The 144,179-nt window shown below is 40.8% G+C and overlaps 2 protein-coding genes across 2 annotated transcripts; both read left to right on the forward strand.

The window, feature by feature from the left end:
* Nucleotides 1–38,399: 38,399 nt before the first annotated feature.
* On the forward strand, nucleotides 38,400–54,439 carry LOC307117098 (alpha-2,8-sialyltransferase 8E-like). Its single transcript, XM_079801805.1, has 6 exons — nucleotides 38,400–38,474; nucleotides 38,562–38,648; nucleotides 50,674–50,818; nucleotides 51,258–51,370; nucleotides 51,472–51,549; nucleotides 53,690–54,439. The coding sequence occupies exons 1-6, from the start codon at nucleotides 38,401–38,403 to the stop codon at nucleotides 54,180–54,182; spliced, it is 990 nt and encodes a 329-aa protein (XP_079657931.1). The 5' UTR covers nucleotide 38,400; the 3' UTR covers nucleotides 54,183–54,439.
* Nucleotides 54,440–68,405: 13,966 nt separating this feature from the next.
* LOC307118015 (alpha-2,8-sialyltransferase 8F-like) lies at nucleotides 68,406–100,676 on the forward strand (the record flags this gene model as incomplete). Its single annotated transcript, XM_079803308.1, has 8 exons — nucleotides 68,406–68,439; nucleotides 83,037–83,106; nucleotides 85,654–85,734; nucleotides 85,818–85,904; nucleotides 88,331–88,475; nucleotides 92,545–92,657; nucleotides 97,646–97,729; nucleotides 100,196–100,676. The coding sequence occupies 8 exons, from the start codon at nucleotides 68,406–68,408 to the stop codon at nucleotides 100,674–100,676; spliced, it is 1,095 nt and encodes a 364-aa protein (XP_079659434.1).
* Nucleotides 100,677–144,179: the final 43,503 nt, after the last annotated feature.

Consider the following 144,179-nt stretch of genomic DNA (forward strand, 5'->3'; position numbering starts at 1 on the left):
GATTATTAGATTGAATTGATAGTGAGTATTGTCGAGCACAGGCGTTCAGGCGTTAGGAAGTGCAAGTGCTCAGCACTGGCGCGTTCTTCAAAAATGTGGTCTAAACCCTCGAGTGCACAGGGACGGAAAAAGAAAAAGGCAGACGATCAAAAGAAAGCCCAGTATAGAGGTAAGTCTTCTCATCTCAGCCATAAAGCTGTCAAACGAAATAAATTTACTTCGTATTATCGATATTATCAACTAATATTGGACGGCATTGGACGTTTTATTGCTGTCACTAAGCTATCACTAGCTAGCTAGTTATCAACATATTACTACGCATTTCACTGACAATAAGGAAATCCAGACGAGCCAAATTTTAATGCTGCGTCAATTTTGAAGGTGAATAGAAATGCCAGAAACAACTGTTCATCTTTTATTATTTAAGAAAGGGATAGAGCTACAAGAACTTATATATTTTAATTTTTGTAGTGGTAAGTACAGTGTATCCATAATAGCACTTTTGTTTGTAGAGGGTATAGTTAATCCAGTTTATGGGTCATAATTTGTGTATCATTTAAGTCATAATTAGCTTTTTAAGTCTTGGAGTAACTATAGGAGCATTTTTGTTTATATAGTTTTTATAAATACTTAACCCATTTGTGCCCAATTGTTTTCTGAATGGCATTTTCTGCATTTATTTTCCCCAGGTTTTTGTATTTTTTCTTGAAAATCGTATTTGAATCTGTGGCAACTATAGTTGCCGGTGGGCAAATATGTTGTATGCACCCCTTCAATGTCAAATATGTATAAGAGGAGAACATTTAGCATCTAACTCAAAATAACTGCTTTCAACAGATCAATCTTTATTCATAATCAAATTTATTATGTTTGACTAAGTATACTAAAAACTATAGATCTGTTGTAAGATTTGTTTTGTTTGGATGATTCTAGAGACCTTCATGATTACGTTGATATATATATGTCAACTAAAAATACTTATTAGGAACATGAAAATATCCTTTCTTTGGGAGGGTTTGCCTTCGTTGTGCTCCCTGGAAGTAGGAGTAGGAAGTTGGCAGTCTCATGTGACAGGAAGTTAATACTTTTTTTTTTCTTGAATCCTTTATTTGGTTGTATGCTTGTGTGTCATTAAGATATAAAACATGGATAATATCTAGAAAAATACTTACAGAAGGAAAATGACACCTATACACTGGCAACTATTTGCCGGTGGATTTTAACAATTAAGGGGGGGGGGGGCGAAACTCAATCTTGCCTAGGGCAACCAAAGAGCTAGAGCCGGCCCTGAGCTGAGGGGCTTATATTCGACCAGCTATACACCTGCTGTCGCTATGCAATGAGTCATAAAGATTTATAGATTGTAGACATTGACATGTCAGGCCACTCACACAAACCACACCGTGAAGACGTCACACACTTCAGGATCTGTGAACATTAAAGTCACTGGCCCGACGTCTGGCAGATCTCATAAAGGAAGATACCAACATTAATTTATTTCGGACGCCATATAGTGTTCAAATAAAAGCCTTTGCTCTCTCTTTCAGGTGTAATTTGGCAGCGGGGAATGACCGCGATGATGGACTGAAGACGGATCTGATAACCCTCAGAGAGTCAGTATCCACACACACGTCTCTCAGTGACATCATTAGGAGTTGAAGCATCCGCATTCACCCCATAAAAGTGATCAGGCAGACCAAACCGTAAGTCGTAGAGACTGTCGTACTCACAATGTCACACGGCCCGCCCTGATTGGCCTGACCCTGGGGGTGGGCAATACAGTGGCGAAAAGTGCAAAATTGCTCATAACCCCTAAACTGTCAGGCGTAGGTTTAAGGGTCGCCCTGGACCAGATTTTTTTTTTTTTTTTTAACTCTTCTTTAACTCTTTTTTTTTAACGCTTCTTGAAAGTACTGAAATTGAAGACAAATGGATTCAAGGCCTGGAAAGTACTTGAAAACAAACACAGGTCCTTGAAAGTGCTTGAATTAAGCATGAACTGCATTTTGTTAGCGTAGCGTGTGCTATTACAAACATTAGCCTTCATGCACTGCCAAAGCCAGAACAAAACAGCATTATGGGAGGAAGATATTCCAATTTACGCTCACCTAAAGGATTATTAGGAACACATACTAATACTGTGTTTGACCCTCTTTCGCCTTCAGAACTGCCTTAATTCTAAGTGGCATTGATTCAACAAGGTGCTGAAAGCATTCTTTAGAAATGTTGGCCATATTGATAGGAGAGCATCTGCAGTTGATGGAGATTTGTGGGATGCACATCCAGGGCACGAAGCTCCCGTTCCACCACATCCCAAAGATGCTCTATTGGGTTGAGATCTGGTGACTGTGGGGCCATTTTAGTTCAGTGAACTCATTGTCATGTTCAAGAAACCAATTTGAAATGATTGGAGCTTTGTGACGGTGCATTATCCTGCTGGAAGTAGCCATCAGAGGATGGGGACATGGTGGTCATAAAGGGATGGACATGCTCAGAAACAATGCTCAGGTAGGCCGTGGCATTTAAACCATGCCCAATTGGCACTAAGGGGCCTAAAGTGTGCCAAGAAAACATCCCCCACACCATTACACCACCACCACCAGCCTGCACAGTGGTAACAAGACATGATGGATCCATGTTCTCATTCTGTTTTACACCAAATTCTGACTCTACCATCTGAATGTCTCAACAGAAATCCAGACTCATCAGACCAGGCAACATTTTTCCAGTCTTCAACTGTCCAATTTTGGTGAGCTTGTGCAAATTGTAGCCTCTTTTTCCTATTTGTAGTGGAGATGAGTGGTACCCGGTGGGGTCTTCTGCTGTTGTAGCCCATCCGCCTCAAGGTTGTGTGTGTTGTGGCTTCACAAATGCTTTGCTGCAGACCTCGGTTGTAACGAGTGGTTATTTCAGTCAAAGTTGCTCTTCTATCAGCTTGAATCAGTCGGCCCATTCTCCTCTGACTCTAGCATCAACAAGGCATTTTCTCCCACAGGATTGCCGCATACTGGATGTTTTTCCCTTTTCACACCATTCTTTGTAAACCCTAGAAATGGTTGTGCGTGAAAATCCCAGTCAAATTTATTTTTAAAAAAGTACATGTACAGGTGATTAAATAAATAATTTAGCACATTTTTAATGCTTAACAATTAACTTGTCCATATCTTTTCATTTAATTGGAAAATTCTTGTATACAATATTATCTCTATATTTGGATGTTTTAATTAAGTAATGATTTATAAAAAAGAAAACTAAAACTAGTGTGAAATAAATGTTAAAAGCAGGAATAAGAGCTGCAAACTGCATCTCTCGCTAAAACTCGCTCGCTTTTGTACACCAGCCTCTTTCCTCATTGAATTTTGTAAAATTGATAATTTTTCCTCATTAGAAATTGTATATTAGTTGTCAGTATGTGCTTTAGCGTTACTGCAGTAATGATAGACACAGGTACACCTTTAGCGTATTTATTGTGCTTGATTTAAAATAAAAGGTGCTTTAAAAAGTCCTTGAATCTGGTGTTCACGAAAGAGTGGGAACTCTGAAAACTACTTTAGCGAACTAGTCGGATCAGGACCAAACCATTGCAGCAAGATTCTCTGGATTGTCAGTAATTCAATCAAAAAATAGTTTACATTTCAATTCACGGTCTTTAAAGGAACGCGCCATTTTCCGTCTCCCCTAGAGTTAAACAGTTGAGTTTACCGTTTTCGAATCCATTCAGCCGATACCCGGGTCTGGCGGGAACACTTTTACTGTGCGTTCACACCATGAACATTTTGCGTTTACTCGCTTCGCACAGAGACACGCAGGACCAGTATTTAAATAGTCTTTTTGCGGTTTAATATTCACAGACACTCGTCTATATCACAATATGCGTTCTCAGGTACCGAAATATGGTACAGATTGATTTAATGTGAATCTGTACTCGGTAGTACCGAAGTAATTCGGTGCCCTTAAAAGTACCGAGTTCGGTACCCAACCCTAGCGTGTGTGTATGTTAGGGCTGTGTAATTAATCGCAATCGCGATTTGAGCACATGCGCATAAGGCTGCGATTTTATTTATTTATTTATATTTGAATTCAGAATACTACAACATTCTTGTGCGTAAGTTTAAGATGTTAACCAATCAGAGCTCACTCTAGTTCTCTCACTGCAGCGGACCGGACCGAGTGGACACGGCGTAACAAATATGGTGGTGAGTGAATTAGGCTAAATAATGAATTATATGCATCATGCGTTCGGAGCTTTTATAAGCACTATAAAAAAAAAAGCGCGCAAAACAACGTAGTATAGGCTACTTTGCCCACGTTCACCAAAAGGGGGAGGAGATTTGCGCGAGCCGTTCCTATCATGCTATAGCACAAAAAAAAGTTAAGTAAAGTTAGTTTGACTTCTTGAAGTAGAAAGTAAGCAACAGTCTCACGCAGACACATCATGCAGGGCAGGTTTCTTTACGGAAAGAACGGAGAGGTTTTACAACCTTTACAAGCGATGGCTGAGGGAAATCGGTCTATATGAGTTAAAGTAGGACTGAATTATACTAATGTATCTCTGAAGGGAAATGACTACTGTATCCTTGAATAAGTAGCTTTTATATTGCCACTAATGCCAAGCAAACTTTAGAAAATTATCTGGAAATATTTATTTCATGTTCAGTTTTTTTACCACCCACTTGCATAATGAATAATCATTCAAGATTCATCACATTTCACAATGAATATCATTCCAAAGCAACATATTTAAATTATATTCAGAACTTTAATGCTGTCAAAATTAATCAGAAAAATAATCTGTCAACCAATTTTAGAATCAATGCACTGCATTTATTTGTTTTTATGAAACAAATGTTACTAGTGAATAAAAACACATTTACTACGCCACGACCACAGATACGATGGAGCCGCATATGAGTTTAACGGTTTTGAGCTTTATTGATTGTTATGACTGGAATTTAGGTTAGTTAACCTTCATTTATTTTATTTTGTCTATTTTAAAGACAGTTTATTACAGTTTTGTTTATCAAGCTGTTAATACTATGTTATTTCACTGTGAAATGTGTTATGCACTCCTTGCCAAAATCGCTAATAAAATCGCAATTGCAATATTCATAAAAAAAAAATCGCTAAATGATTATTCTGTCCATATTGCACAGCCCTAGTGTGTGAGTGTGTGTGCGTGTGCTTGTGTGTGTGTGTGTGTGTCTCTCTCTTTAGCTCCGCCCACTGCACGCCTCCACGAGCTCGGCTGTTTTCTGAAAGAATCGGTTCAGTGTATCCGTCTTTTATAACTTTGATAAACTAAAGACTCTTGTGAGATTCGATACTTCTCTGTAGTTTCACTGTAAACGCTCAAAATAATGAACTGGTTTGAGTAGCGCCAACTCAAATTAAATAAATGACTAGGGATCGACCAATACCGATAATTTTAGTTTTTATGTGCCCGATAACGGATATACAGAACCGATATGTATTTACTGTTATTCTTCTGTTTTTGACACGATTACAACACCACTGAACTGAACAAACCATTTGATTTATAACAATCACTCCCTCCTTGCATAGAAAACAAAACTAATCTTATTTATACACCAATAAATAGAGCGGTCTGAAAGAGCAAAACATTAAAAAAGTGCACTGTTGCTAAACTGTTTTTGTTTAAAAAATAAAATCTTCGAGAAGGTAAGGTCAAATAAATAAAGCACATAAAAGTAATTCTAACCAATTAAAAAACAAAAACAAACAATCTAAACCACCTGGACAAAAATAGCATTGTTGTTTAATGTAGCGTAATACTCGCAGGTTGTAGTGTAGAAAACAGCATCTGCCCCATAAGCCTGTTTCGTTTGTTTTCATAAATGGCTCCAAAATGTAATACTTAATTTTAAACTACAGTTTTAGTAGATTTATAAACTGTTTAACAGGTTAAAGAGTGAAGAATAATGTTAAATAACTGAATAATATTCTCTGGAATATAACAAACAAAACATCGTATTTTATTGCATTTCTCAAACGGCATGTTAAGTTATATCAGAATTATTAATGTTTTTGTCGTTCTAGATGATGAAATATCTGCTGACAAACTGATGTTTATCTACATTTACACAGAACTACTCAAACTGCGATCGTTCGCGGAGATAATAAATAATTAATGATGTTTATTAGCGAATTAATGGTTAAGTAAATGTTTATATAATTAATTACGGTGTTTTAAACAAGTGAATCTTGTTAAAGTTATAGGCATGTAAAATAATCCGTCAAATCCTGAATAAACGAGCTAGATTTCAGGCATTTATGTAACATCTAATTTGTGTATTAATGACTTATGTTACATAAAGTTTACTAATTACTGCAAAGCAGGCAAAGATGCGCTGTAATGGCGATCCTGCGCGCAATTCTGAAAAAGCCCACAAGATGGCGCCGTTTATCGCTAAATCCGATATTACAAAACCGATATCCGATTATGGTAAAATGCTTAAATATCGGGGAAAATATTGGTAAATCCGATATCACAAAACCGATATCCAATTATGGTAAAATGCTTAAATATTGGGGAAAATATCGGTAAATCCGATATTACAAAACTGATATCTGATTATGGTAAAATGCTTAAATATCGGGGAAAATATCGGTAAATCCGATATTACAAAAAACGATATCTGATTATGGTAAAATGCTTAAATATCGGGGAAAATATCGGTAAATCCGATATTACAAAACCGATATCCGATTATGGTAAAATGCTTAAAATATCGGGGAAAATATCGGTAAATCCGATATTACAAAACCGATATCCGATTATGGTAAAATGCTTAAATATCAGGGAAAATATTGGTAAATCCGATATTACAAAACCGATATCCGATTATGGTAAAATGCTTAAATATCCGGGAAAATATCGGTAAATCGATATTACAAAACCGATATCTGATTATGGTAAAATGCTTAAATATCGGGGAAAATATCGGTAAATCCGATATTACAAAACCGATATCCGATTATGGTAAAATGCTTAAATATCCGGGAAAATATCGGTAAATCGATATTACAAAACCGATATCTGATTATGGTAAAATACTTAAATATCGGGGGAAATATGGGATGCTGGTATGCTGGTGTGACCAGCCTGGGATGCTGGTATGCTGGTGACCAGCCTGGGATGCTGGTATGCTGGTGACCAGCCTGGGATGCTGGTATGCTGGTGTGACCAGCCTGGGATGCTGGTGTGCTGGTGTGACCAGCATGGGATGCTGATGTGCTGGTATGCTTGCTGTATGCATTAATTAAATGCATCCCATGCTGGTCACACCAGCACCAACATTGGATGCTGGTTACACACATTGGAAACTATGCTGGTAAACAGTAATAGATGTTAAAGATGGTAGCCTGTTCACCAGGGTGGAATGCAGGACAGCTACATTGAATTTTGGTATGATGAAAATCATGAAAATACAAGCTTACATTAATACATGTAACAAGTTAATTTAATAATAACAAATAAACATTAATACGTTAATACAATAATAACAATTATTTAACAAAAAACAACACTCTTCTGGCTCAACAAGCAAATTACAATAAAATGCATTAACAACAATTGTTCTTAATTAAGTGCTCACTATGGGGTTCTAAAAATGAGTCGACTGCTTTGTGCTTTGTACTACACATTTGTCCTTGTCAACAGTAACCTGCTAACAGTTGCCTACTTTTTCAGATAAATTAGTATAAGTTGATGTGTTTGCTCTCAGTTTATGTCGTTTTGTTCTGTCATCCTTACTGTATTGATCCTACTTTTTCAGGTAAATTACTAAATGTTGATGTGTATGTTCTTTGCTTATGTCGATTTGTTCTGTCGTCCTCAGTTTCATCTTAACTGTCGTCTTGTTCAGTCATCTTAACTGTTGTCTCGTTCTGTCGTCTTGTTCTGTCGTCTTGTTCTGTCGTCTCGTTCTGTCGTCTCGTTCTGTCGTCTCGTTCTGTCGTCTCGTTCTGTCGTCTCGTTCTGTCGTCTTGTTCTGTCGTCTTGTTCTGTCGTCTTAACTGTTGTCTCGTTCTGTCGTCTCGTTCTGTCGTCTCTTTCTGTCGTCTCGTTCTGTCGTCTCTTTCTGTCGTCTTGTTCTGTCGTCTTGTTCTGTCGTCTTGTTCTGTCGTCTCTTTCTGTCGTCTTGTTCTGTCGTCTCTTTCTGTCGTCTCTTTCTGTCGTCTTGTTCTGTCGTCTTGTTCTGTCGTCTTGTTCTGTCGTCTTAACTGTTGTCTTGTTCTGTTGTCTTGTTCTGTCGTCTCTTTCTGTCGTCTTGTTCTGTCGTCTTGTTCTGTCGTCTTGTTCTGTCGTCTTGTTCTGTCGTCTTGTTCTGTCGTCTTGTTCTGTCGTCTTGTTCTGTCGTCTCTTTCTGTCGTCTTGTTCTGTCGTCTTGTTCTGTCGTCTTGTTCTGTCGTCTTAACTGTCGTCTTGTTCTGTCGTCTTGTTCTGTCGTCTTGTTCTGTTGTCTTGTTCTGTCGTCTCTTTCTGTCGTATTTTCTGTCGTCTTGTTCTGTCGTCTTGTTCTGTCGTCTTGTTCTGTCGTCTTGTTCTGTCGTCTCTTTCTGTCGTATTTTCTGTCGTCTTGTTCTGTCGTCTTGTTCTGTCGTCTTGTTCTGTCGTCTCGTTCTGTCGTCTCGTTCTGTCGTCTTGTTCTGTCGTCTTGTTCTGTCGTCTTGTTCTGTCGTCTTAACTGTTGTCTCGTTCTGTCGTCTTGTTCTGTCGTCTCTTTCTGTCGTCTCTTTCTGTCATCTTGTTCTGTCGTCTCTTTCTGTCGTCTTGTTCTGTCGTCTTTTTTCTGTGAAAGATATGAATAAAAATGATGTTATTTAAGTGTGTTTGCTCTCAGTTTATGTCGTTTTGTTCTGTCATCCTTACTGTATTGATCCTACTTTTTCAGGTAAATTACTAAATGTTGATGTGTATGTTCTTTGCTTATGTCGATTTGTTCTGTCGTCCTCAGTTTCATCTTAACTGTCGTCTTGTTCAGTCATCTTAACTGTTGTCTCGTTCTGTCGTCTTGTTCTGTCGTCTTGTTCTGTCGTCTCGTTCTGTCGTCTCGTTCTGTCGTCTCGTTCTGTCGTCTCGTTCTGTCGTCTTGTTCTGTCGTCTTGTTCTGTCGTCTTAACTGTTGTCTCGTTCTGTCGTCTCTTTCTGTCGTCTCGTTCTGTCGTCTCTTTCTGTCGTCTTGTTCTGTCGTCTTGTTCTGTCGTCTTGTTCTGTCGTCTCTTTCTGTCGTCTCTTTCTGTCGTCTTGTTCTGTCGTCTCTTTCTGTCGTCTTGTTCTGTCGTCTTGTTCTGTCGTCTTGTTCTGTCGTCTTAACTGTTGTCTTGTTCTGTTGTCTTGTTCTGTCGTCTCTTTCTGTCGTCTTGTTCTGTCGTCTCTTTCTGTCGTCTCTTTCTGTCGTCTCTTTCTGTCGTCTTGTTCTGTCGTCTTGTTCTGTCGTCTTGTTCTGTCGTCTTGTTCTGTCGTCTCGTTCTGTCGTCTTGTTCTGTCGTCTCGTTCTGTCGTCTTGTTCTGTCGTCTCTTTCTGTCGTCTCTTTCTGTCGTCTTGTTCTGTCGTCTTGTTCTGTCGTCTTGTTCTGTCGTCTTGTTCTGTCGTCTTGTTCTGTCGTCTCGTTCTGTCGTCTTGTTCTGTCGTCTTGTTCTGTCGTCTCTTTCTGTCGTCTCTTTCTGTCGTCTCTTTCTGTCGTCTTGTTCTGTCGTCTTGTTCTGTCGTCTTGTTCTGTCGTCTTGTTCTGTCGTCTTGTTCTGTCGTCTTGTTCTGTCGTCTTAACTGTTGTCTCGTTCTGTCGTCTTGTTCTGTCGTCTTGTTCTGTCGTCTCTTTCTGTCGTCTTGTTCTGTCGTCTTGTTCTGTCGTCTTAACTGTTGTCTCGTTCTGTCGTCTTGTTCTGTCGTCTTGTTCTGTCGTCTTGTTCTGTCGTCTTGTTCTGTTGTCTTGTTCTGTCGTCTCTTTCTGTCGTATTTTCTGTCGTCTTGTTCTGTCGTCTTGTTCTGTCGTCTTGTTCTGTCGTCTTGTTCTGTCGTCTTGTTCTGTCGTCTTGTTCTGTCGTCTTGTTCTGTCGTCTTGTTCTGTCGTCTCTTTCTGTCGTATTTTCTGTCGTCTTGTTCTGTCGTCTTGTTCTGTCGTCTTGTTCTGTCGTCTTGTTCTGTCGTCTCTTTCTGTCGTATTTTCTGTCGTCTTGTTCTGTCGTCTTGTTCTGTCGTCTCGTTCTGTCGTCTCGTTCTGTCGTCTCGTTCTGTCGTCTTGTTCTGTCGTCTTGTTCTGTCGTCTTGTTCTGTCGTCTTAACTGTTGTCTCGTTCTGTCGTCTTGTTCTGTCGTCTCTTTCTGTCGTCTCTTTCTGTCGTCTTGTTCTGTCGTCTTGTTCTGTCGTCTTAACTGTTGTCTCGTTCTGTCGTCTTGTTCTGTCGTCTTGTTCTGTCGTCTTGTTCTGTCGTCTTGTTCTGTCGTCTTGTTCTGTTGTCTTGTTCTGTCGTCTCTTTCTGTCGTATTTTCTGTCGTCTTGTTCTGTCGTCTTGTTCTGTCGTCTTGTTCTGTCGTCTTGTTCTGTCGTCTTGTTCTGTCGTCTTGTTCTGTCGTCTTGTTCTGTCGTCTCTTTCTGTCGTATTTTCTGTCGTCTTGTTCTGTCGTCTTGTTCTGTCGTCTTGTTCTGTCGTCTCTTTCTGTCGTATTTTCTGTCGTCTTGTTCTGTCGTCTTGTTCTGTCGTCTTGTTCTGTCGTCTCGTTCTGTCGTCTCGTTCTGTCGTCTCGTTCTGTCGTCTTGTTCTGTCGTCTTGTTCTGTCGTCTTGTTCTGTCGTCTTAACTGTTGTCTCGTTCTGTCGTCTTGTTCTGTCGTCTCTTTCTGTCGTCTCTTTCTGTCATCTTGTTCTGTCGTCTCTTTCTGTCGTCTTGTTCTGTCGTCTTTTTTCTGTGAAAGATATGAATAAAAATGATGTTATTTAAGTCAGCGCAAATACCTGTATTTACATCCTGTTTTCGGTTGAAGTCCAAAGTAGTCGATTGTCGAGTTCACACGCATAGGTTTAGTTACCTATGATCACGCGCATGAACTCGACAATCACAGGATGTAAATACAGGTATTTGCGCTGACTTAAATAACATCATTTTTATTCATATCTTTCACATCTACTGCAGTCAGATTCACCCGTGTTCACTCTGAAGGAATCACTCACATTGGCTGGGCACTTGTAATGACACATCAAGGATGTTAAGAGGCTAAAAGCAGGTTTAAAACTTGCCCCATTGAAGTCAACAGGGTGCAAATTTTAAAAAGAGGATAACACGGTGTAGGCAACACAGATTTTTGTCGTTGTTCTCTGTATTGACAGCACTCCAAATTGACAAAAAAATGAGCTCAATGTTAAAATTGACCGGAGTTCTCTTTTAATCGGTTGGGCTCTACGTCAAACGCCATATACCGTCATATCGCACAGCCCTACTGGTCAGTCATACATTTCTTAGTTTACTGTCATTGTATGCAGACACATGCACTCAGGAATGTTTTTTTTTTTTGTTACATTTTTTGTAGATGTCTTCATCTGGTCGCTTTCTGCTTACATCTGAGCTACAACCGAGTGACATGGCCCAGCAGTTTAGTTGTGATTCATCATCTGAAGGCAGTGTTTTTGAAGTTGATTCGGAAATTCCAGATATTCCAGAAGATGATCCATTCAGACAGATAGGTTTTGATACAGACATGGATTCAGTACTAATGTCAGCAGGTACAACGACAAAGGCTGAGGCACTGCTCATGGTGATGAGTCATGCAGCAAGACATAATATAACAGGGACACAACTTCATGACTTATTACAGCTCATTAATACTCTGTTTGGCAAAGAGGTGTTACCCAGATCAAAATATTTGTTCAATAAGGTCTTTAAAAACAACTCAGACATTGTGGAGTTCCACTTCTACTGCAAAACCTGTAAAGTATACATTGGCACAAAAGAAGACATACAAGACAAAAACATTGCACAGTGTGAAATCTGTAGTGCTTCAATTGAAATCAGTTCCTTGAACAGTGCAAGCTTTTTTATCAACATACCAATTGCACCTCAAATCCAGACGCTGCTTGAAAATCCTCAGATTCAAAACAGCATGAGCTACAGACACCAAAGGCCACATAATGAGCATGTTATCTCGGACATATACGATGGTGAAATGTATCGAAACTTGTCAAGACCTGGTGGAATTCTGTCAGATCCAGACAATTTGTCGTATAATTTCAATTCTGATGGCTCGCCTGTGTACAAGTCTTCCAGATTTTCTATATGGCCCATACACCTGCATTTAAACGAGCTTCCTCCCAAAATGAGATTTCAGAATGTAGTGCTTGCAGGTCTTTGGTTTGGTACTCAAGAGCCAGTTATGTCTATTTTTCTCAGACCCTTTGTTGATCAGGCCAAAACACTGGCATCCAGAGGTGTGTCTTGGAGAAAAAATGGAACGTGTGTACAGCAAAATTGTTGGGTTATGTTGTTGTGTAGACTCAAAGGCACGACCAGCCATGCAAAACACCACACAGTTTAATGGGTACTTTGGTTGTGGCTTCTGTTTACATCCTGGTACTCTAGTAGAGAAACAGGTGAAGTACACTGTGACTGACACAGAATATCCTGACAGAGAAGCGAAGAAAATGCTGGCAGATATGGAGCAAGCAGTAGCACAAAACAGAAGTGTCAAAGGAGTGAAAGGTCCATCACCACTCATAAACATGCCCTATTTTGATATAGTGTGGGGCTTTGTTCCAGACTATATGCATGCTGTCTTACTGGGTGTCATTAGACAGCTCACAGAGCTTCTTTTGAACAACAGTGATCAACCCTATTACACTGGGAGTCCCAACACTATGAGGGTGCTAGAAAACAGGATCAAGGACATAAAGCCACCACACCTGATAACACGACTACCCAGACCCCTTGCAGAATGCAAGTACTGGAAAGCCTCAGAGTGGCAAGCATGGCTCCTGTTTTACAGCTTGCCAGTCCTGAATGGTGTCTTCAACCACGTTATGTGAAGCACCTAGGCCTTCTGGTATCAGCAGTATTTCTACTTCTGAATGAGAACATTACCTTCCAAGAAATCAACAAAGCAGATAACATGCTTTTTGAGTTTGTGGCAAGGTTTCAGTTGCTGTATGGCGAGGCATCTATGACATTTAATGTACACCTGCTAACTCACCTTGCAAAATCAGTGAAATTGTGGGGGCCACTCTGGGCACACTCAGCATTTGTGTTTGAAAATGCAAATGGTGGTCTGTTGAAACTGGTGCATGGAACAAAGTGTGTAGCTCTGCAGATTGTGAACAAATTCCTGTTGCACAGAGCAATACCACTCTTTACCACAAGGTATGCAGTTAGTGAGCAAGTTAAGGAGTTCTGTTTGGAAATGACAAATGACCGAAGAGTAAAGAGTTTCACAAAATGTCAAGACACAACTGTTCTGGATAGTGGCAGAGTGAAAGAGACTACTGATGATGAAAAAAGAGCCTTCATTTCTGCACAGAAACATCCACCAGATGAAATGGTAGTGCACAGGAGAATGGTGCATAAAGGACTAGTTTATACCAGCAAAAGCTATAGCCTCAGTAAGAGACACAGAGACTTTTTTGCAAAGATGAGTGATGGTGTTTATGGAGAAATCCAGAATATTAGATAGATAGATAGATAGATCTTTATTGTCATTGTATGCAATACAACGAAATTCTGTTGGAGCCATCCTCTCCAAAAGCAGCATGGAGTAAAAATATAGAATAAAACTATTGTATATGTACACATACACAAGCACATTCTCACCCAAGCACGTTTCACACATACACATTCGTCTAATACATACAGTACACATTCATTCCTTGTTCTCAATAAATATCTTTAAAACAGTAAGCATTAAACACAGCAGTATTGCACCGATTCGGGGTAGATGGAGTGTGTATGTTTTTATGATTGTATGGGTGTATGTGCGTATGATTTCTGTAATATGTTCACAGCTCTGGGGAAGAAGCTGTTCCGAAGTCTATTAGTGCGTGTACTTGGGGTTCTCAGTCTGCCTGAGGGGAGGGTGGTGAACAGGGAGTGTCCAGGATGTGAGGTGTCCTGCCTGATGTTTGTGGCCCGTGTGAGAAGACGGCTAGAATATAATTCACCCAGGTTTGGTAGGGGGGAGCCAATGATCCTCTCAGCCGTCTTGACAACCTGCTGCAATCCCTTTCTTTCTGCTTCTGTGCAGCTGGAATGCCACACAGTGCAGCAGTATGTCAGGGTGCTCTCGATTGTGCAGCGGTAGAAGCGTGTCAGAAGTTCCTGCGGAAGCCCATTGCGTTTCAGGGTCCTCAAGAAGAACATCTTCTGCTGGGCTTTTTTAATGGTATGGGAGGTGTTCTGGCTCCAAGTTAGATCCTCTGATATGTGCACTCCCAGGAACTTAAAGCTTGCCACCCTCTCCACCTCCTCCCCGTTGATACACAGTCCATTGTGGTTTGGTTTGTTTCTTCTGAAGTCAATTATTATTTCCTTTGTTTTCTTGGTGTTGAGGTTGAGGTTGTTGTTCCTGCACCAAACTGACAGGGTCTGGACCTCTTCTCTGTAGGCTGTTTCGTTGTTGTTTGTTATGAGTCCCACTATGGTTGTGTCATCTGCAAATTTGATGATGGTGTTGGAGTTATCAGAGGGGGCGCAGTCATGGGTAAAGAGCGAGTAGAGGGCTGGACTGAGGACACAGCCCTGGGGGACGCCAGTGTTGAGAGTAATGCTAGAGGAGGTGTGTTTGCTGATCCTGACGTGCTGGGGTCTGTTGGTGAGGAAGTTTTTAATCCACCGGCAGAGACAGTCTCCCTATTGTATCCTTTCCTTCAGAAGGGGGTACAGAAATTGCTGTCCTTTTCAAAAAGCTCTATACAAATGCCTCCTTTCCTTTATCACAAGGTTATGGGTTTGTGTCACATATCCGACTTGTAAGTGGAAGCCTTTTTTCGCCAGTGTGTCTGATTTCAGTAGACCGGTTAGAGCAGAAATGCATGGTTTTGAAAACGGGTGATCAGACGTACATTTGTGACTTTCCAAATGCATATGAGAGAGACTAGTCTTTGAATTGAATTGAAATTATACAACAAATTGATGTTGATATAAGCCCTTTCTATTTAATATGATTTCTGGCCTTGAGTGTGAAGACCTTTCCATGAATGGAACTGCTTAAGGTGTCATTAGACGGCCTAAATGTGAACTTGGGTCATGTGATAACAGGAGGGGGTGGGAGAAATAATATCTAAAGTCCGAAGAAATATCTAGGAGGACATTCACACTCAAGCCTCTTTTTCTCTAGCTTATTGATCTCCCTTCTCTGGGTGACTTACTATTTCATATCTGTCTGATACTGTTTTGCCACTCCTTTTTTGCATTCTTTATTTGAGTCTGATACTTTATTGACACCTTTGTTCGACTATATTATCTTTGAGTCTGATACTGCTTCGACACTTCTGTTCGACTATATTATCTTTGAGTCTGATACTGCTTCGACACTTCTGTTCGACTAAGCTATATTATATTTGAGTCTGATACTGCTTCGACACTTCTGTTCGACTAAGCTATATTATATTTGAGTCTGATACTGCTTCGACACTTCTGTTCGACTAAGCTATATTATATTTGAGTCTGATACTGCTTCGACACTTCTGTTCGACTAAGCTATATTATCTTTGAGTCTGATACTGCTTCGACACTTCTGTTCGACTAAGCTATATTATATTTGAGTCTGATACTGCTTCGACACTTCTGTTCGACTATATTATCTTTGAGTCTGATACTGCTTCGACACTTCTGTTCGACTATATTATCTTTGAGTCTGATACTGCTTCGACACTTCTGTTCGACTATATTATCTTTGAGTCTGATACTGCTTCGACACTTCTGTTCGACTAAGCTATATTATATTTGAGTCTGATACTGCTTCGACACTTCTGTTCGACTAAGCTATATTATCTTTGAGTCTGATACTGCTTCGACACTTCTGTTCGACTAAGCTATATTATATTTGAGTCTGATACTGCTTCGACACTTCTGTTCGACTATATTATCTTTGAGTCTGATACTGCTTCGACACTTCTGTTCGACTATATTATCTTTGAGTCTGATACTGCTTCGACACTTCTGTTCGACTATATTATCTTTGAGTCTGATACTGCTTCGACACTTCTGTTCGACTAAGCTATATTATATTTGAGTCTGATACTGCTTCGACACTTCTGTTTGACTATATTATATTTGAGTCTGATACTGCTTCGACACTTCTGTTCGACTATATTATATTTGAGTCTGATACTGCTTCGACACTTCTGTTCGACTATATTATATTTGAGTCTGATACTGCTTCGACACTTCTGTTCGACTAAGCTATATTATCTTTGAGTCTGATACTGCTTCGACACTTCTGTTCGACTAAGCTATATTATATTTGAGTCTGATACTGCTTCGACACTTCTGTTTGACTATATTATATTTGAGTCTGATACTGCTTCGACACTTCTGTTCGACTATATTATATTTGAGTCTGATACTGCTTCGACACTTCTGTTCGACTATATTATATTTGAGTCTGATACTGCTTCGACACTTCTGTTCGACTATATTATCTTTGAGTCTGATACTGCTTCGACACTTCTGTTCGACTATATTATCTTTGAGTCTGATACTGTTTCGACACTTCTGTTCGACTATATTATCTTTGAGTCTGATACTGCTTCGACACTTCTGTTCGACTAAGCTATATTATATTTGAGTCTGATACTGCTTCGACACTTCTGTTCGACTATATTATCTTTGAGTCTGATACTGCTTCGACACTTCTGTTCGACTAAGCTATATTATCTTTGAGTCTGATACTGCTTCGACACTTCTGTTCGACTATATTATATTTGAGTCTGATACTGCTTCGACACTTCTGTTCGACTAAGCTATATTATCTTTGAGTCTGATACTGCTTCGACACTTCTGTTCGACTAAGCTATATTATATTTGAGTCTGATACTGCTTCGACACTTCTGTTTGACTATATTATATTTGAGTCTGATACTGCTTCGACACTTCTGTTCGACTATATTATATTTGAGTCTGATACTGCTTCGACACTTCTGTTCGACTATATTATATTTGAGTCTGATACTGCTTCGACACTTCTGTTCGACTATATTATCTTTGAGTCTGATACTGCTTCGACACTTCTGTTCGACTATATTATCTTTGAGTCTGATACTGTTTCGACACTTCTGTTCGACTATATTATCTTTGAGTCTGATACTGCTTCGACACTTCTGTTCGACTAAGCTATATTATATTTGAGTCTGATACTGCTTCGACACTTCTGTTCGACTATATTATATTTGAGTCTGATACTGCTTCGACACTTCTGTTCGACTAAGCTATATTATCTTTGAGTCTGATACTGCTTCGACACTTCTGTTCGACTAAGCTATATTATATTTGAGTCTGATACTGCTTCGACACTTCTGTTCGACTAAGCTATATTATCTTTGAGTCTGATACTGCTTCGACACTTCTGTTCGACTATATTATCTTTGAGTCTGATACTGCTTCAACACTTCTGTTCGACTATATTATCTTTGAGTCTGATACTGCTTCGACACTTCTGTTCGACTATATTATCTTTGAGTCTGATACTGCTTCGACACTTCTGTTCGACTAAGCTATATTATCTTTGAGTCTGATACTGCTTCAACACTTCTGTTCGACTATATTATATTTGAGTCTGATACTGCCTTGCTATTCCTGTTTTAATGATTGTTCTCAGCTTTGCTGTTTCTATTGTGTTTTATGTGTTGCTATGTAGGTACTATTTTTTTATTTTTATTTTTATTTTAATCTTTAATCTGGTTGTTCAACCAAAGCACTGTAAAGCACTTTGGTCAGCCAAGTGGCTGATGTAAACATGCTATATAAAATGCTATATAAATAAAGTGACCTTGACCTTGACCTTGACCTGAAAAAAAAAACAGAAAAGAAAAAACAGACAGGGCTTATCATTACTATCAAACACCCCCCAGTGTTTAATTTTTATTTTATTTCAAAGTGTTTTTATTGTTTTAAATGTAAGTGTTTAATTTTTGATTAAACATCCTCCACAATACATTGACACCGGATGCTTGTAGGAACATGTTAATGTAATCTCTTATATTGGTGTACATTGCTTGTTAACTGACTGTTTTTTAAACTTAAAAAATTCCCGGAGTTCTCCTTTAAGCATTATTATTTATTAATGTGAATACTGAATGCACTGTATATATTGTCTTGGTAGTAATGGTATCAAGTAATTCCTATAAATGTGAATGTAACATGTAAATATTCTGTTGCAGTAATAAACTTATTTCGAACATATGTTAATGTTCTAAGAATCATTAGTTTATTTATTGTAATGAATTTGTATGAGAAAAATAGTGTTATGTGTTGGCCAAGTATTTATGTACTGCCCTTAAAGAACTTCTTGACATTGCTAGCCTAATTTCTATTTAACTGTCTTCTTTTTTAGTAATTTAAACAAGTTAACTTATTAAATGGACCTTGTAAGTACTGGCTGCATAAATGTGTACAAAATAATGAGCTAAAGTAAATCACACAAGACCATGCTGGTAGACCAGCACCATTAATGAGACCTTGCTGGTAGACCAGCATCACCAGCAAGACCATGCTGGTAGACCAGCATCACCAGCAAGACCATGCTGGTAGACCAGCAAAACCATGCTGCTAGACCAGCATTGTCTTGCTGGTCCACCAGCTAAACCAGCACCAAACCAGCATAGACCAGCATAAACCAGCATAGACCAGCATGGAAATTATGCTGGTCTATGCTGGTTTTTCCAGCAGGGTTGTGCGGCTTGGCCTGGAAGAGGGTCGCGGACACGCCTGTCCTTCCGGATCACATGACGCTTGTGTTCCCGAACCAACGGGATTTGTGTGTGATATGCTAATTAATAACACACATCACTGAAAAACAAATGGTGTAGGATTTACTTTGAAACTATTTCACTCGCAAATTGCTTGTTAACGTCGCACCATACACCAACCCCTGTCCACTGTCTAAAGATGTGTGTGTGTGTGTGTGTGTGTGTGTGTGTGTGTGTGTGTGTGTGTGTGTGTGTGTGTGTGTGTGTGTGTGTGTGTGTGTGTGTGTGTGTGTGTGTGTGTGTGTGTGTGTGTGTGTGTGTGTGTGTGTGTGTGTGTGTGTGTGTGTGTGTGTGTGTGTGTGTGTGTGTGTGTGTGTGCGGGCATGTTTTAGTGAAATATCAGGACACAAATGTGTATAATGACATGGGTATTACAAAAAGAGGGTGAAATATGAGAACGTTCCCCATGTCCTCACTTTTCAAAATGCTTATAAATCACAGAATGAGGTTTTTTCACAGAAAGTGAACTGCACAGTCTCCTGTGTGTGTGTGTGTGTGTGTGTGTGTGTGTGTGTGTGTGTGTGATGGGTAGGGGCAGTGTGTGTGTGTGATGGGTAGGGGGTGTGTGTGTGTGTGTGTGTGTGTGTGTGTGTGTGTGTGTGTGTGTGTGTGTGTGTGTGTGTGTGTGTGTGTGTGTGTGTGTGTGTGTGTGTGTGTGTGTGATGGGTAGGTTTAGGGGCTGTGTGTGTGTGTGTGTGTGTGTGTGTGTGCGCGATGGTTAGGTTTAGAGGCAGGGGCTGTGTGTGTGTGTGTGTGTGTGTGTGTGTGTGTGTGTGTGTGTGTGTGTGTGTGTGTGTGTGTGTGATGGGTTAGGTTTAGGGGCAGTGTAAGGGGATAGAAAATACGGTTTGTACAGTATAAAAACCATTACGCCTATGGAATGTCCTCACATTTCACAAAAACAAACGTGTGTGTGTGTGTGTGTGTGTCTGAGTGTGTGTGTGTGGGCATGTTTTTGTGAAATATCAGGACACAAATGTGTATAATGACATAGGTATTACAAAAAGAATGTGAAATATGAGGACGTTCCCCATGTCCTCACTTTTCAAAATGCTTATAAATCACAGAATGAGGTTTTTTCACAGAAAGTGAATTGCACAGTCTCCTGTGTGTGTGTGTGTGTGTGTGTGTGTGTGTGTGTGTGTGTGTGTGTGTGTGTGTGTGTGTGTGTGGACTGGTAATCATCACGTTATGGGGACAAAATGTCCCCACAAAGATAGCAATATCCGAAATCCTCATCCTTGTGGGGACATTTTTAGGTCCCCATGAGGAAAACATCTTATAAATCAGACTAAGTGATGTTTTTTGAAAATGTAAAATTGCAGAATGTCTCCTGTGAGGGTTAGGTTTAGGGGCAGTGTAGGGGGATAGAATATAAGGTATGTACGGTATAAAAACCATTACGCCTATGGAAAGTCCCCATAAAAGATGAAAACACTACGTGTGTGTGTGTGTGTGTGTGTGTGTGTGTGTGTGTGTGTGTGTGTGTGTGTGTGTGTGTGTGTGTGTGTGAGAGAGTCAGGGTTTTTCCTGGGTCAAATATGGTCTTCAGTGGGTGACAGACTAGTCCTGCGTTCCAGTTTGTTTTTATCATGCCCTTCACTCGTTAACTTCCCTCCGTCTCGTTCCCTCGGGTGTGTGTGTGTGTGTGTGTCATTGCTTGCGTCGCATGAGTGTCCACAACTGGAGGAACATCTGCAATAATGAACTGAACTGGAACATCCTGAGCCCTTGAATCATACACACCTGAACCAGCTGATCATGTTGTTCAGGGTGATGATAATTACAGACAGGTGTGTTGAAACTGAAATCTGCAGGGCGGTAGCTCTCCAGTTGATTTATGATTTTTTAATGCGAAATTGTTTAATGCAGCATTCTGTATGTATACAGGTGTATTTGGGTTGTTTTAAATGTTTTTAAAAAATAATACAAATATCATAGAGTTGTTTGTGGTGGGGTTAATTAAACGCGATATGCAGTGACGTCACAATCGTGTTGCATTGTGGGATATGAAGCTGCTTGAAATATGAAGTAGACAAAATCGAGGGTGCAAGGGTCTGTCCATATAAACTTCCCTCGTCCACTTCACGAAGTGGAACGCGTTTCAAAATGGCGGCCGGGATTCCCCTGAGGGGAAGTGGGAAGTTCGCAAGTTTGTGTATAAAACTGGAGTGGAACGCAGCGATGGTCATCCACACACACACACACACACATTAAAAAAGTCCCCTACCCACGTGATCTGCAAACGCTGACAATACATTTTAAATAATTTCAAAGAAAGTTTGTAATTTTTGCGATACCTTTATGCTTGTTTTTGTTCCACATTTTTGCGCTATTTACAGATCATTGTTTTGGTGTATAATCATATTAATATAAAAAAAATGAACAAATAGCCTAATTTTCTGCCATATACAATTTCATAACATTATCAGCTAATAACAACTTTGTTCTGGGTTCACCTCACTCCAGTCTAAACTAAATGATTTATAGGCTATTTATTTTACTACACATTGTCAACATTAATAAGCTGAAAGACTGAGGATAATTAAAACTAACTCTTACACCCACTCTTGCTAAATTGTACGGTGACGCATTGCTGCCAAATACTCCCCCCCCCCACTCAATTATGTCGTAATAACGAGATCTTATGTCGTTTTTGTATGTGTTGTACAGTGATGTCTACAAAATATGCCTGTATCCACATTAGAGAATTCATATGCCCATGTGCATTTGTCACTTCCATGTCTGAAAAGCAGAAGCAAGCTCAGCGTAAAATAGGCTCATCCGCTGCCTGTATCAGTGGCAGTGCCCACAGCACGAAAGTATCGTCATTTATTGATGTAGCCGATAGTTCGTAACAGCCACGGGTAACAGGTGCCATGGACCGCTAATGTTTGCATAAGTGGCATAACTTATAGAAATTACGGACCCCCGTGCACAAATAGGCTATCATAACTATCTACAATAGGCCTACTGTAATATTGTATGTTATACTGCAATACATATATTCTAGAAATGTATTCTTTTTTTTCTTTTTTTATTCGTGAAAATACATACAGAAATTGTACACAATACATATATTGAGACATAACACAAAAAACAACAGTGTAGACAAATACTTATATAGTGAGAGATGAAGGAGTGAGAAAAAAAAACAACAAAAACAAAAAGGTCGAAATGTATTAAAAAGAAAGATGCTTTACTCAAAGGCCGCGGAAACATGGCCAGTGGGTTCGTTACGCACGTCAATCCATTCCTCACGTTCTTATTTTACTTCTTATGTATTAAATATACAGGCAATGAGTTTATAAAACCTTGATCAAAATTTACAATTTATAGAAAACGAAATTCACTTTAAAGAAATGATTTCTGCAAAACAACACTCAATAAAAATCATGTCTGACCCCACTCCATGTCTCCAGACTATTGCACGTTTTATAGCCGATCTTACTCATGCTGCTCACTTTTCATCATCAACATATGAAATGAAAACAATAATATAATAGGCTAATATGTAAACATATAGCCTAACTATGAATATAAATAGGCTATGTTTTGCATGTAGCCAACTCCACTCCAAACGCTTCAAAAATGTATTTAGTTTATTAAACGCAAAGATTTTAATTTCAAATTTAATTTCTTAATTCAGTTCATATTTCCAACAAACGAAATTCCGAGACAAAATAACGAAGTGGTAAAAAAAACTGCAACAATGAAAAATATTAAATAATTTGCGGGTGCTTTTGTCGGCATGAGTAAGATCGGCTATAAAATGCGCAATATGTCTGGAGACATGGAGTGGGGTCAGACGTGATTTTTATTGAGTATTGTTTTGCAGAAATCATTTCTTTAAAGTGAATTTCGTTTTCTATAAATTGTAAATTTTGATCAAGGTTTCATAAACTAATGGCCTGTATATTTAATACATAAGAAGCAAAATAAGAACGCGGGGAATGGATTGACGTGCGTAACGAACCCACTGGCCATGTTTCAGCGGCCTTTGAGTAAGGCTGAAAGCGTCTTTCTTTTTAATACATTTCTAGAATATATGTATTACAGTATAACATACAATATATTACAGTAGGCCTATTATAGATAGTATTTTTTTTTTTTCGTGAAAATACATACAGAAATTGTACACAATACATATATTGAGACCTAACACAAAAAACAACAGTGTAGACAAATGCTTATATAGTGAGAGATGAAGGAGTGAGAAAAAAAACAACAAAAACAAACAAAACAAAAAGGTTGAAATGTATTAAAAAGAAAGATGCTTTACTCAAAGGCCGCGGAAACATGGCCAGTGGGTTCGTTACGCATGTCAATCCATTCCTCGCGTTCTTATTTTACTTCTTATGTATTAAATATACAGGCAATGAGTTTATAAAACCTTGATCAAAATTATAATACAATTTATAGAAAATGAAATTCACTTTAAAGAAATGATTTCTGCAAAACAATACTCAATAAAAATCATGTCTGACCCCACTCCATGTCTCCAGACTATTGCGCATCTTATAGCCGATCTTACTCATGCTGCTCACTTTTCATCATCAACATATGAAATTAAAACAATAATAGGCTAATATTTAAACATATAGCCTAACTATGAATATAAATAGGCTATGTTTTGCATGTAGCCAACTCCACTCCAAACGCTTCAAAAATGTATTTAGTTTATTAAACGCAAAGTTTTTAATTTCAAATTTAATTTCTTAATTCAGTTCATATTTCCAACAAACGAAATTCCGAGACAAAATAACGAAGTGGTAAAAAAAACTGCAACAATGAAAAATATTAAAGAATTTGCAGGTGCTTTTGTCGGCATGAGTAAGATCGGCTATAAAACGCGCAATATGTCTGGAGACATGGAGTGGGGTCAGACGTGATTTTTATTGAGTTTGTTTTGCAGAAATCATTTCTTTAAAGTGAATTTCGTTTTTTATATATTGTAAATTTTGATCAAGTTTTCATAAACTAATGGCCTGTATACTTAATGTTTTAACGACATAAGATCTCATTATTACGACATAATTGAGTGGAGAAAAAAAAAAATTTTGGCAGCAATGCGTCACCGTACAATTTTGTAAGCACACTTGTGTTCTTATTTCAGATGTTCTAAGTAAATTATTAAACTGATTCGAGTTCAGTGTTGGACAGATCAGTTGTTCTATCCAGACGTTAAAATGATTTGGTTCAAAAGAGTCATTGGGTCGCGAATCGGACATTAGCAGACACGTTGTGTGCGAATCCCGTCTGTTAGAACATCGCGAAAGATTTGTCATTCTGTGTGTGTGTGTGAGTGTGATTCTGTGTGTGTGTGAGTGTGATTCTGTGTGTGTGTGTGTGTGTGTGATTCTGTGTGAGTGTGTGTGTGAGATTCTGCGCGTGTGTGATTCTGTGAGTGTGTGTGTGTGTGATTCTGCGCGTGTGTGATTCTGTGTGTGTGAGTGTGTGTGAGTGTGTGTGAGTGTGTGTGTGTGTGAGTGTGATTCTGTGTGATTCTGCGTGTGTGTGTGTGTGATTCTGCGTGTGTGTGTGTGTGATTCTGTGTGTGTGTGTGTGTGTGTGTGTGTGTGTGATTCTGTGTGTGTGTGTGATTCTGTGTGTGATTCTCTTTGTGTGTGTGTGTGTGTGTGTGTGTGTGATTCTCTTTGTGTGTGTGTGTGTGTGTGTGTGTGTGTGTGAGAACACTTGTGTGATCTGAAGATCCTCGTCGTATCGTCGCTGCACTCCAGATCTGTAATGCAGGCCCTCTGGACGTGGAGTGATGTGATGTTCATGGGTCATGTGATGGTAGAGCGTGAGGTTTGGTAAAGGACAGGTGTGGCCCAAACACTGCCCTCAGTCTTTCTGTTATACGTCCGGTTTTACAAGAACTGCTGAAAGCTTTACAAAGACCCAAACAAAAGAGGCTGCATGATAAAAATCAACCAACCCGTGAAACAGCTGGAGAACAATGACATCACATTTACCTCAGAAAAGCCTTTTGGTGTCCACACACTCGTCAGTGAGCTAGAAAAACAACTTTAGACATCAGCGTTCAGCTAAATATATTCACTCAGACATATTCACTTCCACCGGAGCTGGAAAATGGGGTCTCTCTAACTCTAATAGAGTATTGTAGGCCCTATCTATCACTGCTAAAGCCTAGCAACTAGCTTCGGACATGCTAGCAAACGTGCTAGCGCATTCTATCAACATGCCAATTGCCATTTAAAGGAACATTTCGGTTCAGTACAGTTTCTTGTCTAAAAGTTGCCAGAACAGCTGGAAAATGAATTTGGGTGAGTGGGGTAAGATGAGCCAGCGGTTAAGTTGACCCACCCCCTTTATCTTGGCAACCGCACACTGTTATTGTCATGTGAGCGTATATTTTAGCAAGCTAAATATCACCCTTTATTGACAAGACGGCTAGTTTAATCCAAAATGGCAGCTATTAAGTGAGCCAAATGCTGTGGGGTAAATTGAGCTAGCAATTTAACGTTACCCCTCCATAAGGCACTAGTTGAATTAAATCTACAGGTGTAAATGTAATGCAAACAATTGAAGATATCAAAATCAGTTTACACCCATCACCGACTCGGATCAACTTTCCCCTAACCTGGGATAAATTGAGCCACATGAACACTTTTTTTTTTTTTTTTTTGAATAAGAAGCCATATTTTTACAACCCTTTGTCGTGGATGCAGTCCGATCGTTTAAAGTGATAGCAAAATGGCTCATCTTACCCCACTGAAACCACCGATATATATATATATATATACAACCCCAAATCAGAAAAAGTTGGGACAGTATGGAAAACGCAAAAAAAAAAAAAAAAAGAAGTGATTTCTAAATTTACTTTGACTTGTATTTCATTGCAGACAATATGAACACAAAATATTTCATGTTTTGTCTGGTCAACTTCATGTCATTTGTAAATATGCCTCCTTTCCTGTCATTCAGACCTGCAACACATTTCAAAAAAAGTTGGGACAGGAGCAATTTAGGGCTAGTAATGAGGTAAAATGGTTAAATAATGATGTGATTGGAAACAGGTGATGTCAGCAGGTGACTGTAATTATGATTTGGTACAAAAGCAGCATCTAAGAAAGGTCTAATCCTTTAGGAGCAAAGATGGGCCGAGGATCGCCAGTTTGCCAACAAATACGTGAGAAAATTATTGAAATGTTTAAAAACAATGTTCCTCAAAGAAAGATAGGAAGAGATTTGGATATTTCACATTTAACAGTGCATAACATAATTAAAAGATTCAAGGAATCTGGAGGAATTTCAGTGCGTAAAGGACAAGGGCACAAGCCTAAGCTGAACAACCGTGATCTCCGATCCCTCAGGCGGCACTGCATCAAGAATCGTCATTCATCTCTAAGCGATATCACCACATGGGCTCAGGACTACTTTGGCAAACCTTTGTCAAGTACCACAATACGTAGTTACATCCACAAATGCCAGTTAAAACTGTACTGTGCCAAAAGGAAGCCCTATGTTAACAGTGTCCAGAAGCGCCGTCGACTTCTCTGGGCTCGGAGGCATCTGGGATGGACCATCACACAGTGGAAACGTGTACTGTGGTCAGATGAAGCAGTATTTCAGGTATTTTTTGGGAGGAATGGACGCCGTGTGCTCCGGGCCAAAGAAGAAAAGGATCATCCAGACTGTTACCAGCAACAAGTCCAAAAGCCAGGGTCTGTCATGGTATTGGGGTTGTGTCAGTGCCCTTGGCAAAGGTAACTTGCACTTCTGTGAAGGCACCATTAATGCTGAAAAGTACATCGAGATTTTGGAGCATAATGTGCTGCCTTCAAGAAAACAGCTTTTCCAGGGACGTCCATGCATATTTCAACAAGACAATGCAAAACCACATTCTGCACACATTCTGCAGTCCTGGCTGCGGAGGAAGAGGGTTCGGGTACTTGACTGGCCTGCCTGCAGTCCCGACCTGTCTCCAATAGAGAATGTGGACAACGAAGAGCCCGTACTGTTGCCCACCTTAAGACTTGTTTGCAGGAAGAATGAGACAAAATTACACCTGAAACACTTCATCACTTGGTGTCTTCAGTCCCTAAACGCCTTTTAAGTGTTGTGAAAAGGAATGGCAACATTACAAAGTGGTAAATGCTTTACTGTCCCAACTTTTTTTGAAATGTGTTGCAGGTCTGAAGGACAGGAAAGGAGGCATATTTACAAATGACATGAAGTTGACCAGACAAAACATGAAATATTTTGTGTCATATTGTCTGCAATGAAATACAAGTAAATTTAGAAATCACTTCTTTTTTTTTTTTTTTTGCGTTTTCCATACTGTCCCAACTTTTCCTGATTTGGGGTTGTACAAACCCTAATTAAATGTACAATCAAAGCCTTGATAGATATCCGTCCTCCTACATGTCAAGATGATTGAAATGTTCTCTTGAATGTGTGCTGTCATTTGTGTATTGTTTATATTGGTTTTATATGATTTCCTTTTCCCGAAACACCCGCGGAATGAGGAGAAGAACATGCTATCTGTATGTTTTGGGGAACTGTGTTGTTTTCGGTTTCATTCTCCAACCTTGGAGACGCTGTGTGTGAGTCTGTCTGTGTGTGTGTGTGTGTGTGTGTGTGTTACAGATCCGCATTGGAAGGTGCACCACATCCTAGGGGATGGGTGGACAAGCGGGCACCTGCTCTGGATCTGGAAGGTCACATGTGAAAGCATCAACAAGTGATCCTTGGAAACGTGCATCTGATGAACTGGCAGTGTGTGGACATTTACTATGACTATCTATTTTCTCTGAGCCAATCGGAATCACTCAACCCGGAGTCATGACGGGGTGGGACCTTGAAAACCGCTAACTATTCTTCAGTAAACTTCTCTTTAGTTAACTCCTGACTTCCTTCTAGTGCCGTCTAGTTCCTTCTTCACTACTGGTGCTGTCCCCTAACACATCATCATAATTCATCAATTACAGTAAATACACTGGAGAGAAAAAATTGCTTAACTTAAAAAAAAAAAATAAAGTAAGTTGCCTTAAAATTTGGAGTCCATTGAAATAAAAAATGCGAGTTAATACAACGAACAGTAAATATAAATTCAAAATATTATGTATGATATGAACCACATCAATTATCATATTGATTTGACTAAAGATCAAATGTGATAAATCATGAAAATAATGTTTTACGGTGAATAAATCATGATTACATCGTCTAAAATTGTGTTAAATTTGCGTGTAGTTGGACGCTTGAACATTTACTCGCTTCATTCGCGCGTGATATTCTCTTCAAAACATGTGAATTTGCATCATGGGTGTGGCTTCTGCCAGCGGCTCGTCTCATTGTGAAATGGCTGACATTGATTGTTTTAAAATACGGCGAATAAGCTCAATTTGCCGGCTTTAGCTAGCTTGTAGTCTCAATATATGTTTAGCTCAAATTGAGTAAAGAGCGTTTTTTACATCTCACCAGACTGTCGACCTCCTCACTCACTTTCTTCCAAGCAAGATCCTTTTTATTCCTGTTTCTATAAAGTATGAAGATGTATCGTACAGCTCCGGGTATCCACATATGATTTCGTCCTCATTGTTGTCACTACTAGAGCAAGCTCCTGATTGGTTAACACGGCAGAATGGCTATTCGCGTCTTTGCATTGACTTAACATGTAAATCAGTCGCGGTTAACGCTTCAGACACGAATAGACATTTTGCGGCACGATTTATGCAAATTTAGCATTTGACTTGCGAATTGCGGCAGTTGAAAAATCTGAATTTTGGCGGATATTTGCGCTGCGTTTACATATGTTTTTTAAAAAACAAACCAAAAGCTCTTTTTCGTGTGTTTTTGCGCTTAAACGGTTAAAAACACAATTATGTCAGTTTTGACATGTATTCAAGTAACAGTCAGTTATGTAATGCTTAAACAGTCCTTCCAGAAAAATGCAGCGTTTTTTTGTGATTGTTGCGGGCAAAAATCCTTGATTATGCGGCATTTTTTCTTAAAAAATGCGATGGAAAATGCGGGATATTTATGCAATTTTATACGATGAAACTGCAGGAATTTGCAAAAACTGCGGTTTGATGAAAAAGAGAAAAAAAGCACTACATCACAGAAAGTGCTGGGAATATTTAAGTTCTCATCTTGTTTTATTGAAGACCTTAATAAACACACGGCTCACATTTACAAAACATTGAGTCAAACAAGTTCTGTAGCTTTACAAAAGGTAAATGCTTCAATGAAAAAATGAATAAATAACTTCCTGTTTTACAGAGGTAGCTTTACAAAACAGACATTGAGTGCTTCCAATGCACAAAGTGCAATCTCTTAAAGGGTTAGTTAACCCAAAAATGAAAATTCTGTCATTAATGACTGACCCTCATGTCGGAATTAAGATATTTTAGTGTAAATCCGATGGCTCAGAAAGGCCCTGTGCACTGCACTTTACACTCTCAAGACCCTTAAAAGACACTAAAGAAGTTGTTACAAAGTCCATCTCACTACAGTGGGTCTATAATAACTTTATGAAGTGACGAGAATAGTTTTTGTGCTAAAACCTAAATAACGATTTATATAGTAATGACCGATTTCAAAAAACAGCATCTTGAAGCTTCGAAGAGTTATGAATCAGTGAGTTGATTCATGATTCGGATCGTGTGTCAAACTGCTGAAGAACGTGACTTTGGCGATCCGAACCGCTGAATCGACTCACTGATTCATAACGCCTCAAACCGCTGAATCGACTCACTGATTCATAACGATCTGAACCGCTGAATCGACTCACTGATTCATAACGCTCTGAACCGCTGAATCGACTCACTGATTCATAACGCTTCAAACCGCTGAATCGACTCACTGATTCATAACACTTCAAACCGCTGAATCGACGCACTGATTCCTAACGCCTCAAACCGCTGAATCGACTCACTGATTCATAACGCTCTGAACCGCTGAATCGACTCACTGATTCATAACGCTCTGAACCGCTGAATCGACTCACTGATTCATAACGCTCCAACGCTTCGAAGCTTCATGATGCTGTGTTTTGAAATCGGTCATCACACCAGGAAACCGCTTTGCTTTGGTCTTTTGCTGTTATTTTTGTTGGCCAATGGGAATTTGCGTGCTTCATCATGGTTTCAGCGATATCTATGGTTTCTCCACGGGGTTTGCAGCTTTTCGATGACGTTTGCGTCGGGTAATTACGTCACTTCAAAGCGTTCCCATGGCAACAGGGGGAAATGGCGGCTCTTGTGTGAAGTAAACGAACATTTTTCAACTTTCTGCTAATATGACTTTTTTGCAACGAAAATGCGGGGATTATGAAATCATGCTAGCCCGCATATTTTGCATGCGGAAATAGGCAATTTATGCAGCGAAAGTGCGGCATATTTGAAAAAAATGCGGCCCCCGCATAAATATGCGGACTTTGACTGATTATGCATTAAATCATGCGATCGCATAATGGTGTTTTTCTGGAGGGACTGCTTAAATGCTTAACTAAACCCGTTAAATTATAGCCGACTAAAAACAATTGACTAAAATATGCTCTGCTACAAAGACCATTGATTCAGAACACATTTATACATAGTTAACCGAATCAAAATGTATTTTCATATTGAGTGACAGGCGGAGCTTCAAATCTGTTCATAATATACAAACTAATAGACAATGTTTTGATTGCATTTTTTAGGTACATACTGTGTGTTTTGTAAATGTATATGCTTATTATATGGTTTTAAATTTGAAACGATTGTTAACATGTCTTCAATTACGTGTCAAATCTCTCTGAAATCCCACTATTTACACTCGTATATTTATTAATTATAACTTATTATTCAATAAAGATCGCTAAACTAAAATTAGTCAGGTAAAAACGAAATGACCGTTCATTTTTAAATTACGCGAGTGCGCGTCTTTCAGTGGAAGACAGAAGAAAGCGCGCGCAGATCAGAGGCGCGCATTAACGAAATATACAAATAAACCCGCATATGTATTATAAAAAAAATTAACTCTAAAAATAACCTGCAGGGAACGTTCTCTTTAGGTTACAAAAACACAACCAATAGAGAACGTTCCTTTGGTTCCTCGCAAAAATAACCAAACGGGAACCACATGGGAACGTTCTTTGGTTATATCATATTATTCCTTTCTTTGATAATGTTGCAGGGCGTCCCGAATGAGCGATTATTGTTCACAGAACGGATTTAAACTGTGCTAGAGTAGAGAAGCGAGTTCGGGAGGGCGGAGTTGAGTGTGTGTGTCGGCTTTAACCCCCCAATCTCACACACACACACTCACACACTCACTGATGGCCTCGGTGTCTCTCCAGTGGGTCTTCACGCTGCTGGTGGCCCTGATCATCTTTCAGGGTGTGTGTGTGGTGTTTTACTGCATACCCGACACACTCTGGTCCAGGTGAGCGCTTTATCTCAACATATCATTATTATTAAATAACCGCAATTTAAACGAAGTAAAATCGGCATGTTGCTGGTTTTTAAGTAGCCCATAACTTATACAGTTGGGTTATACATGTTAATAAGTGAGTTTTAATATTATATTGATGACACTAATAGAGTATAATATTATGTTTGTTTACAATAATTGTAATTTTAATAGAGTATTGAGGAGAGTAAAGTTAAAATCATTCGATTTCAATATATATAATTCTGACAATGTGCCAGTTAATGTATTCGCATCATTTGCAGCGTCACGGGAAATCATGATATTCATAATATCTTAATATCTTCCAGAATTATAGTCGCGTTTATCAGATTAGAGCTGGGCTGAAGACACACCTTAAGAAAAATGTGCTTCACTACGCCCACGGTGCAGAAAATACACCAACATTAATGGAGCGGCAGATTTTGTGTGAATCATAAAAGTGGATTATTTAGTTTATAAATGTATGTGGTAGACTTTTAACCCACAGATACTTCAGCTAAATAAATAATTCGCTAAGTGTGATCAAGTGTGCTAGTGATGGCGGCAAAAGCAAACTGCCAATAAACTATTTATTAAACAAACATAATAATAACGATAGAAATAATGAAAATAACAATATAACAAAAGAAAATGGTATATACAGTATAACCAACAGAAAAATACCAAAACTAGTAAAACGGGGAAAACTGGACAAAAGTTAATCTAACCCAACTGATGAAAAGAAAAAGAAAAACAAGCCTTCATCATTTCTCACACCCTGTCCTCTATAACAAAACAAAACATCTAAACTGGTGTGTCTACATTAAAGTCACTGGGTGTTACATCACGTGACTACCTGTCCAGTTTCCCCACGAGCCAATCCACTCAGAAATAACACACGACGAAACGAGAAGACAACTCAAAAGTGTTCAAAGGAAGTAGCTCACTAACTAAAAGAGGCAATTTAAACAACAAACACAGAGAGACCGGAGAGCAAACGCCGCGCCGCGTCCGTCCCGTCGCTCTTTTAAACTCTGGCGCTGGACACGGGCAGCTGCGGGACTCGTGACGTCACGCCGGTCAATGAAGATGGACAGCTTCCTGGACCAATAGCCGTCCCGTGTAGGCGTGCCTAAGAATGGACAGGAGACGGGAGAAAGAGAGAGAACACACACACACACACACACACACACACACATTTATAAACTAAATAAACCACTTTTATGATTCACACAGCATCTGCCGCTCCATTAATGTTGGTGTATTTTCTGCACCGTGGGCGTAGTGAAGCACATTTTTCTTAAGGTGTGTCTTCAGCCCAGCTCTAATCTGATAAACTCGATTATAATTCTGGAAGATATTAAGATATTATGAATATCATGATTTCCCGTAACGCTGCTTTGAAACGATGCGAATACATTAACTGGCACATTGTCAGAATTATATATGTTTTATATTGAAATCGAATGATTTTAACTTTACTCTCCTCAATACTCTATTAAAATTAAAATTATTGTAAACAAACACAATATTGTACTCTATTTTTCTTTGAACAAATAGAAAAGTCAACTAAATATTTATTATCATATTATATCTAACAAACCAGGCGATTGGGTTGTTTTAACTAGGGCTGCTGCTATCGATTCTTTTTGTAATCGATTAATCCAGCACTTAATCAATCGATTAATCGGATAAAAAATGTGTGTGTTTTTAAACAACCAAAACAAATAATGCATAACGAATGATGAAGAGGAAAAGCAATTTAATTTATTAACATGCTCAACAGGTTTCATGCTGTAATCTAGCCCTGACATCAAAGTAAATATCTGTTTTACGTAGATTTCTACACCTGCAGCATTTACCATTAGGCTACTAACAAATAATATATCATTACTGGGGTGAGCCTATTTGCTATGGTAACCTAGCAGCCTGTGTGTGTGTGTGTGTGTGTGTGTGTGTGTGTGTGTGTGTGTGTGTGTGTGAGACACATTGCACCTTGTTCTCTTCTTTTTTAAGAATGTAATGATCCCAAACTTTAGACATTCTCTGCCGTTTATGGACATCTTTACTCTCCGCCATCGCGCCGAATAAATTCAACATGTATCACGCGTTATGGTGTGCTTCCGAAATTTAACGAGGCTTCGAGGCAGAGTTTTTGCCTCGAGGATTTTTGTAATTGAGTTAATTGAGTAACTCAATGAATCGTTTCAGCCCTAGTTTTAACCCGGCGATTGGGTTGTTTTAACCCGGTGATTGGGTTGTTTTAACCTGGTGATTGGGTTGTTTTAACCCGGTGATTGGGTTGTTTTAACCCGGTGATTGGGTTGTTTTAACCTGGTGATTGGGTTGTTTTAACCCAGCGATTGGCTTGTTTTAACCCGGCGATTGGGTTGTTTTAACCCGGCGATTGGCTTGTTTTAACCCGGCGATTGGGTTGTTTTAACCTGGTGATTGGGTTGTTTTAACCCAGCGATTGGCTTGTTTTAACCCGGCGATTGGGTTGTTTTAACCCGGCGATTGGCTTGTTTTAACCCGGCGATTGGGTTGTTTTAACCTGGCGATTGGCTTGTTTTAACCCGGCGATTGGCTTGTTTTAACCCGGCGATTGGCTTGTTTTAACCCGGTGATTGGGTTGTTTTAACCCGGCGATTGGCTTGTTTTAACCCAGCGAGTAGGTTGTTTTAACCCGGCGATTGGGTTGTTTTAACCCAGCGATTGGCTTGTTTTAACCCGGCGATTAGGTTGTTTTAACCAGCCATTGGCTTGTTTTAACCCGGCGATTGGGTTGTTTTAACCCGGCGATTGGGTTGTTTTAACCTGCCATTGGCTTGTTTTAACCCGGCGATTGGGTTGTTTTAAAACCGACAAATGGGTTGTTTTAACCCAGCGATTGGCTTGTTTTAACCCGGCGATTGGGTTGTTTTAACCCGGCGATTGGCTTGTTTTAAAACCGACAAATGGGTTGTTTTAACCCAGCGATTGGCTTGATTTAACCCGGCGATTGGCTTGTTTTAACCCGGCGATTGGGTTGTTTTAACTTGGTGATTGGGTTGTTTTAACCCAGCGATTGGCTTGTTTTAACCCGGCGATTGGGTTGTTTTAACCCGGCGATTGGCTTGTTTTAACCCGGCGATTGGGTTGTTTTAACCTGGCGATTGGCTTGTTTTAACCCAGCGAGTAGGTTGTTTTAACCCGGCGATTGGGTTGTTTTAACCCAGCGATTGGCTTGTTTTAACCCGGCGATTAGGTTGTTTTAACCTGCCATTGGCTTGTTTTAACCCGGCGATTGGGTTGTTTTAACCCGGCGATTGGGTTGTTTTAACCTGCCATTGGCTTGTTTTAACCCGGCGATTGGGTTGTTTTAAAACCGACAAATGGGTTGTTTTAACCCAGCGATTGGCTTGTTTTAACCCGGCGATTGGGTTGATTTAACCCGGCGATTGGCTTGTTTTAAAACCGACAAATGGGTTGTTTTAACCCAGCGATTGGCTTGATTTAACCCGGCGATTGGCTTGTTTTAAAACCGACAAATGGGTTGTTTTAACCCAGCGATTGGCTTGATTTAACCCGGCGATTGGCTTGTTTTAACCCGGCGATTGGGTTGTTTTAACTTGGTGATTGGGTTGTTTTAACCCAGCGATTGGCTTGTTGTAACCCAGCGAGTAGGTTGTTTTAACCTGGCGATTGGGTTGTTTTAACCCAGCGAGTAGGTTGTTTTAACCTGGCGATTAGGTTGTTTTAACCTGCCATTGGCTTGTTTTAACCCGGCGATTGGGTTGTTTTAACCCGGCGATTGGCTTGATTTAACCCGGCGATTGGCTTGTTTTAACCCGGCGATTGGGTTGTTTTAACTTGGTGATTGGGTTGTTTTAACCTGGCGATTGGCTTGTTTTAACCCAGCGAGTAGGTTGTTTTAACCTGGCGATTGGGTTGTTTTAACCCAGCGAGTAGGTTGTTTTAACCTGGCGATTAGGTTGTTTTAACCTGCCATTGGCTTGTTTTAACCCGGCGATTGGGTTGTTTTAACCCGGCGATTGGGTTGTTTTAACCCGGCGATTGGCTTGTTTTAACCTGCCATTGGCTTGTTTTAACCCGGCGATTAGGTTGTTTTAACCCGGCGATTAGGTTGTTTTAACCTGCCATTGGCTTGTTTTAAACCGGCGATTGGCTTGTTTTAACCTGCCATTGGCTTGTTTTAACCCGGCGATTGGGTTGTTTTAACCTGGCGATTGGCTTGTTTTAACCTGCCATTGGCTTGTTTTAAACCGGCGATTGGGTTGTTTTAACCTGGCGATTGGCTTGTTTTAACCTGCCATTGGCTTGTTTTAAACCTGCCATTGGCTTGTTTTAAACCGGCGATTGGGTTGTTTTAACCCGGCGATTGGCTTGTTTTAACCAGGCGATTGGGTTGTTTTAACCCGGCGATTGGGTTGTTTTAACCCGGCGATTGGGTTGTTTTAAGGCGATTGGGTTGTTTTAACCCGGCGATTGGGTTGTTTTAACCCAGCGATTGGGTTGTTTTAACCCAGCGATTGGGTTGTTTTAACCCGGCGATTGGGTTGTTTTAACCCGGCGATTGGGTTGTTTTAACCCGATGAATGGGTTGTTTTAACCCGGCGATTGGGTTGTTTTAACCCGGCGATTGGGTTGTTTTAACCCGATGAATGGGTTGTTTTAACCCGGCGATTGGGTTGTTTTAACCCGATGAATGGGTTGTTTTAACCCAGCGATTGGCTTGTTTTAACCCAACGGTTGGGTTGTTTGAATTTTAAATGTTTGCCCAACCTGCTGGGTAGTTTTATTTAACTCAACTATTGTTTAGAAATGACTGTATTGCTTGCTTAAAATGAACCCGAAGCATGTTGGAAATTAACATTTATTAATACTCTATGTTTAATAAATGAACATTATTAATCATTTTAATAAATAATAATTGAACAATAAACAGTTATCAAACTGCTTATTAATAAATGTTAACATTTTGATTATCATTGTTGCCTCTGGTAGTTATGTAATTAGTAGTTTTTCGGCACTGGGTCGGTACTTCCACCTGCGTCATGTGACCTTTCCCACGTGATGATGTCATACGCTCAGACGAGCATCTGGTGATAATATTTTGCGTTTGGGGAAAAACAGGAGATTCTTGTATTCAGTTAGATCTGAGCACTAATATATCAGATATCTTCAGATGGAGTTTGTTTGCATGAAGTTGCACTTCCAGTAAAACGGAACAAGGAAGAAATGCATGTGAAAAGTAAACAGAGATATTCACCAGCGGCTGGTTTCACTGCACTGATGGTTTTAGTCCTGCTGTAATTTGATAAAACAACCCATTCGCTGGGATAAAACAACCCAATCGCTGGGATAAAACAACCCATTCGCTGGGATAAAACAACCCATTCGCTGGGATAAAACAACCCAATCGCTGGGATAATAACAACCCAACCGCTGGGATAAAACAACCCAACCGCTGGGATAAAACAACCCAATCGCTGGGTTAAAACAACCCATTCCCAGGGATAAAACAACCCAATCGCTGGGATAATAACAACCCAACCGCTGGGATAAAACAACCCAACCGCTGGGATAAAACAACCCAATCGCTGGCTTAAAACAACCCCTTCACAGGGATAAAACAACCCAATCGCTGGGATAATAACAACCCAACCTCTGGGATAATAACAACCCAACCACTGGGATAAAACAACCCAATCGCTGGGATAAAACAACCCAACTGCTGGATAAAACAACCCAATCGCTGGGATAAAACAACCCAACTGCTGGGATAAAACAACCCAACTGCTGGGATAAAACAACCCAATCGCTGGGATAAAAACAACCCAATCTCTGGGATAAAACAACCCATTCGCTGGGATAAAACAACCCAATCGATGGGTTAAAACAACTCAATCGATGGGTTAAAACAACCCAATCGCTGGGATAAAACAACCTATTCACAGGGATAAAACAAACCATTCGCTGGGATAAAACAACCCAATCGCTGGGATAATAACAACCCAACCGCTGGGATAAAACAACCCAACCGCTGGGATAAAACAACCCAATCGCTGGGTTAAAACAACCCATTCCCAGGGATAAAACAACCCAATCGCTGGGATAAAACAACCCAATCGCTGGGATAATAACAACCCAACCGCTGGGATAAAACAACCCAACCGCTGGGATAAAACAACCCAATCGCTGGCTTAAAACAACCCCTTCACAGGGATAAAACAACCCAATCGCTGGGATAAAACAACCCAATCGCTGGGATAATAACAACCCAACCTCTGGGATAATAACAACCCAACCACTGGGATAAAACAACCCAATCGCTGGGATAAAACAACCCAACTGCTGGGATAAAACAACCCAATCACTGGGATAAAACAACCCAACTGCTGGGATAAAACAACCCAACTGCTGGGATAAAACAACCCAATCGCAGGGATAAAACAACCCAATCTCTGGGATAAAACAACCCAATCGCTGGGATAAAACAACCTATTCACAGGGATAAAACAACCCAATCGCTGGGATAAAACAACCCAACTGCTGGGATAAAACAACCCAACTGCTGGGATAAAACAACCCAATCGCAGGGATAAAACAACCCAACTGCTGGGATAAAACAACCCAACTGCTGGGATAAAACAACCCAATCGCAGGGATAAAACAACCTATTCACAGGGATAAAACAACCTATTCACAGGGATAAAACAACCCAATCGCTGGGATAAAACAACCCAACTGCTGGGATAAAACAACCCAACTGCTGGGATAAAACAACCCAATCGCAGGGATAAAACAACCCAATCGCTGGGATAAAACAACCTATTCACAGGGATAAAACAACCCAATCGCTGGGATAAAACAACCCAATCGCTGGGATAAAACAACCTATTCACAGGGATAAAACAACCCAATCGCTGGGATAAAACAACCCAATCGATGGGTTAAAACAACCTGATGATTGTATGGGTTCAAGAGAATGGAAAAATGACTTGTGCTCTTTTTCTTCCAGAGATGCGATGAAAGAGACGCTTCATCAGCTGCGCTGCTCCAAACTCAGACACAAGTTTTCCATTATCAAACCGGCCAAAAGGTGCGTGAGAATGAAGATCAGCCAGCGTTACGTGTGTTTGTTTCAAAGAACTGACCGTTTCATGAAACGTCTTTGTTTCCCTCTCAGCATTGAACTCAAGAATTTCACATACGAGCTGTCAGATCTCATGAGCTGCCCCTACAAATCCAACGAAACCGAGCGGGTGATAAACAGGTTTGTGTCTTTAATGTCTACTTTCACTCTTAAGTGATTGACAGTGGCATTCAAGGTCAAAATTTTTTTAAATTGTCAATTTTCCTGGGAATTGTACTGATGAACCTGGTGCCCTAATCTATTTGAGCTACAGGAACAACCTGTTTGCTCAGTTGCACATTCCTGTGGTGTCTTTATCTCCGTCTTTATATGTCCTTAGACCAAATGAGGTGAAGCTGTTGAGCAACACCAGTGAATATAAACCCATTGTTATGTGAAACTTCAGGAATTCAAAGATATCATTTGGCATTTTAGTTATACTTTAGTTTGATACTGTGTTCATTTTGACTGCTAACTTTGGTCATATTTTAGTCGCCTGAATTGCTTCTAGTTTTAGTCGACTCAAATCTTACGAGTTTAGTTTGAGTGTAATGCATTAATTGAGCATTTAAGCAATTCATAACCGACTGAATACATGACAAAACTGACATTTTGACATTAAAAATACTCGAAATTCACTTCTTTTTTTTTTTAAAACATCTATATAGTTTTTATAATGATTTATAACGATTAGTCGACTAATCTAACGATTATTTTTCCAGATTAATTTTATGATTCTTTTTTACTGATTATTGTATTTCAAAGAGGGTAGTGAATTTGTATATTATTTCAACATGAAATCAATGAATGATGACAATGTGAATTGTATTTCAGGAAGGTTAGTGTACATAGTATGCCATTTTATAATGAAATATATGGACACAAGAAGCATTTTAAACATCATGTATAATGATACTGTTCATCATAAAATGTATACAGAGTAGGCCTAATTAGGAAAAGTTGTTTACTATAGTAGTTGAGTATGATTTACTTATTGATTTGTGTCAATAGTAAACGAAAATGCACTTGTATTTATCTGCAAAAGGTTCACACACAGGAGCTTTCAGCATAGTGTTAATGTATAACTAGTCGTCTATTTTGAAGATACATGTGCATAAACAACGACTAAAGCTGCCAGAAGTTTTTGCCCAAACTTCAAAGACATTTTTAAATGATTAAAGCTAGAGGCATATCTTAACTTTAATGTTACTTTAATCATGTAAACTACCTATATACAGCAAGTTATTATACATATGTGTTTGGGACAGAGGGGAACCGGGTCGCATTAACAGCAGATATATGCAGCCCATAATAAATAAAAGCACGAGACGTACTGGGGTCGGAGAAGAACACCGGAAAATGTGACCGTCTGTTGCAATACACGCGCCACAGTTCAGCTGCGCGAGAGAACACTAGAGAGAACACTGGAGAGAACACTGGAGAGAACACTCACACTGGAGAGAACACTGGAGAGAACACTCACACTGGAGAGAACACTCACACTGGAGAGAACACTGGAGAGAACACTCACACTGGAGAGAACACTGGAGAGAACACTGGAGAGAACACTGGAGAGAACACTCACACTGGAGAGAACACTGGAGAGAACACTCACACTGGAGAGAACACTCACACTGGAGAGAACACTGGAGAGAACACTCACACTGGAGAGAACACTGGAGAGAACACTGGAGAGAACACTCACACTGGAGAGAACACTCACACTGGAGAGAACACTGGAGAGAACACTGGAGAGAACACTCACACTGGAGAGAACACTGGAGAGAACACTCACACTGGAGAGAACACTCACACTGGAGAGAACACTGGAGAGAACACTGGAGAGAACACTCACACTGGAGAGAACACTCACACTGGAGAGAACACTGGAGAGAACACTGGAGAGAACACTGGAGAGAACACTGGAGAGAACACTGGAGAGAACACTGGAGAGAACACTCACACTGGAGAGAACACTGGAGAGAACACTGGAGAGAACACTGGAGAGAACACTCACACTGGAGAGAACACTCACACTGGAGAGAACACTCACACTGGAGAGAACACTGGAGAGAACACTCACACTGGAGAGAACACTCACACTGGAGAGAACACTCACACTGGAGAGAACACTGGAGAGAACACTGGAGAGAACACTGGAGAGAACACTCACACTGGAGAGAACACTGGAGAGAACACTGGAGAGAACACTGGAGAGAACACTCACACTGGAGAGAACACTCACACTGGAGAGAACACTGGAGAGAACACTGGAGAGAACACTCACACTGGAGAGAACACTCACACTGGAGAGAACACTGGAGAGAACACTGGAGAGAACACTGGAGAGAACACTCACACTGGAGAGAACACTGGAGAGAACACTGGAGAGAACACTGGAGAGAACACTGGAGAGAACACTCACACTGGAGAGAACACTGGAGAGAACACTGGAGAGAACACTCACACTGGAGAGAACACTGGAGAGAACACTGGAGAGAACACTCACACTGGAGAGAACACTGGAGAGAACACTGGCGAGAACACTCACACTGGAGAGAACACTGGAGAGAACACTGGAGAGAACACTCACACTGGAGAGAACACTGGAGAGAACACTGGAGAGAACACTCACACTGGAGAGAACACTCACACTGGAGAGAACACTGGAGAGAACACTGGAGAGAACACTGGAGAGAACACTCACACTGGAGAGAACACTGGAGAGAACACTGGAGAGAACACTGGAGAGAACACTCACACTGGAGAGAACACTGGAGAGAACACTGGAGAGAACACTGGAGAGAACACTCACACTGGAGAGAACACTGGAGAGAACACTCACACTGGAGAGAACACTGGAGAGAACACTGGAGAGAACACTCACACTGGAGAGAACACTGGAGAGAACACTGGAGAGAACACTCACACTGGAGAGAACACTGGAGAGAACACTGGAGAGAACACTGGAGAGAACACTCACACTGGAGAGAACACTCACACTGGAGAGAACACTGGAGAGAACACTGGAGAGAACACTGGAGAGAACACTGGAGAGAACACTCACACTGGAGAGAACACTGGAGAGAACACTGGAGAGAACACTGGAGAGAACACTGGAGAGAACACTCACACTGGAGAGAACACTGGAGAGAACACTGGAGAGAACACTGGAGAGAACACTGGAGAGAACACTGGAGAGAACACTGGAGAGAACACTCACACTGGAGAGAACACTGGAGAGAACACTCACACTGGAGAGAACACTGGAGAGAACACTCACACTGGAGAGAACACTGGAGAGAACACTGGAGAGAACACTCACACTGGAGATAACACTGGAGAGAACACTGGAGAGAACACTGGAGAGAACACTCACACTGGAGAGAACACTGGAGAGAACACTGGAGAGAACACTCACACTGGAGAGAACACTGGAGAGAACACTGGCAGCAGGGTTGCCAGGTTTTCACAACAAAACCCACCCATTCGTTACTCAAAACTAGCCCAAAACAAGCCCAATCGCGTTTCGGGGAGGTTCTCCGGTAAACACGCGCACAGCTTCTGCTCTGCCACCGCGCGCAGTGTGAAACCGGCGTTACAGAGCGAACAAAGCAGAGTTTTTTCGGCTTCTGTTTAAAGTACTCCCACACTTTTGAATGTCGCGGTCTGGCTTTATATGATAAATGATAATTTTCACTATGCCCGGGAGCAGAAGCTGCCATTATTCTAGATCTTCTGTTCTATTCTAGTACGTAAATAATGTGCCGCCGACGCGTCGACGCATTTCACGCACGTCAACGTATTTTCGTAGTCGACGTCGACGCGTCGTTGCAGCCCTAGTGTGGGGTATTCGTTTTTCATGTTGATTAATCTCCCCAGGTGTTTCCCGTTCACCACACCCCTTCTCGTTTAAGCTTTTAACTTTTTCCGGAGGGGATTGGTTGAGCCACTCCGGTCATCTGCCCTGGTGGGAACCTGACAGGATATTAGAGTGCTCGGCCGTCATGGACACCAGGTCAGAGAACCCGGTAGCCACGGCACTTTGCTCGGTGCGAGCCGCTGGTGTCCTTGCGGTGGGGTCAGCCCGGAGGATTTCAGCCAGGATGGCCATCACATCTGGGCCTCCAGTCCATGCCCAGAGCCCAGTGACGTCTCCTGTCTCCGTTTAGAGCCCAGTGACATCCCTTGTCTCCGTCTAGAGCCCAGTGACATCCCCTGTCTCCATCTAGAGCCCAGTGACATCCCCTGTCTCCATCTAGAGCCCAGTGACATCCCCTGTCTCCATCTAGAGCCCAGTGACATCCCTTGTCTCCGTCCAGAGCCCAGTGACGTCCCCTGTCTCCGCCCAGAGCCCAGTGACGTCCCCTGTCTCCATCTAGAGCCCAGTGACATCCCTTGTCTCCATCTAGAGCCCAGTGACATCCCTTGTCTCCGTCCAGAGCCTAGTGACGTCCCTTGTCTCCGTCCAGAGCCCAGTGACGTCCCCTCTCTCCGTCTAGAGCCCAGTGTCATCCCCTGTCTCCGTCTAGAGCCCAGTGACATCCCTTGTCTCCCTCTAGATTCTAGTGACATCCCTTGTCTCCATCTAGAGCCTAGTGACGTCCCCTGTCTCCGTCTAGAACCCAGAGACATCCCCTGTCTCCGTCTAGAGCCCAGCGATGTCCCCTGTCTCCGTCCAGAGCCCAGTGACGTCCCCTGTCTCCGTCCAGAGCACAGTGACGTCCCGTCTCCGTCCAGAGCCCAGTGACGTCCCCTGTCTCCGTCCAGAGCCTAGTAACATACCCTGTCTCCATCTAGAGCCCAGTGACACCCCTTGTCTCCATCTAGAGCCTAGTGACTTCCCTTGTCTCCGTCCAGAGCCTAGTAATGTACCCTGTCTCCATCTAGAGCCCAGTGACATCCCTTGTCTCCATCTAGAGCCTAGTGACATCCCTTGTCTCCATCCAGAGCCCAGTGACGTCCCCTCTCTCCGTCTAGAGCCCAGTGACGTCCCCTGTGACGTCCCCTGTCTCCGTATAGAGCCCAGCGATGTCCCCTGTCTCCGTCCAGAGCCCAGTGACGTCCCCTGTCTCCGTCTAGAGCCCAGTGACGTCCCCTGTCTCCGTCTAGAGCCCAGTGACATCCCCTGTCTCCGTCTAAAACCCAGCGACGTCCCCTGTCTCCGTCTAGAACCCAGCGACGTCCCCTGTCTCCGTCTAGAACCCAGAGACATTCCCTGTCTCCGTCTAGAACCCAGAGACATCCCCTGTCTCCATCTAGAGCCCCGCGACGTCCCCTGTCTCCGTCCAGAGCCCAGCGACGTCCCCTGTCTCTGTCCAGAGGCCAGTGACGTCCCCTCTCTCCTTCTAGAGCCCAGCGACATCCCCTGTCTCCGTCTAGAACCCAGCGACGTCCCCTGTCTCCGTCTAGAACCCAGCGACGTCCCCTGTCTCCGTCTAGAACCCAGCGACGTCCCCTGTCTCCGTCTAGAACCCAGCGATGTCCCCTGTCTCCGTCTAGAACCCAGAGACATCCCCTGTCTCTCTCTAGAACCCAGCGATGTCCCCTGTCTCCGTCTAGAACCCAGAGACATCCCCTGTCTCTCTCTAGAACCCAGAGACATCCCCTGTCTCCGTCCAGAGCCTAGTAATGTACCCTGTCTCCATCTAGAGCCCAGTGACATCCCTTGTCTCCATCTAGAGCCTAGTGACATCCCTTGTCTCCATCCAGAGCCCAGTGACGTCCCCTCTCTCCGTCTAGAGCCCAGTGACGTCCCCTGTGACGTCCCCTGTCTCCGTATAGAGCCCAGCGATGTCCCCTGTCTCCGTCTAGAGCCCAGTGACGTCCCCTGTCTCCGTCTAGAGCCCAGTGACATCCCCTGTCTCCGTCTAGAACCCAGAGACATCCCCTGTCTCCATCTAGAGCCCCGCGACGTCCCCTGTCTCCGTCCAGAGCCCAGCGACGTCCCCTGTCTCTGTCCAGAGGCCAGTGACGTCCCCTCTCTCCTTCTAGAGCCCAGCGACATCCCCTGTCTCCGTCTAGAATCCAGCGACGTCCCCTGTCTCCGTCTAGAACCCAGCGACGTCCCCTGTCTCCGTCTAGAACCCAGCGACGTCCCCTGTCTCCGTCTAGAACCCAGCGACGTCCCCTGTCTCCGTCTAGAACCCAGCGACGTCCCCTGTCTCCGTCTAGAACCCAGAGACATCCCCTGTCTCTCTCTAGAACCCAGAGACATCCCCTGTCTCCGTCTAGAGCCCAGTGACGTCCCCTGTCTCCATCTAGAACCCAGTGACATCCCTTGTCTCCGTCCAGAGCCTAGTGACGTCCCTTGTCTCCGTCCAGAGCCCAGTGACGTCCCCTGTCTCCGTCTAGAACCTAGCGACATCCCCTGTCTCCGTCTAGAACCCAGTGACGTCCCCTCTCTCCGTCTAGAGCCCAGTGTCATCCCCTGTCTCCGTCTAGAGCCCAGTGACATCCCTTGTCTCCCTCTAGATTCTAGTGACATCCCTTGTCTCCATCTAGAGCCTAGTGACGTCCCCTGTCTCCGTCTAGAACCCAGAGACATTCCCTGTCTCCGTCTAGAACCCAGAGACATCCCCTGTCTCCATCTAGAGCCCCGCGACGTCCCCTGTCTCCGTCCAGAGCCCAGCGACGTCCCCTGTCTCTGTCCAGAGGCCAGTGACGTCCCCTCTCTCCTTCTAGAGCCCAGCGACATCCCCTGTCTCCGTCTAGAACCCAGCGACGTCCCCTGTCTCCGTCTAGAACCCAGCGACGTCCCCTGTCTCCGTCTAGAACCCAGCGATGTCCCCTGTCTCCGTCTAGAACCCAGAGATATCCCCTGTCTCTCTCTAGAACCCAGAGAAATCCCCTGTCTCCGTCCAGAGCCTAGTAATGTACCCTGTCTCCATCTAGATCCCAGTGACATCCCTTGTCTCCATCTAGAGCCTAGTGACATCCCTTGTCTCCATCCAGAGCCCAGTGACGTCCCCTCTCTCCGTCTAGAGCCCAGTGACGTCCCCTGTGACGTCCCCTGTCTCCGTATAGAGCCCAGCGATGTCCCCTGTCTCCGTCCAGAGCCCAGTGACGTCCCCTGTCTCCGTCTAGAGCCCAGTGACGTCCCCTGTCTCCGTCTAGAGCCCAGTGACATCCCCTGTCTCCGTCTAAAACCCAGCGACGTCCCCTGTCTCCGTCTAGAACCCAGCGACGTCCCCTGTCTCCGTCTAGAACCCAGAGACATTCCCTGTCTCCGTCTAGAACCCAGAGACATCCCCTGTCTCCATCTAGAGCCCCGCGATGTCCCCTGTCTCCGTCCAGAGCCCAGCGACGTCCCCTGTCTCTGTCCAGAGGCCAGTGACGTCCCCTCTCTCCTTCTAGAGCCCAGCGACATCCCCTGTCTCCGTCTAGAACCCAGCGACGTCCCCTGTCTCCGTCTAGAACCCAGCGACGTCCCCTGTCTCCGTCTAGAACCCAGCGACGTCCCCTGTCTCCGTCTAGAACCCAGCGATGTCCCCTGTCTCCGTCTAGAACCCAGAGACATCCCCTGTCTCTCTCTAGAACCCAGAGACATCCCCTGTCTCCGTCTAGAGCCCAGTGACGTCCCCTGTCTCCATCTAGAGCCCAGTGACATCCCTTGTCTCCGTCCAGAGCCTAGTGACGTCCCTTGTCTCCGTCCAGAGCCCAGTGACGTCCCCTGTCTCCGTCTAGAACCTAGCGACATCCCCTGTCTCCGTCTAGAACCCAGCGACGTCCCCTGTCTCTGTCTAGAGCCCAGTGACGTCCCCTGTCTCCGTCTAGAGCCCAGTGATGTCCTCTGTCTCCGTCTAGAACCCAGCAACGTCCCCTGTCTCCGTCTCACTGTCTCTGTCTAGAGCCCAGTGACGTCCCCTGTCTCCGTCCAGAGCCTAGTAACGTCCCCTGTCTCATCTAGAGCCCAGTGACATCCCTTGTCTCCATCTAGAGCCTAGTGACATCCCTTGTCTCCGTCCAGAGCCCAGTGACATCCCCTCTCTCCGTCTAGAGCACAGTGACGTCCCCTGTCTCCGTCAAGAGCCCAGCGATGTCTCCTGTCTCCGTCCAGAGCCCAGTGACATCCATTGTCTCCATCTAGAGCCTAGTGACATCCCTTGTCTCCGTCCAGAGCCCAGTGACATCCCTTGTCTCCGTCCAGAGCCAAGTGACGTCCCCTGTCTCCGTCTAGAGCCCAGCGATGTCCCCTGTCTCCGTCCAGAGCCCAGTGACGTCCCCTGTCTCCGTCCAGAGCCCAGTGACGTCCCCTGTCTCCGTCCAGAGCCCAGTGATGTCCCCTGTCTCCGTCTAGAGCCCAGTGACATCCCCTGTCTCCGTCTAGAACCCAGCGACGTCCCCTGTCTCCGTCTAGAACCCAGAGACATTCCCTGTCTCCGTCTAGAACCCAGAGACATCCCCTGTCTCCGTCCAGAGCCCAGCAATGTCCCCTGTCTCCGTCCAGAGCCCAGCGATGTCCCCTGCCTCCGTCCAGAGCCCAGTGATGTCCTCGGTCTCCGTCCAGAGCCCAGTGACATCCCCTGTCTCCATCTAGAGCCCAGTGACGTCCCCTGTCTCCGTCTAGAACCTAGCGACATCCCCTGTCTCCGTCTAGAACCCAGCGCCGTCCCCTGTCTCTGTCTAGAACCCAGTGACGTCCCCTGTCTCCGTCTAGAGTCCAGTGACGTCCCCTGTCTCCGTCTAGAGCCCAGTGACATCGTCCAGAGCCCAGTGACGTCGTCCAGAGCCCAGTGACATCCCCTGTCTCCATCTAGAACCCAGCGACGTCCCCTGTCTCCGTCTAGAACCCAGCGACGTCCCCTGTCTCCGTCTAGAACCCAGAGACATCCCCTGTCTCCGTCTAGAACCCAGAGACATCCGCTGTCTCCGTCTAGAGCCCAGTGACATCCCCTGTCTCTGTCCAGAGCCCAGTGACGTCCCCTGTCTCCGTCCAGAGCCCAGTGACGTCCCCTCTCTACGTCCAGAGTCCAGTGACGTCCCCTGTCTCCGTCCAAAGCCTAGTAACATACCCTGTCTCCATCTAGAGCCCAGTGACACCCCTTGTCTCCATCTAGAGCCTAGTGACTTCCCTTGTCTCCGTTCAGAGCCTAGTAACGTCCCCTGTCTCCATCTAGAGCCCAGTGACATCCCTTGTCTCCATCTAGAGCCTAGTGACATCCCTTGTCTCCGTCCAGAGCCCAGTGACGTCCCCTCTCTCCGTCTAGAGCCCAGCGACATCCCCTGTCTCCGTCTAGAGCCCAGAGACATCCCCTGTCTCCGTCTAGAGCCCAGCGATGTCCCCTGTCTCCATCTAGAGCCCAGTGACCTCCAGTCTCCGTCTAGAGCCCATTGACGTCCCCTGTCTCCGTCTAGAACCCAGCAACATCCCCTATCTCCGTCTATAACCCAGCGACGTCCCCTGTCTCCGTCTAGAGCCCAGTGACGTCCCCTGTCTCCGTCTAGAGCCCAGAGACATCCCCTGTCTCCATCTAGAGCCCAGAGACATCACCTGTCTCCGTCTAGAGCCCAGAGACATCACCTGTCTCCGTCCAGAGCCCAGAGACATCCCCTGTCTCCGTCTAGAGCCCAGTGACGTCCCCTGTCTCCGTCTAGAGCCCAGAGACATCCCCTGTCTCCGTCTAGAGCCCAGTGACGTCCCTTGTCTCCGTCTAGAGCCCAGTGACATCCCCTGTCTCCGTCTAGAGCCCAGTGACGTCCCTTGTCTCCGTCTAGAGCCCAGAGACGTCCCCTGTCTACGTCTAGAACCCAGTGACGTCCCCTTTCTCCGTCTAGAGCCCAGTGACGTCGTCCAGAGCCCAGTGACGTCCCCTGTCTCCATCCAGAGCCCAGTGACGTCTCCTGTCTCCGTCTAGAGCCCAGTAATGTCACATCTGTTCTGTGTCTGGCACTCTGTGAGACTTTAATGTTGAAGTTTTTCTGTGTATTGTGTCCTGTTTCCTGTGGGGGTTTTGCAGTTCTTGTAGTTTTTCATGTTGATTAATCTCCCCAGGTGTTTCCCATTCCCACACCCCTTGTTATTTCGTTTAGCTTGTCTTCCCTGTGTGTATATTAAGCCATGTTTTCTTTGTTTCTCTGTCGGTCGTTGTTTGTTGTCATGCAGGTGCATGCTGTTCCCCGTTCCCCGTGTTTTTCTCAGTGTTATTTTGTTCCTGATTGTTTTTCGTCATTAAATTCTCTCCTGCATTTGGATCCTGTAGCTCTACCAGGAAGTAAAATGGGAGCATCTGGAAGAATTATAACGGACGTGGTACTGTTCATCTTAACAAGTGTATCCCCCAGCTCTGCCTCCAGCCGCTCATCCCATCAATCCACAACCGCCCGTCGACCTATCGGCTCCACCTTGGCTCTACCCTCCCTCGGCTTCACCAGATACCATCATCCTTGCGGCTCCACCAGGGTTCCGTCATCCCTCCGGTTGTGCCTTGGTCAGACATCGCCCTTGTATATACAGTGCATACTTCTGATCTAGATGTATTTTGATTATTATTTTTATTTTCTTAATTGTACTTATTTAAATGTTCTTTCTGTCCTCTTCTGTTATGTCTACATGTATGTATTTATAGATGTATGCATGTACGTACCCAGAGCTCTTGAAAACCACAACAAATTCCTTGTGTGTTTGCGCAAACTTGTCGAATAAAGCTCATTCTGACCCCTGCGGCTGAGGATGAGTTGTGCCGTGCCTCTGGACAGTTTTATGATGATTTGGAAGAGGATGACTCCTTGGTTCTCTGGTCTTTGTGTGAAGCCTCTCTCTCCCGCCTCCTCTTCCTACAACAGCCAGTTTAGCCTCTTGGCTCCTCCTCTGACACCACTCCACTGTGCATCCCAGCATCACCCTGGCAAGTGTATCCCCCGGCTTTGCCTCCAACCGCTCATCCCATCAATCCACAACCGCCCATCGACCTGTCGGCTCCACCTTGGCTCTGCCCTCCCTCGGCTCCACCAGTTACCACCGTCCTTACGGCTGCACCAAGGCTCCCTCGTCCTTCCGGCTTTGCCTTGGTCAGACATCGCCCTGTCCGTGCCATGGACTTCTGCACCATCTATTGCGCTTCATCTCTTCACCCCTTCAGCTCCGTCTGGCTCCACCTTCCCTCCAGCTCCACCTCGGTCCTCAGGCACCCTGCTCGTCACTGTGGCTCAGCCTCCAGGAACATCGGTGTTGTCCGTTCTCGCTGACTCTATGTCTGCGCTTATGCTGCCTTCACGTGCTATCGGAATTATCGTAAATACGAGTTTCCTAGGTAAAAATTGCACATGAACGCCCTCTGATGTCGTGTTTACCACTGGGAAGTTTGGAAATAATTTTGATACCCCAATTCCCAAGATGGGCGTGTCATAAGCCTTAAACATGGTGGCGGGGAGAACTAGACTGCTGTGGCAGGTGTAGTTTTATTGTTACTACACCTTATTGTTACTACACCCCCCCCCCCCCCCCCCCCCCAAAAAAAAAACAGCTAGGTCGTATTGTCTTGACATTAATGTAGTATTTACATGTAATAATCATATGAAGCGTATTGTATGTTTGGTACACAGCGAAAATAGCCTGCATTTGACTGAAATTAGGCTACAGAATCGTCAGAAGCGGACTATCTGGAATGTTTATGGTTGTCAGTGCATGGGACAAGTATATGATGTTGGTTTTAATAAGATTTTCCCAATAAATAGGCAAGAATAAACTGGTGTCCACCATGATTCCTGTTCACTCCGACAACAAAGCACTTGAATGCAACAAGCTCGTAATCACGACTTCTAAAGTGGGAATTAGGAAATTTCCGATAGCACGTGAAGGCAGCATTAGGCCTCCACTTCCATCGTCTCCATCTGTTATAGCGTGAGGATGCACCTTCCAGGAGGGGGGGTGGGCTAATATAAAGTCTCTATTATGTAAAGTAGTTATTCATTCCATGTCCGTTCTTTGTTCCTTAATTTATATATTGACAGGTGTGTATGGTTGTTTGATTTTCAGAACAGGTGAGCCGAATGTTTGATTTTGTCAGAAGAGTCTTGTGAATGTAGTTTGAAGATTTGTTTTTGTTTTTAATGTTGTGAGGAAACGGGTGAAGGTTTCAAGAAATGTGTCTTTGCCATTTTGATGACACAGATAGAGCTAATCCTCATAAACTCTTCTCTCTCTCTCTCTTTGTGTTTATGACAGAATCCGGCTGCAGCTTATTTGTAACGCCACAGGATCATTCATCCTCACCAAACGCAACACAGCCGTCAATCAATCCATCCAATATGAAACAAGTGCAACAAAAACATACACAATGAATCCAGCACTTCACAGTATGCTGCCTGAGGTGTGTGTTTATGTGTGTCAGGGAGAGTGTGTGTGTGTGTGTGTGTGTGTGTGTGTGTGTGTGTGTGTGTGTGTGTGTGTGTGTGTGTGTGTGTGTGTGTGTGTGTGTGTGTGTGTGTGTGTGTGTGTGTGTGTGTGCGTGTGTGTGTGTGTGTGTGTGTATGAAAAAAAAAAGATGGCAATATCCGAAATCCTTGTGGGGACCTTTTTTAGTTCCCATGAGGAAACAAGCTTATAAATTATGTTTTTTGAACATGTAAAAATACAAAAAGTTTTTGTGATGGGTAAATATAATTATCCCTATGGAAAGTCCCCATAAAACATGAAAACATATGTCTGTGTGTGTGTGTGTGTGTGTGTGTGTGTGTGTGTGTGTGTGTGTGTGTGTGTGTGTGTGTGTGTGTGTGTGTGTGTGTGTGTGTGTGTGTGTGTGTGTGCAGGACTTCCCCTGGTCCGGTCGGCGTCTGGGCCGGTGTGCTGTTGTGGGCAGCAGTGGGATTTTGAAAAACAGTAGCTGTGGAAGTGAGATTGACAGTGCAGACTTTGTCATACGGTGAACACATCCCATCATTCCTTGCTCCATCACTGACAACAGCACATCCATCAGTAGTCTTCCATCCTTCCTGTTAATATGAAGTTTTCTCTCTCTTGCAGGTTTAATTTGGCCACTATTAATGACAGTGATGTTGGGCTGAAGACGGATCTGATAACCATCAACCCCAGTCAGATTCGGTCAGTGTTCTCATACACACTGCTGTTTTTAAATAAAATCATTCTAACCAGCACTTCAAAAACACATTCATTGGCCATTACTGGCATCCCTATATACATCAATAAAAAATATTTCAGAGTCAATTAACTATATTCAGGTCCTGTTCAGAATGTATTGTAAGTTTCTGAAAGATGTATTTTGGATGGTTATGATTTAAGGTTTTAAAATATAATGTCAGGATATAAAACCTTGTAAATTGATAGGCCTACCAAATAAATAGAAAGAATCGTTCCCTGATGGAGGGAATGGAGACGACAAATGGGGACTCACTTGGGAGCCCCAATCACCTCTGAGTTTTATAAAACGGCCAATGGAATTGGCGCATGGAATTCCACAACTTTAACACACAGGAAAAAAACGGCTCAACCCGAAGATTGTACAATCTTGCAAAGGTGTTAGGGGTCGCCGCAGCTCTGCAATTGTCTGCTAGAGACGCCCCAGGAGGAGGCAACACTCGTTGTAGAGTGAGCCCTCACTCCGATGGGGCACGACACGCCTTGGGATTGGTACGCCAAGGTAATGCAATCCACTTTCTATTGAGCTGACCTCTGCTTGGAGACAGTCTTTCCCTGCTGCTGTCCTCCAAAGCAGACAAAGAGCTTCTAAAGCTCTGCATGCGGTCCACATAAACACACGCCGTTTGCAAGTTCACCTCCTGGTCCCGAAAGGGAGTGGTGGGAACTTTGGGCACGTATCCAGGCCGGGGTCTCAGGATCACATGAGACGATGCCAGCCCGAATTCAAGGCACGAATCATTGACCAAAAAGGCCTGCAGGTCCCCCATCCTCTTGATGGAAGTGAGCGCGGTCTTAAGAGACAGGATTAGCTCAAAGGGAGCTCTCTACAGTCCAGAGAGGACCTCAGAAAGATCGCAGGAGGAGATGAGGCGTGTCCTAGGAGGACCTGATAACCAGGTCGTGCTTCCCCAGTGACTTACTGTCATCGTGATGTGCCGTGATGGTGGCAACATACACCTTCAAGATGGAGAGGGACAGCCTCTGCTCCAACATCTCTTGCAGGAAAGAAAGCCCAGAGCTGATCGGACATCTCCAGGAATCTTCGCACCGGGAAGAACACCACTCAATGAACAGACTCCACTTCAAAACATAAGCACACCAAGTATAGGGGGCTCTAGCTTGAGTGATAGTGTTTACCACCACCGTCCAGAGACCACATGTGGCAGTTCCAGAGGTGCCATATGGTGCCCTGTCCCTGAGAAAGCAGGTTCTTTCTCTGGGGAATCCACCAAGTAGGGGCTGCCGCAAGGAGCATTAGGTCCGAGAACCAGGTTTGGGTGGGCCAGTAAGGCACAACCACAAGACCTGCTCCTCGTCCTCCCTGACCTTGCACAGTGTCTGCAGGCTCACTAGGGTAAATGCATATTTACATAGGCCCCAGGGCCAACTGTGTGGCAACACGTCTGTGCGGCAACACGTCTGTGCCTCGGTCAGGGAGTAAAAGAACAGGAAATGGGATAATTCCTGGGAGGCAAACAGGTCTGCCTGTGCGTCCCCGAATTGACTCCAGATCAGCTGGACCACCTGGGGATGGAGTCAACATTCTTCTTGTTGAGGGCATGTTGCAGGATTGAGCCAGTCTTAAATATAAATGGAGCGGAGCGACCTGAGACCCTGCTGACTCCAAAGAAGGAGATGGTGGGAAAGTTGTGACAGGTGATGTGAGCATATACTGCCTTGGCGGTTGATATACGCCACTGTCGCAGTGTTGCCTGTCCAGACCAACATGTGCAAACCGGCACAGGGCGAGAACAACTGATGACAACTCTAGGCAGTCAATATGCCACTACAGTCAAGGTCCCATCCAGGAATATCCACGTACCCCTTGGGGGCCCCACCATTGAGGGTAGTGAGAGTGGAGGAGGCTGCGAAGTCCACAACTTCTGAACCTCCTTTTGCACTTTGGGGAAGAAAATCACTCGGGTGGAATGTGGGCCGTTTTTATAAAACTCAGAGGTTATTGGGGCTCCCAAGTGAGTCCCCATTTGTCAGTCGACATAACAGATAGGAAACGGAGAGGTATACACATATATATCATTGAGATTTCTGTCAGTAGCGTTTCTTAAAAACTGTGTCTCTGTAGATTCAAAAACATGGAGAAGAATCCGGAGCCGTTGGTGGAGCGGGTCAGTGTGTACGGAAACGCCTCCCTCATTATTCCCGCCTTTGCCTACACATTCTGCACGCCAGTGTCAATCAGAACACTCAGAGCCCTCCATCCAATCAGACCTCAGCAGCCGGTGGTGTTCTTCAGCCCCTATTACCTGCGGACACTGGACCGTTTCTGGAAGGGGCGTGGCCTGAAGGAGGTCCGCCTCTCCACAGGGTTTCTTTTAATCAGCACTGCACTCGAACTCTGTGAGCATGTGCACGTTTACGGATTCTGGCCGTTTGGCACCGACCTGCAGGAGCAGCCGATTCCATACCATTATTACGACCTGTTGCGCCCGCACCCCTACATGCACAAGATGCCGGAGGAGTTTCTGCGGCTGCTGCAGCTCCACAGCCAGGGGGCGCTAACACTGCACCTGCAGCCCTGCTCCACACCAGGGGAGAATCTTGAAAATAATTTTTAGGGTGGCATGAGGACTGTGAAAGGTGGCAACACCAAAGAAAAAAAGCATTCAATCATCTACACAACATCTATACCACCTGCGAATGAGTTTGTGGCTCACTAATGAATTAACACTGTAAATAACTATAAATTATATTTGAGGTGTAATATAAAGCTTACGTATTAAAATGTTGGTAATATTTAACTGTAATTTATTTATTTGCCAAAGACTATAATTTTCTTTTACAAAGCTGGCCGTAATAAAGATGATTTATTTACAATGCTTTTGTGGTAAAACACTTTTGCCTCTCTTTTCTAGTGACATTGCAGGAAAGAGCACACACATTTTAACACACATAGCCTATCAATATATGTAATAATAGTAATACAAACTTCTACGGACTGCATTAGGAGAGTAAATGTAAGGATTAAGCGTTATTTTATGTGTTTTACAGTAAAGGGAAACATAGGTAATTTATGTTAATGTTTAAAGTTCCGTTATGTTGAACCTCATTGGTTCTTGCTGAAGCTCTATCGTGATGTGTAACACGAGAACGAACCTCATTGGTTCTTGAGAAGCTCAAACTTGATGCGTAACACGAGAATGAACCTCATTGGTTCTTGAGAAGCTCAAACTTGATGCGTAACACTAGAATGAACCTGATTGGTTCTCGCTGATGCTCAAACGTGATGCGTAACACGAGAATGAACCTCATTGGTTCTTGAGAAGCTCAAACGTGATGCGTAACACGAGAATGAACCTCATTGGTTCTCGCTGAAGCTCTAACGTGATGCGTAACACGAGAATGAACCTCATTGGTTCTCGCTGAAGCTCAAACGTAATGCGTAACACGAGAATGAACCTCATTGGTTCTCGCTGAAGCTCAAACGTGATGCGTAACACGAGAATTAACCTCAATGGTTCTTGCTGAAGCTCAAACGTGATGCGTAACACGAGAATGAACCTCATTGGTTCTTGAGAAGCTCAAACGTGATGCGTAACACGAGAATGAACCTCATTGGTTCTCGCTGATGCTCAAACGTGATGCGTAACACGAGAATAAACCTCATTGGTTCTTGAGAAGCTCAAACGTGATGCGTAACACGAGAATGAACCTCATTGGTTCTCGCTGAAGCTCAAACGTGATGCGTAACACGAGAATGAACCTCATTGGTTCTCGCTGAAGCTCAAACGTGATGCGTAACACGAGAATGAACCTCATTGGTTCTCGCTGAAGCTCAAACGTAATGCGTAACACGAGAATTAACCTCATTGGTTCTCGCTGAAGCTCAAACCTGATGTGTAACACTAGAATGAACCTCATTGGTTCTTGAGAAGCTCAAACGTGATGCGTAACACGAGAATGAACCTCATTGGTTCTCGCTGAAGCTCTAACGTAATGCGTAACACTAGAATGAACCTCATTGGTTCTCGCTGAAGCTCAAACGTGATGCGTAACACGAGAATGAACCTCATTGGTTCTGCTGAAGCTCAAACGTGATGCGTAACACGAGAATGAACCTCATTGGTTCTCGCTGATGCTCAAACGTGATGCGTAACACGAGAATGAACCTCATTGGTTCTCGCTGAAGCTCAAACGTGATGCATTACACGAGAATGAACCTCATTGGTTCTTGAGAAGCTCAAACGTGATGCGTAACACGAGAATGAACCTCATTGGTTCTCGCTGAAGCTCAAACGTGATGTGTAACACGAGAATGAACCTCATTGGTTCTCGCTGAAGCTCAAACGTGATGCATTACACGAGAATGAACCTCATTGGTTCTTGAGAAGCTCAAACGTGATGCGTAACACGAGAATGAACCTCATTGGTTCTCGCTGAAGCTCAAACGTGATGTGTAACACGAGAATGAACCTCATTGGTTCTCGCTGATGCTAAAACGTGATGCGTAACACGAGAATGAACCTCATTGGTTCTCGCTGAAGCTCAAACGTGATGCATTACACGAGAATGAACCTCATTGGTTCTTGAGAAGCTCAAACGTGATGTGTAACACGAGAATGAACCTCATTGGTTCTCGCTGAAGCTCAAACGTGATGCTTAACACGAGAATGAACCTCATTGGTTCTCGCTGAAGCTCAAACGTGATGCGTAACACGAGAATGAACCTCATTGGTTCTCGCTGAAGCTCAAACGTGATGCGTAACACTAGAATGAACCTCATTGGTTCTTGAGAAGCTCAAACGTGATGCGTAACACTAGAATGAACCTCATTGGTTCTTGTGAAGCTCAAACGTGATGCGTAACACTAGAATGAACCTCATTGGTTCTTGAGAAGCTCAAACGTGATGCGTAACACTAGAATGAACCTCATTGGTTCTTGAGAAGCTCAAACGTGATGCGTAACACTAGAATGAACCTCATTGGTTCTTGAGAAGCTCAAACGTGATGCGTAACACTAGAATGAACCTCATTGGTTCTTGTGAAGCTCAAACGTGATGCGTAACACGAGAATGAACCTCATTGGTTCTTGAGAAGCTCAAACGTGATGCGTAACACGAGAATGAACCTCATTGGTTCTTGTGAAGCTCAAACGTGATGCGTAACACGAGAATGAACCTCATTGGTTCTTGAGAAGCTCAAACGTGATGCGTAACACTAGAATGAACCTCATTGGTTCTTGTGAAGCTCAAACGTGATGCGTAACACGAGAATGAACCTCATTGGTTCTTGTGGAAGCTGACACTGCAAATGTAAATGAGGGCATATTACAGACTTCAGCTGTTTCTGATAACGACTATAAAACTATAACCAACGTAAACTTTATTTATGAATCATTTGTATCTTCTAGAATACCCCCCCAAAAAATTTTTTTTTACTTAATTTTGACCTAAAATATATTTGAAATTTAATCAATTATTTAAAAATTTCATGTATTCGATTGTAGTGTCCATGAGTAAGTTCATACCTTGAAAAGTCGCCCTTTTGCGCCGCCATGTTTCTACAGTGGCCCTAAAGGGACAAACTTCTCTACAGAGCGCTAGCTACTCTCTGCTGTACCACATCTTTGTCCTGTGACGGCCACCGTAGCTTCTCTATGTGCTTCGAAAGGGAGGGCAATTTGCACACTGCACCTTTAAAACCACAAAGCTCCTGTAAAAATACATACGCATGCAAATCTATAATCATCTCTTTAGTCTTAAATACATTGATGTCCAAAAAGGACAAATAAAGTCTGCCAGTACAGAAGCATGATCAGGATCCTCGTTATTAAGGAGGGAAAAATCACTGAATCGTCTTATTGCTGCATTTGTTATTTCTACTTTCTTGAGTATAATTAAATTGTGGTACTTTTACTATGGAAGCCCTGAACTGCAAAGTAAAAAAAAAAAATCTGTAAAGTCAAGATATTTCGAGAATAAAGTCAAAATATTTTGAGAATAAAGTAAAAATATTTCGAGATTAAAGTCAAAATATTTTGAGAATAAAGTCAAAATATTTCGATAATAAAGTCAAAATATCTCGATATTAAAGTCAAAATATTTTGAGAATAAAGTCAAAATATTTTGAGAATAAAGTCAAAATATTTTGAGAATAAAGTCAAAATATTTCTAGAATAAAGTCAAAATATTTCGAGAATAAAGTCAAAATATTTCGAGAATAAAGTCAAAATATTTCGAGATTAAAGTCAAAATATTTCGAGATCAACGTTTTTTTTACAGATTTGTTTTTTTACTTTGCGGTTCAGGGCTTCCATATTTACTCTTACTTGAAAAAAAATAAAAAAATAAAAAAATAAAAATAAAGTATTCAACTTCGTTACCTTTATCTTTCACCAAAAGTACAAAGCAACTGGACGAGCTGGCATTTGAAAGACACTTTTCAAACTCCTGCGCGTCAGCCAATCACGGACAGGTCTGACTCGGGTGCCAAACCAATCATAGCTTGCAGTTCAGCTGGGGGGCGGGGCGTTCAATCACTGGTGCTCGGGTTTTGTATCAGTATGGCAAACGTTTCAAAATTTGTTTTTGGCAGCTTCTGAAACCACTGATATTACCAGGCAGGGGCGCAACTACCCAGTGCCAGAGGGGTATGCAGCAACAATTTTGGCGCCCCAAAAAATATAAAATTAATTAATTATAATTTAAATTAATTATAAATAAATAAATATTTAAATTAATAAATATATATATTTATTTATTTATATATATATATAATTATTATTAACAATGTTAACAAATAAAAAAACAGTCACAAATTGACAAACATTAACATTGTGATCGGATTCCAATAATGAAACGAAAAGATAGAAAATAATATAAATATTTTTATAACAATTTCAAGTAGGAACCGGTTCTCGATGCCCAATAGTGCTCTTTAGTTCCTACTAAATTGTGACATGGCATGCCTTTTCACTTGCCCATTTATCTAGTGTTGATGGTCATTGCAAAAACTGTCATGCAGATCGGCTGAGGATGGGAACCGATGATGGTGAATTAACATTTTACTGAAATTGTAATCAAAGGCGCGAGCGAGATGATTGACAGGACGATAGCGGAGGCACAAGCGCAAGATCACTTTTGTTAATAAAAAAAAACAAACAAAAAAAACACAAACCACAAATTTAGGGTGTCCGTTTTACAGGGGAATTTCCAAATATCTTTTATTTGTTATAAATTCGGGTATAGATATTTTATGTCATCCGTCTTATTCGTTTTTTTAACAAAAAGTTATTATTGTTGTTGTATTTACATTCAAATTAGCCTAATAACGAACAAAAAAAAATTCGTTTAAAAGTAATTAAAGAGGAAATTATGAGTTAAGCAATATCAAGAGTGCTATTTTTCAGAGCAGCCGATATCAGCACAATTGCAAAATGCGATATTAATTTTATACAACAGTTCAATAAAAAACATGTCATTTTTTTTTAGTTTTTCTCTATTTTCCCAACAAAATAGCTTCAAACAAAGTATAGCTTTCGTTCTCTCATAATTCACAATTTTTTAACAGTTGAATGATTCTAGAATCCATTAGGCCGCCAAATATACTGGCAGTTTTATAGTTTCATAGGCCTGGAATAATTAACATTTTCCCAACATTTCATATTTCTATAATTAAAATATTATATTTAGAACATAAATCTAAAAATCTCATTAGCCTACATTATTTAGGCAATTGTAATTACAGTGTAAGTGGATTTTGATAAATGGTAAGATGGATTTTGTTGATATTGATTTCATTTAATTCTTATAACAGCCAGTGTATCGTGGTAAATAGTGTAATTACTTAAAAGGATGGTCAACAATATGTAACTTTACTTTATAAGAGGTGTGCCCTAAAAAGTGAGCATGCAATTTTGAGAACACCAAAGCGTACGTTCTTTAGTCTGTTTGGATACTTCAAACACAAGTTTGCACTGCTTGGTTTTCCTGTTTAGCCTATACACGTTAGTAACATGCATTTTGTCCGACTCATAGCGCGCGGGCTGGACGCGTGATTTACCATATAAGCGCGCGCTCTTAACGCGTTTTCCTTGACCCCAAAGCGCACGTTAAGAAAGCGTGTTTTTGTGGTAAACCACGCGTCAAGGACGTGCGTTTTGCTGTCAAATCGCCAGCGCCCCCTCCCACTCACGATATTCCATTATTATCCAAAATTATATTATGGAATCTTATGAGGGCGCCTACTCTAGCCTGTTAGTCTTCGAAAATGTTATATAATATTGAGGAAATACAGAAATGATTTAGAAACGCACAACAGCAGCTACATATAGAAAATACCAAAAAATATATATCTATTTTTTTTTTTATCGCGTTGGCGCCCCCAAGGTGCTTCGCCCATATGCGCCGCATATAGCGCATACCCACTTTTTGCGCCACTGAATGCAGTTACACTAAATGTACAAAGCTGAAATAACCTCAACATTAACAACAACACCAGTGAAATAACAGCGCTTATCAATCAGATGCATGGAAGAGTGTAGTTTTATTTAACATGTTAACTCGTAACGCCACTTTATTTTTTACTGGCACTTTCTATTCATAGTTTTTAACCCTTTAACACATACACCGGGTCTTTAGTGACCCCGGACGTCATTCGCTACCCTCTTTCTCATTCAGTTTTTGAAGTTAGACATTGACCTTCTTAGTCAATCAATTCATTATAAACAATATAACAAGAATTCCTGTTTTCCTAATAATTTTTTGTAAAAATTGTATAGGGTCGCCAGTGACCCGAGGTGTGTAACAGTGCAAGTGTATTTTTTTTCTGCACAACAATAATTGAATCTTTAACCTCTTAAGCTCTGGGACCATTTTGGGGAATTTCCGTCTGGATTTTGCCCACCCAAATTGAAAATTTTCCCATACACACACACAGTGTCTCTAAATACACAATACTGGTGTCATTTTACAGGAAACCCTTTAGAAGTTTCATAAACCACTGCTAAAAGTGATCAACACAAAGAGGCGCTTTTGATTTTTTTGTTATAAATTAATTGAGCTCTAGCACCCTGCAGACAGTTTGGGCTGTTTCCACTAGATTACAGAATATACTGGGAAAAATAGTTTTGTCTGGTTTTCTTACACTCTAAAAAATGCTGGGTTAAAAACAACCCAAGTTGGGTTGAAAATGGACTACCCCAGCAATTGGGTTGTTTTAACCCAGCAATTGGGTTGTTTTAACCCAGTGATTGGGTTAAATGTTTGCTTAAAACAACCCAATCGCTGGGTTAAAACAACCCATTCACTGGGTTAGTCCATTTTCAACCCAACTTGGGTTGTTTTTAACCCAGCATTTTTTAGAGTGTACTTAATGTTGGATATATAAACCTGAAGATGAACATTTTCAATAAAAAATTATTTGTATAAGCAACTTTCACAATAAATGTATGTAAACAGCTGCAAGTACTGCGTTAAGAAAACCACCTTACAACCCCAGTGAGTAAGATAAAGGGGACTATAGTGAGAAAAACTCACTAGAAAGAATCAAAGCAAACATATACAATTCTGGAAAGTATGTATACGGCAAGAAAGGAGAGAAACATTTAGAAATGAAATGGTTAGAATGTTCGGAAGACTTTATCCATATTTGCTTTGTCTTTTTATTTTCTGAAATTTTCTGGGGACCCCTTAGAATCTTCTGGAGGACCCCAGTTTGAAAACCCCTGTGCTAGAGCACACAGGGCCTGAGATATAGACTTTAAACGATGAATTTATAACCAAAAAATCTAAAAGAGTTTAACAGGGTCTGCAGAGTTTAATGATGGAATAAGTGCACTTCACCTTTATTCCACAAGGTGGCATTGATGAAGTGACGTTACACTCATAGTAACCGCAGGCAGAAAACAAAAGAATAGGAAGTATCATCAGCAACACTTAAAATGGCTGCTATTTACTGGACTGAACGCATTCAAATATTACTGTCACATGATGGTGCATCTGGTGAAGAAGCTGACAGTGATATTGAATAATGTTTGAGATGGCGAATATGAGCCAGAGGACAGTGATGATGGTAGAAAACATCTGCTCAAACTGAACCCTTCCAGGCTCCAAAGGGGAACAAAATATGCTTTATTTAATTGAATTCTTCTGAAATTGTTACTCTAGTATCAGCAGATTTTTATATTATCGCGGCAGGTAGAGATCCATCTTTGTTAGATGTAGATCCAGGTCGCTGACGACCCCAATATGTAATTATGATCAGTGAAACATTCATGCAATTTAAGGGTTAATCTCCATAATTTCTTTGGATCAGACCTCTCACTTACCCTTGTTTGCTTTTGCTATTCTCAAAATTTTTTTTTGCTTGTTTGCTCAGCAATTGTGACATTTGTGTCGATACCCAGATAAAAACACCAGTCATTTTACCATTGTAAGTGTTCTTCCATTACATTCAGGAGACATTTATAGTCCTCAAAGTGGCATTTTATTGACTACAAAACTGTACTGGTCACCAAACGGTGCTGAAAAAGAGTGAAAAACAAGTTTATGATGACAGATTGAGGCTTGTGTGATGACTCCTCTCCAACACAAGGTGGCGCCATCTGCAAAGATTAGATTATATTTGTGCTCAACACTAGAAAACCTACTTCAATATTCAACCTGAGGACACTGCTGGAGAAATTGTATTCTTCAGACGTTCCCCTTTAAACAATAAATATCAACTGTTTGAAAAGTGACTCGCGTTTGGTTTTCGGCCATTGAAAATTAGTAAAATTTGTCCATGGAGCCGCATTTAGATCACAATATCTCTGGAACCGAACCGTACTGGGCCTTAAAAATATGGACACCAAAAGAAAAGTTTGTTGAAAACCAAAATGCAAAAGGATATTAGGATATATTCAATACTTCTGGAGTTACAGGCATGCAAACTTGAGGAAAAACACACCAGAAGTGCTTATTCCCCATGTTTGAGCGCTCACCTTTGGCATATAATAACACACAGATTGATAAAGTCAACAGATTTCACTAATATATCTACCAATCTCTGTGTGAGAATAAAATAATGATGCTGCCATCTTTCTTAAGTCATGTTTACACGCCTGTAATTTGGCTCCAGATCTGAAAACTGTCTATTTTGACCATCCTCTACAAACCTGTGATTACTCAGTCAATACACATCTGTAAGTTTATACATTTTGTTGCATGACTTAAAACATATTTGTATATTTATATGTATTTTTTAAATATATTTATATAATTTATTTGTTTCTGAAAAAAAAAAGGTAAAAAAAATGTGGTCCCACTTTAGATTAGGGTCCAATTCCCACTATTAACAACGACATTTGCCTCAATAAAATCCTAATTTTGAGTTGCTGATATCAAGAATTAGCATTTTAACTAGTGAAAATGTAGTTGTTGATATCAAGAATTAGCATTTTAACTATTGAAAAATGAGTTGTTGATATCAAGAAGTAGCGTTTTAACTAGTGAAAATTGAGTTGTTGATATCAAGAATTAGCATTTTGAGTTGTTGATATCAAGAATTAGCGTTTTAACTAGTGAAAATTGAGTTGTTGATATCAAGAATTCACATTTTAACTAGTGAAAATTGAGTTGTTGAAATCAAGAATTAGCATTTTAACTAATGAAAGTTTAGTCGTTGATATCAAGAATTAGCATTTTAACTAGTTAGCTCTAACGTTAATTTATTCATCGGCTGAATCCGAAGTCGCCCCCTAAACCCTCATTCACTATTCCCTACTTTTGTCCACTAATACAGTTCACTTGAAGGAGTGAATGATAACGAGTGAGTGAATTCGGACAGAGAGTGTACATCGGTACAACAACACACTACATACATCGGTACAACATTCACTATGGTAAACGACTACACTTGAAGGAGTGAATGATAACGGGTGAGTGAATTCGGACAGCCACTGTGTGTAGATCGGCTGTACACCTTATTGCGGTGCAATGTGGGATTGAATGAGTGCAATCAATAACGTCCACTATGGTTTCGGACACCACTACAAATGGCTGTCCCCTCAAATAATGTCCTATTTGAGGATATAGTGGGCGATTTCGGATTCAGCCGAGGTGTTTCATCTAGGAAAAAATGTCAGGGTTCCCTTTCAAGGGAACTCGCGCTGCGTCAAGCACTGCGGGAACGCCTCTGCGTGATGCGTCATGAAGCACTCGTAAAATCAGTCCAATGGTGTGTCTGGACGTCATAGGCGGGTGACGTCATAGACCAGGAAGCTATAAAGCAGCCCTGAACCAGACACTGTCAGCTTCTGTGTCTTCACAAGTGCTCCATGTGAAATCGTTTGTCCTATTGTATGAAAGAAAGTGTGTGTCTCTCAAAAAACAAAAAATATGGCGAATCAACAGTTCAGACAGTGTGTTACTCCCTGCCCTCGTTGCATCACGGGTGGGGATACACACTTGCTCTGTGTTATATGTTTGGGACCGGAGCATGCACAGACAGCTCTCGAGGGACTTATAAATTGACTTATAAAAAACTGTCCGGTCCCGCCGTTCGCTCTTCGAGGAGGGCGCTTCGGCTCGCGTTCCCCAGGGTGCAGGTCCCACTGCTGCTGAGGCACAGCGAAGGCTTTCATCTTGGGGTTCGCAAATGGATCTGACGGCGGGGTTAGAGACGGGTGATCCCCTATCTCTGCCTTTACCCGTCAGATCCGATGCTTCAGTTGCAGAGTTAGAAGCACGCTCTGCGGTTTCTTCTGCTCGCGCTGAAGCGCAGGTGCAGCAACACTCCAGTTCTGAGGAATTGGATGTTGTAAGCCTGGATTATTTAGATGAGGCATCGCCACCTCATTCACACGCTCAAGAGGAGCTTTTGGAGGTTGTGACTCGCGCTGTTGCCAGGTTGCAAATAGACTGGCCAGTCAAGACGCAGGAAGTTCATCAGCCCAGTAAATTAGATGAACGCTTCCTTCCATCTAGATCGCAACCTCCAAAGCGGGGCTTGCCGTTTTTTCCTGATCTCCACACCGAGGTGTCGAAATCATGGAAAAAACCAGCATCATTCCGACCATTCAACCCCAACACAGCCGCTTATTCAAACATAATGGGGTTGAAACAGCATGGTTACGCGGTGATGCCTCGGGTAGAAGAGACGCTCGCGAGCTATCCCTCTCCTGAGTCATCATCGTCGTTAAAAGCCCCGCAGCTGCCCACTAAGCCGGTCAGAACAACGTCGGCGTTAGTGGGTATGGCGTACTCAGCAGCAGGTCAGGCAGCCGCATGTCTCCACACGATGGCGGTGCTTCAAGCTTATCAGGCTGACCTGCTGAAAGATATCGATGATGAGTGTGAAGAAGTTGGGAGGGAAATGATAGCGGAGATTAGGAGAGCTGCTGATTTGTCTCTTCGGGCCACCAAGGAGACGGCTAGATCCATCGGCCCTTCTATGGCAGCCCTGGTGGCCACGGAGAGACATCTCTGGCTGAATCTATCAGAGATAAAAGATCGAGATAAGAAGTTCTATCTCCCCTGCTGGCCTCTTCGGCGATTCCGTTAATACAGTCGTTGAGAGGTTTCAAGAGTCAAAAAAGCAGGCAGCTGCGTTCCAAAAATTTCTCCCCCGTAAATCTCATATCTTTGGGGCTGCTGGGCGGGAGCAGCTCCAACCGAGTACGTCCTCCTCTCACAGAGCGCAAGAGCGAGAGAGTGTTGCTACCCGCGCTCCCCCACAGAGAGACTGGGGGCGGGGTCAGCACTCTCAGCCGAGGTCTTCCCGAGGTAGAGCAGATCTGAGGACTGTTATTATCTCCAGGAAGGCCTCGGCGAAGAAGTCCTGACGCCAAAAGTGTCAGGCTTCTGATGGCAGTCCCCTCCGAGGTGAAGCGGTGTGTCGAGGCACCCGTCTCCTCTCGGTGCCATCAGGGGGCCGTTCTGCCAACCCTGCCACCTCGGGTGCTTCAGGGCGCAACGGTCCTCGGCGAGCGCAAATCTCCACGTCCGCCCGGAAACGTAGCGGCGCGGGGATGCTCGCTCCCTCCAAGGAGGGTCCAAAGTGGGTCAGTTTGGTTGCTTCCTGCCGGCGTGCCGTTTCAGGACACCAGGCTGCTCACACTTCAAAATCCAGAGGCCAGCCTCGAGAGGCTGGTTCCCTTAGTAGATTTTCTGGCAGCGTGGAAACTTCTGCCAAATATCTCAGATTGGGTCCTGCGTACAATAGAAAATGGGTACAGAATACAATTCGGGTCACACACGCCCATGTTCAATGGGGTGCTACCCACAGTGGTAAACCCCGAGCAGGCTCTGGTAATGGAGCAAGAGGTACAGACTCTTCTGCGAAAAGAGGCTATAGAGCGGGTCCCTCCCCACAGCAGAGAGTCAGGGTTTTACAGCCGGTACTTCATAGTTCCGAAGAAGGATGGAGGACTGTGTCCTATTCTAGATCTGCGCCAGCTAAATTGGGCAGTAAAGAAACTAAAGTTCAAAATGCTCAAGCTAAAACAGATCATGTGTCACATCAGGTCCGAGGACTGGTGTGTCACAATAGACCTGAAAGACACATACTTTCATTTCTCCATCCTTCCTCAACACAGGAAGTTCCTCAGGTTTGCTTTCGGGGGCGAAGCATTCCAATATCGGGTTCTTCCATTCGGCCTAGCATTATCACCCCGCACCTTCACAAAATGCGTGGATGCAGCTTTGGCTTCGCTGAGACTCCAGGGCATCCGCGTATTGAATTACATAGACGACTGGCTGATCCTAGCAGAGTCGGAACATCTAGCGGCTCAGCATCGAGATGCTGTGATCGCTCACATGAAGAGGCTGGGGTTAAGGCTAAACACAAAGAAAAGCACGTCATCTCCACAGCAGAACATCACTTTTCTGGGTGTGATATGGGATACAAAAACCATGAGGGCTCGGCTGACGCCCGCTCGGGTGAATTCGATCCTACAAGCCGTATCCAAGATAAAGCTAGGCCAGTCACTCACTGTGAAACAGTTTCAAAGACTTCTGGGTCTGATGGCAGCATCGTCCAACGTCAAACCTTTTGGCCTGCTGTACATGAGGCCCTTACAGTGGTGGCTCAAGACCAAGGGATTCTCCACGAGGGGAAATCCTTTTCGCATGATCAAGGTCACGCGGCGATGCCTACGTGCCTTAGTCATGTGGAAGGATCCTTGGTTCCTGTCCCAGGGTCCGGTGCTGGGGGCTCCCTGTCGTCGCTTAATGCTAATGACGGATGCATCCCTCACCGGCTGGGGGGCAACCATGAGTGGTCGCTCAGCTCAGGATCTGTGGAGCGACCAGCAGCTCTCCTGGCACATAAACCAGTTAGAGCTGATGGCTGTGTTCCTGGCACTCAGGCACTTTCTCCCAGACCTGAGGGGCCATCATGTGTTGGTTCGCACGGACAACACATCGGTGGTCTCATACATAAATCGCCTGGGGGGGTTACGCTCGTGCCGGCTATGGAAGCTGGCACATCGAGTCTTAGTTTGGGCCCAGGGCAAGATGCTATCGGTCCAAGCAGTGTACATCCCAGGGGTACCTGAACACTACGGCAGACTCCCTGTCGAGGCAGGGAGTGGTGCCGGAGGGTGGAGACTCCACCTCGAGGTGGTGGAGCTCATATGGAACCGGTTTGGTCAGGCTCAGGTGGATCTGTTTGCGTCTCAAGAGACAACGCACTGTCCCCTATTTTACTCCCTCACACATCCAGCCCCTCTGGGGTTGGATGCCATGGTGCAGACGTGGCCGAGGCTGCGTCTGTACGCCTTTCCCCCTCTGGCGTTGATACCAGGAGTGCTGGAGAGAATACGCCGGAACGGGGTCCGTCTGTTGCTAATAGCCCCGTTTTGGCCGACACAAGTTTGGCTGTCAGATATCATGTCTCTCCTCGAAGGTCCCCCATGGGAGATTCCGATCAGGAGGGACCTTCTCTCCCAGGCGTCGGGGGCAATCCTGCACCCGAGGCCGGAGTTGTGGAAACTGTGGGCTTGGCCCCTGAGGGTAGACTCAGGCTCGTAGACACAGGTCTCTTTGCTGAGGTAGTTGAGACCATGTTGCACTCCAGAGCCCCTTCAACAAGGAGGCTGTATGCCCTTAAATGGAGAGTCTTCGTCGCATGGTGTTCTAACCATTCTCTAAATCCAGTCAACTGCCAAGTCAACTCAGTACTAGATTTTCTACAAGAAAAGTTCTCTTCAGGGTTATCCCAGTCCACCTTGAAGGTATACGTGACGGCAATATCGGCCTATCACGTCCATCTGGATGGTGCATCGGTGGGGAAACACCCATGGGTTACTCGCTTCCTTCGTGGTACTCTGAGGCTAAGGCCTGCGGCACGCTCGAGGGTGCCGATCTGGGATCTGGCCGTGGTGCTGGAAGGTCTAGCTTTGGCCCCATTTGAGCCTATTGAGGAGGTGCCAGAGAAGTTCCTCACTTTAAAAACTGTGTTTCTCTTGGCTATTTCGTCTCTAAAGAGAGTGGGGGATTTGCAAGCACTATCTGTCGCCCCCTCCTGTCTTGAGTTTGTGCCAGGAAGGATATGTCCCGAAAGTTCCTACGAACGTGGCAGGTCCTATAATACTGCAGGCCTTCTCTCCGCCTCCCTTTGAAAATCCAGACCAGGAAAAGTTAAATCTGCTCTGCCCAGTGAGGGCACTAGATGCTTATGTCCACAGAGCTGCCCTGTGGAGAAAATCTAAGCAATTGTTCATCTGTTTCGGGTCCCCAAACAAAGGGAAACCTGCATCTAAGCAGACATTAAGTAAGTGGATAGTCGAGGCTATCTCACTCGCATATGAGTCGGCCGGCCAACCTTCACCACTAAAGGTCCGAGCCCACTCTACTAGGAGTATGGCGGCCTCTGTCAGGAGTCTTCCTGCAGGAGGTATGTGATGCAGCAGGGTGGTCCTCTCCGCACACCTTTGTGAGGTTTTACAACCTTGATGTAGCCTCTACTCCAGGTTCTCGGGTGCTTGTAGCTTAATGTGCGCTGTGAATTTCACATATACAGGCATTTGAGAGTCATGGCGGCGTTGGTATTGTTTTCCCGCAGCATTTGACGCAGCGCGAGTTCCCTTGAAAGGGAACGTCTCAGGTTACGTATGTAACCATGGTTCCCTGAGAGGGAAGGAGATGCTGCGTTGCTTAGCCATACTCCCGGCACGCCTGTGACCGACTTGTTCGACTTTTTCAGAAGCTGGCAGTGTCTGGTTCAGGGCTGCTTTATAGCTTCCTGGTCTATGACGTCACCCGCCTACGACGTCCAGACACACCATTGGACTGATTTTACGAGTGCTTCATGACGCATCACGCAGAGGCGTTCCCGCAGCGCTTGACGCAGCGCGAGTTCCCTCTCAGGGAACCATGGTTACATACGTAACCTGAGACGTTTTCTTAAGTATTTAAAAAAATATATATTTTTTGTAGAAATATTAGTGTTTTCAACTAATTAATTACTTGACCTGTAGCAAAACATTTTCTACCACTTAACTAACATACTACATTTTTCTCCCCTTAGGACCGGAAGCTTTTTTAATGTTTTAAGACTGAGAAGGACACTTTGCTATAACGTTGCATGATAAGTCAAAATGGTAAGTTTAAATTGAATTTCTTATTTCTTCTATAATTGACAATAGATCATATGAATTACTAATGTTAGATATGTTTAAGTAAATTCCATCTAATGTTGTCTAATTTTTTTGACCTGCATTTTATCCTCATTAAGAATTTTCCAACTAAAATTTGCATTAACTCACCCATATGACATCCCAAATGCATGTGCCTTTTAGATTTTCAGAAAAATATCTCTTTTGTTAGTCCATACAGTGTAAACCAATTTTGAAGCTCAAAATGATTATATGACGTGAAATGTATTATGCATGTAAAAGGTGCACAAGTAGCTACTGCAGGGCTCGACATTAAGCCTTTTCATGGGCTTGTCCTTCGGACAAGTAAATCTATCATTCACTTGTCCGAATAAAATATTAGCTTTTCCGGAAATTTGTATTTATTTTTTGGGGTATAATTTATTCTGAAGCAATATTTTCACCAATGTTCAATCAGCTTTGCCATATTTCTTAAATCTGAATATTTGTGATATTTGTAGCTTTTTATAAAGGATTTTTCCCCCTAATCTTATTAAATATAGGATATGCTTCAGATTTAATTTTATATCGTTAAATGTGATCAATAAATTAAATTAGAATAAGGCACTATAGGGCTGTTACCAATCAAATTCAATCATTGACACTGAAAAATTACAACTGCATTAAATAATGTTATGAGATTGTTTTAAATATTTTTTGAAAATACAAATAAGAAATGTTGGAAAAAATAATACGTTTAAACATGAAACTAAACCAGCAGTAGGTGGCGGCATGTGACCGTCTTAATGAGCGAGTCATTGAGTCGATTCCTAGAAACGGCTTATTCATTCAGCAATGAAGCGGCAGTTCATGCATGAGTCATTGAATCTTTAATTCAACTGATTCTTTCAAAACGTTAAATCATTCAGTAACACGCGATTGCTGCTGTGAGATGCTAGTTCTGCTGTGATCTTTATTTGGAAATATTTTCGCTGTTGGAACAGAACAAAAACAATCAATATTGCATCCAAAATGTAAGTGACTTAATGTTAATTAATCATTTATGGAACTGTCATTTGATATCAGTGTCAAATTTTCTAATGTGATGGTATTTAGCACTCTTGATCGTGTGATGTTGCTTAACTGTATCATAAGTTATAAAAATAAAAACTCCACAATTTTTACAGTAGTATGATAACAGTTTCTCTGTGTGAGCAGCGCTCATTTGGTATGATTTCTCCTAGAGAGGCTGCACGTGCGTCAACAGCTCAACGTTGTTACCGTCAATTCATTATACATTATATATTATCATCCACTATGGATCGCCACTTACACTAAATTAATGCAGAATGAATCATTCTCGCATTTTGGTGATTCCCTAGTTATTTTCTGTTATTGACGTTTCAATCAGGCTACTTGTCCGGTCGGACAAGTACAATTCTCTTTCACTAATCCCTTCAAAAAATCCACTTGTCCCGGACAAGCGTTAATGTCGAGCCCTGTACTGTATGGAAGGATATCGCGGACAATTTTCAAAAGGAATTGCAAGGAAGGGCCACGGGTATTCATTTTTTTTGTTTGCATGTTTTGTTTTGTTTTATTTACTTTTAAAGTGATGGTAGGCATTAACTTGCATTATATGAATCACAGAGAACTACGGTTTCAGCTAAAAAACTGCTATACTGAAGAAAAAAAGTCACCTACATACTTCTTAGATGGCCTGTAAATTAACAGCAAATTAGAATTTTTGGTGAACTATCCCTTTAATCAAGAATGATTAAATATATTAGGGTGTAAAGCTAATAAATGATTTGTTGATGCATGTTTTATTTTCAGACTAAATTATAAATGCAACCAATGACTGATTCAGATGTAGTTCATAAAGAATTACTACACTTTAGAATTAATTTTTTGATATTTTACCCACCCCCATGTCATCCAAGATGTCTTTGTTACTTCAATTGAAAAGAAATTAAGATTTTTGAGGGAAACATTCCAGGATTTTTCTCTATATAGTGGACTTCACTGGGGTTCAACAGGTTGAAGGTCCTAATTGCTGTTTCAGTGCAGCTTCAAATGGCTCCACGTAATCCCAGACGAGGAATTAAAGGATTAGTTCACCTCAAAATGAAGTTTTTTGAGAAAATCATTCCAGGATTTTTCTCCATACCATTGACTTCCATGACAAACAAAATGTTGAAGGTCCAAATCAATGCAGTCTCAAAGGAAGGGCTTCAGAGGCTCTGCACAATCCCAGAATAGGGTCTTATCTAGTGAAACCATCGGTCATTTAAAAAAAATAATAATAAAATGAATATACTTTTTAACCTAAATAGCTCATCTTACACTGCTCTGAGGCTCGCAGGGATTGCACAATCACGCCGAAAACGTCACACTAGACGTAGGCGGAAATACCGCCCCAAGTGAACATGCGAGGACGAATACAAACTCCCGTAACCAAAAAACACTCCATCTTCAACTTCAAAATCGTCTGACATTGTTTTACCTTTTTTTTTTTTGCTAAAGGACGTTTGTATTAGTCTTTGCATGTGCGCTTTGTAAACACTGGGGTACTTCCGCCTACGACTAGTGTGACGTTTTTCCACGTGATTGCACAATCACTGCTGAGCGTAGAGCAGCGCAAGATGAGCAATTTAGGTTCAAAATAGTTCAAAAAATATTCTGTTTTATTTTATTTTTTAAATGACCGATCGTTTGGCTAGATAAGACCCTATTCCTCGTCTGGGATCACGCAGAGCCTCTGAAGCCCTTTGAAACTGCATTGATTTGGACATTCAACATTTTGGTTGTCGTGGAAGTCAATGGTGTGAAGACATTTTTTTTGTTTGAAAATGACCGATTGTTTCACTATAAGACCCTTATTCCTCATCTAGGATTGTGTCGAGCTCTTTGAAGCTGCACTAAAATTGGGTCCTTTAACCTGTTGGTAACCGTTGAAGTCCACTATATAGAGAAAAATCCTGAAATGTTTTCCTCAAAAACCTTAATTTCTTTTCAACTGAAGAAAGAAAGACATTAATATCTTGGATGACATGGGTCAGTAAACTTGAATTCTGAAGTGAAGTAATCCTTTAAAGGGTTCGTTCACCTAAAAATTAGATTTCTATAATTTATTACTCACCCTCACAATTATCCGTTAAAAATAATCACAATTGCTTTATCACAGACTGAAAACATTCACATGAAAAGAGAGTGTGTCCTGAAGGCCCTCATCGATTTCCTTGGGGAAAATCCACAAGACTTTATCAAGGAGTACCTTGTGAGTTGAAAGTGTGCATATTCTATTTTGATTTTATTTTTCAGAAAAAGTTTAAAGTTGTGTTTTGTAGTTATGAATGCAAAATGTTTTTATTTTGAAAACATTTATTATGTACATTACTTTAGGTGAACCAGCGAGGTGATTGCGAGGGTGATGTATGTTATTCGTAAGGAGGGGGGAGAACATCACGAACCACCGGCTGACATAGGTGTCGTCATCGAGGGTGTTACAGTTTTGAATGAACTGCCTTCGTTCACATCAGCTTGTGCCTTGCTTCTCGGGATGATATACATCATGAATCTGGCCTATCCAAAACCACTTCGCTTTACATTCGAGGTATTCCAGAAATTTCTCTTGCAGCTCGATCAGCACAAGATGTCACCAAAAGTTCAAAGTCTGTTCAGTAGACTACAGTGAACTTAAAGGGTTAGTTCACCCAAAAATGAAAATTCTGTCATTAATTCCTCACCCTCATGTCGTTCGACACCCGTGAGACCTCCGTTCATCTTCAGACACAAATGAAGATATTTTAGTGTAAAGCTGATGCTGAGAAAGGCTTCAGATAGGCCTCCATTGGCATTCAGTACTTTTATACTCCCAAGACCCATAAAAGGCACTTAAAACATCGTTACAAATTCTATCTCACCACAGTGGCTCTACAATAATCTTACGATGCGACGACAATAGTTTTTGTGTGCAAAAAAAAATCAAAATAACACCTTTATCCAACTTGTTCTTGTCTTCCGTGTGCCTCCACGACGCATGTGTGAGAATATGACGTAGCGCCGGCGTTCGGGAATCCATGAAATGCGCACTTTAGTCCCATTTTGAGAACTACGCCAAGACCTTAAACACGATCAATGTAGAATTCAACAGCTGAGATACGCGCGTCTTCCTCTGCTTGTAAACAAATCGCTTCTGGGTCATGTGTCCAAACGCCGGATCTGCGTCATATTCTCACGCATGCGTCGTGGAGACACACGGAAGACAAGAACAAGCTGGATAAAGGCGTTATTTTGATTTTTTTTTGCGCACAAAAACTATTGTCGTCGTATCGTAAGATTATTGTAGAGCCACTGTGGTGAGATGGACTTTGTAACAACGTTTTAAGTGCCTTTTATGCGTCTTGGGAGTGTAAATGTACTGAATGCCAATGGAGGCCTATCTGAAGCCTTTCTCAGCATCAGCTTTACATTAAAATATCTTCATTTGCGTCTGAAGATGAACGGAGGTCTGACGGGTGTCCAACGACATGAGGGTGAGTAATTAATGACAGAATTTTCATTTTTGGGTGAACTAACCCTTTAAGGTAATGTTTGAATGTCTGAGTTTAAAATAGTGTCTCAGTTTTAGTTGGATGTTTCATTTGTTTTCTTATGTTTGTAAGACTATCCATTTGTTCATTCATATGTCTAGTATGAATGTGTAGTTCGAATCTGTAGTTGATTGGTTCACTTTAAATTGGTGAAAGTGTAATTGCCTATAACTATAAGGTGTTATAAACATTTTCCATGATCTGTTTGATGTTGGGGTTAATTTTTTTTTATCATTGTTTTTTATAAAAACATGGCTCAGTTTAGGGCTGTAACAACAATGAGTTTCGTGGAATAATTAATTCAAATGGTATAAATATTCATGAGTCTATGAATATGATTTGCTTGTTGTACAGACAATATCAACGTATAACGGAACCTTTAATCATTTAAAAGTAACCTTTATCCAAATTGATTTCTTCATCAATTATCAATCTTACAAACCTTAAGAAACATTGATCTGCTTGATCAGGACAAATAATATTTCTTATATTTGTACAATTTGTATCACTGAAGTAGAAATACAGGAAAATCAAGCTTAAATGGGTAGCTAAAATCTTACGTCTCATTGACTTCGATATTTGTGAGCAAAACAATACGGATTCACTTCAATGCAATCATTGGGTTTTAATAAAACAACTACAGTTTACAAAGCTACAATTCACACGGGGGGAAATATGCATATATATGTAGGAGAAAACAAACAATATGGTACAAACAAGGAAACATGAAACTTAACGAATAATATAAAGGGAAGAAGAATGATGGGAAGAGAGAATTAACAAGGGAGAGAGAGAGAAAAAGACACAGAGAGATAGAGACAGCTTCACCGCAATTTCACAAGAGCCCTCAAGAAATTCATAGTCCTGTGAACGGGAATAATTCAGACAACCTTTTCCAAGCAGTTTGATTGTGAAATAGAATACTTGCATTACTTTGTCTTCTCGTGTAAGTGTCTGAGTTCGAATCGTCGGGGAAGTTCGCTAAGGATTTGCAGGTCCCTGGAGAATTTCTTTGAAGTTTAGGAAAGTCGCTCCAGAAGTCTGCCGGTTTCTCTCTCCGTGCGGGGAGGCCTTCTCTCAGGGTTGGGAAGACCAGGGGTAGTCTTCCCCTCCATAGCGAAATGCCAAGAGGTCCTTTCCTTGTGGTGGCGAGAATGCAAAGAGTTGATGGTCGCTCGTGTTCAAAGTGGCCACGCCCATAATTATGCATAACTTTAACTCTTTATATAATGCAAACGAATGAGTTATAAATAAATCCCCCCCCTACGGCAACATTAGCCGTATAGACTAAAAGCACAGTTTGTGCCAGACTGTAAACATGTGTTCTTCTGCTGTAAAGTTGGGCATTTTAACATGAGCTCAATGAGATTCTGCTCCTTCTGGAGTCTGTCTCTAGTGGCCAGTCCATGAACTGCAGTTTAACTCACTTCAGTATCGGCTTCAGGAGAAACTGAAGCTTGGTCAAAACTGACATTGTGTTATTGACCGTTCAAGCGCAAAAATGCACGAAAAAGAGCTATTTTTTAAAAATATACACCGGGACTCTTATTTTGAGTCGGATGTAGTTGGCGCTTGATTAACTTGCTTTATAAATGTATGTTTAATATAACTTTAGACAATTTAATCATGATTTATTCACTGTAAAACTTTATTTTCATGATTTATCACAACATTTGATCTTTTGTCAAATCAATATGATTGATGATATGGTTCATATTATACATAATTATATTTATTGTTTGTTGTATTAAAGCTGCTGAAGGGCCTTTAAACGTGCAGAATTATTCAATGTGTTGACGTAATTCCCCAGCAATGGCTCCAGCTGTTAGCAGCTCCTCCCCTTTTTTGAAAAGGCCAATAGCGTTTGACTAGAGCCTTTCTGTTTGGTAAAGCCGGAGTTTCTTCATAATCTCTAACTGTTTCTCATCATAATCTCTGGTCTAGACTATGTGTGTGCGCTGCTGCGGTGGTGAGCGTGAAACCAGACTTCCTTCGCATCAACTGAAAGCATATTTACACTGTCTGAATCGTTTCCTATCGCATCTGTAGTGCGCTATGTGCCGTTCACCATGTAGAAAATGGTAAATGTGTGAACAGCTGACCGATTTCAGCCCTAAATATGCATATTTAAATCTTTATCAAGTAAACTTTCGGCCGACCGCCTTCCGTAGAAAAGTGTTGAATGTTGAAAGTGAAACTCGAGATACGTTCGTGACGTCATGACCTGGTCGCGTTAGTCTTTCGATCGGCAGGGGAACTTTCAACAATTTTTCCATAAATTGAACAGGGAAGGCGGTCGATCGAAAGTTTACTTGATAAAGTTATAAAACTGGATATTTTTCTTACACAAACACGTCGATTTGCTTCAGAAGGCCTTTATTAACACCCCAGAGCCGCGTGGAGCAGTTATATGATGGACAGATGCACTTTTTATGGACTTCAAAAACAGAGCAACTATGAATCCAATTCTAATGTTTAGATTAGCCTGGACCTTTGTAATATAACTCTGATTTTCTTCGTCTGAAAGAAGAAAGTCATATACACCTAGGATGACTTGAGGGTGAGTAAATTATGGGCTAATTTTCATTTTTGGGTCAACTATCCCTTTAAGGCTAACAATCATTCTAAAAGCTAAAAAACTTCCATTTTGATTTCAGGAGGCCTTTAAAATACGGGGAATAAGCTCAATTTGCCAGCTTTAGCTAGCTTGTAGTCTCAATATAAGTTTAGCTCAAATTGAGTAAAGAGCGCTTTTTACATCTCACCAGACTGTCCGACCTCCTCACTCACTTTCTTCCAAGCGAGATCCTTTTTATTCCTGTTTCTATAAAGTATGAAGATGTATCGTACAGCTCCGGGGATCCACATATGATTTCGTCCTCATTGTTGTCACTACTAGAGCAAGCTCCTGATTGGTTAACGCGGCGTGAATATCACGCGTCAAACGCTCAATTCGTGGCGTGTCATTTGTGCCACCTCATTCGCGCCACAGAATGTCTATTTGCGTCTTTGCATTGACTTAACATGTTAATCACTAGCGCGAAACGCTTCATTTGCGTCTGGTATGAACGTACCATTAGAGAGTCGAAAAATAAGCAGCTCTAGCACTTTCTGTATGCAGTAATGCTATCTTTCCACGAAATGCGAAACACCTCTAGTTTTGTTTTCTCCCAGCTGCGATCCATTTTTCTGGCTGCTCTTCTAATGGCCCGAGTGTGTTCGTTGTACCACGGCGTTGGACTATTTTCTTTAAGCGCAAAGGAGCAACTGTGTCTAAAGTGCTGGAAAAGAGAGAGTCAATCGTTTCTGTTGGCTATCTGGGATGCTGAGGAGATGGAACTGATGAGGAAGATTATTTATAAAGCAATCTTTAGTGGTAGAAGTGATAGTCCTACCATATTTGTAACAGGGAGTGGGCTTTGCAGCCTTGGCTTAATGGAGTATACACGAAACAAGATCGTGATCTGAGATGTTATCTTTTTGCTGCAGCTTTTTGCTGATTTCAATGACATCAACATAGATGTGACAAAATTAGATCTAAAATATGATTACATCCAGTAGGCCCTGACACGTGCTGCCTAAATGCCTCTGAATGCTCTATGGTGCTGGAGGCTATGTAGCTAAGCCCCTGGAAAATATTCCCCTTTAGCTCCTGTCTTTCAAGACAGCTCTGCCATCAGCCAAACATGTGAGTGAATGCACGCTATGTTCATTCCTTGCGCACTAAATTCTCTCCTATCGGAGATAAGATTTTTCTTAGGCCCAGCCCGGCCTTCATGTGAGGTACATTCCCATCCACGGAGGATGAGAGTTCGAACACTCTGTCCTGTACGTGTCTTGTGGTTGTACTTGGACAGGACCAGCTCTTTCAGGAGAAGCAACCAGTTAAACCCCCCCCCACACACACACACAGGGAACCCCATTTCGAAGCAACGCCGCCCTCATTGACTTGTGGAAGCTATATCGGAGATATTTGTCTGCGTGTTTTCTTCCACAGATCTTATCGCTGCCCCTACTTTTGAGTACAAGTTTGATCAAATTTCATAAGATAAAAACTTATGATAAAATTTCGGTAACACTTTAGAATAATGGTCCATCATTAATAAGTAACTAGGACTAATGAGTATTACTACAATAACACTTCAGCTAATACTATTAACTAATCAGTAAATAATATCAAATTTATTAGAGAGTTCCTTGTTAAGTAATCAATAATTACTGAATGAGATTAGCCTCATTAATAAATATTAACTTACTGACAAATTATGAAGAACATTATCGTGTGTCGGAGACATAATCAATCATCTTTTTTACTTTGAATATAATCATAAAATGCATCACTAGTTACTCAAGTGTTACCTAGTCACTCTTCAAGAACTACTAGTGATCTGGACTATTATTTAACATCTCTTCCACTTTAAAATAATGGTCCGGATCACTAGTAGTTCCTGCATAGTGACTAGGGAACACTTGAGTAACTAGTGATGCATTTTATGACCATGTTAAGAGTAAAAATTTAAAAATTGCTCGCATCTCAGACACGCTAATGTTGTGATTTGTAATGAATTAGTAATTCTTTATCATAGTTCCTTATTAGTTCTTAGTGATGCTAATCTCATTCAGTTATTATTGATTACCTCATAAGGCACTATCTTAGTCATAAATTCGATATTACTTACTGATTAGTTCAGCTTGTTTCTATATTAGTTAAAGTAGTAGCTGAAGTGTTAGTACTCGTTAGTCCTGCATCACTTCCTGCGTAGTGATTTATTAATGACCTATCATTATTCTCAAATGTTTCATAAACACAATTCTCGCCAAAGGCAATTCTGAAGAAGAAGAAGAACTGCATTTTCAAAGACAATATTGCTCACTGCAAATTACATGTCTGGTTTAAAACATTGTGAACATTTCACAGGGTAAGTCATCAAGTTTTTAGTGGGGTGGAGTTATGCAGTTGGTATGTATGTGTGTGTCACCTTAAACCCCTGAATCACCCAATCTCTCACACACACACACACACACACACACACACTCGGGTCTCACTGATGGCCTCTGTGTCTCTCCAGTGGGTCTTCACGATGCTGATGGCCATGGTCATCTTTCAGGGTGTGTGTGTTGTGTTTTACTACACAACTGACACATGCTCGTCCAGGTGAGCGCTTTATCTCAATATTTTATTATAATCCAATAATTGCTATTTAAATTAATTCAAATTGTTTTGTAAATTTCATTAGTTTAGAAGGAAAGGTCTTTATAATTTTTAATCTGAATAGAAATGTTTTAGATGTGTTATGCAGGAGAGTAAAGTTGTTCAGGACCGGGGTGGTGCTGAATCGCAAATAAAGTTTGGGGTTCACTCGCTAGTGCTCTTCAAATGAACAGTTAAATGTGAAAATATGATGTTTAAAACATTTGCTGGACTTCTACACGAGTCTGACAATGTGTCAATTAAGTCGAGTCAAATGTATTTACAATACACATCGTTTCAAAGCAGCTTTTCAAAACTACATGTGCAATGCATTAAAATTTAGAGTGATCTGTTACACTCTCAGAAAAAAAGGTACAGTGGAGGTTCATTGGGGAACAAAACGTATAACTAGCTTTAAAAAGGTACACAATTGGTCAGTAGGGTACGGTTATCCCATTGTGTTCCTCTACTTTAGAGCAGAAGTTCGGTCCTGCAGAGTTTGACCCTGAAAGACATCTATAGAAGCTCTTATTGAGAATTAACAGAGGTTTAGATGCTTTATTGAACACCATTATGGATATCAGTTTCATTTAGTTGGGCTGTTTGACTCTTGCCTTTTTATGTGAGTTTGTGGTTTTTGTTACAGTGTTAACGCAACTCATAATCTGTTCAAATCAAAAGAACCCGTAAACAAAAATTGTCATGAAGAAAAATGTTTGACCGAACTCAACTCACTGACTAAAAACGTTAATAAATAATATTCACCAACATTACTTTCGTGCCGCAGATCAGACATTCTAGGGGGAGAAAAGTTTAGAAGCACAGATATCAAGAATCAGCATATGAATCTCAACAATGGTGACATACTTAATGCTGCAATGCATGCTGGGAGCCATGAGTTTTATACTGTGGTGGCTTAGTAGGGTTGGCGATAAACTCTAATAATAATAATAATAAATCTTTTTTTTTCTATAGCGCCTTTAAATGTACATCTCAAAGCACTTTACAGAAACAGACAAAACATAGTACACAAAAATAGAAATAAACAATAAAAAATGAATAAAAAAGAAGGAGAATGTTAAATCAAAAACAATTAAAAACTATATAACATTGATACAAACATTCAATAAAAAGTTACCCTAAAAAAAATAAGTTTTAAGGCGAGATTTAAATATGCAAAGGGATTGAGCTTGCCTTATCTCAATCGGTAAAGAATTCCATAATTTTGGAGCTGATGAGGAAAAAGCCCTATCACCCATCAGTCTTAGATGAGTTTTTGGAACAACTAAAAGACCAGTTTCAGATGAACGAAGATTACACGTCGGAGTATAGGGGATTAAAAGCCGCAAATATTGCGGTGCCAACCCATGTAAAGCCTTGTAAGTTAGCATCAAGATTTTAAAATCAACCCTAAACTTGACCAGGAGCCAATGCAAAGACTCAAAACAGGAGTGATGTGATCTCTCATCCTAGTTCTAGTAAGGATTCTAGCAGCTGAATTTTAACTAGCTGCAATTTGTATAGGGTAGCTTTTGACACCCCAGCCAACAAGGCATTACAATAATCAATACGGCTAAAAACAAAAATATTAATCAACCTCTCAGCAACAGAAAAAGAGAGCGTAGGAGGTAATCTGGCAATATTTCTAAGATGAAAAAAATATGTTTTGACTGTATTTTTTACATGTGGCTCGAATGTTAGATTTGCATCAAAGATCACCCCCAAATTCTTACATTTTGCCTCTGCAGGACATCAGCTCTCTAGGTCCGAACTTGCCGACCCCTGAGGGTTATTTTTTTAAGAGTGTATCAGAGGTATACGAATTACGCAGTTAGCTTACAATGTATTGATTTAAGGTTGACAAAATTAGCTAATTCATTAGCTAAGTCATTATTACAAATTGTGAACATAATTATTACAATATATAGAAATTGAATGGTAAAAGTTGATGGAAAAAGTCAGGGGTGGTGAGTAATCCAGTCTTTATTACTCAAAAGAAATCCTCTTGGCTCTCTGCTAAACACAAAACAGTGACTGTCCCTGAAGCATCCAGTCTCTCTCTCTCTGTCCCAGGAGAGACTAAACTAAAGCCAGTTTAGCTGGCCAGCCAGGTACATTTCAGGGTCTCAATCAACTCCATAGTTAAAATGATCGGTAAAAGACTGTAAAAATGCTACGGTGACAAACAGTTAATTGGTGAACAGAAAGTTTCTGTACTATATACGGTGAACAACCTTACATTTAATGTAATTTTACAGTAACATACCATTGAAAATATACCGTTTTTGGAAGTGAAAAAGAGCAAGTCATTGTGTAATTTACAGCGAAAAAAACGTAAATGGACATTCCTAGAATTCCATGTGTGACACTTCACATTTGATGTATTCTCGTTCAAATTTCTGTTTTTCTAATCAGTTATTAGGGTTTTATGTTACGTAATGTTGTTAAATTAATGTGATGTAAAGATGTAAAGTTTATACTTAATTCTCAGCCTCTGCCCTGCCCAAATAAGTTTAGAAATCAGTTTCTCTAACTTGACAAATACAAATTTGGGAATTTCTAATGGCAACATTTGAAAGGGGTAGAGAAGTCTAGGTAGTATAATCATTTGCATACTTTCCACCCGATCTAGAAAAGGTAGAGGAGTTACTGCCCACCGTTGCAGATCTTTATAGATGCATTTGATTAATTAAGGGTAATTTGATTCATATAGATCTTGCAATAACAGGGGTATACACAGATCAGGCATAACATTATGACAGGTGAAGTGAATAACACTGATGATCTGTTAGTGGGTGGGATATATTAGGCAGCAAGTGAACATTTTGTCCTCAGAGTTGATGTGTTAGAAGCAGGAAAAATGGGCAAGCGTAAGGATTTGTGCGAGTTTGGCAAGGGCCAGATTGTGACGGCTAGACGACTGGGTCAGAGCATCTCCAAAACTGCAGCTCTTGTGGTGTGTTCCCGGTCTGCAGTGGTCATAATGGTATGCCTGATACCCAGGTACTTGATGCCCTCTTTCGGCCACTTAAAGCCACTTTGTTTTATCGCAGTCTCAGAAATTTGACCTCCAATATTCAGCGCCTCAGTTTTGTCTATATAACCCAAATAGTGTCCAAACTCATTCATTTTTTGACTTGAGGTATTGTTGATTGAGGGTTTGATACGTAAAGAACATCATCAGCAAATAGCGAGATTTTAATGCTACTCTCCTCCTATCACACTGCCTTTTATAACAGAACTTTCTCTTATGAGCTGGGTAAGAGGCTCTATGCTTATGGCAGATAACAATGAGGACAGTGTACAGCCCTGTCTGCCCCCTCTCCGGATTGGAAAACCCCTGATTTATATCCATTAACTCTAGTTGAATCTTGTGGGTTAGAGCAGTGATTCTCAAACCTGTCCTGGGAACCCCTGAACGCTTCACCTTTTGTACGTCTCCCTCATCAGACAACCAATTCAAGTCTTGCAAGTGTTTACTCATGAGCTGATCAGTTGAATCAGGTTTGTTAGGTTAGGGAGACATGCAAAACGTGCAGTGGTGAGAGACGTAATCCGTTAGGCAGGGTAAATTAATCCAAATTAATCAATTCAAGCAGCTACATTCCTTGTTTTTTCCATCTCCATGTTTTATTTTCAAAGTTAAGTACACGAAATTGAACATCATTTGCTCATTTGTATAAATGTTTGTTCAAATATCTCAATTTCGAAAGTTTTGGACAAATGCTTGAAGTCTTTTGTTAGCAAATGTAAAAATAGCTTGAACCGAGATTATTTGGGATGAGTCAGTTTATTATTTTGAGTGAACTAAACAAAAATGCTCTAAACATATTGCTAATCAAATGTTTTGTTCACCTTGCTTAGATTCTCAAGTATTTGCCCAAAACTTGTCCCAACTATCCAAATTGAGTTGCCCAAGGTGCTTCACAAACCAGGCCAGGCCACTTCATACTGACCCCCAAGCTACATCTAATAAGTGGGTTTTTAACAATGACTTAAACACAGCCAACGACTTTGCTGATCTGACAGAGTGTGGGTGGTCATTCCACAGTTTAGGGCCGACTCGAGAAAACGATCTGTCACCTTTTATGTTTAAAATTTGTTCTTACAGTCACAAGGAGATTTAGATTTTCCGATCTCAATGACCTGAACGGGATGTATACAGACAACAACTTAGAAAGGTATGGTGGTGCCAAATTAGGTAATTAAGGGCCGATAAGGGTAGCTCAGGGCATAATGGCCGAAGATTTTGCTGGTTAACCCCTCTATCGTAGACCCGAACCACCGCGGTGCGGCCAGGAGCGGCCACTTTTTCGGGGATAGCCGGCACAAGCCAACTACCCAACGCTTCCCATGACCGCAAGGTCATTTTCCGCCCCTCTGTTTCGACTGTAGTCTGACTGTAGTTGACACGTTCAACCTTATGTCGACGTCACAACGTATTGGGATCACTTCTGGGAGCCCTATCAGCTTCGAGTGTATACAGAACGGGCCAATGGGTACAGTGATAGACGCCATCACTGCTGCTAGAACCCCCTCTATGAGACACTTTTAAGTGCTTTTAAGTGGAACTCGTTCATTGAGTGGTGCTCTTCTCTGCGAGAAAACCCCCGAAGATGTTCGATCAGTTCTGCTTTCCTTCATGTGAGGGGTACAATAACATGACCAAATAACAGCTTAAAATGTTACCTGATATAATAAAAAAAAAAATATATATATATAATTATAATGTCATAAAACACCACTCTGCATCTTTTCATTTTCATAAAAAAAATATATTAAACATTAATAGCCACACAAATGTGGTCCAGGCAACTCCTACATTATCTTCACTGCATGTATATTTAAATATCCATAACAAATAAAGTTATGAAACTTCTCTTTGCCCTCAGTCAAAACGATTCGGCAGACCACAAATGATAGATTCATGACACCAAAGATCGCCCGTTAGATCCACACAAGATCCACTACAGGACATCAGAGCCAGCGGCAAACGTCAGAAGGACTAGCCAAGTAAAGGCTGCTCTCGCCGGGGTTAATGAGCGCTGAGCGCCCGGTGATCGCCTGGATCTCACAACTCCACAAACGCAAGAATATAAAAAAAAAAAAATAGGCGCTCTCTTTATAAATAAACCACAGATTTGAGCTTTAAACAACTACATTCTCACCTGAAAAAGTCTTAAAACCTCATTTTGTGACACAGTAATATTTTTTAAATTATGCGGGTTTCTCATCACGTCACTTTACCACGTGACAGCAGCGAGCAGGCTCCTGATTGGTTTACGCGGCGCAAATTGACGCCAAAGTTCAATTTTTTCAAATCTAGTGTCAGATGCGAATTCGCTTCAAACGCGTGAATGCACAAAAAGCACCACTCGCGTGTAACGCACAAGACGCTCAATTTGCGTCCAATTCATTACATTACATTACATTTAGTCATTTAGCAGACGCTTTTATTCAAAGCGACTTACAAATGAGAGCAATAGAAGCAACTACAACAGTCAGAGGCTACAGTATGCAAGTGCTGTAACAAGTCTCAGTTAATCTAACACAGAACACACAGGATTTTTTATTTTTATTTTATTTTTTCACGTCCAATTTGCGTCGTTCACGCGAACTGGACGTGCGAATGAGGCGGAATCGCGTCCATCGCGCCGAAGGACCTCCAGACGCGCGTCAATGTGCCTTTCCATTGACTTAACATTGAAATCACTCGCTCCTGACGCTCTATTCATTTTTGCTGTGAACACAGCATAAGGGGTAGAAATGGGATTGGGCCTAAGTGCGTTTTTTTTGAGGGTCTTACAAGATGCAAATCTCGCATACCAACGGCCATTGGCCCGTTCTGTATACACTCGAAGTGATCCCAATTTGTCGGTGATGTCTCCATTCCGTCCTTCAGGGAACGAGGGTTACATACGTAACCGGGGCGTTTTAAGAGGCAAATGATGTTCAATGTCGTGTACTTAACTTTGAAAATAAAACATGATGAAAAAATAAGGATTGTAGCTGTTTGAATTTGCTAAACAATCTTTGGTTGTCTTGACAAGAAGTTCAAAAGATTACCTGCTACTCATTAGATGAACAAAAGCATTTAAGTTGATTTTACTTGGAGTGGATTAGTTGAGTTAAATGCGATTAGTTGCCTTATTTTGATTTTTTTTAAGTTAGCTGAACTTTATAATTTTTTTGAATGACGTGGTTTTAAGTTCTATCTGATCTAAGCTGTCCTTTCTGAGCACTAATATATCAAATATCGTATTTTTCTGTTCAGATGGAATGAAGTTTGTTTGCATGAAAGGGAAGTTGCATTTCCAGTGAAATGGCTTCTGGAACGAGGAAGAAATGCATGTAAAAAGCGTACAGAGATATTCACCAGCGGCTGGTTTCAGTGCACTGATGTTTTTGAGCATTGTGTTCAACATCAGTAATAGTCTTGCTGTAATAGACATAATCCTGAATCAACGTTCATATCGAGCATCATCTCATTTCATGGCAGATTTAGGGTTTTAATAGTTTTCATTGGCATGTTCTTTCCGTTGTATGCATCCTGCTCTTTAAGAAGAACTTCTCCGCCCTTAAAAAGACCCAAATAGAAACAAAAGTGGTCTAACCAGCCAAGAGTCCATTAAAGGGAACGAGAACAATGAAGAAATGATGTAGATTGATAATTTAGGGGCATAGAGTTCAAGAGCAGCGAAAAATGACTTGTTCTCTTTTTCTTTCAGAGATGCGTTATATAAGACACTTCATCTACTGCGCTGCGCGAAACTCAGACACAAGTTTTCCATTATCAAACCGGCCGAAAGGTGTGTGAAAATGAAGATCAGCCAGCATTACTTCTATTTCAAAGAACTGACCGTTTAATGAAAGGTCTTTGTTTCCCTCTCAGTATAGAACTCAAGAGTTTCACGCAGGAGCTGACGGATTTCTTGAGCTGCCCGAACAAATCCAACGAAACCGAGCGGGAGCTAAACAGGTTTGTGCCTTTAATGGCAGGTGATTGACATGCATTGCATTCAAGGTCTACATTTTCCTCAGATTGCCTGAGGATAGTACTGATGATCTTGCTGCCACAATCTGCTATTTGAGCTACAGGAATAACTTGTATGTTCAGTTGTACATTCCTTTAGTGTCTTTATCTCTCAATCTTTGTACACTCAAAAAGAAATGGTAAGCCTTTTTTTACTAACGACACGCAGTGAAAATAGTTAATTGTGCTGCTTATTTGTTGGAGTTTCCCTTTCAGGGTCCTTTCACACTTGCCTTGTTTGGTCAGGATTTTCAAACTTTTCAATTTGGTCCGAATCAAAATTCTAGGTGTGAATCCTCCCCCGGACCAAACAAGGCAAGGCAAGGCAAGTTTATTTGTATACCACATTTCATACACGGTGGCAATTCAAAGTGCGTTACACAGAAATGAAGTTAAAGTATCCATAAGTGAATAAAATAAGATAAAAATATATATAGTATAACAGTTATAATAGGAATTAAAAGAAATAAAAAATAAACAATCTGGGGTGGAAGAAAATGGAGAGTCAGGTTTACTTTAAAAATATTTGTCAGGTAACTGTGCGTTTAGACAGTATCCTTACAGACAAATCTTCTTGGCCTAACTTGATGGCGTTCTCTAGATGATTTACCCATCAGAGCCGATCTAAACGGGTCTTCCTCGCACCAGAGGGAGTACTCAAAAAAATAAACAGGCAAAATTTGGTCAGACGAAAAGAGGTAATCTCGGTCCGGATCAAACTGAACAAAGGTTCGGTTAGTTTCTAGCTTTATGGTTCGGACTTTCAGAGCATTTACAGGAAGTTCCTGTTTATGTTTAAATATTATAATGTTATTTTTAAATTTCATCTCGGCTATATTGATTATGAAAAGTGAACAGATGCGCAGAAGGTCAGAAATGATTGTGACCACTTCATTAAGTTTTGTTTTGTAGAAAGCATTTCTTTAAAGTGAATTTTGTTTTGTATAAATTGCATCTTAATTTTAATCAATGTTTCATCAGCCAATTGTCTGGATTTAATAAATAAGAAGCAAATATAGCAGACAATAATAGTGACATGGACGCGCCGGCGCAATCACGATTGCTCTTGAACACGTCTCAGCAGAACCCAAACTCAGCAGATATGAGAAATATGTGTATAGAAAGCTTGAAATGTCTACTTTTAAACAAAATAATTCCAAACGAAAAGAAATAGTCCAGCAATGCGCACTGTTCACTAGTGGCAACGATATGTGTCCGTTCATTCATTCTTGTCAAAGACGCTGACGTCAGACGCACGTCCGTTTACAAACCGATTGATGTCCAGATGCCGCCCACATAGATGATGACGACAGGACGCAAGTACGTCATGTAAAGTTCTCTAGTCCGCTCGCATGATGGCAATGTGAAACCAAACCAAAACTAACCGTATGTATAAAATGTATTAAAACATGAACTTTGGTTCGGACCTTAAGGTGTGAAAACGCCCTTAGACACAAAATTTATGGGAGTATTTAAATGAATCACGCAAGGTGATTTACTAAGGTTTGCGATCGTCAATTTACTGGTGTTTGCGGCCAACAAAAGCACGTCTTAAACCAGACTCTAACTGGTAGATTGCATTGGTCATTATGGAAATTATCCTATTTAATGTGCGTGTCGTGAAAAAATAATATAGTATATTATAGTAAAATGACTCTAGTAAATACTATAGTGTTTTTGAACCGTACTATAGTAAATATACTACAGTAAATTAACAAAGTGTAGTAAATACTATAATATACTACAATTTACTGCAGTATCTTTACTATACAGTAGTATGGTTCAAAAACACTATAGTATTTACTAGAGTAATTTTACTGTAATTTTACTATAATATACTATAGTATTTTTTCATGTGGGTAGATCACGCGCAGAACTATCTGCACTTTTTCCGGAATTGCGCTTTCACGCTAATTTTCCCTGTTTAGTAAATCTGGCCCTTGGTATTTTAGGAGAGCAGAGTCTGATGCTGTGTAGAAGAATTTCTCAGAAATCCCAAATATGGTTTTGTTATGATCAGAGCCAGGTCCTGACGTCTTTGGGGCCATAAGCAAAATTGTCCTTGGGGCACTCCATGCCGCACATTCACAACCCCAAACCCCCCACCCCCACCCCAAATGCAAATCTCGCACTCCCATGTGCATTGCCTCGTTTAGTTACACTTGAAGAGGATTTGGCTCTCTATTCTCCATTCGTCAGATCTCATCGACGTAACGCTGAACGTCATTGTTTCTCAATGACAGTGTTTAAAGAGACAAGCTGTTAAAAACTCTGTCAAGCTGTCACAGATAGAGCTGCTCATGTAATGTGAATTGTTAAACTCCTCTCTCTCTCTCTCTCTCTCTCTCTCTCTCTCTTTGTGTTTATGACAGAATGAGACTGAAGTTTTGTTGTAATGCCTCAGGATCATTAATTCTCACCAAACACAACACACCTGTCAATCAAGCCATCCTGTATGAAACAAGCACAACAAGGACATACAAAATCACCCCCGACCTTCACAGTATGCTGCCCGAGGTGTGTGTGGGTGTGTGTGCGTGCATTGTGCTTGTAATTTTTTTCATATTGAGGTGAAGTAACAAGCTGGAATGTGTACATGGCCTTAGTGAACAGAGAAAAGTCATCCGTGGGTTAAAATAGGAATACAGCGAAAAGATTATCAATGTGCTTCCACCATGGGCGTCAGTTTGGTTTGAAATGTGCTGGGGACAGAGACGCATTCAGAAGTGCATTTTCAGAAGTGCTGGGTAAATTTTTTTTCTCTTTCGCGCAGGTCATGTTTTGAAAGACTATGTCCTGCAGCTTATAATGTAAATAAATAAAAATGTCAGATGAGACACATATTGCGGGTCTTATAGCCTATCTTACTCATGCCGACGAAAGCGCCCCGCGAATTCTTTAATATTTTTCATTTTTGCTAATTTTTTTACCACTTCATTATCAGAGTCCCACTGGAGCCCGTGTTTTTTTATCCTCCCTATTACACATTAGTTACAGCCATTAAAATAGTTCAGTTTTGTTTTTAATGTCAAAGTAGATATATTTCGTTTTGTTTCTTTATTAAGTTAAATTAGAAAAATGTTTAAAGCATTTAATGTTTGTTAAACTAAAGTTTTTGCTTTTTAAAGTGACGACCAAGCGGCCAGCGGCCGACAGTGAGTTAACCCAACACTTTAGCCTCTGAAATCAACACTTGACTTGTCTTGCTTATTAAATCCATAAAAAACACTTAAAGCATCGTTTAAACCTTTAGCCTATTATCACCACCATCACAGTAAAAAGGCATTTTTGACAAGATGAGGCAGGCAGATCGCAACGGCGCGCGCAAACAAAACGGGCTACACAATCTAAACATTTAATTAAAAATAAAAAAACATGCTGGTTGTCTTACCTTAGGCTACACCTCTCCGCGAAATGAATATATATCCGATCTTCAATTCCCGTGCTATATGCACATTTAACGGAGTTCATGTCAACGAAATCAACCGATATGAGTGTTTTATTCATCAGCTCTTTTCAACATCAAAGACCGCATTATGAGAACGAGCGACCTAAACACTGGTAAGAGCATTTAGTCTCATTAATTTTAATGAAGATGATTGTGCTTTTGAGCATCTAAAACTTAGCTTATTTTCAGTTTCACTTGTGGCAGTTTGCGTGTTGGCTTGCTTTACTCATTTGCGGCGATGCGTGTTGCATAGCGCCGTCCTATAGCCTAAAAAAGCCCGAAGCCCGGCCCGCGTCTGAGGTAGGCTATGACTGGAAAATTGGTCCGAAGCCCGGCCCCAGGGCGTAAAAAAGTCGGGGCCCGTCGGGCTCGGGCAGAAATGTAGGGCTCTACTTTGAGTAAGGCTGAAAGCGTCTTTCTTTTTAATACATTTCTTGAATGTCTCAATTACAGTAGGCCTAGCCTATAGATAATTATGATATTTGTGGCTGCACCGGGGTCCGTCATTACGCTAAATCATGAGCGGTCCATGGCTGTTAAGAACTGTATAGGCTACATCAATCCATTACAACAATTTCGTGTTATGGGCACTGCCACTGATACAGGCAGCGGAAGAGCCTATTTTACGGAGCTTGCTTCTGCTTTTCAAACGTTTTTACAACAAAAGATGTCGTTAAAACGACATAAGATCTCGTTATTATGAGAAAAGATGTAGTTAAAACGACATAAGATATCGTTATTACGACACAATTGAGTGGAAAAAATAATGTGTGTGTCAGCAATGCTTCACCGCAAAATTGAACTCGAGGTTTAAAAAAAAAAAAAAAAAAGTGGTGGTGGTGGGTACAAAAGGACTCATGACGAAATCTGGTGGGTACGCGTCCCCCCCGTCCCCCCCGAAATCGACGCCTATGGCTTCCACACGTGTGTTAATTTCGTTGACGAATAATTTTTGGCAACAACCTTTTTTCACTGACGAAAACGAGACGATAACTAAATAAAAACTAGTGTTGGATGACAAAAACTATGGCGAAAATCAACTGTCATTTTCGTCAACAAATAAAAACGAGAGGAAAATGTTAGGAAGGGACGATTAGGGAAGAGATCGGGTCAGAACTGATGTCCTGTGTAACAGATGCTGATCAAACCGCTGGAAAACACACAAACATCCCCAATCCAGCGCTCCAGAGCGGCTCAATCAATCAATAACACACATTTATGCCAGGGAATTGTTTATGAACTAATGATGATGAATAATATAATACAATGTTTATATAGTAATATGTTTTAGACGGTTGTAATGACGCATATTTTATCTCCTGAACTTGAATGAGCTCCTGCAACTGCAATAGAGGCGCAGACATTTCAAAATAAGAGTCCTGGTGTATTTCCAGCTTGTTAATAATTCAAAGTCACGCATTATATATTCGTTTTTGCTTACACAATAAACTGTATTTAATTTCATTCCCATTTAATTCATAGTCAGGAGGAAAGACCAGTATTTGACACATGTTCAATAAAGTATCAGGGTTATAATAGTTCACTAAAACCATTTAAAAAAAATCTTCATTACTTGAAATTAAATAAATGTTAACTGAAATAAAAATAAAAAAAACACGTATTTAAAGCTTTAGCTTAATCTGATATGGCCTACTAACTAAAACAGAAATACAAAGTTATATATACTATATAGACGTTTTTAAAAAAAGTGAATTGAGCTCTTTTGTGTATTTTTAATGTCAAAAACAAAATGATGTCAAAATGTCAGTTCAAGTGTCAGTTGGTTATGTAATGCTTAAATGCTTAATGTATTACAATTTAACTAAACTCATTAGATTTTAGTCTAATATTTAGTCGACTAAAACTAAAAACAATTCAGGTGACTAAAATATGACTAAAACTAAATGGCATTTTAGTCAAAAGACTAGGACTAAAACTAAATCAAAATTCGCTGTCAAAATTAACACTGGACGCATGCTAACCAGATGCTTCTCCACATGTACGGTATCCACATGTATAGGGTTTTCAGTCACTCCAGAAAAACGTGATTATGCGATTGCATGATTTAATGCACAATCAGTCAAAGTCCGCATATTTATGCGGGGGCCGCATTTTTTCAAATACGTCGCACTTTCGCCGCGTAAATTGCCTATTTCCACGTGCAAAATATGCGTTACAAAAAAAGTCATATATATTAGCAGAAAGTTGAAAAATGTTTGTTTACTTCACACAAGAGCCGCCATTTCCCCCTGTTGCCATGGGAACGTTTTGAAGAGACGTAATTACCCGACGCGAACGTCATCGAAAAGCTGCAAACCCCGTGGAGAAACCATAGATATCGCTGAAACCATGATGAAGCACGCAAATTCCCATCTGCCAAGAAAAATAACAGCAAAAGACCAAAGCAAAGCAGTTTCCCGGTGTGTTGACCGATTTCAAAACACAGCATCCAAAACTATTCTCGTCGCTTCATAAAGTTATTGTAGAACCACTGTAGTGAAATATCTTCATTTGTGTCTGAAGATGAACGGAGGTCTTACGGGTGTCCAACGACATGAGGGTCAGTCATTAATGACAGAATTTTCATTTTTGGGTGAACTAACCCTTTAAGAGATTGCACTTTGTGAATTGGAAGGACTCAAATGTCTGTTTTGTAAAGCTACCTCTGTAAAACAGTAAGTTATTTATTCATTTTTTCAGAAGTTGAAGCATATTCCTTTTGTAAAGCTACAGAACTTGTTTGACTCAATGTTTTGTAAATGTGAGCCGTGTGTTTATTAAGGTCTTCAATAAAACAAGATGAGAACTTAAATATTCCCAGCACTTTCTGTGATGTAGTGCTTTTTTTCTCTTTTTCATCAAACCGCAGTTTTTGCAAGTTCCCGCAATTTTATCGCATAAAATTGCATAAATATCCCGCATTTTCCATCGCATTTTTAAGAAAACGTGCGCATAATCAAGGATTTTTGCCCACAACAATCACAAAAAAGCCGCATTTTTCTGGAAGGACTGGGTTTTGGTCAGACGGCTGGAGAGCGTATACACGTCAGTTCTATTCAGTTTGTACAGTATAAAAACCATTATGTCTATGGAGAGTCTCTGTAAACCATATGCGTGTGTGTGTGTGTGTGTGTGCAGGACATCCCCTGGTCCGGTCAGCGTCTGGGTCAATGTGCTGTGGTCGGCAGCGGGGGGATTTTGCAAAACAGCAGCTGTGGACGAGAGATTGACAGCAACGACTTTGTCATACGGTAAACACATCCCATCATTCCTGGCTCCCTCACTGACCAAAAAACATCCGTTGACATTAAAGGGGTGGTAAACCACGATTTCACTTTACTAACTTTAGCAAGTGTGTAATGTCGCTGTTCGAGCATAAACAACATCTGCAAAGTTACAACATTCAAAGTTTAAAGCAACGGGAGATATTTGCTTTTAAAGAAATAATTTTCTAAGGACTACAGCAAACGGCCGGTAGGAACTACAGACATTCCTCCAGGGTCTCTGACATCACCAGCCCCAATATTTACATAAACCCCTCCTCCGAAAATATTAAATAAGAGGGGCGAGGCCATTTTGTATTGCTGTGGGGAAGAGTTGTTGTGGTATAGTTAGGCTGGAGTGTTGTTGTGGTATAGTTAGGCTGGAGTGGTGTTGCGGTATAGTTAGGCTGGAGTGGTGTTGTGGTATAGTTAGGCTGGAGTGGTGTTGTGGTATAGTTAGGCTGGAGTGTTGTTGTGGTATAGTTAGGCTGGAGTGTTGTTGCGGTATAGTTAGGCTGGAGTGTTGTTGCGGTATAGTTAGGCTGGAGTGGTGTTGTGGTATAGTTAGGCTGGAGTGGTGTTGTGGTATAGTTAGGCTGGAGTGGTGTTGTGGTATAGTTAGGCTGGAGTGTTGTTGTGGTATAGTTAAGCTGGAGTGTTGTTGTGGTATAGTTAGGCTGGAGTGATGTTGTGGTATAGTTAGGCTGGAGTGTTGTTGTGGTATAGTTAAGCTGGAGTGTTGTTGTGGTATAGTTAGGCTGGAGTGTTGTTGTGGTATAGTTAGGCTGGAGTGTTGTTGTGGTATACTTAGGCTGGAGTGTTGTTGTGGTATAGTTAAGCTGGAGTGTTGTTGTGGTATAGTTAGGCTGGAGTGATGTTGTGGTATAGTTAGGCTGGAGTGTTGTTGTGGTATAGTTAAGCTGGAGTGTTGTTGTGGTATAGTTAGGCTGGATTGTTATTGTGGTATAGTTAGGCTGGAGTGTTGTTGTGGTATACTTAGGCTGGAGTGGTGTTGTGGTATACTTAGGCTGGAGTGTTGTTGTGGTATACTTAGGATGGAGTGGTGTTGTGGTATAGTTAGGCTGGAGTGTTGTTGTGGTATAGTTAAGCTGGAGTGTTGTTGTGGTGTAGTTAGGCTGGAGTGTTGTTGTGGTGTAGTTAGGCTGGAGTGGTGTTGTGGTATAGTTAAGCTGGAGTGTTGTTGTGGTATACTTAGGCTGGAGTGGTGTTGCGGTATAGTTAGGCTGGAGTGGTGTTGTGGTATACTTAGGCTGGAGTGGTGTTGCGGTATAGTTAGGCTGGAGTGGTGTTGTGGTATAGTTAGGCTGGAGTGGTGTTGTGGTATAGTTAGGCTGGAGTGTTGTTGTGGTATAGTTAGGCTGTAGTGGTGTTGTGGTATAGTTAGGCTGGAGTGTTGTTGTGGTATAGTTAAGCTGGAGTGTTGTTGTGGTATAGTTAGGCTGGAGTGTTGTTGTGGTATAGTTAGGCTGGAGTGTTGTTGTGGTATAGTTAGGCTGGAGTGTTGTTGTGGTGTAGTTAGGCTGGAGTGGTATTGTGGTATAGTTAGGCTGGAGTGGTGTTGTGGTATAGTTAGGCTGGAGTGTTGTTGTGGTATAGTTAGGCTGGAGTGGTGTTGTGGTATAGTTAGGCTGGAGTGGTGTTGTGGTATAGGTAGGCTGGAGTGTTGTTGTGGTATAGTTACGCTGGAGTGGTGTTGTGGTATAGTTAGGCTGGAGTGGTGTTGTGGTATAGTTAGGCTGGAGTGGTGTTGCGGTATAGTTAGGCTGGAGTGGTGTTGTGGTATAGTTAGGCTGGAGTGTTGTTGTGGTATAGTTAGGCTGGAGTGTTGTTGTGGTATACTTAGGCTGGAGTGTTGTTGTGGTATAGTTAAGCTGGAGTGTTGTTGTGGTATAGTTAGGCTGGAGTGATGTTGTGGTATAGTTAGGCTGGAGTGTTGTTGTGGTATAGTTAAGCTGGAGTGTTGTTGTGGTATAGTTAGGCTGGATTGTTATTGTGGTATAGTTAGGCTGGAGTGTTGTTGTGGAATACTTAGGCTGGAGTGGTGTTGTGGTATACTTAGGCTGGAGTGTTGTTGTGGTATAGTTAGGCTGGAGTTTTGTTGTGGTATAGTTAAGCTGGAGTGTTGTTGTGGTATACTTAGGCTGGAGTGGTGTTGTGGTATAGTTAGGCTGAAGTGTTGTTGTGGTATAGTTAGGATGGAGTGTTGTTGTGGTATAGTTAGGCTGGAGTGTTGTTGTGGTGTAGTTAGGCTGGAGTGGTGTTGTGGTATAGTTAAGCTGGAGTGTTGTTGTGGTATACTTAGGCTGGAGTGGTGTTGCGGTATAGTTAGGCTGGAGTGGTGTTGTGGTATACTTAGGCTGGAGTGGTGTTGCGGTATAGTTAGGCTGGAGTGGTGTTGTGGTATACTTAGGCTGGAGTGGTGTTGCGGTATAGTTAGGCTGGAGTGGTGTTGTGGTATAGTTAGGCTGGAGTGGTGTTGTGGTATAGTTAGGCTGGAGTGTTGTTGTGGTATAGTTAGGCTGTAGTGGTGTTGTGGTATAGTTAGGCTGGAGTGTTGTTGTGGTATAGTTAAGCTGGAGTGTTGTTGTGGTATAGTTAAGCTGGAGTGTTGTTGTGGTATAGTTAGGCTGTAGTGGTGTTGTGGTATAGTTAGGCTGGAGTGGTGTTGTGGTATAGTTAAGCTGGAGTGTTGTTGTGGTATAGTTAGGCTGTAGTGGTGTTGTGGTATAGTTAGGCTGGAGTGTTGTTGTGGTATAGTTAAGCTGGAGTGTTGTTGTGGTATAGTTAGGCTGGAGTGTTGTTGTGGTATAGTTAAGCTGGAGTGTTGTTGTGGTATAGTTAGGCTGGAGTGGTGTTGTGGTATAGTTAGGCTGGAGTGGTGTTGTGGTATAGTTAGGCTGGAGTGTTGTTGTGGTATAGTTAAGCTGGAGTGTTGTTGTGGTATAGTTAAGCTGGAGTGTTGTTGTGGTATAGTTAGGCTGGAGTGGTGTTGTGGTATAGTTAAGCTGGAGTGTTGTTGTGGTATAGTTAGGCTGGAGTGTTGTTGTGGTATAGTTAAGCTGGAGTGTTGTTGTGGTATAGTTAGGCTGTAGTGGTGTTGTGGTATAGTTAGGCTGTAGTGGTGTTGTGGTATAGTTAGGCTGGAGTGGTGTTGTGGTATAGTTAGGCTGGAGTGTTGTTGCGGTATAGTTAGGCTGGAGTGTTGTTGTGGTATAGTTAGGCTGGAGTGTTGTTGTGGTATAGTTAGGCTGGAGTGTTGTTGTGGTATAGTTAGGCTGGAGTGTTGTTGTGGTATAGTTAGGCTGGAGTGTTGTTGTGGTATAGTTAGGCTGGAGTGGTGTTGTGGTATAGTTAGGCTGGAGTGGTGTTGTGGTATAGTTAGGCTGTAGTGGTGTTGTGGTATAGTTAGGCTGGAGTGGTGTTGTGGTATAGTTAGGCTGGAGTGTTGTTGCGGTATAGTTAGGCTGGAGTGTTGTTGTGGTATAGTTAGGCTGGAGTGTTGTTGTGGTATAGTTAGGCTGGAGTGTTGTTGTGGTATAGTTAGGCTGGAGTGTTGTGGAGTGTTGTTGTGGTATAGTTAGGCTGGAGTGGTGTTGTGGTATAGTTAGGCTGGAGTGTTGTTGTGGTATAGTTAGGCTGTAGTGGTGTTGTGGTATAGTTAGGCTGGAGTGGTGTTGTGGTATAGTTAGGCTGGAGTGGTGTTGTGGTATAGTTAGGCTGGAGTGTTGTTGTGGTATAGTTAGGCTGTAGTGGTGTTGTGGTATAGTTAGGCTGTAGTGGTGTTGTGGTATAGTTAGGCTGTAGTGGTGTTGTGGTATAGTTAGGCTGGAGTGTTGTTGTGGTATAGTTAAGCTGGAGTGTTGTTGTGGTATAGTTAGGCTGGAGTGTTGTTGTGGTATAGTTAGGCTGTAGTGGTGTTGTGGTATAGTTAGGCTGGAGTGTTGTTGTGGTATAGTTAGGCTGGAGTGGTGTTGTGGTATAGTTAGGCTGGAGTGTTGTTATTTTCATCCGGATTGCAGGTCCACTTTGTTCCAAGGGACGGGGGATCAATGGTTAACATTTTATTTTTTAACTCGGTCCCTCATAATTATTGCCCAAATCTCGCTCTCTGTGCTGCACATTTCACGGAGGAAAGCTTCACAATCTTCGCGTGTTCAATGCCGGATTTGCACAACGGCTTGTCCTGAAAGACGGATTTAAAAACAGAAGCTGTTTACGGCCACAACCTGTAAGTCTGATTTATTTGTCGTCGATGTGTTTTCCTGTAATAGTTCGTATTGTTAATTGTACGTTGTAGCAAGGAAGTAAACAGATGACAATGCTCATTCATACTTAACGTTATCCGACAAACACCTAACGTTACAAACGTAGTTTAAATCTCAACAGTGAACTTGGCATTAGTGTAAATGATTCTTTGATTAAAGTTTTTGGTTAATAGTTCTTGCGACAGATATTTGTCTATAATCGTTCTAAAAATACAAAAGTGCCATTCAGTAGCGATCACTATAGATCCGCAGTCTTTACTCTTGAGGACTGAACAGCTTCTGCTCGATCATCTTCACTAAAATGTTCTGGGTCTGATTCGGGCTCAGATTGGTATGGTTTTATTGACGCCATTGTTTCTAATACTGACCAAAGCACAGTCTACCGGTAAAGGGAAGGGGCGGGACTAGGCGGTTAGCGAATCACAACACACCGGGCCAGCTGACCAATCAGAGCCCATTGCGTATTTTTGAGGGACCGGCTTCATACAACCCGGAAACCATTAGACCATTTTTACAAGGAGGGACAGAGCAGTGTAGAATAAGGGTCAAATATATGAAAAATAATGCATTTTTTTTTAAAACACATGTTACAGTGCAGCCCACAAACACAATCAAGCCTTCGATAGAAAGTGTTTTACCACCCCTTTAATCCATCCTTCCTGTTAATATTACGTTTTCTCTCTCTTGCAGGTTTAATTTGGCTTATATTAATAACACTGATGTTGGGCTGAAAACGGATATGGTAACCATCAACCCCAGTCAGATACGGAATGAGTCAGTACCTCACACACACACACACACACACACACACACACACACACACACACACACACACACACACACACACACACACACACACACACACATTTAACCCTCTGGTGTTCTTCGGTCATTTCTGACCGGAAAATTTTCTGTTTTGAAATGTTGAAAAAATCACAGCTTCATCAGAATGATATGAAACTTGGTGACTTTTCTAGCATTAGGTATGTAAACACACAAAAAAAATCATGATTCGAGCATGCTAATTGGTCGTTAAAAAAAAAGTAGCGTTCATTGTCTTCGGTCATAAATTACCGACCATAAGAAATGAATGGGAAATTGGCAAAAACACAAAAATTCACTGAATATTTGTGTGTACAATCTACAAATCGACCACAATGCTGAAAAAAAGTACACAACAGTGAAGGGGTGACACTCTAAAACATCAGGAGTGTGATATTAACACATCCACTCACACACACACACACACACACACACACACATGTTTGTTTTTGTGAAATGTGAGGACATTCCATAGGCGTAATGGTTTTTATACCGTACAAACCGTATTTTCTATCCCCTTACACTGCCACTGCCCCTAAACCTAGCCCTCACAGGAGACTGTGCAGTTCACTTTCTGTGAAAAAAAACTCATTCTGTGTGATTTATAAGCATTTTGAAAAGTGAGGACATGGGGAACGTCCTCATATTTCACCCTCTTTTTGTAATACCTGTGTCATACCCATGTCATTATACACATTTGTGTCCTGATATTTCACGAAAACATGCCCACACACACACACACACACACGCACACGCACTTATACACACACACACACACACACACCTATGAAAAACTGAACCTATGAACCACATTTTGAATTTTTAAAAATCACAGCTTCATCAGAATGATATGAAACTTGGTGACTTTTCTAGCATTAGGTATGTAAACACACAAATAAATTGAGGGCATGATTCGAGCATGCTAATTGGTTGTAAAAAAAATACTCCCACTTGTGCTCTTCGGTCAAAAATGACTGACCATAGGAAATGAATGGGAAATCTGCAAAAACACAAATTCACAGAAAAAAATCTATATTTCTAACAACAACAAAAAAAATAGTCTTTGAGTTTTTTTTTAAATACATATTCAAATCCATTAAAAAAAATCATTAAATGTGTTCAAAACAGGACTAGGGAATTCTCCATAGAGACCTCTAGTGGTTACACACATGATTGCAGGATTTCTTAAAAAAATCCAAAAGAGGGCGCTAATCTAGCCTGGATGCCAGCCGAATTTAGCCCCGCCCACAAAATGTTTTGCTCGGGCAATTCGGTCTGGACTCGCTCCATAGAGGAGTAATTATGCCCGAACAGAAACTGTTCGGACCAATGAAATCATCAGGGCGGGCTTTAGACGATGATGGACAGATGATCAACAGTAACGTAATCATCCACGTCATCGAAGGCTCTTGGGTTGAATTTGCTCTCATCCTAAACGGAGAACTTGTTCGTATATGCGTTCACCTTCACTATTTCTCTCAGAAACGATGATCGTGTTGGTAAGTACTCTGTGTATCCTTAAATTATTTTATTACTGCCAAAGATCGTTTACACTCATCTTTTTCTTGTAACGTTACTTAATCCAGCGTGCGTGCAGACAGGGTTTCCAAGTGTTTTTGCAATGTCGCGCACAATTGCTACTCAAAACTATAGACCAAAACTATAACTTTCCGGGGGGTTCTCCGGAAAAAAATGGCGTTTGGTTGGCAAAATATGTTATTTTGGCAAGGTTGCCTGCTAAAATTCGCATTCCTGGGTTTATATAATCACATAATTGGGGTCGCTTCAACCCGCGGACATGGAGAAAAACACGGACTTGGTAACAGTGCAGTTGAGTTCTGTTGACATTTGACAACTAATGTTACGCGTCGCTCCGTTGCTCTGATTGGTTGTGGGTCTATCCAATTGAGGTCTTTCCTGGCTCGGTTGAAACACGCCCCATAATCAAAGCTCAATGGAGCGGTACCAGACTCATATTCTGACTAGAATTGAGTATGGCCACGCCAGGCTAGCGCTAATCTGCCTTCAAAAAAAAATATTTTGAAGGCCTAGTCTCTATTTTAACCTGAAATACTGCAATAATAAAAATGTAAAAAAAAAAAATAATTAAAAAAAAAAAATGTTGTATAACTTTCAATGGCAAAAATAGACCATAATTATTGCATAAATATAAAAAAAATACAATCAAATCATCTCAAAATAAAAAATTAAAAAGAAAAAATATTATTGAAGAAAAATAAATTGCATTGGTTTTACTGGGGTGGAGGAAGTTTAATTTTTAGGTGTCCGGTCACTTTAGACCCGGGAAGACGACCAATGCAACCCCTACACCAAGAGCACCAGAGGGTTAATTAACATTTAAAGACTTCTCAGATTTAGTTAAAGATTGTGTGAATACTAAAAACTGTGTGTCTGTAGATACAAAGACCTGGAGAAGAATCCGGAGCCGTTGCTGGAGCGGGTCAGTGTGTACGGAAACGCCCCCCTCATTATTCCCGCCTTTGCCTACAAGTTCTGCACGCCACCGTCACTCAAAGCACTCAGAGTCCTGCAGCCAATCAGACCTCAGCAGCCGGTGATGTTCTTCAACCCCGATTACCTGCGGACGCTGGACCGTTTCTGGAAGGGGCGTGGCCTGACCGAGATCCGCCTCTCCTCAGGGCTCCTTTTAATCAGCACTGCACTCGAACTGTGTGAGCATGTGCACGTTTACGGATTCTGGCCGTTTGACACCAACCTAGAGGAGCGGCCCGTCCCGTACCATTATTACGACAGCATGACGGTGAACCTCGGCAAGCACAAGTTGCCGGAGGAGTTTGTGCGGCTGCTTCAGCTCCACAGCCAGGGGGCGCTAACACTGCACCTGCAGCCCTGCTCCACACCAGAGGCGGATCTATAAAACAGTTTATCGGGCGGCATGAGGACTGAAAGACGTGGCAACACCAAAACAAATACTTAGCCTATACCAGCTGTTAATGCTCTGCATACCCAAGCCATTTCAGAGAATGAGTTTGTAGCAGAGATACGCTTAAGTCGACTTGACTTGGACTCGTGAACAACTGACCCGAGACTTGACTCGAGACTTTTCTGTTATTTGAGTTATTTGGAAACCTGTAGGGATGTGCAATTTTCTTTGTACTGTACTGTAATCAGAGGTGTCAAGTAACGAAGTACAAATACTTCGTTACCTTACTTAAGTAGAAATTTTGAGTATCTATACTTTACTGGAGTAATTATTTTTCAGCCTACTTTTTACTTCTACTCCTTACATTTTCAAGCAATTATCTGTACTTTCTACTCCTTACATTTTAAAAATAGCCTCGTTACTCCTATTCCATTTCTGCATGTTTTCATTACGGCTTGTCATAAAAAAACAACTATCCAGATAAATCGCGCCATCCGGACAGAGTGAATTTGATTGTGGTTGGATGAGAAGGATAAACTCAAACCATTCCGACACCCTATTGGGTTGTAGGCGATCAATCACGCCTGCACCTGCACAAATCACACACCATGTGGCCAGATAGGGCGGGTTCTCGCCGACGTGCACGCACTTTCAGCCAATCAGCGATCAGCAGGCAGACGTGCTCATTCATGACTTTAGCCGGGTTTTAGCGCGATAACTCGTAGCTGTATATTCCAGTGATCGCTATACCAGTGGAATAAATATACAGTAAGTTGTATCTACAGTAAAGAGTGGGAGAGTGACTCAACTCTCAAACGTGACTTACACCTATGACTCGAAGACTCTTTATAAATATAACCGTGACTCCTGTCCATCATCATACACACACTCTGGACATCTGCAACTCAACCCCAACAGATGCTGAAAGAGGTTCAAATCAACGATTAATCCATTTTGACTGTGCTAAGTGCATGTGCAATGTACTTCACGAAAGACATACTGTAGTTTTGTCAAAGCAAAGTGCAACACAAGGGTAAGCGCATTGTTGTTATTTATTTGTTGACGGATTATTGTAAAGTATCAATGAATTATGCATTTTGGCAGTTGTGTATATGCATTAACGTGTGAAATGCCTGTTTATTACATTGCTTTTTCCATTCTCTATATTGGGCACTTTTTGCACGTAAATTGGCTTCTTACTGTTGACACTGAAAATGATGTATGTTTTTTTCTGAGGGATAGCCGTTTTGACAGTTTCTACCTGGACTCATATTTGATCCGTTTTACTGGGATTTTTTTATATATATTTTTTATCATCAATGTCATGTTTTAAGGAGATAAAATGGTAACTTACTTATCAACATTGATTGCTATGGCAATAAAATAATATAATATTATTTTGGCAGTTCAAGTTTTTTTTCTTTTTCTTGGATTGACTAGTTGCCTGAAAGTATTGTAAAGGTGCAAAAAGTCAAAATTGTTATCAATAACCAGGCATGTTATCAATAAACTTTTTTTATATATAAATGTACATTTGGTGAGGTTTTTGGGCTGGAAATCGTCTACCAAATCTGGCCACACTAATCACACATTCAAAAAATGGTTATTGATAACATGCCTCTGAATTTTGACTTTTTTCACCTTTACAATATTTATAGGCAACTAGTCATCAAATCTTCCGCTCCATGAAACACATTAATGCTCAGTAGTACACATATGGTTCTTTTTATGTATTTGCATTGTCCTAAAATGCGTTAATTTTCAATGGGAATATATGCGGCTGAAACGCGTAGCCAAGTGCATATTAAAATGTTCAACATTAACTTTTTAATATAACATTATAGTCATTATGGCCTTTAGAAAAATGTATGCACTGTGGCGCGGCCTAATCTTTTGTCCTTAAAGGGATACTTAGCCCAAAAATGAAAATTCTTTCATCATTTACTCACCCCCAAGTTGTTCCAAACCTGTATGAGTTTCTTTGTTCTGAAGATATTTTGAAGAATGTTTGTAACCAAGCAGATAGGGCAACCATTGACGGCCATAGCATTTTCCCCCTACTATGGCAGTCAATGGTTGCTCTCTCTGCTTGGTTACAAACATTCTTCAATCTTCAGAACAAAGAAACTCATATCGGTTGGAACAAATTGAGGGTGAGTAAATAATTACAGAATTTTCATTTTTGGGTGAACTACCCCTTTAATGGCATTTTTCCCCTTACATTACTTTTACTTTTATACTTTAAGTAGTTTTGAAACCAGTACTTTTACACTTTTACTTGAGTAAAAAGCTTGAGTTGATACTTCAACTTCTACAGAAGTCTTTTTAAACCCCAGTATCTATACTTCTACCTGAGTAATGAATGCGAATACTTTTGACACCTCTGACTGTAATTCATATTTTTCTCCTGTTTTTTCTGCGTGAGACTGATATTTGTTTGTTACAGGTATTAACATTTTATTCGCTCACCTCGCTCTCTCCTGAAAGAGTTTGTTTCCCATTTTTTTCTGTTTCAATAAATTACGCTTCATTTTGACCTGTGTTTCCAGAAAACGGTTTCCTGTCTGCCTGAGTGGATTGCGTTTGTTGCTCCGTATAGCTTTGTTTTTAATCTCTATTCTCTATCATTCCTTGCTGTTTATGTTGCTTAATCATCACAATATATCTGACATTATCTAATATCGCCTGTCACATTAATCTGACACCGCACTAGCATTCTGCTAACCTGCCATCCGTGCTTGCCGTTTTTTTTCTCTTTCATGCTCCCGCCTTTTACGAGTCCATCAAACAACTGTGGCGAGTTGCATAACAAACATGGTGAGTCCTGTAATCTTCTGTTAATCTTCCACATGTAGCCTACAGCATAGCCTTCTCTGTCAGCGGGTATGGGTTCACATGTGATAAAAGCAGGGAGATTTCAGAATTAGAGACACACATCCAAACTTTAATCGAGGATAGTAAGAATGCAAGGGCTTTAGAGACTGCTGTGGATGCGACTAACTTAGTGAACTCTGTACGTTGTTCGGTTCCGCTTATAGAGCCCTACAACTGTGAGACGGCATAGTCGCGGGACAAAACACTGCTCTTCCGCTCCAAGTTGGACATCACTAAAATTAACATTTAACGAGGTGTGTGAACTCGCAAGTAAGATGTCAGACACAATAATATGCTCTGGCCCCCTTCCTGTTCGTCGAAGTGATGAGATACTTAGCAGACTATCATCACTCAATGGCTGGTTGTCTAAGTGGTGTCCGCAGAATAACATAGGGTTCATAGACAATTGGAAAAGCGTTTGGGGCAGACCTGACCTGTTAAAAAGAGATGGTATTCATCCCTCCTGGGATGGTGCCGCTCTTCTCTCTAGTAAAATGGCACAAAGTCTTAAATAGTCTTCGAATATTCATATCTAATAATTGTTTAATCGACATGTCATCCTCAATAAACCCGTCTCCGGCTTGATGACTCCGATCTTTCAAATATCGCAATTTAATAATTGTTTAATCACTACAGCATCCTCAATAAACCCGTCTCCGCCGTGCTGCCTCCGATCTTTCAAATATTGCAATTTAATAATTGTTTAATCGACACGTAATCCTCAATAAACCCGTCTCCGGCGTGATGACTCCAATCTTTCGAATATTGCAATTTAATAATTGTTTAATCGACACGTCATCCTCAATAAACCCGTCTCCGGCGTGATGACTCCGATCTTTCGAATATTCCTATTTAATAATTGTTTAATCGACACGTAATCCTCAATAAACCTGTCTCTGGTGTGATGACTCCGATCTTTCGAATATTCCTATTTAATAATTGTTTAATCGACACGTCATCCTCAATAAACCTGTCTCCGGAGTGATGACTCCGATCTTTCGAATATTCCTATTTAATAATTGTTTAATCGACACGTAATCCTCAATAAACCCGTCTCCGGCGTGATGACTCCGATCTTTCGAATATTGCAATTTAATAATTGTTTAATCGACACGTCATCCTCAAAAAACCCGTCTCCGGCTTGATGACTCCGATCTTTCGAATATTGCAATTTAATAATTGTTTAATCGACATGTCATCCTCAATAAACCCGTTTCCGGCGTGATTACTCTGATCTTTCAAATATTGCAATTTAATAATTGTTTAATCGACGCGTCATCCTCAATAAACCCGTCTCCGGCGTGATGACTCCGATCTTTCAAATATTCCTATGTAATAATTGTTTAATCGACGCGTCATCCTCAATAAACCTGTCTCTGGCGTGATGACTCCGATCTTTCGAATATTGCAATTTAATAATTGTTTAATCAACACGTCATCCTCAATAAACCCGTCTCTGGCATGATGACTCCGATCTTTCGAATATTGCAATTCAATAATTGTTTAATCGACGTGTCATCCTCAATAAACCCGTCTCCGGCGTGATGACTCCGATCTTTCAAATATTCCTCTGTAATAATTGTTTAATCGACGCGTCATCTTCAATAAACCTTTCTCCGGCGTTATGACTCCGATCTTTCGAATATTGCAATTTAATAATTGTTTAATCACTACAGCATCCTCAATAAACCCATCTCCGCCGTGCTGCCTCCGATCTTTCGAATATTCCTATTTAATAATTGTTTAATCGACACGTAATCCTCAATAAACCCGTCTCCGGCGTGATGACTCCGATCTTTCGAATATTGCACTTTAATAATTGTTTAATTGACACGTAATCCTCAATAAACCCGTCTCTGGCATGATGACTCCGATCTTTCGAATATTCCTATTTAAAAATTGTTTAATCGACGCGTCATCCTCAATAAACCCGTCTCCGGCATGATGACTCCGATCTTTCGAATTTTGCACTTTAATAATTGTTTAATTGACACGTAATCCTCAATAAACCCGTCTCCGGAGTGATGACTCCGATCTTTAGAATATTGCAATTTAATAATTGTTTAATCGACACGTCATCCTCAATAAACCCGTCTCCGGCGTGATGACTCCGATCTTTCGAATATCGCAATTTAATAATTGTTTAATCACTACAGCATCCTCAATAAACCCATCTCTGGCGTGATGACTCCGATCTTTCGAATATTGCAATTTAATAATGATTTAATCGACACGTCATCCTCAATAAACCCGTCTCCGGCGTGATGACTCCGATCTTTCGAATATCGCAATTTAGTAATTGTTTAATCACTACAGCATCCTCAATAAACCCGTCTCTGGCGTGATGACTCCAATCTTTCGAATATTGCAATTTAATAATTGTTTAATCACTACAGCATCCTCAATTTTAATTATTTTGAAGTTTTGGTGCTTTATTTAACTATCACTTCTACCCCTAAAGATTGCTTTATAAATAATCTTCCTGATCAGTTTCATCTCCTCAGCATCCCAGAGAGCCTAGAGGAACTCGATGTTGCAACAGAAACTATTGAGTCTCTGTTTTTTGGGCTTAAAGAAGATTAAAGAAAACAGTCCAACGCCGTGGTACAACGAGCACACTCGGGGCCCTTAGAAGAGCAGCCAGAAAAATGGAGCGCAGCTGTAAGGAAACAAAACTAGAGGTTTTTCGCATTTCGTGGAAAGAGATCATGATCGCATACAGAAAGGCCGTAAAAACTGCTAGATCTGCTTATTTCTTGACTCTCTTCGAAGAAAACAAACACAATTTATTCGATACAGTGGCTAAATTAATGAGAAATAAAGCTTCAACTTCTGACGTTTGTAAACAGCACAGCTGTAATGACTTTTTATAACCAGGAAAAAACAATTATAACCATGCAAACGTCTACTACAATGTCGCATCAGACAGTGCAATGTAGTGTCCCTGAGGAAAAATTCCATTCATTCACTGCTATAGGAGAGGAAGAATTGGGTAAACTCGTTAAATCATCTAAATCAACAACATGTATTCTCGATCCTGTACCGACTAAATTACTGAAAGAGATGCTTCCAGAGGTCATAGATCCTCTTCTTAATATCATTTATTCATCTTTGTCACTAGGATATGTACAGAAAACTTTTAAGCTGGATATTATTATATCTCGCAACTTGATCCTACAAAATTAGTCAATTACAGGCCGATCTCAAATCTACCCTTTCTGTCAGAAACACTTGAAAAGGCAGTGTCCTCACAACTGTGATCCTTTTTAGAAAGAAATGGTATCTGTGAGGATTTCCAGTCAGGATTTAGACCGTATCATAGTACTGAGACTGCTCTCATCAGAGTTACAAATGATTTACTCTTATCATGGTATTATCTATCTATTAGTGTTACTTGATCTTAGCGCTGCATTCGATACTATCGACCACAACATTCTTCTGAATAGACTCAAAAATTATGTAGGCATTAGTTTGACAACAGAAAGACACGAGCTGAAGGAGGACGTTTGTACAATTGTACTAATAGACTTTTACTTAATATTAATGTCTAAACCAGTGTTAATTTCGTTGATGAATAATTTTCGTCATAATTTTTGTAAACAACCTTTTTTCACTGACGAAAACGAGACGATAACTAAATAAAAACTAGTGTTGGATGACAAAAACTATGACAGAAATCATGTCATTTTCGTCAACAAATAAAAACGAGACGAAAATGTTATGGAGGGACGATTAGGGAAGAGATGGGGTCAGAACTGATGTCCTGTGTAACAGATGCGCACATTTGATATGAACTGCTGATCTAACCACTGGAAAACACGGCTTCTACAGGCTCACGCATCCCCAATACAGTCAGGCAATTGTTTATGAACTGATGCTGATGAATGATGACAATGTTTACTTTACGATGTTTATATAGTAATATGTTTTAGACGGTTGTAACAGCGCATATTTTATCTCCCTCATCTGAACTTGAATGAGCTCCTGCAACTGCAATAGAGGCGCAGACATTACAAAATAAGAGTCCTGGTGTATTTCCAGCTTGTTTATCATTAAAAGTTATGCATTATATATTCGTTTTTGGTTACACAATAAACTGTATTTAATTGAATTCCCATTTAATTCATAGTCAGGAAGAAAGACCAGTATTTGACACATATTCAATAAAGTATCAGGGTTATGATAGTTCACTAAAACCATTTAAAAAAAACTTAATTACTTGAAATTAAATAAATGTTAACTGAAATTAAAAAATAAATAAAATTAAACAAACTTATTTGAAGCTTAAACTTAACCTGATATACTAACTAAAAAATAAATAAAGAGTTATAAAAACTATATAGATGTTTTTAAAAAACAAATAAAAAAGTGAATTGAGCTCTCTTTCGTGTCAAAAACAAAATGATGTCAAAATGTCAGTTCAAGTGACAGTGGTTATGTAATGCTTAAATGCTTAATATATTACAATTGAACTAAACTCATTAGATTTTAGGAGACTAAATCTACTGTAGATTTAGTCGACTAAAATCTTATGATATTTAGTCAACTAAAACTAAAAACAATTCAGGTGACTAAAATATGACTAAAACTAAAAACAATTCAGGTGACTAAAATATGACCAAAACTAAATGGCATTTTAGTCAAAAGACTAGGACTAAATATAAATCAAAATTTTCTGTCAAAATTAACACTGGACTAAACTATCAATCAGAGACAGAAGACAAGTTTATCGGCAAAGCTTTGATCATTTAGAGGCCTTCGATATTCACATATCAAATATGACACTTTATAGGGTTAATGAACCGCAAGAAAATAAATGATGTTAATTTTCTTTCAGAGAGGCAATGAAAGAGACGATTCAGCTGCGTAAAATTCAGATGCAAGTTTTCCATTATCAAACCGGCCAAAATGTGCGTGAGAATGAATCAACAGCGTTACTTGTGTTTCAAAGAACTGACCATTTAAAGGGGTGGTAAAACACATTGTTTTGAGGGCTTGATTGTGTTTGTGGGCTGCACTGTAACATGTGTTCATGCTTCGTTTAAAAAAAAATTGCCTTATTTTTCATATATTTGACCTTTATTCTACACTGCTCTGTCCCTCCTTGTAAAACGGTCTGATGCGTTCCGGGTTGTATGAAGCCAGTCCCTCAAAAATACGCAGTGGGCTCAGATTGGTTAGCTGGCCCAGTGTGTTGTGATTCGCTAACCGCAGTGCACGTCGGAAACGTCACGCCCCTTACCGCCCGAATCAGACCCAGAACATTTGAGTGAAGATGATCGAGCAGAACCTGTTCAGTCCTCAAGAGTAAAGACTGCGGATCTATAATGATCGCTACTGAATGGCACTTTAACTTTTGTATTTTTAGAACGATTATAGCCAAATATCTGTCGCAAGAACTAACCCAAAACAAACACTAAGCACTGGCTTTAACTAGTAAGTTAGCCAAATCACACACAGAACCATGTTTAGCATGCCTGAAGATAAACAATACATAAAAGCTCTAATCAAAGAATCATTTACACTAATGCCAGGTTCGCTGTTGAGATTTTAACGTTAATGTTTGTAACGTTAGGTGTTCGTCGGATAACGTTAAGTATGAATGAGCATTTAACAGACTGGTTTGCAGAACAGCGCTGTCATCTGTTTACTTCCTTGCTACAACCTATTACAGGAAAACACATCGATGAAAAATAAATCAGACTTACAGGTTGTGGCCCGTAAACAGCTTCTGTTTGTAAATCCAGCTTTCAGGACAAGCCGTTGTGCATATCCTGTATTGAACTCGCGAAGTTTGTGGAAGATTGTGTTGTCCTCCGTGAAATGTGCAGCGCGCGCGTCGTGCATCCACGCACCGGCAGTGTTTTTTTCACGCAGCTGACGTTGTGCAAATCTGGTATTGAAATCGCGAAGACGGTGGATGCAGGGAGCCCTGCGCGCGCCTGATTCCCCGCTGACTCAAACACACGTGCATATAACATGTTGTATGTTAAACGCTCTGCAACGCACCCCCGTCCCAAGGACTGCTGAACAGAGCAAGTACCCCAGACCTGCAATCCGGATGAAAATAACAGCGTTTCTTCGGCATTGCGGCAAAAACACAGCCTACTAACGCTTCCCCGCGGCGATACAAAATTGCCTCGCCCCCCTTATTTCATATTCCCCGGAGGAGGGGTTTATGTAAATATTGGGCCTGGTGATGTCAGCAAAACCTGGAGGAATGTGTAGTAGTCCCTAGCGGCCGTTTGCTGTAGTCCTTAGAAACTGATTTCTTTAAAAGCAAATATCTCCCTTTGCTTTAAACTTTGAACGTTGTAACTTTGCAGATGTTGTTTATGCTCAAGCAGCAACATTACACGTTAGCTAAAGTTAGAATAGTGAAATCGTGGTTTACCACCCCTTTAATGTCAGTTAAAAAAAACCTTTAAAAACTCAAGAGTTTCACACATGAGCTGCTCATACAAATCAAACAAAAGTGAGCGGGACAAAACAAAACTGTAACATCTTTACATTGACGCTTATGCATTTGGCAAGTTTTATTTTTATTTTTAATTCAAAGCAACTTAAATTGCATTCAAGGTTTACATTTTCTTAAGTTGGCGTATTGCGTGGGAATTGTACTGATGATCTTGGTGACATTATCTGCTATTTGAGCTACAGGAACAACTTGTATGTTCAGTTGCACATTCCTTTAGTGTCATTTATATCTCCGTCCTTATATGCAAATGAGAAGTGAAGTTTTTGAGCTACACCAGTGCAAATATAAGGGCCATTCTACAGAATTGGTGCAAACTGTTGTCCCACAACCAAAAAACACATTTAAAAAGCATTTAAGTATTCAAATCTTAGATGTTTACTAAGATCTATTGAATCCCACAATAATATTTAAAATATCCGTTAGCTTAATATATATAAAATCAAAATTTATTGGGTACTTTCAATTGGGAGGTGGCTGTCCTGAACCCTAAACCCTAAATTTCATCTTATGAAAATGATATTGAAATACTTTTTGCAATTTTTTCCGTTGTTTTAAAAAATATATTTTTGATTAAAAAAAAAAAAAAAAATGAAAAAAGTATTTTATATTTTCTTTGCAAGCCATTAAACTTAAAATGTTTCATGTACATGGCATTTTCATGTCATTACCGAAACAGTGTGTGTTTCAGTCCATTGGCTGAGACTGATTTTAACTTCAGGAAATATTCCTGTCACTACCAAACACCTTTTTTCTGCTATTAAGCACTTTTTGGGTGTTATAGCATCAAATGTAGTTTTTATTTGTGTACCACTGTTTAGAACTGTGCTAGCTAACATGTGCTGATTAGCATCTTTGAGCTAGGCTCAAAAGCGTCTAAAATTGTCACAACCGAAACTTCACCACACGTCTGGGAACGTTACCAGGCGACGTCCTTGACCCCAGCGGGGACGTTCCGAGGATGTTCTGGGAACATCAAATTTCCAAATAAAATAAGGTCCCCTAAACATTCCAAGAACTTCCTGAATTTTCTGTGAAGTTCCACCAAATATCGTCTCCCAAACCTTTAAAGAACTCCACATCATGACCGTCTCAGAACGTTCTGGGAACGTTACCAGGCGACGTCCTTGACCCCAGCGGGGACGTTCCAAGTATGTTCTGGGAACATCAAATTTCCAAATAAAGTAGGGTCCACTAAACGTCCAAGAACTTCCTCAATATTCTGTGAAGTTCCACCAAATATCGTCCCCCAACCCTTTAAAGAACTCCACATCATGACTGTCTAGGAACGTTCTGGGAACGTTACCAGGCAACGTCCTTGACCCCAGCGGGGACGTTCCAAGTATGTTCTGGGAGCATCAAATTTCCGAATAACATAAGGTCCCCTAAATGTTTTTTTCCTATTATCCTTTTTAGAAAGAAATGGTATCTGTGAGGATTTCCAGTCAGGATTTAGAGAGTATCATCGCACTGAGACTGCTCTCATCAGAGTTACAAATGATTTACTCTTATCATCCGATCGTGGTTGTATCTCTCTATGAGTGTTACTCGATCTTAGCACTGCTTTCGATACTATCGACCACAACATTCTTTTGAATAGACTCGAAAATGATGTTGGCATTAGTGGAATTGCAGTATGGAGTACCACAGGGCTCAGTGCTAGGACCGCTACTCTTCACCCTGTACATGCTACCACTGGGAGATATCATTAGGAAGCATGGCTTTAGTTTTCACTGTTATGCTGACGATTCTCAGCTCTATATTTGTTCGCGCCCTGACGAAACCTACCAATTCACAAGATTAACGGAATGCACTACTTCATTCTGGAAAATACGTATATTAAAAATTTGGACAAAAAACTCAGCACATAATAACCTAGAATACTGTCTAACACTTGATGGATGTTCTGTCCAGTCCTCGTGGTCAATGGGGAACCTGGGTGTGCTCTTTGATACCAATCTCTCATTTGAAAGCCACTTTTCTAGCATCTGTAAAATCACATTGAAGGAGATCCCATTATAATCTAATATAGCTTTACAGTAGTAACAATACATATTATTTTTTTATTATATGATATGATTAATATCATGTTTTTAAACATGGTTTCATCATTATAAATATGGTTGACACCCCTCTATATATTTGATATTTACCATTTGAATCTAGCCATGTCATGCCATCTAGTGGTTTAAAAGAGAATGAAGTTGGATATACTTGTATATCTGACTATATAAAGACCTGGTGATAATATAATAACATTTAATAACTTATATATCAGATATCTTGTTTTTCTGTTCAAATGGAATGAAGTTTATTTATTTTTACTTCTGGAACGAGGAAGAAATGCATGTAAAAAGCGTACAGAGATATTCACCAGCGGCTGGTTCCAGTGCACTGATGTTTTTAAGCATTCGGCATCAGTAATGGTGTTATCGAGTATGTTTGCATATGTGTTTTGTTGAGTATCATATTTGATGCGTCAGGCTTTTATGGCTCCTATAGTCTAATATAATGAGAATATGGAGGCTCAATTTTGTTGAAAAAATATGCAATTTGGTGTAGAAACTGATATTTATATGGCCACAAAGTGATGAAATTCTGATGCATGTCAAGTAAATCAATAACAGTATAGCAGATACTTACATAAATTGCATTTAAATATGAATATCTGCCAATAATATGTCTTATTTAAGCCCTATTCGGACGGTAATTGTTTCTCATGTTAATCTTACGTTTAGGCCTACTTGATGATAATCAGTGCAGATTTCACAGCAGAAAGACACAAGGAACAACTTCAACTGTTGCACATTCTTTGTCTTCATTTCTCCATCTTTGTATGTCCAGGAGAAGTGAAGTTGTTGAGCAACACCAGTGCAATTTATAGCCTTTATGACCAGTCCCATTGTTATTTGAATCCGCAGCAATTGATCATCATTGAGGGATGCACAATATTGTTTTTTTGACAATATTTTTAAACTTATTTTGGCCGATGCTGATATTTTCCCCTTTGTTCGGAAACATCACCAAGTCTTTCCTGTGCAAGAATATATAAATGCGTTTTTTCATTCCAGTCAGTATTGAGCAAAAACTTTGACTTATATAATAATAGTCAACATTGTAAATTCTGTCATCAATAATTACTCTCTTCAAGACCTGTAAAAAAGCTGACAGAAGAAAGAAAGTCTCATGAGTGAGTGTATGATGACAGATTGAGGCTTGTGTGATGACTCCTCTCCAGCACAAGGTGGCGCCATCTGCAAACATTAGATTATATTTCTGCTCAACACTAGAAAAGCTACTTCAAGTCACACTGCTGGAGAAAATGTATCCCACAATCCAACGGACTCAACCATTTGTAGAGCAAACTGAATTAAAGCTAAACAATCAAAATAAAGCAATCAATTTTATTCTATCTTCATGCTTTCTGTTTTTATCAACACTTGAATAAGTTTCACATTTATGTATGTTCATATATTCTTCAGACGTTCCCCTTTAAACACAATAAATATCAACTGTTTGAAAAGTGACTCGCGTTTGGTTTCGGCCATTGAAAATGAGTAAAATTTGTCCATGGAGCCGCATTTAGATCACAATATCTCTGGAACCGAACCGTCCTGGGCCTTAAAAATATGGATACCAAAAGAAAAGTTTGTTGAAAACCAAAATACAAAAGGATATTAGGATATCTTTAATACTTCTGGAGTTACAGGGATGCAAACTTGGGGAAAAACACGCCAGAAATCCTTATTTCCCATGTTTGAGCGCTCACCGTTGGCATATAATAACACACAGATTGATAAAGTCAACCGATTTCACTAATAGATCTACCAATCTCTGCGTGAGAATAAAATAATGATGCTGACATCTTTCTAAAGTCATGTTTACACGCCTGTAATTTGATCTCCGGTGAAAACTGCCATTTTTGACCGTCCTCTACAAAACCGTGATTACACATCTGTGATATTTACTATTCTGGCTTTCACATTGTAGTCTGTTGTCAGAAAATCATTACCACGGGCAAAAAATTGAGACTAAAAGATTTGAGACAGAATGAGAATTTTGTATCGTCAGAAAAAATATTACCAAATTGAGCCAGAGAAGTTTCTAGTATGTGGTTGATTTGACACAGAATGACCCATATATAAAATATATACAGTATATATATGGTTTTTTGAAACCTCTCTCTCTCTCTCTCTCTCTCTCTCCACATATATATCACTTCTGCAGACTCGCGCTCAGGGAAAGACTTCCTAGAATGAGCCTCAGTCACATGGTCTGTCCTGACAGAGGAAAAGCCTTTAGGAGGTGTGAGATTCCCTATAGCGGCGTGAAGCCGGACTCGTCCGCTCACTGTAACCGTCCCCTGATGATTTACTCTAATGCAGTGACGTCTGTCCATTAACAAGCCATGGCTATTACACGGCTCTCTGGAATACTTCACTGTGATTGGTCAATTGTGACATTTATTGTTCAATGTATTGTCTAAGGTCAAAATCAATTTAGTTTTCTTATAATGTACGTTACGCATCACCTCTCCATCTCAGATCTGATTGGTCGGATGGTCCAGTCTGTTTGTGATTGGTCTAAAAGGAGACTTTGTTCCCCGGCAGACAATGAAGACCAAATTTGTTACAAACCTATGTATAGCTTCGAGCAGGAAACAAGTCTGGAATTACCGACGAATCGTTTCTGTCAGTTCAGATTCGCTTCTTTCTTTCAGGAGACAAAAACTCCACGTATCTTCACTTTGCAGACCTTTTACATTCAGAAACGGCTTCAATACATCCGACATGAAAGGAAATATCTGTAAAAGCATAATAGGGGTACTTTTGGGGCAACTTTTGACCAGCGGTATAATCACTGTTTCCCAAAAAGAATTCAAAACAAATGTCTATTGGTTGCAATGTGACCCCCAGATGAGGGCCGTTCTGTGGCTGTTGCCCCGGGGCAGTTAGAGAGATTCCTCTGACCTGACCATCAACCTGACCTGTTAAACCAACCAGCGCCTAAAGACCCCAAACCACAGCTGCACTTCACTCTCAGATGCATGAAATATTACCCGAGAAGAAAAATCTCTCTCCTTTTGGAAGATATTCGGGTTGTTGGAAGGCGAGGAATTACAAACCATTTAGTCTTAGAAATTATTTGATTGGAGATGAAGGTCTGTCGTTTCTTTGGGTTTGGTGCACCTTGAATTATTTGTCTGTACTGTGATATTTTCTAGCCGAGAAATGTGATTTCATGAGTTGATTGCCAGCGTAGCACGTAAAAAATGTGTTTTAGGAGAGTCACGGACCTCTCAATGTCATTCACATGCAAACATGAACGCGTCAAACATTTCGTGATTTATGCGTGCATTCATTTGCATGATGAGGAGTTAATGCTGGCTGTCTACATTATGCTTTTATACACTGAACGAGATGAGGCAGGTCGCAGCAGTAAGGCATCATGTTTTCTGCTCTGGGTTTTTTCTAATGTGCATTTGCATAAAAAATGCATTTTAAAATGCAAATTTCTAATTTGCATAAAAATTGATACTTTTATACAGCAAATTACAGTAAACTGTAAAGACATCATTAAGTAGACAGCAGTAGCGAAGCATGACTCTTGGACCTCGGCCCTTTCACAGTGAATGGTCAATCTGTCAATGACCAATGCTTTAGCAACCTTCCATGTCACAGTCATGAAGTTATAATTAATGAAGTGACACATTTCTGAACGTCTGTTGTAATGCAGGGTGTTTCAGAGAGACGGGGGGGCATTTATTTAAAGCAACAAAACAAGAATACATCCATGCTAGAGCCCAGCATTTCTGCCAGAACCCGACGGGCCCCGACTTCTTTATGCTCCTAGGGCCAGGCTTCGGGCCAATATTCCCGCCATACCTCAAACACGGGCCGGGCTTCGGGCCTTTTTAGGCTTCTCCTTCATTTTATATTTTAGACATTCAATAATTAAAAGAAACAATGAGATATGCTGCGCTGGTGGAAACAACATGAGACCATGATATCGCGAGTCCTCAACTGTCAAGTGTTTAAAGGACGGCATATGCAACACGCATCGCCACTAATGAGTAAAGCAAGCCAACACGCAAACTGCCACAAGTGAAACTGAAAATAAGCTAAGTCTGAGATGCTCAAAAAAACAACAATCTTCATTAAAACTAATGAGACTAAAGGCTCTTACCAGTGTTTAGGTCGCTCGTTCTCATAATGCAGTCTTTGATGTTGAAATGAGCTGATGAATAAAATGCTCATATCGGTTGCTTTCGTTGACATGAACTCCGTTAAATGTGCATATAGTGCGGGAATTGAAGATTTATATTCATTTTGCGGAGAGGTGTAAGGTAAGACAACCTGCATGTTTTTTTTTACTGTGATGGTGGTGATAGTAGGCTAAACGTTTAAATGATGCTTTAAGTGTTTTATATGGATTTTAAAAGAAAGACAAGACAAGTGTTGATTTGAGAGGCTAAAGCGTTGGGTTAACCGACTGTGGGCCGCTGGCCGCTTGGTCGTCACTTTAAAGAACAAAAACTTTAATTTAACAAACAAAGAAATGCTTCAAACTTTTTTCTAAATTAACTTAATAAAGAAACAAAACGAAATATATAACTACTTTGACATTATCCTCTAGACCCCTGAAGGTGTGCTGTGGTATCTGGCACCAAGATATTAGCAGTAGATACTTTAAGTCCTGTAAGTTGTGAGGCGGGGCCTCCATGGATCGGAGTTGTTTGTTCAGCTCATCCCACAGATGCTTGATTGGATTGAGATCTGGGGAATTTGGAGGCCAAGTCAACACCTCAAACCATTCCTGAAGCATTTGTGCTTTGTGGCGGCGCATTATCTGCTGAAAGAGCCACAGCCACAGGGAAAACCGTCTCCATGAAAGGCTGGACATGGGCTCAACAATGCTGAGGTAGGTGGGACGTGTCAAAGTCACATCCACATGGATGGAGGACCCAAGGTTTCCCAAAGCATCACTGCCTCCGCCGCCACGCCTTCTTCCCATAGTGCACCTGGTGCCATGTGTTCCCCAGGTAAGCCACACACACACACCTGGCCATCCACATGATGTAGAAGAACTCGTGATCATCAGACCAGGCCACCTTCTTCCATTGCTCCGTGGTCCAGTTCTGATGCTCACGGGCCACTGTTGGTGCTTTGGGCGGAGGTCAGGGGTCAGCTTGGCACTGGTCAGCGGCTGTGTCGCCCCATACACAACAAACTGAGATGCTCTGTGTATTCTGAGCCCTTTCTATCAGAACCAGCCTTTTCATAGAAAATGCATTCTTGCAGCACTTTCTTCTTTTTTTTTTTTAAGAGTCTTGCTTTGTGTGACAGGTCTCTCAACCAAGAGGACATGTATATAGATAGACTTTAGGCTATTTAGGGAGCCATTTTTTCCGAGCAGAACAATGTGAACGCACATCACATGGTGATTGCGACTTCTGAACTTGTAAGCAGGCGCATCTGAAGGCAGCTGGAAGAGGTCATGTGTGTCCTTTTAATGAGACTCCATACAAGAGACGCGTCTGCTGACCTGACCGCATGAAGCACTTCAGCAGTTGGAGGTCAGAGAGCTAATCTCCTAAACAAAGACGCTAGCTGAGAGCGTAATCCTGGCTTCTGTCCTGGAGCTCCCTCAGCGACTATCGCCCGCGCTCAAATTAGCATGTGGTTTCAGAACTGGAAACACGTCAATCACTTCCGCCCGGCTTTCTGATCTTACTAATCATAGCAGAAACGAGTTATTAGCCAGCGCTGGTCGTTATGCTAGCAGCTGAACTTGAACTAATTGCTCGCAGCACCACCGAATACTTAAAACTGGACTAGCATACTAAGAACTGATCACTGAAAGGTTCTTTGAGGAATCAAAATGGTGGTTCTACGGCATCACTGCAAAAAAGAGTGTAGCAACTGATACTAAAATTGAACTGGACAGATTTATGGTGTTAGCGATCAACACATCTTAACTTGGTTAAATTATGCTTGTCATCTGAGTATTTCTCTCTCTCTCTCTCTCTCTCTCTCTCTCTCTTCTGCCGCCTGGCCTTCACCTCCGTGTTCCTGGCCTCTCAGCTGTTCCTGTTGTTCCTGGGGTAAAAATAGCCGTCCTGGTTGACGGCGCGGCACAGGAGATGTCGGAAACCCAATCATCCCTGGTGATGGCTGACAAACACTGGACAAATCAAGCATCCAAACTCCTTCATATTTCCATCAACTACGTCAGCTCAACGATAATATGCAAAATGATAATCATCCAAATATCTCATCCAGTAATTTGCCTGACAAAAAGCATTTTAATTGTACTGCAAATTAGCTATATTTAATGTCATCCGTCATCACGTTTTGTTGTTTTGTTCATATTTTTTTAGGATGAGGGCGTCCATGATATTGACATCGGTCAAATTTGACACGCGTCTACTAAGTGACCGATGAATTTGGGTCAAAATGACGCCCAAAAATTTGACATTAACAGGAAAAGATATGGTAAGTGTTTTTAGCATCATTACTCCAGTCTTCAGTGTCACATGATCCTTCAGAAATCATTCTAATATGAGGATTTTCTGCGTAAGAAACAGGGGCCAAACACCAAAGATGCGAAGCCTCCTATTGTATCCGTTATCTACTTCTTCTTCAGCCCATAGAATTGCTTGCGGGAAAATGATAAAATTTGGCATCCAGATAGAAGACAGTCCGAACATTAACCACAGAAAATTTGGAGTCTCTAACTCAATCCCTCTAGCGCCACCAACTGTCCAAAGTTGAGCTTATATTTATGCTAATAACTTTTGAACTAAGTTCTAGAGCAGTCATGAAAATGTTCCGCCATTTTGAATTTGTCTTTGATGGTTCATCCGCTTTTCACCAAAATTGGCTCGGATCATCTCGGATCATCATGCTGGCAAAAAGTTATTAAAAGCTTTTTGATAAACCCTACTGTTCTCGAATAATGCGCAAACAAATTTGACAAAGAGCACGCCAAATTGGATTTGAGGCTATATCTCTGCAATGCTTTCGCGTATTGTGATGAATCTTGGGCATGTCTTCACAAGCGTGACCTGAGGCTACATGCAGAGTTTCAGCACAGCGCCATCTACTGGTCAGGAGATATGAAAATGGCTATTTTTGCTTATAACCTCTGATCTGTTTGTCTAAATATCATAAAACATACTTCTTTTAATTCATGGCCAAATACCGAGTTGAATGATACCCAATTTTCCCTTGTCGGCCATTTTAAAAACTTTTTGATAAACCCTACCGTTCTTGAATAACGCGCAAATTAATTTGACAAAGAGCACGCCAAATTGGACGCAAGACCATATATCCGCAATGCTTTCGCTTATTGTGATGAATCTTGGTACGTCTTCACAAGTGGCTCTTTTTGCTTATAACCTCTGAACGATTTGCCCAAATATCATAAAACTGGTTTCTTTTAATTCAAGACCGATTTGAATGATACTCAATTTTCCCATTTCAGCAATTTAGGGCATCAGTCATTTTGAATTTTTTTGTAAAGTGCTGTACTTTATAATCGCATTAGCGTGTTGTGTCATCAGGACCCAGCCCTGAATCAAAACGTTTCAGAACAGCGCCACCTTCTGGTCAATATTTTTATTGCTTATTTTAATGAAACTGCTCTTGATAGATTCCATAAGTCATACAGAGAACGATACAAGTTATGTCATGTTAAGCCAAATTTTCTGTCCGCCATTTTGAATTTCTTTGAAAACCTACTCTTTAGAACTTTGCCATGTTGACACCGAACTTTCTCCTCACACTAACCACACCATGGGCGTTGGAACCATTGTATGTGGGACAAGACCCACCCACTTTTTACGATCAGTGATATTGGACTCACTCACTTTTATCGTCTCTAACATTCAGCACATGTATGTTTACCTACCCCTAATCGATAAACACTTCTTATTAAACACGTTAGATGCTTTATTTCCACTTTTCTAATATTTTCTTCATTTTTATTGAAAATAAATGCCTTTCCGATCTGATATGTGAAAAGGGAGAAGATTGAGCTCGGCGAAAGGCGGACTCGAACCACGGGTCGATTTGGGTCAAAACTAAATGCCGTACATCTTACCTCTACACTACTGCCGCTCTCAATGATATGGCGATTTCCGTAGTTTTGTCTTTGCGAACGTATATTTAATTGGCATCTACTCCAGCAAAAAAATTCTGAGGACCCACCCACATTTTTTTTACTTCCGATGCCCATGGACCACACAACACCAATTTGGCTACAGCGCCACCTATTGGGCAAAAGTGATAAGCAATTTAATCAAATTACTAGTGATTATATTTGTGATTTTTCAGCCATTTTGGCCAAAATACAAAAAAAATGTCTTCAATCACGTCTCACAACTCTACATTACAAAGGTGCTATTTTTATATCTGCACGGCTGATGTTCTTTATTACGAGCAGTAATGCGTCTTTGGCTACAGGGCAACGGATAGAGATCTTTTATAGATCACATATGGGAACAATAAGGATTCCCAGAAGACACACACACACACACACTTTAGGTGGAAAATGACGTTTCTGCCGTTCTAAAGCTAAACCTGTGAATGATTTGAGCACTGTTGTGTCGCCTCCAGCTGTCTGCTGAAAGCCCAGAACATGCCCATGACTCCACACGAGAACATGCGCCTGTCGCACAGCTTTCCCGCTTAGATCAGCAGAGTTAAACCAGGCCAAATATGAGCCGCGTCTTTAAAAGGAACAATATGTCAGTTCACAAAGCCAACAAATAATCCGTACTGTATTGACATGTAACATGGAAAGCTCTACGATTGAACTAGAGAAGTATGTCATCATAGTAAACACAATAAACCACGTTTAAAGCTTGGAAACGAGTCTGGGATGACGACAAACACACGGCTATATTCGTGCTGTTGAGTAATGGATGACATGTGAGGATGATGGAGCCAATGGAGAAGATTTTACTGTGAGATAATTGGCCACTTTCGGCGTTGCATTTAAATCGAAACAGGATCTTGATCGTGGCGATCTGGAATTTGCATTTGGCATGTTGCATCAAAGGTTTTATGAGTAAAGTGTTTTGTTTATGCCATTTGAAACAATGGGAAACAATTAAAAAAAAAAGACCCTTATGACTGGTTTTGTGGTCCAGGGATGATACAGGCTTCATAGGGTTATGGATTATTAAAAACTCCAACCTAATCAAACAACCAACTGCACTGTTATGTATCAATCTTTGTTGATTTGATGGTTTTTCTCCCTGTTGAAATCGTGTGAAGATCCAGACTCTCCTGTATTCCCTAATCTCACCGCATCTCTGTTTCCGGAAGAGTTCTGTTCCCGCCGGGATATAACCCCCCCTCCCCCCCTGGAATTGTTTTAGTTCAGTTGCTCCTAATTTCTCCCAGATTCTGATGTTTTGTGCAGCCGACGAGGAGAGAGAAACCTGGGAATACTCCAGTCATGGGCTTTCTACCACACAGGGCGATTGATTTGAAAGCATTTCCACACTGTCTCTGAGGCTAAGCTTTCTCATCTGTTTGCTCATGTTACTATGAGAGGGATTTTTGAATTACTACCCACAAAAATTTAAATTCACAAAGTCATCATTTACTAACATTTATATAGCTGTAGTTATTTTGTGTGCTAGAGCCGGTTTTCCTGCTTGAATGTTGATAATTTCCTCATATTCTCCATTGTTGCTCCTCTCTTCCCAGTCTGTCAGTAACGCTCTGGGGTGCGTTTCCCATAAGCATCATTAGACTCAAAAAAAATGCTGGGTTAAAAACATCACAAGTTGGGTTGAAAATGGACAAACCCATTGATTGGGTTATTTTAACCCAGCGATTGGGTTTTTATCCCAGCGATTGGGTTGTTTTAACCCAGTGGTTGGGATGTTTTAACCCAGCGATTGGGTTGTTTTAACCCAGCGATTGGTTTGTTTTATCCCAGCGATTGGTTTGTTTTATCCCAGCGATTGGCTTGTTTTAACCCAGCGATTGGGCTGTTTTAACCCAGCAATTGGGTTGTTTTAACCCAGCGATTGGCTTGTTTTAACCCAGAGATTGGGTTGTTTTATCCCAGAGATTGGGTTGTTTTATCCCAGCTATTGGGTTGTTTTATCCCAGAGATTGACTTCTTTTATCCCAGCGATTGGGTTGTTTTATCCCAGAGATTGACATGTTTTATCCCAGCGATTGGGTTGTTTTATCCCAGCGATTGGGTTGTTTTATCCCAGCGATTGGCTTGTTTTATCCCAGCGATTGGCTTGTTTAGAAATGACTGTATTACTTGCTTAAATTGATTGGGTTGTTTTAAGCAAACATTTTACCCAACCGCTGTGTTAAAACAACCCAATTTTGCTGGGTTAGTCCATTTTCAGGGTTGTTTTTAATCCAGCATTTTTTAGAGTGTAGAAATATGATTATGTAATTGTAAAGTTAATATTATAACGTTTTTGTTATTTAAAAAAAAAAACATCATCGAGTGTAATTTAAATGTTTGTTAAGTTACGTTGTTGTACGGGAAACGCACCCCTGTTTAGTTCCTAAGCCCCGCCTTCGGAAAAGCACACTGTGCTCTGATTGGTCGGCTGGAGCGGTGCATTTGGATTGGTGATTGGGAAATGTCCCACCCCTTACCATAACCGGCAGTTTCAACACACGACTAACTAACTCAACCAGACCCCACATCATTATGCTGCCCATTAATTATTATAATGAGGAATGTTGTGTTGCTTCCTGGAAGAAACTCAAGATGGAGGCATTTCAGGAGTTCAGAAACACTGATGTAGAGGAGAGCTCACGCTCACACACCCTTCAGGTTCCCGGGTTTGGCGGGATAAAGTGGAAGTGGGTTGGCCTTCACCTCTCAGTAGACGTGTGAAATGTCTCCGAGTGGTTTTAAGTGAAGTGTGAGCGCCGACAGAGGAGTGTGAACTCTCTCCTGGGGCGGATCTCCTTCTCCATGAAAGATGGGAAACCGTGCTGAACTTGACCGTCCCTTCATGGCTTCAGTCAGGCTGCCGTAAAGTCCCATCAATGACTTCTCTCCTAATGTTGGAAGTGACACTCCAGCAACGACGACAAACATCAAAGAATCTGTTGCTCAGTTTAATGCCTGATTCCCAGAGCGGCTGTTTGGAAACTGCTCACGGTTAACAAGCGTGGAAAGATCTTAATGTTTCAGGAAAACCACATCCCTCGTTCTAAGCCATTATCCTACTAGTCTAAATTCCCAAACCTCATTCAAATCTGTGAGATTAACCGAAAGCAATGGAGACTTCGGCTTGAGATTTCAATATAACCTCAAACATTTGCCATTATCATTTCACTTTATTATTATTATTTTAAAAAGGTTTGAAATTAAAGAAATATATATATATATATATATATATATATATATATATATATATATAAGATTGTTAGATAATAAATATTTTTTTGAAAAACAAGGTTTGAGTTGGACATATTAAAGATTTTAAATATATCTATAATATGTGCACATATATTTAATTATATAGAAATATAAAATATATTCACATCTATTTTTAGATTTGTAATAAAATATAAGATATATTTTTAAAGGAGGTCTGAACATTTAAAGATTTTAAATATATTTTAAATATTTAATGTAATATTTTGAAATGTATTTTTTTAGATTGTTAGATAATATTTTTAGATAAAGCTTTTTTTGGGGTAAAACAAGGTTTGAGTTACTTAATACAGATTTTAAATATATTTTTAAATATTAAATATACTATTATAATATATATTTTATTATAAATGTATTTTAGAGTCTGGGTTGGACACATTCAAGTTTTAAATATATAAAAAAATTATTAAATATAATATTTTTTAGATTTAAATATTTTTAGATAAATATTATTTTAAAAAAATTAAAGGACTTTGACACATTAAATTTGTGTTTTTAAATATTAAAATACATTAATAATAATAATAATAATATTTTTATATTTTATATTTTATATTTATATTTCGCTGCTTATTTACTGAGTCATGGTTGGACACATTAAAGATTTAAAAATAATGAAATATAATATTTTGTAAATATATTAGATACATATTTATTTTTAAATAGGTTTAAAAAAACACATGAAAGATTTAAAATATATTTTTAAACATGAAATATAATATTTTTGAATATATATTTTAAAATGTATGTAAGAAATATTTTTAAATATCTATCTATTATTATTATTATTATTTTTATTATTATTATTATTATTATTATTATTATTATTATTATTATTATTATTATTATTATTATTATTATTATTTTACAAAGGTTGGATATAAAAATAATTAAATATATTTTAAATATTAAATATAAAACATTAAAAAAAATATTTTTTGTTGGAATAACAAGGTTTAAGTTGAACTTATTAAATCTTTTATATGTTGTTTTAAATATTTAACATAAATATTCAGGGTTTTTTTTTATTTATTTTTTACATACATTTCATTTTATAGTAATATAAAAAATATGTATATATATGTTTAGATTTGTATCTTTTATTTATGGCTTATTCACCTCACTTTTGGTGTGAAATGACCTTTAAATTTGCCAAAAATATAACTTTTTTTTGTTATTAAGAAAGCAGGTGAGAAAAAGTAACGAAATAGAGTACATTTGATAAAAAGTAACAGTTACTTTTTAAAGTAATGGTGATACGGTGGTCCAGAAAGGACACACTTCACCTTTTAAAGGCTTGACGAGTGCAGTTTTCTTTCTCATGACATGACATGACAGTTTCGAGGTTCGCTGGCGTAGGGATGAGCTTCAATAAGCCCACATTCACATGGATTCGTTTGGCAGGCGCTTTTATCCGAAGTGACTTGCAGAGCGTTTTCCCTGGGAGTTGACCCCTTGACCCCGGCGGTGCGGGCGTCACGCTGGCCCACTTGACCTCTGAGCAATAAAGCGTTCCCCTCGGAGTCTCCGGTTGCAGTTCCTGGGCTGTTTTCCGTCTTTGAGCATCAGTACTCCGCGCGGCTCTTTCATGTTGTTGATGTTTAACTGAAGCTCTTGTTTCTTCTGGAGCCTGAGAGCATCTCTGAGAGGAAGGCCAGGCTCTTCATCACTAATAATCTGGGATTCTCAGATACTGTCTGAACTGTTTTGACTGCAGTGTCCCGGCTCCGATGCCCTGATGAGGCTCTACCACACGAGGTGCGTTTGGGCGGGAATGGTTTGCAGATGAGGAGAGGAGAGATAATGTCATGATAACACACACACACACACACTGGACTTCACAGAGAGCAAACACATGTCATGTTTTGGGAGTCCTTTCAACATATTGATCTGTCCCACATGGCAACTACCAACCATAACATGAGAAATGTAGAATTTCAAGATTTAAAATATATGTTTAAATATTAAAGCATAAATATTAAATATACTATTATAATATATATATATATATATATATATATATATATATATATATATATATATATATATATATATATATATATATATATATATATATATATATATATATATATATATATATATATATATATATATATATATATATATATATATATATATATATATATATATATATATATATATATATATATATTATAAATATATTTTAGAGTCTGGGTTGGACACATTAAAGTTTTTTAATATTTAAACAATTATTAAATATAATATTTTTTAGATATAAATATTTTTAGATTAATATTCAAAAAAAAATGAGAGGACTTTAACACATTAAATATTTTAAATACGAATATATATTTATATATATATGATATATATATTTATATAACAAATATTTTAAATAGCTTTATTTTATTTATTTTTTAAAGGAAGTCTGGACATTAAAGATTTTAAATATATTTAAAATATTAATATACATTTATAATATATATATATATGTATATATATATATATATATATATATGTATATATATATATATATATATATATATATATATATATATATATATATATATATATATATATATATATATATATATATATATATATATATATATATATATATATATATATATTTATGTATATGTATATATTTATGTATATATTTATGTATATGTATATATATATATATATATATTTATGTATATATATATTATATATATATATTTATGTTTTTGATAAATATTTAAAAATCTTTTAAAGGACTTTTAAATATATTAACTATATTTTTAAATATGAAATATGTTTTTTTATGTATATGTTTTAACATTTTCATATAAGATATATTCATATTTTTAAAGGAGGTCTGGACATTTAAAGATTTTAAATATATTTTAAATATATTAAATGTAATATTTTGAAGTTTATTTTTTTAGATTGTTAGATAATATTAATTTTTTTAAACAGCTTTTTTGGGAAAAACGAGGTCTGAGTTGGACATAATACAGATTTGAAATATATTTTTAAATATTAAAGCATAAATACTAAATATACTATTATAATATATATTTAATTATAAATGTATTTTAGATTTGTAGATAATAAATATTGTCTGAGTCTGGGTTGGATACATTAAAGATTTAAATATTTAAACAATTATTAAATATAACATTTTTAGATAAAAAGGACTTTGACATTCAATTTTGTTTTAAATATGAAATATGGTATTTTTAAATACATATGTTTTCAAATTTTGTATATAAGACATTTATTTAAATAGCTTTATTATTTTTTTTTAAAGGAGGTCTAAAAGATTTTAAATATATTTTAAATATTAAATGTAATATTTTGAAGGTTTGAGTTGGACATAATAAAGATTTTAAATGTGTTTTTAAATATTAAAATATAAATATTACATATAATATTTTAACATATATTTAATTATTATTAATGTATTTTAGATTTTTGGATACGAAATATAGAGTCTGTTTTGGACACATTAAAGTTTTTTAATATTTAATATTATATTTATTAAATATAATATTTTTAAACATAAATATATTTATTAAAAAAAAATTAAAGGACTTTGAGTATTTTTAAATATATATGTTTTAAAATGGTAATATAAGAAATATTGTTAAATAGGTTTATTATTTTATTTGTGTTTATCTGGACATTATACATTTAAATATTAAATGTAATATTGTTAGATTATAGATAAGACATTTTTTATAGCTTTTTTAGACACAAACGTGGTTTGAGTTATATGAATATATTTTTTAAATATTTAAACATAAATATGAAATGTATATTTTTACATGCATTTAATTATATAGTGATATAAAATATATTTATAAATATAGATAATTTATATATTTTAAATAACTTTTTCTGTAAGTAAGGTCTGATTTGGAAATATTAAAGATTTTAAAAAACGTTTAAAAATATTCAATCAAATGTTGAATATAATATTCTTAAAAATAGATTTTTAAATAGATATTTTACACATAAAATATAATACTTTTAAATGTATTTAGATAAATATTTTAAACAGTCTGAGTTGGACGTAAATATTAAAACAAAAATTAAATATGCTATTTTTAAATCTATATTTTTTTAGATAAGAACTATAGATATAATTTATATATTCAGTCTTAATTATTATTTTTAAATATCCTGAAACTACTGAGCTGAAAGTGTAGTTTGTTGGGCTCTATAAAGATCAGATGAAGAGCAAACACGTCTCAGTCTCTGGATTATGGGTTTTGTCATGAGTTGAGTTTAATGAGCGGCTCCGAAGCTTTTAACGTTATTCCTCTTGACTTTTACAGAGCGCAGAGAGCTTCAGATCAGCATCTGATTAGCCGATGACAGTTCTATTAGAGCTTCTGTTCCTGGACAGATCCTGACGGAAAGCTGTGTTTGCTCTGACTGACTCATGTGGGATGTTCTGGGAAGTCCCGGAAAAAGAGAATCCAGCTTACAGTAAGACCAGTCCAAGATCCGAATGTTCCTCGAGCGTTTAAACAGTGTTTCCCTGGGAAAGATGGAGCGGGTAAAACCATCAGAGAATCCAGAGACCTCCACTCCAGATGATACAGAAAACATGTCTCTCTCTCTCTCTCTCTTCTGTCCATATTCATGTCCATTCAGAACGGACTAGTTTTCCCAGAGGTAAAGCAGTTCTGCTAAAACACCTGGAAAAAATAACATTATTAATATTGATTCAGTCCCCTTGACCCATCGAGGCATGGACTCCACTAGACCCCTGAAGGTGTGCTGTGGTATCTGGCACCAAGATGTTAGCAGCAGATCCTTTAAGTCCTGTAAGTTGCGAGGCGGAGCTGCAGTTTTGGAGATGCTCTGACCCAGTCGTCTAGCCGTCACAATCTGGCCCTTGTCAAACTCGCTCAAATCCTGACGCTTGCCCATTTTTCCTGCTTCTAACACATCAACTCTGAGGACAAAATGTTGCTTATACAATGTTCAGGATAAAAAAAAATGCCCCGAAGAGCCGTTCAGGGGTGTGTTTCCCGAAAGCAATGTTAGCCAACAATGGTCGCAAGTTCTGTTGTTATCAGCAGTTCAACGAGTCGGTGTTTCCAGAAATTATCGCTCCAACGAACATTCACAAACGCCATCGCAAAGTTGTGTGCACTCGAACCTGCGGTTAAAAGCTGAGTTTCTGGATTTAATAAATCCTTATCTTGAGCGAAATAAGCAAGCTGACATTCAGTACAAGCTATATATTTTATTTATAATACATACTAATGTAATTTACGTCTTTTAGTTTGTCAAGAGATTTAAAGCACTGTTTTTAAAGAGTGCGCTTGTGGGTGGTTGACATGACATGGCCTTTTTTTGGTTCAATGTGTCAAAGTTAAGTAAATTATAAAAAAATATGGCAAAAACTTTGGTGATATTGTTCAGAAAGTGCTGTTATATATGAACATACAGAGCATTTATGCGATTAATCTTTAATTTTTTTCAGCCAAACCAGAAAAAGCTCATATGGCGTGACTGTCCCAAGCACATTTCCCAAATTTTGATTTTGAATAAAATCAAGAAAATTAATTACATTTATGTTTATTTATTCATATATTGATAACCCAGATGTCTACTTGACTAAAATTTTAGGTATAATATTTTGAAGCCACCCTTAACTAAAACATTTTGTCCCAAAAATGGATATCATATGGTGTGACGCCATATTCCTTTTCTTTTTCTCGTGTGGACGTGCTCTAGTGCGTAAATTCATCTAGCATTAATTCAACCTTACGTTTTTTTACAGACGCTAGGACACATTTCTCAATGCTTAGGTCACTTTTGCGAAACTCTTCACACAGTTCTCCTAACCAACTTTCAGCATTCACATTCAAAATGCACTACAACTACCAAAACCCTTTCTTCAGGTCTCACATCAGCTCATTCTTCCAGAACACTGACAAAGGTTGACAGCCGACAAACACACTTTATCAGCCACAAAACAATGAGCTAAAAAACACACACAACATGTAGTGTTATACAATGTACAAGGACACATCTCTGTTCATAATTCACTGCAATATATGTTACTGGAATCAATCAGACATGATGCAGAATTCGGCAATATTTTGTGTCGTTTATTTTTATTTTTTAGTAATTCCAAAATACCAGAATTTGTACACACACCATCCACCATCTACAATGAGAATCAGCTGTGGCTGGTCCAATTGTCCAATGTTTTTATAGCATATAATTTTAAGATTTAAAATATATTTCATTCAAATATTACTGTAGGAATGTAGCAAATCGCTGTCTTATTCAGTTTTGTATTATGTTATTGTTTTGAACATAAGTTTAACAGTTTTGAAAACAGTATGTACGTACAGAGAGTTTTGGCAGTTGTTGTGTCTGAGTGAGAAAAGAACTGATGAAATTTGAGAGATGTAGTCATTGAATGCATTTTGTGCCAAAGCGATGATAATTGATCCTCAGTTTAGTCCACATAGACTTCTGTTGTGCTCAATGTGGGAAGAGTTTTGCAAAAGTGACCTAAGTATTGAGAAATGTGTCCTAGTGTCTGTAAAAAACTGTAAATGGATTCATTAAGAAGTTATTACTCCACCCCCTGTGTGACATCATTAACCAACGTGGTTGAACGTCAAATTGGCGACAATACAGTTTCGGGAAACAGTCGTGACTAGCTAGCTGATTTCTTCAACGATGCAACGTACTATGTTAGTTAAGCAGTGAGTTATGTCATTGTAGGGAAACGCTCCCCTGTACTGTTATGTCAAAGAAAAGACATTCATTCAAACTATAGTCTCTCATAGTCAGATATATATAGTCTATAATCTTAAATAAAGCTGTGTTTCCACCCCGGGAACTTTCCCCAGGAGCGAGGGACTTTGGGCTGGTACTCGACCGCAGGGTCTAAATTAAGCTTCGGGTAAAAATTTCCCCCTCAAAATGGCCCTGCTCGCGAGGTTTTTCAAAGTTCAGGAACTTTCGGGGGGTGGGACAAGGGCGCCAAACACGCTGACTGGTTGAGCTCAGGCATGGAGGAAGAAATCCAGCGGGAACCAGAGGTGGACAGGAACTAAGTACATTTACTTGAGTACCGTACTTTTTGAGTTTCTGTACTTTCCTTGAGTAGTATTTTTTCTGGAAACTTATGACTTTTACTTCACTACATTTGAAAGACAAATATCGTACTTTTCACTCCATTACATTTCTATTAAGGCCCTCGAAGTAGAAAGTCGTAGTCACTTTGAAAGTCAGTGGATGATTTGTTTTCTTCTTTAAAACGTGATTTTTTTTTGTTTTTTTTTTGCAGACAGCCCATCAGTAATCACTCTTGTAAAATATGTGTTATTTTGGCAGGGCTGCCTGCTAAAATTCGTATTCCTGGGTCTGTATATCACATCATTGGGGGCGCTTCAACCCGTGGACTTGGCAACACAGTGCAGTTGAGTTCTGTTGACATTTGACAACTAACGTTATGTGTCGCTCCGTTGCTCTGATTGGTTGTAGGTCTATCCAATTGAGGTCTTTCCTGGTTCGGTTGAAACACGCCCCATAATCACAGCCCAACGGAGCAGATCAGACTCAAATTCTGACTAGAATTGAGTATGACGACGTCAGGCTATAAAATCTTATTATAGTCAATTAAAACAATTCAGATGCCTTAAATTTTATATTCAAAAGATTGACTTAAACTAAATCCAAATTTGCTGTCAAAATTAACACTGATATGAAGTATGATTGGTCAAATGATTTTTATAGATTTACCCACCAAGTTGCCATGTGGATCCAGCGCTAACGCATAGGTAACGTTCCACAATGATGTTAGTTAGCATGCAAAAGCATAGTTGGACTGATAATGTTAACTGAAGTCCTTTCAGAAATATGTTTTTACATAATCCTGTCAAATAAACACAATGTAGAAACCTTTCTTTTCTAGTATGATTTTGACTTTGATAAGATCTTTTGTAACTTTTAAGCAAGTATTTAAATGAGTTCAAGGTATGCTAGCATGTCAAACAGAGCTTAAACCACCATGATGGAACAGCGTGCATTCATACAACAATGCAACAATAATAAAATAATGCGTTTACTTTTACTTTTGATACTTAAGTACTTTTAAAAGCAAGTACGTCTGTACTTTTACTTAAGTAAAAATGTATCTTTACAACTTTCACTTGTAATGGAGTAATATTTAACCAATAGTATTTTTTTTACTTTTACTCAAGTCATCCGAGGTGTGTATGACATTCTTCTTTCAGACGAACACAATCTGAGTTATATTAAAAATGTTCTGGCTAATCCCAGCATTATAATAGCAGTAATAGTTGCTCTGTTTTTGAAGTCCATAAAAAATGCATCTGTCCGTCATATAACTGCTCCACACGGCTCCGGGGTGTTAATAAAGGCCTTCTGAAGCGAATCGACGCATTTGTGTAAGAAAAAATCCATATTTTAAAAATGTATTCATTTTTTTCTAAGGCTCTGCATCAGCCGTCCCAGCACCATAACTTCCGGCGAATAAGGTAAAAATACCGGCGCGATCATAGATATATACATAGATTCCTCATTAGTGCCTGCGCGGATCGGTCGAATGAGGCATCTACGTATATATATCTTTGATCGCGCCAGTATTTTGACCTTATTCGCCGGAAGTTATGGCGCTGGGAATACTAGATGACATTCGTCTGATAAGAGGTAAAGAAATAACACAAATACTGTTGGGTTTCTCGCAGAAACCGATGGTTTCGTGTCTTAAGACATCAATGTGTGGCCACGAGCCGCAGGGTTTAATAAGGATTCATATGTCTGTGTGTTTTTACTCTCATTGCTATCATACTCTAAAATATCCCCATTGACATCATTATACGACTATCACACTGTTAAAAATCTTAATTTGTGTTCGACTGAAGAAACAAACACACCTACATCTTGGATACCCTGTGGGTGAGCAGATAAACATTTTGTTTTTGGGTGAACTATCCCTTTAAGATTCTGCTGCAGTTCACTCAACGGCCACCGGTGTCGCTATAACAAGGCTTTCTGAATTACACAGAGCCTCTTTAATACCCACTGTATTTGGAAATATGTGCATTATATTCAATATATGCCTCATTCTTTGATCGGACCGAAGACATTTAATCTGAAACATCTTTACAAACAAACACATTTTTGCACTTTTCAAAAGAGCTAATTACACCAAACACAACATCACCAGCGAGAAACATCTGCGCTTTATGTAACTCTGGGTTTGTTCTCACGTAGATCATCATAGTTTGATCTGTGTGATTCTGTGTGTGTGTGATTGTGTGTGTGTGTAATCAGCATAAACAGAGCTTTAGCCCAACACTTATAAATCAGTATAAATCACTTTGTGCTGAACGAGTTTCCCAGACGACAGAAAGTGTTTGAGACGGCCGATGGGGATGTTCATCCGTGTCTCTGCATCCACTCTTCCCGTCTCTTTGAGCTGGACTGGGATGAGTCGGGATGTATGGCGAAACTGCTGAGGCATCTTCTCCTGCTCAGACAGGAAGTTGTCCCTCTGCAGTTCTCATCACGGTGTGGTTATGTGAAGAACAGACCTGACGGGAAATAGCAGTGGACTCATTACTCACAATCCTGACACGCAAACAAACATCAGCTTTAATTCTGCTCGCTCTGGCAGAAACCAGTTCCAAATCTGGATTCACCAGAAGAGTTCTTGGTAGCATTCGTTAAAGTGCCTGTTTTAAAGGTTCCTATATTCTGTCCAAATGTCTACTCTGCTCTGATTGGTCAAACGGCCCAGTCTGTCGTGATTGGTCTGCTCTGATTGGTCAGACGGCAGTCTGTCCTGATTGGTCTACTCTGCTCTGATTGGTCAGACGGCCCAGTCTGTCCTGATTGGTCTACTCTGCTCTGATTGGTCAGACGGCCCAGTCTGTTGTGATTGGTCTACTCTACTCTGATTGGTCAGGTGGCGTGGGTTTTACCATATCAATCTCATCAAAGTGAATTTGCTTTGGCGTCTTCTCCACATGAACAACACAAACCAAACTCTTCCAGTCTCTTTGAGGGCGGGGCAAAGAAGAGACGCTGTTCAGCGGCAGCCAATGAAGACCATAGGTTGGCATTATGCAAACGTGTTACATTGTTATGTAGGAATGTAAAGGAAGTGAGACTGGACTTGCTGTACATCTGGAGTTCTTCTAGCATGTTCCTCAATGTTTACCAGCATCCATATGCTTTCTTCCCAGCTCTGGACCGGATCTGTAATGGAAACCCAGCGCTGGGATCCCCATATGTTCCCGATGGACATGAAGTCTGGATAGGGCATGAGAGCCGGGACAGTAATGGCTTCAGTGTGTCATTCCAGAGCAGCATCCATGACGGACTCATTAATACACATATGGGGTCATTATGGATCGGACCTTTATTATCCCACTAGGAGTTCAAAGGAACCGGCACTTTTTAGATGTTTACGTCAGTGGGGCGGCACACTCCGAAAAACCACAAAAGACTTGACCAAGTTGCCAGCGTGGATCATTTCATATATGACCACTGACAGGTGAAGGGAATTACACTGATGATCTCTGATATAGGCAGCAAGTGAACATTTTGTCCTCAGAGTTGATGTGTTAGAAGCAGGAAAAATGGGCAAGCGTAAGGATTTGAGCGAGTTTGACAAGGGCCAGATTGTGTTGGCTAGACCAAGGGTTTTCAAACTTTACGATGCCAATAACCCCCAAATATTGCAAACCTTTTATGAGGGACCCTCTTCTTAAAATCCATCTATATATTTGATGTATATAAAAACATTTAAACTGTTAGATAAATAGTAGCCTAAGTGTCACATTATAAATACAACATATTGTTTCCTAACTTAAATTGGCTATACTTAATGTTGGATGCATAAACCTACAGAAGAACATTTTTCAATTAAAAATTATTTGTAGAAGCAACTTTCACAATAAATGTATGTAAGCAGCTTACAGTTATGAATATTGCATTACAACCCCAGTGAGCGAGATAAAGGGGACTAAGGCCTGTCACGAAAACTACTTTTTGTTTCGCAATATATCGTCCCAGAAATAATTGCGATAAACAATATTATTGTATTTTATAATCCTAATATAACAGCATAATAATGCAAGTAGACCAACACACTTTCAAATGACAACCTTATAATTCTTTAGATCATGGAAATTAAGGGTAAAAAATATATTATCCTAAAAAAAATTTTTTTTTATAAATAGTAAATAAACCTTTTCCCTTGTGAAACACTCGTCATTCTGCGTTGACATTTATATGTGCAGCGGAACAGGGGATTGCGGCTTTGAAATCGAGTCCATTTGGGCTTATTCTTCCAAACTGTCAGTAGTTGTCAGGAAAACACTGTAACGCCTCAAATGGCGCCTTTTGTCCACCTGTCGATAACCGCTCTGTGTATAAAGGACCTGCCCGAGAACCACTTTCGCCTCCGTCACGGAAAACATACAAGATGACGGCACAATCGAGTAAAATGTTGGTGACATTCATTATCATGTAAACATAATGGGCGATATATTGCATCACAAAAAAATATTGAGGTCATGTACATATGAAGAGTTTCGTTGCAAAACGAGATATATCCATTTTGAGAAATGTTGGTTATTTGACATTATTATTTAAGACATCAACAGTCAAGTTCATTCACAATTTTTTGTACATTAAACTATTACTTGAGCTCAGTGAAGGCCAGGGACACAATATTCTTCAAATCCAGGATATTTTTTATTTAATTTTATGTCCATAAATAGTTCATAAATAAGTCAAAAACCATGCCAAAATGCAACATATTTATCTTAACATTGTCAAACATCTTAAATTGGTTACAAAAACAATACATCATAAATATATGGAATAGTATATACAAAGATTGATTAATAATAATACGATTCCGAGTTAGTTTTGGCCAGAACATACACAACATAACAAACATTTTTTTTTTTTTTTTGCAAAACGCTATATATCCATCTTAGGCTATATTCTACTACTGTAATACCATTTAGAAAAGCTAGTCAATCAATGTTTTGTGTGTGTGTGTGTGTGTGTGTGTGTGTGTGTGTGTGTGTGTGTGTGTGTGTGTGTGTGTGTGTGTGTGTGTGTGTGTGTGTGTGTGTGTGTGTGTGTGTGTGTGTGTGTGTGTGTGTGTGTGTGTGTGTGTGTGTGTGTGTGTGTGTGTGTGTGTGTGTGTGTGTGTGTGTGTGTGTGTGTGTGTGTGTGTGGACTGGTAATCATCACGTTATGGGGACAAAATGTCCCCACAAAGATAGCAATATCCGAAATCCTCATCCTTGTGGGGACATTTTTAGGTGCCCATGAGGAAAACATCTTATAAATCAGACTAAGTGATGTTTTTTGAAAATGTAAAATTGCAGAATGTCTCCTGTGAGGGTTAGGTTTAGGGGCAGGGGCAGTGTAGGGGGATATAATATACGGTATGTACGGTATAAAAACCATTACGCCTATGGAAAGTCCCCATAAAAGATGAAAACACTACATGTGTGTGTGTGTGTGTGTGTGTGTGTGTGTGTGTGTGTGTGTGTGTGTGTGTGTGTGTGTGTGTGTGTGTGTGTGTGTGTGTGTGTGTGTGTGTCGGCATGACAGACCAACATTACTCGCAGTCGCACGATGACAACAATTAATCTTTGGATGTTTTCCCTCCCCTGAATGCCTTGCCCGTTTGGTCTTCTCCCTTTAATGATTTTCTTTAGATGCCTTCCTCTTTCTCCCAACAGCAGCTGGAATGACCGGCTCCAATCCGTCATCGAAATCCATAACGTAAGCTTGACTCTGAAGCTTTGATTCTCTGACTGACAGACAGCTGTTGATCATGACTTAGCCTACGTGACTGACAGCTCGCCTACAGTATAAACAATTAAATGGTAAACGTTTTTTTTGTTTTGATATTATCGTTAAATCACTGAGCAAACTCGGAGCACTTCACCGGCGGTGACTCTCTCCTCGCGTGACATCCTGAGCTCGCGCAGCATCCTGAACGATCTATATCGCACTTTGTAAAGAAACTGGGCTGGCGGATATCGCGTTTTGTGAAAAAATACATTTTGTAGTAGGCTTAAAATGTACATTTTTAAATCTTATTAATGGCAGCAATTCACACATAGATTAAGGTACATCTAAACAGTGATTTCCAATAATAAAATCCAAATGTCAAAAAATGGCGTTTATCGCGTTTTGCAACCGAACTCTTCATTTATTGTGCGATATATCGATATATTGAATATTGCGACAGGTGGACTATAGTGAGAAAAAGATACATATACAATTCTGGAAAGTATGTATACGGCAAGAAAGGAGAGAAAGATTTAGAAATGAAACAGTTAGAATGTTCGTTACTTTAGCCATTTTTGCTTTGTCTTTAAATTCTCTGAAATTTTCTGGGGACCCCTGGGGGAACAGTGGAGAACCGGCCACATGGTCATGGAGGACCAGTGGAGAACCGGCCACAGGGTCATGGAGGACCAGTGGAGAACCGGCCACATGGTCATGGAGGACCAGTGGAGAACCGGCCACAGGGTCATGAAGGACCAGTGGAGAACCGGCCACAGGGTCATGGAGGACCAGTGGAGAACCGGCCACAGGGTCATGGAGGACCAGTGGAGAACCGCCCACAGGGTCATGAAGGACCAGTGGAGAACCGGCCACAGGGTCATGAAGGACCAGTGGAGAACCAGCCACAGGGTCATGGAGGACCAGTGGAGAACCGGCCACAGGGTCATGAAGGAACAGTGGAGAACCGGCCACAGGGTCATGAAGGAACAGTGGAGAACCGGCCACAGGGTCATGAAGGAACAGTGGAGAACCGGCCACAGGGTCATGAGGGACCAGTGGAGAACCGGCCACAGGGTCATGGAGGACCAGTGGAGAACCGGCCACAGGGTCATGAAGGACCAGTGGAGAACCGGCCACAGGGTCATGGAGGACCAGTGGAGAACCGGCCACAGGGTCATGGAGGACCAGTGGAGAACCAGCCACAGGGTCATGAAGGACCAGTGGAGAACCGGCCACAGGGTCATGGAGGACCAGTGGAGAACCGGCCACAGGGTCATGGAGGACCAGTGGAGAACCGGCCACAGGGTCATGGAGGACCAGTGGAGAACCGGCCACAGGGTCATGGAGGACCAGTGGAGAACCGGCCACAGGGTCATGGAGGACCAGTGGAGAACCGGCCACAGGGTCATGAAGGACCAGTGGAGAACCGGCCACAGGGTCATGAAGGAACAGTGGAGAACCGGCCACAGGGTCATGAAGGAACAGTGGAGAACCGGCTACAGGGTCATGGAGGACCAGTGGAGAACCGGCCACAGGGTCATGAAGGACCAGTGGAGAACCGGCCACAGGGTCATGAAGGAACAGTGGAGAACCGGCCACAGGGTCATGGAGGACCAGTGGAGAACCGGCCACAGGGTCATGAAGGACCAGTGGAGAACCGGCCACAGGGTCATGGAGGAGCAGTGGAGAACCTGCCACAGGGTCATGGAGGACCAGTGGAAAACTGGCCACAGGGTCATGGAGGACCAGTGGAGAACCGGCCACAGGGTCATGAAGGACCAGTGGAGAACCGGCCACAGGGTCATGAAGGACCAGTGGAGAACCGGCCACAGGGTCATGGAGGACCAGTGGAGAACTGGCCACAGGGTCATGAAGGACCAGTGGAGAACCGGCCACAGGGTCATGAAGGACCAGTGGAGAACCTGCCACAGGGTCATGAAGGACCAGTGGAGAACCTGCCACAGGGTCATGAAGGACCAGTGGAGAACCGGCCACAGGGTCATGAAGGACCAGTGGAGAACCGGCCACAGGGTCATGAAGGACCAGTGGAGAACCGGCCACAGGGTCATGAAGGACCAGTGGAGAACCGGCCACAGGGTCATGGAGGACCAGTGGAGAACCGGCCACAGGGTCATGGAGGACCAGTGGAGAACCGGCCACAGGGTCATGAAGGACCAGTGGAGAACCGGCCACAGGGTCATGAAGGACCAGTGGAGAACCGGCCACAGGGTCATGGAGGACCAGTGGAGAACGGCCACAGGGTCATGAAGGACCAGTGGAGAACCGGCCACAGGGTCATGAAGGAACAGTGGAGAACCGGCCACAGGGTCATGAAGGACCAGTGGAGAACCGGCCACAGGGTCATGGAGGACCAGTGGAGAACCGGCCACAGGGTCATGGAGGACCAGTGGAGAACCGGCCACAGGGTCATGAAGGACCAGTGGAGAACCGGCCACAGGGTCATGGAGGACCAGTGGAGAACGGCCACAGGGTCATGAAGAACCAGTGGAGAACCGGCCACAGGGTTATGGGCGGCCAAGGCTCATTGATGCCCGTGGGGAGCGAAGGCTGGTATGCCGTATGCCATAGTATAGAGATTTAAACTCAACAATGCTAGGAAGCAGGCAAAGGATCGACCGCTAGCAGTTGATTTTGATATTGTATGATTTATCCCTGTAAAGAAGAGCTGAATGTGTTTGTTTGCAATACTAACAGCTGTAGTTGTGCTTTCCTGTGGGTGAAAACTGCTCACAGATCTTTAAACACACACACTAGTACACAGAACTATTAACCACGGAGTTGGATTTCTTATCATCTGCCGTCCGAGAGGTTGGACGAGGGCCAGTGGTGTTTGGCTGTAATGGAGCTCAACATGTGCTGTTTACTCCAGTGGCTATCTCACACGATTGCTTACATAAGCCAGATAATGTGCCAATTAAAAACACTAATACAACTTCATTGGAAGTGGTTGTAAAGCAACAGTTAGTGTACATTAGCATTATTAACATTAACAGAAGCTTTGAAACTTCTGAACCTTTTATGATGGATGTATGCACTTTTATGATGGATGGATGGATGCACTTTTATGACGGATGGATGCACTTTTATGATGGACGGATGCACTTTTATGATGAATGGATGAACGCACTTTTATGATGGATAGATGCACTTTTATGATGGATGGATGCACTTTTATGATAGACGGATGCACTTTTATGATGGATGGATGCACTTTTATGATGGATGGATGCACTTTTATGATAGACGGATGCACTTTTATGATGGATGGATGCACTTTTATGATGGATAGAGGCACTTTTATGATGGACGGGTGAAATTGTATGATGGATGGATGCACTTTTATGATGGATGGATGCACTTTTATGATGGATGGATGCACTTTTATGATGGATGGATGCACTTTTATGATGGATCGATGCACTTTTATGATGGATGGATGCACTTTTATGATGGATGGATGCACTTTTATGATGGACGGATGCACTTTTATGATGGATGAATGCACTTTTACAATGGATGGATGCACACACTTTTATGATGGATGGATGCACTTTTATGATGGATAGATGCACTTTTATGATGGACGGATGCACTTTTATGATGCATTTTTATGATGGACGGATGCACTTTTATGATGGACGGATGCACTTTTATGACGGATGGATGCACTTTTATGATGGACGGATGCACTTTTATGACGGATGGATGCACTTTTATGATGGACGGATGCACTTTTATGACGGATGGATGCACTTTTATGATGGATAGATGCACTTTTATGATGGATGGATGCACTTTTATGACGGATGGATGCACTTTTATGATGGATGGATGCACTTTTATGATGGATAGATGCACTTTTATGATGGATAGATGCACTTTTATGATGGATGGATGCACTTTTATGATGCATTTTTATGATGGACGGATGCACTTTTATGATGGACGGATGCACTTTTATGACGGATGGATGCACTTTTATGACGGATGGATGCACTTTTATGATGGATGGATGCACTTTTATGATGGACGGATGCACTTTTATGACGGATGGATGCACTTTTATGACGGATGGATGCACTTTTATGATGGACGGATGCACTTTTATGATGGATGGATGCACTTTTATGATGGACGGATGCACTTTTATGACGGATGGATGCACTTTTATGACGGATGGATGAACTTTTATGATGGACGGATGCACTTTTATGACGGATGGATGCACTTTTATGATGGATCGTTGCACTTTTATGATGGATGGATGCACTTTTATGATGGATGGATGCACTTTTATGATGGACGGATGCACTTTTATGATGGATGGATGCACTTTTATGATGGATGGATGCACACACTTTTATGATGGATGGATGCACACACTTTTATGATGGATGGATGCACTTTTATGATGGATAGATGCACTTTTATGATGGACGGATGCACTTTTATGATGGATAGATGCACTTTTATGATGGATGGATGCACTTTTATGATGGATGGATGCACTTTTATGATGGATGGATGCACACACTTTTATGATGGATGGATGCACACACTTTTATGATGGATGGATGCACACACTTTTATGATGGATGGATGCACTTTTATGATGGATAGATGCACTTTTATGATGGATAGATGCACTTTTATGATGGACGGATGCACTTTTATGATGGATAGATGCACTTTTTATGATGGATGGATGCACTTTTATGATGCATTTTTATGATGGACGGATGCACTTTTATGATGGACGGATGCACTTTTATGACGGATGGATGCACTTTTATGATGGACGGATGCACTTTTATGACGGATGGATGCACTTTTATGACGGATGGATGCACTTTTATGATGGATGGATGCACGCACTTTTATGATGGATCGATGCACGTTTATGATGGATGGATGCACTTTTATGATGCATTTTTATGATGGACGGATGCACTTTTATGATGGACGGATGCACTTTTATGACGGATGGATGCACTTTTATGATGGACGGATGCACTTTTATGACGGATGGATGCACTTTTATGATGGACGGATGCACTTTTATGATGGATGGATGCACGCACTTTTATGATGGATCGATGCACTTTTATGATGGATGGATGCACTTTTATAATGTACGGATGCACTTTTATGATGGATAGATGTCCTTTTATGATGGATAGATGCACTTTTATGATGGATGGATGCACTTTTATGATGGATGGATGCACGTTTATGATGGGTAGATGCACGTTTATGATGGATGGATGGATGGATGGATGGATGGATGGATGCATTTTTATGATAGATAGATGAACTTTTATGATGGATGGATGCACTTTTATGATGGATAGATGCACTTTTATGATGGATAGATGCACTTTTATGATGGATAGATGCACTTTTATGATGGATGGATGCACTTTTATGATGGATAGATGTCCTTTTATGATGGATAGATGAAATTTTATGATGGATGGATGCACTTTTATGATGGATAGATGCACTTTTATGATGGATGGATGCACTTTTATGATGGATAGACGCACTTTTATGATGGATGGATGCACTTTTATGATGGGTAGATGCACGTTTATGATGGATGGATGGATGGATGGATGCATTTTTATGATAGATAGATGCACTTTTATGATGGATAGATGCACTTTTATGATACAACCCCAAATCAGAAAAAGTTGGGACAGTATGGAAAACGCAAATAAAAAAAAAAGAAGTGATTTCTAAATTTACTTTGACTTGTATTTCATTGCAGACAATATGAACACTAAATATTTCATGTTTTGTCTGGTCAACTTCATGTCATTTGTAAATATGCCTCCTTTCCTGTCATTCAGACCTGCAACACATTTCAAAAAAAGTTGGGACAGGAGCAATTTAGGGCTAGTAATGAGGTAAAATGGTTAAATAATGATGTGATTGGAAACAGGTGATGTCAGCAGGTGACTGTAATTATGATTTGGTACAAAAGCAGCATCCAAGAAAGGTCTAATCCTTTAGGAGCAAAGATGGGCCGAGGATCGCCAGTTTGCCAACAAATACGTGAGAAAATTATTGAAATGTTTAAAAACAATGTTCCTCAAAGAAAGATAGGAAGAGATTTGGATATTTCACATTCAACAGTGCATAACATAATTAAAAGATTCAAGGAATCTGGAGGAGTTTCAGTGCGTAAAGGACAAGGGCGCAAGCCTAAGCTGAACAACCGTGATCTCCGATCCCTCAGGCAGCACTGCATCAAGAATCGTCATTCATCTAGAAGCGATATCACCACATGGGGTCAGGACTACTTTGGCAAACCTTTGTCAAGTACCACAATACGTAGTTACATCCACAAATGCCAGTTAAAACTGTACTGTGCCAAAAGGAAGCCCTAAGTTAACAGTGTCCAGAAACGCGTCGACTTCTCTGGGCTCGGAGGCATCTGGGATGGACCATCACACAGTGGAAACGTGTACTGTGGTCAGATGAATCAGTATTTCAGGTATTTTTTGGGAGGAATGGACGCCGTGTGCTCCGGGCCAAAGAAGAAAAGGATCATCCAGACTGTTACCAGCAACAAGTCCAAAAGCCAGGGTCTGTCATGGTATGGGGTTGTGTCAGTGCCCTTGGCAAAGGTAACTTGCACTTCTGTGAAGGCACCATTAATGCTGAAAAGTACATCGAGATTTTGGAGCATAATATGCTGCCTTAAAGAAGACATCTTTTCCAGGGACGTCCATGCATATTTCAACAAGACAATGCAAAACCACATTCTGCACACATTCTGCAGTCCTGGCTGCGGAGGAAGAGGGTTCGGGTACTTGACTGGCCTGCCTGCAGTCCCGACCTGTCTCCAATAGAGAATGTGTGGCGCATTTTGAAGCGCAAGCGAAGAGCCCGTACTGTTGCCCACCTTAAAGGCCTGTACACACCGGGACGAATATCGCATGCGCTTATCGCCAGCGTTTTTCGTGACGTTTTTCGGCGCGTCTTGAGTGTTCACACCCAAGCGATTTCCACTGGTGTTGCGCCGAGTGAACGTGCACATTCAGTAGATGCGCACCCGGTACACAAGGTGGTGCTGCGGCACTTTACGCTTCTGACACTCGCTTGTCACACAGAAGAAGAGGAGAGACAGTATTTACGTGCTTGCCAAAACCACAGATATATTATGTCTATGGCAAAACCATTCACACACTTTTTGCTAACTGGCAAGCAGCATTAGCAGCCTATCTTCTTCTTTGTCTACTTACTACTTCTTCGTCGTATCAGTGTGTGCTCGGCAAGACCGATTTTGTGCTTGAGCGCCACCAAGTCGTGTTTTACTGTCACTTCAGCAGCTCCAGGCACGTGAACAAAAGCGCGGATCTCATTGGTCGGCCAGTTTTAAAAACGAACCCGAGGCGTTTTTTTTTAAATGACGCTTTTACGCCTGGCGTTTTACGCGTCGGTGTGCACACTCACATTGGCGCCCATTGTTTAGTCACGAGGCGTTAAACGTCGGCGATAAACGCGCGCGAAAATCGTCCCGGTGTGAACAGGCCTTGAGACTTGTTTGCAGGAAGAATGGGACAAAATGACACCTGAAACACTTCATCACTTGGTGTCTTCAGTCCCTAAACGTCTTTTAAGTGTTGTGAAAAGGAATGGCAACATTACAAAGTGGTAAATGCTTTACTGTCCCAACTTTTTTTGAAATGTGTTGCAGGTCTGAATGACAGGAAAGGATGCATATTTACAAATGACATGAAGTTGACCAGACAAAACATGAAATATTTTGTGTTCATATTGTCTGCAATGAAATACAAGTCAAAGTAAATTTAGAAATCACTTCTTTTTGTTTTTATTTGCGTTTTCCATACTGTCCCAACTTTTTCTGATTTGGGGTTGTAGAT

Source organism: Gobio gobio, assembly GCF_949357685.1.
Source record: "Gobio gobio genome assembly, chromosome: 21".
Taxonomy (NCBI): Eukaryota; Metazoa; Chordata; class Actinopteri; order Cypriniformes; family Gobionidae; genus Gobio; species Gobio gobio.

Excerpts from the sequence above, each read along its gene's own strand:
- LOC307117098 (XM_079801805.1), top strand. The coding sequence starts at position 38,401 with ATGAAAGAGACGCTTCATCAGCTGCGCTGCTCCAAACTCAGACACAAG. Across the intron at positions 38,475-38,561 it reads ATTATCAAACCGGCCAAAAG|CATTGAACTCAAGAATTTCA; the intron begins GTGCGTGAGAAT and ends TTTCCCTCTCAG. Across the intron at positions 50,819-51,257 it reads TTCACAGTATGCTGCCTGAG|GACTTCCCCTGGTCCGGTCG; the intron begins GTGTGTGTTTAT and ends GTGTGTGTGCAG.